The sequence below is a fragment of the Diadema antillarum genome, unplaced genomic scaffold, assembly GCF_040938485.1.
Source record: "Diadema antillarum isolate AM-2024a unplaced genomic scaffold, OU_Dant_1.0 scf00000028, whole genome shotgun sequence".
NCBI lineage: Eukaryota > Metazoa > Echinodermata > Echinoidea > Diadematoida > Diadematidae > Diadema > Diadema antillarum.
This window is the reverse complement of record NW_027270917.1, coordinates 659,102-796,266: the sequence shown is the minus strand read 5'-3', so window position 1 is coordinate 796,266 and position 137,165 is coordinate 659,102. Positions and strand designations below refer to the sequence as shown.

General features: G+C 38.3%; 4 protein-coding genes and 1 pseudogene across 4 annotated transcripts; 4 read left to right on the top strand and 1 right to left on the bottom strand.

Moving 5' to 3' along the window:
• Window positions 1-23,655: 23,655 nt before the first annotated feature.
• LOC139735558 (nitrilase and fragile histidine triad fusion protein NitFhit-like) lies at window positions 23,656-29,990 on the bottom strand. Its single transcript, XM_071646319.1, has 6 exons — window positions 29,693-29,990; window positions 28,204-28,359; window positions 27,190-27,393; window positions 26,168-26,278; window positions 24,899-25,000; window positions 23,656-23,805 (listed from the first exon to the last, which is right to left on the bottom strand). The coding sequence occupies exons 1-6, from the start codon at window positions 29,933-29,935 to the stop codon at window positions 23,656-23,658; spliced, it is 966 nt and encodes a 321-aa protein (XP_071502420.1). The 5' UTR covers window positions 29,936-29,990.
• A 6,612-nt stretch (window positions 29,991-36,602) lies between these two features.
• On the top strand, window positions 36,603-39,355 carry LOC139735552 (neurocalcin homolog). The gene is made up of 4 exons (XM_071646310.1): window positions 36,603-36,714; window positions 37,346-37,614; window positions 38,044-38,211; window positions 39,257-39,355. The coding sequence occupies exons 1-4, from the start codon at window positions 36,603-36,605 to the stop codon at window positions 39,353-39,355; spliced, it is 648 nt and encodes a 215-aa protein (XP_071502411.1).
• Window positions 39,356-44,551: 5,196 nt separating this feature from the next.
• LOC139735541 (hippocalcin-like protein 1) lies at window positions 44,552-49,821 on the top strand. The gene is made up of 3 exons (XM_071646300.1): window positions 44,552-44,663; window positions 45,424-45,692; window positions 49,636-49,821. The coding sequence occupies exons 1-3, from the start codon at window positions 44,552-44,554 to the stop codon at window positions 49,819-49,821; spliced, it is 567 nt and encodes a 188-aa protein (XP_071502401.1).
• A 21,744-nt stretch (window positions 49,822-71,565) lies between these two features.
• Window positions 71,566-122,082, top strand: LOC139736491 (protein O-glucosyltransferase 2-like). Its single transcript, XM_071647245.1, has 10 exons — window positions 71,566-71,976; window positions 78,572-78,780; window positions 87,557-87,765; window positions 102,507-102,584; window positions 104,322-104,494; window positions 108,714-108,951; window positions 110,998-111,207; window positions 118,075-118,164; window positions 120,171-120,272; window positions 122,001-122,082. Exons 1-10 carry the CDS (start codon window positions 71,765-71,767, stop codon window positions 122,016-122,018), a joined length of 1,539 nt encoding a protein of 512 aa, XP_071503346.1. The 5' UTR covers window positions 71,566-71,764; the 3' UTR covers window positions 122,019-122,082.
• Window positions 122,083-127,655: 5,573 nt separating this feature from the next.
• On the top strand, window positions 127,656-134,427 carry LOC139735530 (uncharacterized; annotated as a pseudogene).
• Window positions 134,428-137,165: the final 2,738 nt, after the last annotated feature.

The window sequence follows — 137,165 nt, the reverse complement described above, 5'->3', positions numbered from 1 at the left end:
ATACAATATGTTTTTTTTTTTTCCTAAAGTCAAAGTCAGAAAACAGGGAATTTATATATTGAAGTTTGCACTGTGTGCAGATGTTCTTCCAATTTTACTTCAACATATTTAATGATAAACCAGGTACTTGTAATAACAAGTAAAGGCATTAATGCCCCACCCAGGTGCCCTTGGGAGATATTTTCTATTTTCTATTTTTGTTACTCTTTCTTGCAGCTGCTCTAGTACTCTACCTATATGTCTTTAAGTAACTGACAGCTGTGAAAAACAGCTATGACAAGATTTTTAATTTAGATAGGTATTTTGTAATATAGACATTATGAATCCATACCAATTTGTTTGAACAAATATGCTTATTGTTTTACTTTTTTGAAATGTCGTAAGGATAAATGTATCAAAAATATATAACATTTGTCAGTGATGGTTGTACCAGTAGTTGGTAGCCAAATATCTATTACATGTATACAGGAAACTTCCGATGGGCCCATGACTGAAAAAAGGTGCATTGACTCAAATGGTTGTTGACTCTTGCAAGAGTCCGTTATTTTGAATCAAACAATCTTCTTCCTTTCTTTGTTGCCTTGCTCATGGCATAATTACTAGGTGCATGTCTATGTATAGGGATATACTGGTGTTAAGGTGCATTTTCATGATGGTATAAATTAAATATCCATGGATGTTGTCATCTTGGCACACAACACACACCCACACAAAAACTTGTGGCTTTCAATGGGGACTGACTGATCTCAATGGGTCAAAACAGACAAATACACATGCAGAAAACAAGGAGAGTAATATTGGAGTTGTAAGTAGAACTCTGTGTAGTGTGATGCTCATTTGCATTGGTAGATTTGGTGTTGGAAGACTTGGCCATTTCTACTTGCGCAAATATTTTTAAAAAAAAATGTATTTCAAATGTAAGGAACAGGATATTCCTCCTCATTGGATATTGAACTCACTAACTTGGCTTACACTTCTGTACATAAAAGTACAATATGAGAAAAAGATCAGGACCTCTTTGTTTTTGTTTTTGTTTTTTGCTTCGAGTAAGGCAATTTTTGGCTCAAGTGGCCTTGACTCATGTGAACTTAACTTCATAATAGATGGACTGTGATCCATCACACTCAGCTTTGATCATACATTTGTGATATCTGAGATGGTCCAAAATGGAACTTTCTTCTACAAACTCTCAGTAAGAACTTTCATTGATCTTTCCATGTCACATATCATGATCTTTGTGACTACTGTATTATGCTCCACCAACACACGTTGGTTTGGGACCCTTCGTGAAGGTTTTGTCAGATACTTCAAGAGTGTTCTCTACCAGCAAGACAAAGCTACAGGGTACACACATTCCTATGAATAAACACCAAACAGAATTATGTGTACATTGCTCATTTGTCAGTACAAGCAAATCAGTCTTGCCTGTTACTGAAATCTATGATACTTTATTCTCAATATTTTGAAAGAAAAAGTGTGTGCAATGTGTGTATGTCTGTGAGTCACATGAATAGTTAGGATAGAGGATTATAGACAGTTTGTGGTGATAGAGGACAGCAGGTACTTGTTCAGGTAATATGTTGCTTGAAGGTTTGCATGGTGAAGTAGATAATAATAATGATAATAATAGTGTTTACTTCTATAGCACAGCAATCCAAATGAGGGAGAAAGGTTCATGGTAGCACCATGTGTACATAGTCCTTGTAGGGATCATGGCTCGACAAACAGTTCAGGTAATATTTCTAAGATGCATAAAGTTGGAAATGTCAAGAATGAAAAACTGATTCCATTTTGATATTACATTGTGTTTTCTCTCCAATCCAGTCTCACTGTATTAGTTAATATCATCTACATAGAGAAACAACAAACTGTACACACAGTTAGATACTGTAAAACATGATATATTCGCGGCACGAAATTTTCGCGAATTGGAGCCGACGGCCTTTTTCGTGGCAAGAAATTTTCGTGAATTTCCTCTTGCGTTCAGTGCACATAGTGTAGATAAGAAATTTCGCATGCATTTTAATTTCGCGAATCTTAGCGATCGCAAAATTCGTGAAATTAAAATGCACGCGAACATTTCTCGTTTTACAGTATGTTAAATCAAGATACATTTGGAATTGTCAGTTGTGAACACAAGTGTGGTGATATAATTATGGTTGTCTGAAGATGAAGATGACATTTTATTCCTGTGTAGACGGACTTATGGAATCGGCAACAATTTGTCATCAGCCAATAAAAGACTGTAGACTTATGTATCTCTGCCCAGATCTTGTTGCCATGGAAATGGGTGTGTCTGCCGTCGACACTTCAGCCATCACAGAGAGAAAAAAAAAAAGAGTGCCTGTACATTTTCATGTGGCCCTGTGAACTTCAAATTTTTCTAGTGTCTTAATAAAATTCAGCAGAAAATTTCAAAGCAGAGGGATTTCCAACAATGCATCATACCTTATGATAAACTGTGTGTTATTCTGGTGAAGTCATACCTTCATAAGTAAATGAGCTATTACTGGATTCCTCATTGCAGACCCTTTGGGTACATCAATATGTATATCAATGAATTGTTTATTCATGAAATCTGCAACGTGATTTAAAGAAGCAGTGGGAACCTGCCTTCATTCCACATCATCTGTGCAAAGTAGTGTTCATATTTCTCACTATAAATAGAGATTTTGTGTAATGTTGTTACCCTGCAGATTAACTCAAAGTGCTGCAGCTGACTTTGTGTGGCACCATTGAAGAGTCTTAAGAGGGGAGATAGAGAGTGTGTGTAATAACATCAGGCTATACCTCTGTGTACATTAGATATGTAGTTTCTAAGCACACATTCTTGTAGAGTATATAATACTACATTGTATCCTTATAGTGGCAAGATTATCTTGTGTGAATGAATTTAAGCGATTTTACAATTTGTCAAGGTCAGTCCGTAGTAGAGAATTCATTTTAGAGGTTGATTCAGTACAAACTTTAAAAAGAAGTTATTTCTGCTAGTATAATAAAATCATGCATTAGATGCATTTAGATGAATATGATACAGCATAAAAATATTACATGAACTATTAAAGTGTGGTATGTGTGCATCATGCCAGTTTGTATACTCTGTGTTCTTTCTTTAATCTCCTTGGTCAAAGAACAGTTTTTTATTCTTACAGGCACACACATACACAATCAAACCCAAACTCATTTACCGGTATGCTGACACAAACTACACACACATTGCACACAGACACACAAGTACACATATGCATGCACTTTTTTTCTTTTTTTTCAACGATGTTTATTCTGTTCCATTCAAAGTAATAGAAAAAAATAACAATTTTCATTTGCTACAATTGAAATGACAAAAATATACATTTGTGATCATAATATCAAATTTGCTATTGCTGTACATGACATAACAAAAATTACATTTTCATGAACAATTATCAATTTACATACAGTCACTTCCCCTATGCTCTCAAAAAAATTGCTTGAATTTAACAGTGATAATTCAATTCTTCTAGCATTAATCTTAATAATCATCCAAATGAATTATGCAGCAAAATTATACAGTAATAAATAATGGAACCATATTATTTATCAACCAATACCCGCCCACCTACTAACTCATATCCCTTACCGAGTCCCTATGACCACCCCCACCAGTTCCCTCCCTTCCTGTTTCCTCCCCCCCCCCCCCCCACACACACACACACACATGCACACACAAAGTAACATATACTAACAAGCTGTACACTCACATTCACTCTCTTGGGCCACTCTTTTTTTTTTTCTCCTCTCTCAATGCTGTTTATGTGATACATGTATATTTTTCAGTGTTTTTATTTTTGCAAATGTTATAAGTCTAACTGATATTCATGAAAAATGTTCCTTACGTACAAGTTTTTTTTCTTTTTTCTTTTTTTTTTTTTGCTGTACACACATCATCTGCAAACATACAAACACACATAAATATATTGCTCGAGATGACATGAAAAAAGCATAGTAATCATTTTTGAATAAATTTTATTGTCATCTTGATGGAAATATCCAAAAAAAAAAAAGGTAAAAAAATCAAGACACCCATGGAAAACAAGAATTTTGCAATCAATAACAAAGACATAAGCTACAATTACATGAACATTCTGATGAAAACATACATAATTATAAACTGTATAGAATAAACTGACCACAATAATATGAAAGTTTCATAAATTATACTTAATATGAATCAATTTAAGAAAGCACAAGGGAAACTGTCTTCCGCATTGAAAATTGTGAAGCAAATATTGGGGAAAAGTAATCACACAAATTGTTTCTTTATATTAATGATCATTATGTGAATTCCTCACAAAATGCAGCCAATATGCTTTCAATATTTTTTTTTTAAAGAACTTGGCTGTAACCCAGGCTATGATAATTGATAGTCACTGAACAATTTTTAATCATTATTGTAACAATCCTTACAATCATTCAATATTTTGCAAACCTGCAGATCAGAAAGAAATTATAAATACAGTATAACATCACACACTCGAGAGCAGTCAAGATTTGGCACCACCTTCAATTTTGTAGATCAAATGATTACAAAAAGATAAAACACACTTAAACGTAATTGTGTTGTCATCAAAACTTTAACCCGTTGAAGACTAGTCCAGAGTATACTCGTACATGTGTCTATGGGAAACCTGTGTCACAGCAAAATGAGTTCGTCTTTGTGTGTGGGTTAATCGAGTCTAGGTGAGATAGGACTTTGAAAACTAGGTTGTTCCTACTTGGGCCAATGAGAACTTTGAAAAAGCTCATTCACAGTAAAAGGTTTTGCCACATGGAAGTGATAAAAGGTAATCCTGAGTATCCTAATACAATTGGTTTATTGTCACCTCGTCTACAGCCACTTCGTCTATTTTCCAATTGGTCTACTGGCATATCGTCTATTACCGATTAGTCTAATACCCATTTGGTCTACATCTCGTTTTGTCCAGTACCCATATTGTCTAATAGCCACTTTGCCCACTACCCGTATTGTCTAATACCTAACTCGTCTAAGGAGCATTTCGTCTACAAATCAATTGATCTAATAGCCAAATCGTCTACACTCACAATGTCTATTTGCCATGTCGTCTAATATTTATTTTGTCTACTACTAGTTAGTCTACTCCCACCTCGTCTACAAGTCATTCAGTCTACATTCACTTTGTCTAGTTATCATATCGTCCAACCCTAGTTTGTCCATACCCAATATGGTCTATACCCATCTGGTCTACTCCTAACTCGTCTACTCCCAATTGGTCTACTCCCAACTGGTCTACTTCCAACTGGTCTACTCCCAATTGGTCTACTCCCAACTCGTCTACTCCCAATTGGTCTACTCCCAATTGGTCTACTCCCAATTGGTCTACTCCCAACTGGTCTACTCCCAATTGGTCTACTCTCTACTTGTCTACTCCCAACTGGTCTACTCCCAATTGGTCTACTCCCAACTCGTCTACTCCCAACTCGTCTCCTCCCAATTGGTCTACTCCCAGCAACTCGTCTACTCCCAATTGGTGTACTCCCAACTGATATAGTTTTACTCTCAACAATTTACCCAAACTGATCATTTCCATCTGGTCATGCTTATAATGAATATACCACTTTGTCTAGTGTCCAGTCCGTCTCACTGTCATGAACTATTCATATTAAACCTGCCCTTGATTAGCACAAAAATCAATATTACTATTAGACTATTCTAGTTGTTAATTATTCCGCACATGCTGAATATAAAGACATACTAATCAATGGTGAGACATGACTATCCAGTCTACATTCTGGCCGTAAAATAACTAAATAATGATAAACTAGCTCAGTTACAATCCTCCATCACAAACGAATTGTCAGTCATACGTAACAGAATTACATTTCGACCGACCACCCCAGTCCACCCGTACCTCCATGTAGTTTGCAGGCACAAACCCTTGTTGGTCGTAGAGGAGTCTGCGCCAAGACTACTATATGCACCACTTCGGCACTGTCCCATAGGCCCTGTGTTGTAGCTTCTCCCAACAGCCTTTGAGTCCAGAAACACCTTTTCATGTTTATTAGGCAGAGCTTCATTCTGAGAGGATTGTCATGGTAACCGTGATTGACATGTCCTATGGGGGCCTGTCTGGCTAACCCCCACTAAAGGTCAACCTGAGTAGAAAGCCAGATGGTGGTTTGAACTGTTATGTAACACCTCGGAATGTACTTTCTAGAGGAAGAAATGCTCCATTCTGTCTGCAATGAGAGACCTCCTTGCATGAGGAACCAAGGAACTATCCCAGCCATTCCCTTTCTGTTTATTCGTTTTCTTCTTTTCTCTCTTTTCAAGCTCTCACTAGATCTTTTTTCTTTCTGTCCGTCTGTCTACTCTTCATAATTACTGAATCATGTCAAGACCAACATGATTTTTCCCTCTATTTTCACCTTTCTCTCAATAAATCTCTTTATGAAAGAAATACTACAAAAGGCCTAAATCATTCTCTGTTTTTGTACATTGAAAATTCACTCCCCATTTGCATTAATAGCTGAACAAGTTTGTAGGTTTTTGTTGTGTTTTTTTTTAAAATCAGTCTACCTTACATGTATAGTTTTCTTGGCCTCTGGCCGACATACTTATCCAATGTGTCATATAACTCCTTCTTTCATATTTCTATAATATTTCATGAAGGGCTATACAAGATTGTACAAAACTACTGATATGTCTATACGAGCCTAACCTTTATCTGTTTAAGAAAAAAAAAAGATAATAGCTATAATAAGCTTTTACATTGTATGTGACATTCTGATTTAATTGTGAATGCGAGTTTACATATATATAAAAACCCAAGTTAATTCACCTATTTATGCATGGTGCCTGCTTATCATGCATTTTATCAAATTCGCCTTCTTGGAAGTTTGAGATAAATCTACTAAGGCTTATTCATCTACAGTAATAGATTACTATACTTAATGATTTGGTGACTTTTCCCTTCAGGCCTACGTAATGTCTTGTCGTGCTATTGCTAATGCGTTGTACATGTACCAAAGCAAAATCTCAACGAAATAGTTTGCCAATAGGCCCATAGGAGCTGAGATATAAGATTAGCTATAACCTGGATCAATCCATTCAAGTAAAAATCTGACACCAATGTCAAATTTATAATTGTCATGCATTCAAACTGTTTTAGCTGAATTAGTCAATAAATATAGGCGTTCATGTATCTTACGAATAATGTGGATAATATTATAGAGCCTAATAACAAAGTTATGAATTTTTGAAGTTATAACTTGCTCTTTATCTAACTTTCCTCAAACGGTCACTGATGTGTTTATTGTTCTAATAATGTTGCTGAATTCTCTCAATCCACATGTATTTCAATGTGAACTTGACTTTTACGATATCATCAAAATATTTTTTGCGATTGTTTGATATTTCAATTAAACAGTTTTATGTTGTCATAAAGCCATGACCCTGATAACTGTAGTATTATATACGTTGTAATGCTTTTGGCTAATTTGGGGAGTAACAGAAAAGAGATTAGATATGTTTTGATGATATCGTAAAAAAAGTACTGCGCAAGTTCACGTTGAAATCATGTGGATTGAGAGAATTCAGCAACATTATTAGAACATATCAGTGACAGTTTGAGCAAAATTAGAAAAAGAAAAAGTTATGAATTTTTGAAGTTTCTATAGCCAGGTCAAAATATCAAGGTCCCACACATAATGTGGGCTACATTGCCAAGGAATATACGCCCATTTTTTTTTTTTTTTAACAGAGAATATTACAGTTTAAAGAACAATAGCCTACCTACATTTCTTTCAAAAACAACAACAGAAGTTCATTGAAATGTAAACAAACAAGCAAAAATGTGCTGCTCAGAAAATAATAAGAATGTACCACAGAGGACTGGCAGCAACAATGCATGCAATACAGACTAGAACTATCACTAAATGTGATTAATACCCCATGGACCTCAAACTGAGGGAGTTAGGTCAATACACAATGCTTCTGTATGCTTTTTATCAGAAATAAAAAATTTGCTACCATGGCAATGCGTTATTTAACATTGACAAAGATGTGTTTTTCAATATGCATATCTAAAATCTATAATGGTTTACCAAAATGTGCTAAATCTAAAGCTATAACAACATTCTCAAAACTGAGGAAAATAGCGTAAGCAATGTTTTTGTTTGATTGATTTTTATTCAAAAAGTTAATTATTTCTGTGGCAAATACTGTCTGTCCCTGACGAAAGAAGTGAATATTTTTTAATGAAAAATGCCGTTACAATGGCAACACGGATTTTCCATACTCCAAAGATTGAATTTAAGTATCAACATGCTATATAGTGGTCACATGTACCGAATATCAAATCAAATGTTCAAAGACTGAGGGAGTAAGCTCTAATATATTGTGTGTTGATAAGGTAGTCCACGTGTTGGCAAGATAAAAAGAAAAGTAACAAAGCTGCAACAAAGTTCATGCTGTATTCACCAACGGTTTATTTCTTCAACAGTATCAACACTTGAGAAAGGGCGGCGAGACGCTCGAAAATTTGTGTGAAGAAATAAACCGTTGGTGAATACAGCATGAACTTTGTTGCAGCTTTGTTACTTTTCTTTATATATATATATAATTATATATAATTATAATATAGAAAAAGGATGTTGCCATGGGATCCCATTGTTTGATATTGACGAAAGAAATACTTTGAGCAATTGAATTTGTATTGGTATTATGTGTCAAATCTCAAGTCAAATCCTACAAACTGCTGGGTTTAGCTATTAAAAATCAACTAACAATTTGTATGATGTTTAATTTTAAAAAAATGTTGTTATCACGTCAATACATTGACCAGCAATGACAAGAGATGAAGTTTGCATGTCTTCACTTTACAGTAGCGGCCACATATATGCGACATTTCAATTCTAATGCTCAATAAGTGAGGGAGTTAGATCAATCCACATAATTCTGTAATTGTAAGATAATACTCATGTCATGGCAACAGACAGACTGAAAACCACACACACACACACGCACACACACACACACACACACACAACTGTCTTGCTAAAATGAAATAGTAGGCCCTATTAAAGGACAAGTTCACCTTCATAAACATAAGGATTGAGAGAATGTAGCAATATTAGTAGAACACATCATTGAAAGTTTGAGGAAAATCAGACAATCCGTTCAAAAGTTATGAATTGTTGAAGTTTTTTTGCAGTACCCGCTGGATGAGAAGACTACTGCAGTGTATGAATATTAGATGTCACATGCGTACAACAATATAAGGAAAATATAAAGAGAATTTCACAAAATTCCATCTTTTGAAAAAAAGTACACATTCCCCTACCTCGTTACCGATAAATGTTATGGGTAATATTATTCCCCCTGCCTTTAGAAAGAGGCAAGTCAATTGCTCTTTTATTATGCGAAAAAAGTGAAAATATGTTGAATTTTCTTTTATATTTTCTTTATACTGTTGTACGCATATGACTCACAAGCTGTAGTAGTCTCCTCATCCAGCGGTTCCAACACAAAAATTTAAAAAATTCATAACTTTTGCATCGATTGTCCAATTTTCCTCAAACTTTCACTGATGTGTTCTACTAATATTGTTGCATTTTCTCAATCCTTATGTTTATGAAGGTGAACTTGTCCTTTAACATGCAAGAGTGATCATTATAGTCTCTCAACTTGCAAATCAATTGTTCAAAAAGTGAGCAGTTTGTTCCACAAAATTTTGTATGTTTTTTTTAATGAAAATGCTGCTACCATGGCAAACACTGTTGACAATGACAAAAGCTAAAATTCTACAATGGCGGCCTCAATGTCATGTGCCAAATTTCAAGTCTAATGCTAAAAAATCGAGGGAGATACAAAGTGTAGGTCAGTTCATGTGATTTTGTATTTATCCATAAAAATATTGTTTAATGGAAAGAGGCATATTGAAAATTCTATATGTATCATATCTAAGTGTTGTCAAAAGTCGATTAGACATCACGGTCCGGATACATGGAACACTCTTCCTGAAGAGTTGAAACAGTGTGCCTCCTTGTTTTCATTCAAAGCAAACTTAAAGAAGCATATTTTATCACAGTATACTTCAAATACGAATTAAGCCCGAATAATTTATATGACTTATGTTGGTCTCCCGATAGTAGTGTAATATATCAAATGTAGGAGTGTTGTTGCTACAAACCCGAGCTTCAACCACTACAGACATGAGGGAAAACTCCTTCATTGTTATTCCCAGAATTTTGTCCAACCCGACTGGTCATCACATCCTGTGGTCAGTCCACACACCCTACCTCCCTAGGAGCCTAACCTCTCCCATAAACATTTCTGGATAACCTGTCTCCCCATTGTCTACCAGTGCTATAAATTTCTCCCCCATCATCCCCATCATGTAATATGTGAGTCACTGGTGTCAGTGATCCATGGATTGACAGTGGTCATTATCAACCTACACCTTTGTTTTATTATAATCTGAATCCCTCTATTTTTGAATAGATGAATATTATTTAAATTAAGCCCCTCCTTTGAGTATAGATGTACTATAAAAGTGACCATGTGCTTTTGGTCAGGAGTCCTCTCTTTCACCCTCTTCGGGTAGAGACACACAAAGCGTTGGTCTCCCTTGCCATCCCTCTTTAGGGGCAATATATGGCCGTTTGATGGGGAGTACCTGTTAATATATCATATCTCTGTTAAGCGCTACTGTGATTAAATAAAGAGCCCAGGATTGTATATATAATATGAACTGGTCCCTTCTGTGTGCTGTCGTCGAGTGTCGAGAAACTTTACCAATGTAACACCGCCTATCGTACGCCATCGAAGAATAACATCAACACTACAGAACAAAGGTGTTACATTCTGGTGGCAGCGGTGGGATTATCGGATCCATCTGTATTATATCGCTCTGGACGTTCCTGTTTCTGGACTGTTTTATATTATTTGTTTCCTGCGACTGGATCATCTCGAGACAGCGACCTATCTCTTCTGTGGAACTGAATTCGAGCCTTTGTGCAGTATAAGGCTCCTGCTGACACAATATATATATATATATATATATATATATATATATATATATATATATTATTATATTTTTTTTGCACTGTGAGATTGCAGTTTCACAGAGTGAACAGCTGTGAACTATCACTTCTGCAGAGTTAACTATTATATTTATCATCACTTTCCTGGATTTTGGAGCAGTGGATTGATATCCGTTTTATATTTCAAGCGACGTGATATTGTGCTCCTTAGCGGATTGTATCCTGTCGTCATTGTGGCATCATCATCTATATGCTGGAGTGTTCTGTATTTTAATGTAAGCTGTTCGCCACTGCTGGAGAACCAACCTTTATTACCTTGGATGAGCTGTTCTTCTTCATCCTGGATCTTTTTTCATCGCTGACTTGTGCTGTGTTAACGTGAGTCTACTTATGCTGTACCTGGCTGTGCCTCCTGTTCAGTCGTCATCAACCAGTGACGTCATACATGGACTGTACAGAGCTACCGGTCATCTACGAGGGATCTGGATGAGTTCTTCTTATTCATATTAGTTTTTCCTTTTTCACTGAACATTAATTACTAAATTTGGACAGACTCTTATTACAAATAGCCTTTTCTTTTGTCCTAATCCTGTCCTCATTTTATGAGATTTGTTTTTGATATTCTGAGTGTTGGTACATAGCTTGATTACACTCTGTTGTTTTAACAATTTTTTTTTTTTTGCTTTCATTTTATGCGCATGTTGATATACGTATTTAATTGTAATTGTTTGACGTGTGTTTGTTTGTTGATGACATTACTTGTTTTTCTTACATTGATTACGGTTCATGACATACTGCTAGTTTTGTATGTTAGTTTATGCTTGATTGAGCATAAGTTTGTTTGCTGATTTTTTCCTTTTTATGTTTGCATCTAGGGTGATTTATTCACATCTGCATATTTTTTTCTCTTCATCTTTCTTTTTCTTCTCTCTTCTCTCTTTCTCTCTCTCTCTCTCTCTCTCTCTCTCTCTCCTGTGTAATCAGTTAAGTAGGTTTACATAGTACTCGATCTTTCTTTCTCATTCTTGACTTGGTTAAACCTTTTAACTTCTAACAATGGCTACTGAACAACCCACTCCTACCACATCTACATCTCCTTCCACCTCCCAACCCCTCATCCGCATTGATCTCCCTCCTCCTTTCAGCGGCGATGGGAGAGAGGATTTCTCCCTGTGGTGTAGGAGATTAGAAGTAGCAGCAGAAGCATGGCCAGGCAGTAGTCAGATTGATCTGGCCAAAATCCTCCCCTCCCGCTTGGAAGGCTCTGCCTTCACTGTCTGGGATTCCTTGCCAGCTACTGACAAGTGTAATTTTCCAAAATGCAAGACACATTTGTCCAAAGTGTTCTCTAAAACGACAGAAATTTCAACATTCCAGCGAATGTTGAACGCCCGACCCCGCGCCCAAAATGAACCCCTTGAGGTTTATGTTGCAGACCTCACCAGATTAACATCCCTTGCTTTCCCTAATTTTGACGAAAAAGCGAGGGACGACGAAGTTTTCCGTCGATTTTTGGCAGGATTGGATGCGGAGTTGCAGCGAAAATGCCATGAGCATGGCGCTGCAACTCTCGACGATGCACTCCGTATCGCTCATCAAATCCAAAGAGCGGATGAGGCACTTCGTCTCCCCTTTCCCCATAACCGCCCCCAATCCCCAGTTGTTGCTGCTGTTGCTGCCCGCTCTACAGATGTTTTGAACACAGTAGTTGAGTCGCTTGCTCAACTCCAGGTTCAAGTAGGTGATTTGGCAAAAACTGTCAACAGTCGTTCGCACCACAACCACCCTCCCAATACAGCCGCTCGACATCGTTCCCCCTCCCCATACTCTCGCTCATTGTCACGTGCACACCCCTCCCATTCATCTTCATCTCGCAGGCAGGATACATCATATCGTTCCCCTCCCCCATATTCCCGCTCATTGGCACACTCACATCCTCACCACTCGTCTACCTCTCGTCGGGAGGATACATCATATCGTTCCCCTTCCCCGTACTCCCGTTCTAACTCACCAATTCGATATCTCCCTTCATCCTCCTATTGTCACCATCCACGTACTCGCTCCCCATCCCCATATCATCCTAACAATTCACGGCAGTATTCCCGTCGGGAATATCGTTCTCCTGATCGGTCTTCCAGTTATGGTGGACCTGACGTGCGAATTTCACGCCGAGATTACATGCGAGACAGGACTGATAGTCCCGCTCGCTCCCCTCCATCTCACTCCCCGTATCGTTCCCATGACTACCGCACCCCCACTTCCTCTCGCCATGTTTCATTTGCAGACAATCAAAATGGCGGCCCCCATGGATCTCAACATGCCTTTTCTCAGCCGGGAAACAGGTATTAGCTGGTACTGCGGGTCGACTACCAGCATCCATCTCTCCTGATAGACCCACTGATTCCCTTCGCTCCGATTGCCTTCCTCGTATCTTGGTCAGAATTGACAACATGCAAATTCCTGCCCTTATAGATACTGGTGCATCTGTCTCTCTTGTTAGTGATAAATTGCGTTCAGCCATTCCTAGTTTGCGTACACGCCCTGTCCACTCATTACCTGTTAAGGTTAATTCTGTATCTGGTGACCCCCTTGACACATTAGGTGCAATTGATGTGAATTTTTCCACGACCTCTCATTGTTTCACATTTCCATTTCAGGTGGCCCGTGACATTGATCCCCCTTTTATCATTGGCTGGGATTTCTTGCTTCACTATCATGCACAGCTTGACCTCACTTCAGGTGTCCTCATCATTGGCAATGCTACTATTCCTTTCATGCATCCTCATGAGTTCACACCACTGGTGTGTAATGCTGTTGTTAAGGAGCAAATTGTAGTGCCTGCATGGAGTGAAATGACAATACCACTCTCTCTCGCTAATGAACCATTTTCTTTCCTCCCTGTCAGCTATGATGGCGTTCTCGAACCATCTACAGATACTCCCATTGTCGTAGCATGTACGTTAGCTTCTGTGCATGAAGGTACAATCCCAGTGCGGATTAGCAATCCAACCACAGGTGATGTTACGTTGTACTCTGGTATGATTTTGGGTGAATTTCATTCTGTCATAGGCCGACAAGGTGAAGGCTACTGTGCTGTTGCTGCCCCCTCCCCCTCTTCCCCTACCACTCCTCTCCCTTCAGACACCTTGTCTTTTGATCTGTCATCGACTTCTCTGTCACCATCTCAACAGGCTAAAGTTCAGGATTTGCTAACTGAGTATGCTGATATTTTCAGTCACACTGCTGATGATTATGGTCGTACAGATTTGGTCCAACATGAAATCCCCACACCCGACACAAACCCAATTCGCCAACGTGCATATCGGGCTTCTCCCCAAATCAGGCAGGAAATAAAAGAGCAATGCGATCGCCTGTTGGAAGCAGATGTCATTGAACCTAGTTCAAGCCCCTGGAGTTCACCGATCGTTATGGTAAAGAAGAAAACCGGTGGCTATCGGTTTTGTGTCGATTATCGTAAACTCAATAAGGTAACACGCCCAGATTCCCACCCCCTTCCCCGCATCGATGACACAATTGATGCGCTTGCTGGCAACTGCTATTTTAGCACTATGGATCTCTCTAGTGGATATTGGCAGGTAGGAATGCATCCCAACGACAGTCCCAAGACTGCTTTCACTACTGGTACTGATTTGTTTCAGTTCAAAGTCATGCCCATGGGATTACGTAATGCTCCCTCTACCTTTCAGCGGCTGATGCAGCTTGTTCTACGTGGACTGCACCTTGATTCGGTTCTTGTGTACCTTGACGACGTAATTGTCTTTGGCAAAACGTTTGATGAAAAGCTACAGCGCTTGCGCGAAGTGTTCGCCCGTCTCCGATCAGCAGGTCTGAAACTGCGCCCAGAAAAGTGTAACTTTTTCCAACAAAAGGTTACATTCCTCGGTCATGTCATCTCACCAGATGGTGTCTTACCTGATCCGTCCAACATCGAGAAGGTAAGAGACTGGCCGACCCCGCGCACCGTGACAGATGTTCGTGCGTTTCTCGGTTTGAGCAGCTACTACCGCCGATTTGTGCAAAATTTTGCAAAAATCGCCCGACCCCTGAACCATCTCACTAATAAAGGTGTGCCCTTTGTTTGGTCTGATGAGTGTGAGAATGCATTTAACACATTGCGTAATATCCTCATATCACCCCCTCTCATGGCTTTCCCTACTTTCTCTCAACCTTTCACTCTGCATACTGATGCATCGAATTCTGCTGTAGGTGCTGTTTTGACACAATTCACTGATGGTAAGGAGCGAGTTATCGCCTATGCGAGCCGAGCGCTTAGCAAAGCTGAACGAAATTGGTCTACGTATGATAGAGAGCTTTGGGCCATTGTCTGGGCAGTGCGTCATTTCAGGCATTATCTTTCAGATAATCAGTTCATTATCGTCACAGATCATAAGCCTCTTGTCAGCCTCCGCAGATTACCCGTCTCCCTTGATAAGACTGGACGTCGAAGTCGCTGGGCGCTTGAACTTGACCCCCTCGATTGGGTCATTGAACACCGCGATGGAGCCAAGCATGCTAATGCTGATGCCCTCTCTCGAATCCCCACTGAACCACCTAGTGGATCTGTGTGTTCTCTTCATCCGCCACCTCCTCCTCCACATCATCCTCCACCACCTTCACCACCTCCTCCATTTCATCCGCCACCTCCTCCACCACCCCAACCTCCACTTCGTCCGCCACCACCTCCAAAACCTCCTCCACTTCATCCACCGCCCCCTCCACCTCCCCAACCTCATCCTCCACCCCCTCCTACTTCTCCCCTTACTTCTTCAGTATCTGACAGTGATAGTATCCCTCCTTTTTCACCTGTGTCTACCTGTGATACTCATGACCCAGATTTCCATACCCCGGAAGATAGTAATGACCTCTGTTTCTTGTTAGTTAATGAAGGTTTCAGATTACATCAAGCACAACACCAGGACCCCATCATTCGTGAGGTTCGGTCCTGGGTTAGATCTGGAAAATTTCCCCACAAATCATCTATCCCTCGTTATGAGTCTGCTCTTCGCAAATTTCACTCAGAACGTGATCGCCTAGTGCTCCATGATGGCTTGCTTTGTAGATTAAGACGTGCTTCAAATGGTTCCCTCGATCGTCAGGTTGTCATACCGCACTCTCTCGTTCCTAATGTATTGGCTATTTTGCATGGTTCCCCATTTTCTGGACATTTTGGTGCTGCTAAAACTATCCAGAAAGCTGACAAGGTTTGCTATTGGCAGTCTATGCGCCGGGACATTACAGATTTTTGTCTCCGCTGTGCCCCGTGCCAAGCACGTCGCAATCCCATTCCCGCTCTCCGTGCCCCCCTTCAACCCATTACCTCTTCTCGTCCCTTTGAACGCATTGCCGCTGACCTGACCGAATTACCCCTCACCTCACAAGGCAACCGCTATGTTCTTGTTGTAATGGACTATTTCACGAAATATGTAAATCTCTTCCCTCTGCCCGACCAGAAGGCTACCACTGTTGCCACATGTCTTTTTGACAAGTATGTGCGTCAGCATGGTATCCCAGAATCGATCCACACAGACCAGGGACGCCAATTTGAGGCCCAGTTGGTTCAGACATTGTGTGTAGAGATGGGGATTACCAAAACAAGAACGACCCCATATCATCCCTCATCAAATGGTATGGTAGAACGCTTCAACCGCACCCTCAAACGAGAGCTCGGTAAGCGTTTACCTCAAGCTGGCTGTGAATGGGACCGGATTCTCGGCCAGGTTGAGTTGTCCTATAACACGACACCTCACTCCTCTACAGGATACACCCCATTTTTCCTTGTACACGGTCGCGAAGCCCGCCTTCCCCTCTCCCTCCTTACTGCCTCTAACCCCACCCTCCCATCCTCCTCTGCTGGTGATTATGCTGCTGATTTACTCAGTCGCCTTGATTTTGCTTTCACACAGACGGCCACCAAGGCCGATCATGCTCATGAGACGCAAAAGTACCATTATGATCGACATACACGCTTTGTCCCATACAATGTCAATGATGTAGTTTGGATGAATGACCCTACTGTGTCACGTGATAAGCTGGCCCCACAGTGGAAAGGCCCGTATCGTGTCACTAAACGAGATGAAAAAGGTATTCAATACCATCTCATTGACCCATCCTCCCCTTCTTCACAGCCGAAAGTAATTCACTACAATCGGCTAAAGCCCTTTCTCGACACTCCCCTGCCTCTGTCATCCCCGACAAGTCCACCACCTTCCCTCGATGTCCTCACCCCACCATCACTCTCTACTAATATATGGCTTGTCCCACCTCCCTCCCCACCTGTCCAACCTGTTGCGTCCCCTCCCAGTCACCCCAACGCGCCTCCCCCTCCTCCCTCACCATCCCATGACGCTCATGCACGTAACCATGATCCTCCGAACCGCACTCGAAGCGGCCGGATTGTACACCCTCCTGATTATTATGGTAACCCCATCTCCTCAGATTTCACCTCTTTCTCTCGTTAGGCCTTGGTTAATTTGACTTTCAGACAACCTTTATTAAGGATTGTTACCATTTTGAAGTTTATCGCGTCATTGGTTTTATGTTCATTTATGTATCTGTTATGTGTTTGACTTCAGAATACAAAGTAAGGAGGTATTGCCTCCTATAATGCCATTCCTTTGTATACATTTTTTTTTTCATGACCATCAGCCAGTTAAAGCAGGTCATGATTTATGTTTATAGACAAGTGTAGTTCCTACCGATTAATGCCTTAACATTCGTATTTGCTATAATTTCATGTGTGATTATCTTTTAAGCCAACGATTTCTTGCTCATGTCCCACACGAGTGTTATATAGTTTAAGTTTTAATAATTGACTTTCTATTGCTTTGATTTTTCTTATGTTCTGCCTGTTCTCTGACTCCTCAGCTTTTGAATCTCCTCTTCCTATTTCATTTCACATGATGCTTTCAACATATTTCTGCCTGTCCACAGCCTCATGTGGACCAATTACTAAGCTTTCTTAGCACATTTTTTTAAGATCTCCATATTTCACACAGTCATGTCTCTATAACTTATCGGCATAGATTGGTCTATTTCTAATATCTGTTTGAATGTATTCTTTTTTAATTATGTTACATTACCAATATCCTGGTTTCAGGTTTTCAATTCCATAAATGCAAGATTATTATATTTTTATTCCATTATTTCAAGTTGGCTTTATTTTTCCTGCTTATTCGAGGCATGAGCCTAATTATATTACCATGATGTGCTTATTTCATTGACCAGTTATTTGCTGAATTTTAGTGATCAATGCAATCACTTTCTCTTTGGTTATTATTCCATTTTGTTGGAATTTTTTATTCCTTTTCATGTGTTACACCCTATTACACATGAGTTAATTGTTTTGGATCAATAAGTTCAACACTGTAGTTTTTAGTATTGTTCAGATGAAGCTGGTTTTTGTTAAGTTGTTTAAATTCACTGTGCACACATTTTTTTCCTCATAGTTTGAATCAGTATTTATGCGATTCTTTGATTTTGCCTAGGTTTTACAACTTTCAGTATTGCAACACGGAAACAGGAAAATGTTTCATGATTTTTCCCATGTGCTCATTGCCTTTTAACTATGATTTCACTTGATGTTTTTGTCGTAATGTTAACACCATGTTGAATTTGATGTTTCTATGTTCTTTTGTTTCCTTCTACCTCTTTCCGCTTTCTTTCATTCCTTTAGTCATGCTGTATTATTCTGTATGTTTTATTATTTTGTACACATAAGTTACATTTTGTATCCAGTTCCCCGCTCATTTTCTCACTGGAGAATACTCTCAATTGGTTATTTTAGGTCACCTGTCCCACTGTAATAAACCTCCTTGAAACGAGGACGTTTCATTTTGAAAGATGGAAGTAATGTAATATATCAAATGTAGGAGTGTTGTTGCTACAAACCCGAGCTTCAACCACTACAGACATGAGGGAAAACTCCTTCATTGTTATTCCCAGAATTTTGTCCAACCCGACTGGTCATCACATCCTGTGGTCAGTCCACACACCCTACCTCCCTAGGAGCCTAACCTCTCCCATAAACATTTCTGGATAACCTGTCTCCCCATTGTCTACCAGTGCTATAAATTTCTCCCCCATCATCCCCATCATGTAATATGTGAGTCACTGGTGTCAGTGATCCATGGATTGACAGTGGTCATTATCAACCTACACCTTTGTTTTATTATAATCTGAATCCCTCTATTTTTGAATAGATGAATATTATTTAAATTAAGCCCCTCCTTTGAGTATAGATGTACTATAAAAGTGACCATGTGCTTTTGGTCAGGAGTCCTCTCTTTCACCCTCTTCGGGTAGAGACACACAAAGCGTTGGTCTCCCTTGCCATCCCTCTTTAGGGGCAATATATGGCCGTTTGATGGGGAGTACCTGTTAATATATCATATCTCTGTTAAGCGCTACTGTGATTAAATAAAGAGCCCAGGATTGTATATATAATATGAACTGGTCCCTTCTGTGTGCTGTCGTCGAGTGTCGAGAAACTTTACCAATGTAACACCGCCTATCGTACGCCATCGAAGAATAACATCAACACTACAGAACAAAGGTGTTACAGTAGCAACATCGTAAGTCATTCCCTCTTCCAGCAAACCAATTTTATCATTCCAAATCCCAGCCTATCTGCCCCTGTGCACTCTCAAGCACTCGCACGCACATTCACCACCTTCACACATCAGAGTTTATTTTCCCCTGCTATCCTCGCAGCAGAATTTGTATTGTTTACCAATTTACCTACCTACCTTTTCCTCGGGCCGACCATCTTTTCAAGCAATGCTTACAATGGCGGCCCTCTCCATTATCATTTCCTAAATATAATATTGTTATTGTAATCCCAGCTGCATAGACATGCATACTGTAATATCATTAATTTCCTTTTATATCATTGTTTATGCAAGTCAAACGACTCTGTTTCAAATATACTTTGTATATTTCCCATGTTCACGATTATTCAGTTTATGTATATTGATTTGCAGAAAATAAAGTATCTATCAATCAAACAAAACAAATAACATTAGGCCAACTATAGAGTGGTCATAATTCCCAAATTGCAACTCAAATCCAAAAATACAACTGAGCAAAAAGTTTGATCCACAAAATTGTAAATGATTCAAAAAAATATGAATGATGTTGTAAATCATGGCAAAACATTGGACGACAGTGACAAATATTACGTTGTTGCCAACATACTGCAGGTTCATTTCCAAAAAGCACTTAATTAGATTATTACAGCTATGACACAGTAGATTCAACTCATTTTGAGTGAACACATAACAACTAAGTATTAGCTCTTTCAGTGTTTTGCAATTAATAAAGATGGAAAAAAATTGATGGCAACCAGCAAATGATTTTAACTAGTATAGAATAGAGAATTGCAATCAATTGCAAGTTATGATCAACTGCAGCATCCAGGAGATTTTACATTGATATCTATCAGTATCACAAGTTTTAAAAGATGTATGGATACATACATTCACTCTGGAAATGTATTGTTTTATCAGACCAATGAATAGGGAGGAATTTACAGTGAATTTGAAACACTGTCGGAACTTACTAGGAGAGAGATCAAACTAGGGAGAGAAGTTATACAGAAGACCATCTCTGACTCCACTTATTAAAAATTCCTCCTGGAAGTAGAAAAACTCTTAGAAGTAAAATGTTTTTCTGGGTCTGGTTCCTGCATAGGCACAAGAACTGTTCTTTGCTTTTCAGCATTGATTTTCTCAAAATTAAGGTTTCATTCAGAACCTACACATAATGAAATTCAAGGGTATCAATTTTAGATTGTCATATACACTAGGTTGGTATACACTTACAATGAACCTAGGTTTGTGTTAGGGCCCATGAGTACACAGTATACCAGCGAGAAAAAGAAAACAAGTAGGTGTTAAAGGATGGTAATTTTGGTTGAGATGATGATTCAGCTTTTGACATTTTGCAAGATAGAAACTACTCGAGATATTATTATCAAACAGAAGTTAAAATTCTATTTGATGAAAGTCGGATTTGGAAATATCCAAAAACAAAGTAAAGCAAGGTGGTCCATATAAAAGAAATTTCCCACATTTCATTAGGACCACTCTGTTTTGGGATATCTCGACCATCTCAAATTTGATTTTCGTCTCTTAGAATAATATGTATGCTCTTTTGATAAGGGGAATCTCATGAATTGTTGCAAAAAGTTATAACATGCCTTGAAATCTTGTTCAGAATAGTAAATAATGCCCCCAAAATATCTCATTACATTTTAGTCATTTCATGGTTTACACGTGAATGAATCCACATATATCTGCATAATATGTTACTCCATGGTTGACAGAAGAGCCAGATTAAGGGGGAAAGATGACAATACGGACTACTGTGCAGAGTAGGAAGAAAAGGTCACCTGATACACCCCTTGGAATTTGGTGCACTGGTATAAGGGTTGTCTGACCAGGGAGGTCACCTCCCTGGTCTGACCAGTGTTGTTTTTATTTCACCCATGGACTGGTGATATCTGCCTAATCTGCCTTTCTAATTATCCAGTTACTGGGTGCTGCCAGACAAGTCCCAAGAGATGGTGATGGACATTGGAAAGCAACCAATCACATGGGTGGAGTTTGATTTTCACCGTGAGAAACTGATTTTAGAAGTCTGTACAAACCCTTGTTGGGAGAGGCTGCAGTGCAGTGGTACGTGTATAATTAGTCTTGGCACATGCAGACTCCTATTACGACCAACAAGGGTTTGTGCCTGCAAACTAACCTCCATGCGCGTGCATGCTTGCATGCAGCGATCTTGGCGGGATGCGATTTTTTTTTTGAAATTGTCAATTGTGTCACTTGAGCAAAGACTATCAGTGTGCTGGCTGGTTTTTGTACGCATGCGCGTGGACTTCGTTAGGTTCCTCGCGAAACGTGTATTGAGTACATTGCAGGCTAGTAAATTATTCATCTCAGTAGTAGCTATATATTGTACATGAATCATATTTTTGTGCATATGTTTCAACCTTTTTTGTGCATTTAACCGTTTACATACATCAGTACGTGGCAGACAGAATAAAGAATACTGATAATGTACTTCTAAAGTGTTCATTTTCATTTTTACCATACTTATGATTGTGTATCAAAGTTGAATGGATGGAGTGTTGGAGTTTGGACATATAAATGCTGCATGATTGCTTCTGATATAAATTACACATCCACCACAAAAATAACACAGCAAGTTTTTCACACTGTGACATTATCTTTTTTTGTAAAATTCAAATGGGGCACCAAGAGTGTTCAACCTATTTCACTGGGAAAAAAGAAACTGGATGAAGTAGACTTAAATAACAAAAAAAAAAACTATAACTAGTAGTAGACCAGTTGGGAGTAGACTAGTTGGTAGTAGACGAGTTGGCAGTAGACGAGTTGGGTGTAGACGAGTTGGGTGTAGACTAGTTGGGAGTAGACGAGTTGGGAGTAGACCAATTGGGAGTAGACGAGTTGGGAGTAGACCAATTGGGAGTAGACGAGTTGGGAGTAGACCAATTGGGAGTAGACGAGTTGGGTGTAGACGAGTTGGGAGTAGACCAATTGGGAGTAGACGAGTTGGGAGTAGACTGACTGGTTATTAGACTAATTGACTATTAGACAAGGTGGTTGTAGACTAATTGGCTATTAGACAAAATGAACTGTAGACTATTTTATTCATAGACCTAATGATTAATAGACGAAATGGTCAATAGACATAATGGGTGTTAGACGAAATGTGACTTAGACAAATTGGACTATAGATAAAATGGCTAGTAGACGAAATGACAATTAGACTAATTGGCATATAGACAAAATGGTTGGTAGACGAGTTGGTAGTAGACGAAGTGGGTTTAGACGAGATGGCATTAGACTAGGTGGACAGTGGACAGGGTGGGTGTAGACGAGGTGCCAATTTACCATACAATTGTATATATAATACTGCCAGCATGACCTATGATCATATATATTAATTTGAGTATGTGAATACACAAAGCTGGTGAGTTTTGGTTATGAGGCAAGTGATTCTTCAATGTCATTTGTATGCAAGCCGGATATTACGTGTACAGCAAACTATATTTGTATCATTAATCAATGCCAGTAATGTCATTAGAATAACTGCACATTAGTAGTTTCTTCTCTTGGCCTGCAGCATGTATTGTTATTAATATAATTTATTATTACTGTCATTATCATTATGATTATTGTTATTATTATTATTATTATTTTCATTATTATTATTATTATTATTATTATTATTATTATTATTATTATTATTATTATCATTATCATCATTATTATTCATTATTATTATTATCAATTATTATTATTATCATTAATAAAAGAGATAAATTTAGTGGCCCAGCACCAATTTTTAGTGGCCCCGGGCCACCACTAATGTCTAGCCCTCTATAATCATTATTATTATGTTTACGTTTCAAAATGTTTTAAAATTATGTTTCAATACTATAGTGTCAGACAGCTGCATAAATTCTTTGTGATCAAACTTAGTAAGGCACCTTTATATCCCCAGTATGTCGGGCCATTAAAAGCAGTCATGCTGTAACTCCGGGAGCAGATTTTGACAGAATTCCACTCAGAATACTGGGTAGAGGTCGGTGCGTCGGTGATCCCAGATAGGCATGCTGGTCCGTACTCTCTGGAGATAGGCCAGATCTATGGCTGCTACGGCCACACTCTCTCCTTCTGAGCACTGTGCTACTATTGCTCCCCAGGGGTCTACAATCTGTTCAAGGTTGGGACAACACAACAGAAATTGGTCTTGGAGCAGGTACTTTCAAACTTTAAGGTACACATTGAAGGCCTAACCCTCTCACCACCACTGAACTTAAATCCCATCGACAGTGTATGTCGATCATTCCCATGAGACTGAAAGAGTTAAGCATGTAAAGCCAGGTACACTGTAGTTTTCAAGAATTCTCAGAGTCCACAAATTTAAGATATAGAATGTTGCAAATGCAGCATTTCACAGCACAACTACATTGAGTGAGAAAAAGCAAATTATGCATTTAATTAATACTCTGATATATTACTAGAATTGCTATGTTCTCTTAGGGGCTTTTGAAGGGGTGTGTATTCAGAAATGGAAAGAGCTGTGTAATTTGCATATGTGATGCTGCATCATTTGAAAAAGAAAAGAAAGAAGTGTAAACTTGCAGGTCTTGGAAATGAATATTTGATGGTGTGATAGTACCGTGATATAACATCTAAAAACCAGTGAAAACATTGATTCATTTAATAATGAAGAACAAAAAACAAATGAATAAACAGAGGAAACCTCAATCAAACAACATTAAATGAAAGCAAGTCATACCAAAACCAAAATGGGAAGGCTACTCAAACAATCAACCTGTTTAAGACTATTCCCAGGTATACTTGGGCAGGTGTCTGTGGAAAATGTGTGTTAATGGGAAACATGCAGCTATTGGATCAACTCCAACCTTGCAGCTCTCGTGGAGATGAGGGCAGAACAGGCTGCAGACTAAGATGAAAAATATCTAAAAATCATGTCAGTCATCAATTCATGGTCAAACTATTCATATTCAACAATAAGAACTTTGCCACTTTCCCTTGGGGAAGCTGATAAACAAAATTAAGTTTCAATGAAAGTGATTGAGAGTCCACAAAATATGAAGGTGGTCTTTGAAAAGCAAGGTAAATGTTTGATGTAACAATTCCCTCAAGCTATATCACAGGACAATTCTCATTTGAAGGAAAAAATAGCAAGAAACATAATTCCACTGAAACAGGAACTTTCTGGAAATGAAGGTTACCACTTTTATCTGTCACATAATAAGGACAGAGTTGCACAAACTCACCATTGCATGGCCATAGCTAGCTCTCCAATCGTTGTGTTTACCAGTTTGGGCGGCAGCTACAACATAGCACTGTGTCTCTATGGCTCTACACCTTAGCAGCGGCTGGTGGCATTGATGGAAAAAGAAAACAAATAGAAAAAAAAAACTGCCTTGCCATCACATTTTTGTGGGGGTGTGCATATAGACAAGCATGAAATCCAGATTTGGTGATTAAATATTGATGTTCTTTATGTCATTGAGTCAGCTACATTTTGCTGTAAGATATGCAACTACTCATAAATGAATAGCACATCCTACTGAAGACAACAGCATAGAAGTAATGTAATCCAGAATGGTTTCATTTCCATATCATTTTCAAAGTAATGTTTAGTGTCAGATGTATTTTCTCATAAATGTTTGGAAGTTAAGATACTGTTAGATATATGGAAAATGTGAGTCACAGTGTTTAAATTGATTTACAATACACTGCACCCTTGCTTAGATTTCAATCACAAAGAGCAAAACCACTGTGGACAGTGACTACGTTATGGCACCATATTCTGCCCAAGTGTATTTTAGACTGGTCATGAACATGTGAAGTACTGTATCTTGTACTAAGTTGTCATCAATGCAAAAAGTATTTTAGACCTGATTATGAAAGTGATGCTGATTATTACCATGCTTGTTGTATGTGTGTTTACCTGGCATCAAGATGACGACATGGACATACAGTTTCATAAAACATGATAAGTTTTTAAGACATGATAAGACTCACTTAATACAGAAAGATCAGTGAAGCACTGGATAAAAGTTTGAGGAAAATCAGACAATATGTTAAAAAGTTGTACACTTTTAAAGTTTTGGTTAATTTCCAGTACCATCCTCTCTTAATGAGAACTCTACAACAATTTGCGATGTCACAAGTACTTGCCTTCATCATTTGTCCTGAAATATGCATCATATTTTGCCTTGAATCAGTTAATCTGTCCATCATATTTCAGTCTTAAAAGTGCATGGAAACTCTCTTCATACTGTGGATATTTACTTTTTCATTTACAATTTTTGATGTGTCATTTCAATTTTGTTCTCAGGTCCTTCAAATGGCACTCACATAATCCTATCACATGCACCAGGATGGGACACCTTGCATCCTTTGCCAAGGCTTACAACTTCCAGTAACAAATACCAACATACTACCTGCTTACTGGCTCTTCTCTTGGATGTTACCTTATAAAGAGTGGGTGATAGATAAAAATGATTGAATGACACCTCCTTTGTGACACAGCTTACCTCCCAGTGGGCCATTCCTGTAGGGACGGTGAAAGCTGACGGGTAGGTCAAAATCTCTGCACCTTGTTTGGCGAGAGTCAGAGAAAACTCTGGGAAACGTATGTCGTAGCACTGGATTTCACATGGGTATTCAGAGGCATTAAGGAATTTTCATGATAACTTGACATGCTGTTGAATGATAGTGAAAGAGAGAACATCTGGCTCCATGAACACATCAAAACACCTACTGTATAGGATGTTATTTTTGCGAGGGTTTAATTTTCGCAAATTTTGCGAATCACACATGGGCTGCGAATTTAACAACACGCAAAAATGTCACCATGCGCTATAGTGCGCTTATGAAAATCTCTGCATCAATTCGTGAAAACAACATCCGCGAAAATGTCTGTGATCCCCTCATTCGCGAAAATATCTGTTCGCGAAAATGAAATCATATACAGTACCTGTTCGTTTATTTCCCTCTATCGACAGCTTACTATGATAAGCATCTTCCTTAGAGTGATTTATTTATTTTATTTATTTATTATTTATTCGGCAATTCAATATACAATGTACAATACAAGCTGACATAGAATGCAAACAGAAAATCGTAAATACATGATATAAAAATTGTGGTGGTTCCAGGTGCATGCTGCTGGTTGCCAGGGGAGGAAAAGGCAAACTTAATCACCGAGGCTCGAGACCTTCCTCCCCGACCAGTGCATGTACCCAGAATCAGCTATATCAATGTAAAACAGATACAATCATTATCAAATAATACATCATTACACAAAAATGCTCTGGATTCAAACACAACTAGACTTGGATTATGTGATTATGTGCTCATAATGTACACTCAAACATTCTGTGAATATTTTCAAGTAGTTTTTAGCTTACATTATCTGAAATATTTTCCTTAAATGAAACAAGTGAAATAAACTTGTGTATTAGAATCTAGTGACTAAAACATTTGACATTTTGTCTACTAAATTAATTCAAATGTTTACTGAAATTGATGCCAGATTGAAAGACAAAAAGGATACAATGCCCATTCCAATTTTTCCCACTGGTGTCTGGACCGGAGGGACAATTTTTGTGCCAGACTTGACAAACTGAGACTCTTGCAGTTGAACCTGATTCTTTATGTTGAGAGAAAACAGATGAGTCTTGGAATACTTTGCTGCAACCTCTCCATTGTCATCTACTATGTAGTGAGTGTTGAGCAACTTGCTGTCATCTTCAGGATTCTATAGTGAAGAAGATGAAGAAGAATAAAAAGAAAAAAGGTAGGAATATACAATGAGAAAGCATAAATTCAAGAAGTTATTCAAACTACCGATGAAGACAAAAATAATAATATACAGTTCACTACTTTCTCATGACCAAAGGATGAGCGGGGGAATAAACACAATAAGACTTTCAGATGATTTCTGTCTTCTGAAATGCCACAGAAGATTGCTTTACACCTAGACAACACAATATACCAACAAACTGTAATAATAAATCAGCGGGGGCACACCGGGCAGCGAGCACCCCCCTTTATTTTTTGCCCCCTTTACGGAATTCCTGGATCCGCCCCTGGTACCAGTCTAAAAGTCTTGACTGTAACATACATAAAGTCACATGCATTTGTTGTTCATAACATTGAAGGTATGGCATAGTTTTGGTTGAGACAGGGAATCATATTTTGAATTTTTTAGAGATAATTAGAAACCAAATATGACATATTAAAGAGCATAAAATTTTATGAGGAATTCAGAGGGTTTTTTTAATGAAAATCACTTTTTGAAATGGCTAAGATGTCCAAAATCAAGTAAAACAAGGTGATCCTAATAAAAGGTATGTCCTATCTGTTATAAAGACCTCTTTGTTTTTGGATATCTCTACATAAAGATACATTGTATCTCTATTGGAGGTGAGGGCCCAAGTTCCCCACCTCCCCTGCAGGGCCCAGTAAAATAATTTCTGCAACACATTCAGAGCCATGTTGCTATGCAAATGTGAACATGGGGAGAAATAGGAGACATACAATGTATTTTCTGCATGTTAGAGTCTACCTTTTCATGTAGGCCTCCAAGTGATAGCCACAGATGGTTTTCTTTGGCAATCTCTTTGAAAGCAGCCATGGATTGCCCCGTGTCTGGCTCAGCACTGCGAACAGACTCTTCAGGGGATTTCTGCACATAATCAGAACACTCTGGAAGAAACACCATCTGCAATGCAAGTGAAGAAATCAATGGATTTCTGTCGGTCTTATATATCCATTTCCTCTATCCACATATGGAAGTGATAAATATATTGACATTTGAACATCAAGGATGACATGATTACCAGTGGCGGATCCAGAGGGGGGTGCACTGGGCGTGCGCCCCCTCTTTATTTTTTGTAAAACAAAAGAAATAAAAAGAAAAATGGGGGGGCATGTGTCCCCCTTAAAGTTTGTAAAGGCGCCTCCCCTTTACGGAATTCCTGGATCCGCCCCTGATTACATCATATACACAAGTTACGTTACATGGTGATATATAGGAATATAATAGAGAAATAAGACACTTGCAGGCCTGAGGATTCATGAGAATGTAGTTCTCACTTAGTTCAATTTGATGACATGGATGAATATTCAAAACAGTGTTAGATAAAAAATCAGGAGGTATGAAAGCAGTATGTTTCTATCAGCGCGCCTCCTATAGACTGATATAAGATTATATATTCACCCTGGGGATGACAAAACATGCGCATCAACAATCTAATTTAAGTATTTTAGCATTCATTTCTTTTTACTTTAAAACAATAATTGCACAGTTAACTGCATAAAAATAACATAGTACCATGTTTGACTGTGGTGGAATCATGAGAAGCACAAATCTCTAGCTGGACATTATCATATACATATTGATCACTAGTCCCTAATTGGTACACAATTCAATTACAGATATACACAAGTGATTAAAATTACACTTCTTCTTTGACATATAATGTGATAATCATACATATATATTTGAATTGATTAATTTCATAAGAATATATATATATATATATATATATATATATATACATATATATATACATATATATATATATATATATGTATATATATATATATACATATATATATATACATATATATATATATATATATATATGTAACTTATAGTGAGCTATAAATGGGTATAAATCATCAATTCAAGTAAGCCTAAATATATCATGAGATGTATAATCTCCTACACATCATAGGTCCAAAAAGGAATGATTCCTTATATTTCTTGACATTGAGATTTTTGCGAGTAATCATGCTCTTTATAGTCTTCAGTAAACATGCTCTGAAATTTGTCATATTTTTCTGAACCCTCTGGCTACGTTGGCTACTGACTAACTGATGGCAATCTCTGCCATATATTCAACTTGTACATATCCCTAGCTTGACCAGATGCCGCGCCATTACGTAATCTCTCGCGATCGTATGAAACATAACACGCCAACGCCATATGCGTGCCTACAGCGTAGCTGTCAAGTTTGTCAAAGCGTCAAAGTAAACCCAGACTTCCTTACCTTGGCCCCTAAATTTGACGCCTGTTCCACTAGTTTCCTGCATACTGCAATGTTTCCTTCCTTGTCTTCTGTAGCCGTCATTTGGCAAACCGCTATCACAGCTGATTGGGTCATGTCTGCTGCAATCCGTTCTCTAGTCCCCTTGGCGTTAGTCCCACATGTACGTTTCTGTGACAGGAGGGTAACAGCACGAACTGAGTTGGAGGATAACTTTCGATGGATTTGACGGGTGACATTGATCATGTCAATGTCTGATAACGCCTAAATTGCGATTTTGCCTAATTAGTGTCAATCAGCACAAATCTCCAGCATGACTAAGACACATATATAGTGGATAAAGATAGAGTGCACGTACTGTCTAGTTGGGCCCACAGAGTTCTGTGGTTGGGCCACTGACGAGCACCATTCCTACTCACTTGACTGCCCCTTCCCATATAAAGTACCCATGCGTTCTATGTACGGTTCAGTGAATGACGAACCGTGCCCGTATCACCGGTATGGTAGGCGTATCATTATATCCATTGCAATCCTCTACGATGGAGGCCTACCTGATTATTTTCTATTAAAAAAAAAAAAGAAGAAAGAAAAAAAACCCACTCCAATAATGTGGGGCTCGAGTCTTGCAATATACCAAGAGCTAGGGAGATTAACTAATAGGCCTATAATGGCGGTGTTCATTTTTACTTTTTTTTTCAAGCACTTTTGTAGTTTCGATACCACTCAGTGTATTCAAGTTAGCTATTTCATGCAGATATTGACAGAAAAGAATTTCATAGTCAGTTGGCCAGTCTTCACAACCAACTGTGCATGCTAATTCATGCCTTTTAATATTCTTCTCTCTCTTATTTTCATTTTATCATAATTATTTTTTATCATTATCGTTGTATACTTCTTTTCTTTTTTACCGTAAGAAGAAATTTCAATATCATAGGCCCTATACATCCTTGGATCCGTTTTGGTGTGTGTCAACTATACTGATGGTTCCTTCTATCAGATAGGCCTAATTTGCGCACTCCCTAGAAAATGAGCAGATATTTCCAGTAAATCACATAACAGTTTGGAGCAGAGCCCAGTTCGTATTGGGCAGAGCCCGGTCCCATGCAGATTTATCAGCTTCCGTAAGTCGTGCCTGACCGCTGAAGTTGCATTTCACCTGTTCAGAATTAACACATTTACACACTTTTTCTCTGAAAGAAAAAATGGTTCTATTTTTTTTCAAGCGGAGGAAACATTTTCTCTTCGCATCATCATTGCCACTTTATCTTAATTACCACCGTTCATCCTCTAACATGCTCGCATTTATCTATCTACTTATTTGTTTGTTTATTTATTCTTTAGTTTTCTATATTTTTTATTCGTTTATCTATTTATTTATCAATTAATTCATTCATTCTTTTTCATCTCCAACAGAAACATATACGACAGCAACATTATATGACAGAATGAATGAAAAGCAGGACATTTATTACGTATATCGCATGACTGAATATTTCAAACAGGTCGTATCCACAGTTCGGGGCATAGAGATTACCTTTCTCCCTTTGTATTCTGTAGCTCTCACTCACAAATGATTTTTTTTTTTCATTTGTATTTCATTTAGATTTTATACACATCCATTATATACATACACCCATAAACACCCACACACTCACGCAATCTCTCTCTCTCTGTTTTTCTCAATTCAATTCAATTCAATTCATTTCAATTCAATTCAATTCATTTCAATTCAATTCAATTCAGTTCTTTCTTTTTTTTCATTCTATTTTTCCAACAAAACATAACACAGAACAAAATAAGAATCAGGAATTATATCATAGGCTTACATTCGACTGTGCAATGATAGTTAACGAATAAAAATGTATACGTGCATACCGGCATGATATAAAGTTATGTTTGGAGAAAAAAATAATAATTAAGAGGTTATCTATCTATCAGTCTATCTATCTATCTATCTATCTATCTATCTATCTATCTATCTATCTATCGATCGATCTATCTATCTATCTAATCTCTTTCTCTCTGACAAACTATGTAGGTCTGAGTACAAGGGTCCTACTGAGCTCTCTGCTAACCCGAGACTGAAATAACTTGATTTAATTTGTTCTTGGCAAACAGCCCATGTGCTGACGATTTGTTGTGATAACTGAAGCGCCATGGATACTTTAAAAATATCTATATGCACTTTGGTCTAGTTTTGTTGTGGATTATTGTTCGAGATTCCCAGCTCTGCTTCGAAATGAAAAGGAAAAAGAGAGAAAAAAAATCTATTCGGTTCAAACTGCCGTAAGGCGTAAAACTGAAATACGACTATCAACTAATTTAAAATAAGCCGACCATTATGTGGTTGTATAATAGATGCTTTTCACGCAGAAAAAAAAAACCCAGATGTGTATGAAGAGAGGTTGACCTTTTTTGAGATCTAAACTCATGGAAGCGCAATGCTGGATTGCTATCTGCATGGGTGCGTAGATCTTCTATATAGAGGATATGAGATATAGAAAAATTATGGAGTAGAAAACTAAGGGGCCAGTATGAGCTTTCGATTCTATGATAGCAGAAGGTTCGTAAGAGGCAAAATGAAAAAAAAAGAAGTCATTTTGTCTCTGACAAAGATTCTGTTAGGGTCGAAGATCAGGCCCCTTTTGACTCCATTTCACTTCACTGGCTTCACTGACTTCACTACACTTTATATTGGATAAACATTTTTCAGCAGCTTTGTTTTTTGTTTGTTTGTTGTTTGTTTGTTGTTTATTTATTTGTTTGTTGTGTTTCTGGGTTTTTTGTACATATGAAATTGTCTTACATATTCTGACTTTGTAGACAATTTTGGTTTTAATATAAGTCAACGATGACAATAATGAGAACTATTCTTTCCATAGTTTAGTAACCGCGAACAACATCACAGATCGACGTATACTGCACTCACTATGCCTATATCGTGTTTTATTGTATTCATAAGCAAACATTGAATTTAATGCAATTCAATGTCAAACTATGTGCTCGAGAAGTATTTGTTTGCTCGTTTGTTCAGAATAGAATCTCTTGGGAAAATGCCATTTTTTAGTGCAGTCACAAAAAGGTGAAGGATTGATTATCTTGTTATTTCACAACACGTCTGACAGGAAATGGTTCATACATTTTGACCATTGACGCATTATAGGCATATAGCATTTGATTTCTGCTCGCATGGTGTCTTCTTCTTGGACTGTTCTCTGCCAACCATCCAAAAGGTAAGTCAGAATGGATCAAAAGGGAAACGAGATATCTTATATCTATAAAGCCTTGACTTCGTTACCTATTCTATATAATATTATGCTTCATTTTGCTGTTTGATAAGGACGGTTCTAGGGCAATTACCCCCCTGGACTATCACCAAAGACCTTTCCCCTGACCGAAGCCTAATCCTGTAAATCCTGAACCTAATTCTAACTCTCACCCAATCTCTAGCACCCTAAATCTAATCCTTACTCTAATTTTTACTCTAACCTTATTACTAACCAGTATTTAGCCCGGGGAGTAATTGTCCTCGGGGGTAATTGCCCTGATACAATAAGGACCTCATGCACGAGAATCATTAATGGACAGCACCCCTTGCTCATATTGTCTTGTCTTCTCAAATGTTGTACGTGCAGAAACGAAACTAAAAATGAAAGGCTAAGTATTTTGAGTATTTTACATTCTTTCTCACCTGGAAACTAGATTGATATATATCTGCTCTCGGTTTACGATGAAACTGGGAAGCTTCAATGTTCAACATAGTTATCATTCGTTGAGAGTTGGACTCTCAAGGGATATCATGTTCATAACAGATCTTTTGCTTATGAAAAATCTTCTGTATATGAAAACCTCATTTTATTCATCCTCCGCGCCTTAGTCCTGAGTTAATCTCATCTCTAAACATGTCTTCCTCCTACAGTGTTGTCACCATAGTTCGGAGGACAAATAAAATCACTATACCTATTCGTAAACATTTCTTCCGAAGCAAAAAATAATAATCTCTCTTAATTATTCGAAAATTACATTAAACGAGCTTTGTTCTGAGAACGTGACTTCTTCACACCTGAATGCATGGTTGGCATTCATAACGTTTCCGACTCTTCGAGAGCTGCGCTCTGAACTCTTGAGGAAGTGTACAAAAATATAAACATGTTTACGGTGAAATTTAACCTTCTAATTAATGGGTGTCATGATACAAGGACCGCTTTGCTTTCAGTGACATTAGACTTTGCTGTGCACAGCGAATCATTCCTGATATTCTTTTGTTTTCTTCAAAAATCTTTTTTTTTCACAAATGTCCTAGATTTGGACGTTTACTTATTTCCTTACATTCTCATTACCAGCACCAGCAACAAAAGGAACGGAAGAGATATTACACAGTTACTCAGTTTGGTTTCTGCACTTTCCATGAAAATCATACATGAGTTAAATGTACACATGCATTTTTTACTTTGAACACAAATTTACATAATAGATTCGCCGTAAAATGATCATGCCATATGCGAAGTATTCAAACAAATTCAGTGAAAACAAACAAATCGATGCTATACTTATTTCCGGTTTGAGAGAGAAAAGAAAAAAAATGCATGAGTGTGCTTGATAGTGATTTCGAGTTGTTTGTTTGTTTTCTGGTTAAACTCGAGGAACATTTTTTCAGAACTTCTTCCCAAACAGATCAAAATTCTTAAACACTCTGTTTGAAAAAGCATACCATTGTCTCCTCTTATAGACGATTTTTTTTCCCTGACCGCTTGTTTTTGTGTGATGTGCTCACTAACTGTGTATCGGTAAACACGCCTACACACACAAAGATATACATCAGAGGGGAGATAATGGGATCAATCAAGGTAACATCTGGTGGTAAACAGAATTTTCCATCCACGGTATCGTCTCTGTGTTGCTGAATGACGTAGACTGACGCCAGTTTAGAAGAGATGAAAAGCAGAAATAGGTCTAGATAAATTATGTGTGTGTAGGGGGTGTTTATTTTTATACAGCAAAGCAATCTAAGATGATACATTTGGTGTTCACTGAAGCTATTCCGATTGTTTGCGCAGACACTGCATTACTGAATAGATGATTTCTGTAATATATTTTGTGCACTATTATGCACACGGTGATAGAAGGAAGGAGTTCGTTGTATTGCGGTCAATGCTTGGCGTTTGGAGCTTCACTGTATACGGTTGAGCTTGAGAGAAACGTGTAATGATTATCTAAAGATCCAATGAATAACGAGTGAATTCGCTCTTTTGCCGTCCTTCATATGTTTCTTTTCATCACCTATTATAACCGGTAAGTGTAGCACAATACCCATGATCATTGAGAAATCAGTCGATTTGATTTTACTGTTGTCCTTGGCAATCTTGGGTAAGCAGGCATGCAGATTAGTAATGAATCAATATGACTTGCACGACGTTATGACCAACCTAATCCGCATCCAATCCATTTGTTCAGTGTATGTTTTCTTTTCTCTCTTTCTTTCTTTTCATTATACGTACCTCATTTAGGCACACTATATACGTAAACTTAATCATTATGTGTTCTCCGGGTTTACTAGAAGTCAATATCTTTTCTTAATCTCTTATTGAAAAGACTCAGCATATATATAATTTTGGAGGCATAGATACACTTGCAATTAAGTTTTTGTTTTCAAGTATGTGTGTTATATAAGTTGCGTAAGTATTTAAAGGTCTAACAACTTGCGCTATATATATTGTCGCCCTCAATATATAAAACATATACATTTGCTTCTTGATTTTCTTTGTATTTTGATCAGAGAAAAGTCTTAAGATGAAAATGAGCTCATTATCATTTTTGATTGCTCAAGACTTGCCTAAAATTGCAACAACTATGAATTATGTTAATTGACTTCAGGTTAAAACAATATCGAATATAGACCGATTTTATTATAGTTTTCAATTTTTTTATATTCTTTACATGTGTAAGCATTATGAGATAGTGAGTAACCACTGAAATATATGCATCCACCAGCGTTGTATACTAATTGCATTGATTATTGCTGTTAAAATGAAATCAATTTATGAAATAAAATCAAAACGAAATGTAATGTAAAGTAAAATCTAAAGATCAATCTAGTATCTTACATGTGGTACAAGATTCGCAACGATAGCACTCCTTCTAACAATATTACCAGTATAAATGTAACAGTGTCGCTGTTGCTATCACTGATGTTGTTGTTCGCGAGTATTCTCGTCCATTTTGTTTCATGAAGTGGCTGTACACAATTCCACTTTTGCGAATTAGAATAGGCCTATAATGTATCCATGCAGGATTCTTCGGAAGGCTTTCAAAGAGATTCTATTAATAGAACTTCTTTGACGGCTTCCAATCTTTATTTTGTAAATTCCACATTCTTTGAGAGTTATCAGATAGTTCATTTAAGACAGTTACTGTTTTTATTCTCATTTAGTATTCTTTCTGTATTAAATTTTCATTCTTGATCGATAGGATATACACAATATTATCACACAAAAGTCATCGTAAATGGTCAAGTGACATATCTGAACGACAGATATGTCACTACAGACAGATATGTAAAAAAATAATTTAAAAGAAATGTTACGAGGCATATTATGTTCAGAGGCCGTTGTCCAAGTCAAGCGATTTGCTTATTGATAACGGTCTCCCCCACCTGTACACTTAAAGATCTGTATAATGAAATTCATGTAGTATTTCACACGATAATATACTTGTAATGTTAAATCTTTTCATGACTTGTGAAATATGTTTGATAATGTTATACTTATTTTCTGTTATGTACAAGTGGAGAAATAAAACTTACTGAAACTGAAACTGAAAATGGGTTTTAAACAGCACGCACACTTGCAGATAATCGTAAGTGTAACTCTCTTTTTACTTGAAAATCTGAACCCATCAGTTCAATCGAGGAAAGATGGGAAACGCTCCTCCAAGTTACCTGACGCAGGAGGAAATCGCTGACCTCAGATACCACACAAACTTCAACCGAGATGAACTACAAGCCTGGTATACAGAATTCTTGAAAGGTATTAGGACCTTATAGCTATTCTTCTATCATCCGCTTAATTCCTCTTCATCTTGGTAGCCTCCCCCTTTTTTTGTTGTTGTCTAGTCTCCTTAAATACCTCCCGTCTTTTCCATCTTCACCAGCTCTTCATCCCGTTCTCATCGGCCATCTTTCCTCCTAGAGATTTCCACCCCCTTTGCATTGTATTCAGTGCTGTAAAGACCCCATTGCATATCATGTATCTGATGACTGCAAATGCATCATTTCAAAAAAATAAAAGAGCATGGATTCTTGATATACGTTTTATAAGTGCTAGTGTGAATGATAATTTGGTAACTGTATGGGCAAAAATGAGCTTTCGCGTTCTTGCAACGGGTTGCATTTGATGCATATCCTCATAATGATTCGCTTTGGCATCTATTCCATAGCGAATCATAATCGAAGGCAGCAACTTATCAAGAAACCCATAAAGAGCTACACGATGTCCAACGAACTCTAGTCCGTTGATCATCGTGTAGCTCTTTGGGTTTCTTGATAAGTTGCTGCCTTCTTTGTTACCATACTATGAACATCTTTTTTGAAACGCTTTTGGATATATTAATAAAGCAAGTTGAAACACAATGTTACACATCTGTCTCTGTCTGTCATAGAATGTCCTGAAGGGAGACTTACCAAGGAGGAATTCTGTCAGCTCTACGCCAAGGTTTTCCCCCAAAGCAACCAGACGAAGTTCGTTGATAACGTCTTCCGCACGTTCGACACCGACAAGAATGGCACTATCGATTTCCGCGAGTTCGTTTGCGGTATCAGTGTCCTGTCCAGAGGATCGCACCACCACAAACTCGCCTGGGTGTTCAGTCTCTACGATATCGACAACGATGGCTACATTACCAAAGAAGAGATGCTTAGTATCATAACAGTACGTTTCCTTTTCACATTCTTTCGTTAACACACAGACACAAGAGACATAATCACAGACAAAACTGAGACGGGTTAGGTCATGTAGTACGCTGTGGTCTTACAAAAGTGATTAGCTCTGTTATTCTGTTCCAAAGTTGAAAGTACTCAATGTTTCATCTTGATACGCAATGCAGGCATAAGCAGACCAAGTATTAAGATTCTTAAAGCACGACGGCCCTTACGACAGTAAAAAAAAAAAAAAAAATGTCTACAAACTACAAATGTCTGAAATTGCAAGAAACACAGATGGTTGTGGAAATGCACATACCCAAACTGACAAAGATGATCCTCACCTTATACTTCAATTCCTGTCCACGTATATATACTTCATTAGCCTGATGAACGCGCAATATCGTCTCAATATTAAATATGCTATTTTTATTTGCAGGCAAAATGTAAACTCGTCGTCGAAGTGGACCAGCAGCTGCCACCCGAGTTCAATAACTTGACCCCGGAAATGATCACGGAGCAGATCTTCCAACAGGTAGATGAAGACGGTGACGGCAAATTGACTCTCAGTGAATTCCTGGAAGGCGTTACGAACAACCCTGCCATTGTATCCTTACTTCACTGAGATAACAGCGAGACCAAAACTATTCTACCCCACCTTTTCTCCCCTCCACTTCCTCCCCTCCTTCTCTTCAGCGTTTAGGGAGTGATCGCTTTGGCTCATTCCCCTCCAGGAATTATAACGACTTTTGACTTCATCTGGCAAGAATGCTGTTAAGAAAGATCTGCATCATTTCTGGGATCAAGTGATGGTACGTGTTTGAATGATTGTGGAGTGAGGAAGCAGGAGGCTCTTTTCAACGAAGTCACGACTAACAAGAATTAGTTGCAGTGCTATGTGCGATGCAAATAATCATTTATGACAATAAGAAATGTGGAATACAACTATGAATGTTATCATCATTACGGTATTTCACTGTTGTTCATCGCTCTGGGTGCACTTCATCAGTACGGCGTGAGCAAAGATCTGATAGGTGCATTAATTCTCCTTCTTCATAATTATTCTTCCTTTCGGCACATTAGCGAAATGCCGGAGAATGCCATCAGTGAACAAACGATATATGTATTGCAATTACGTGTTTAAGGTATTGCCGGTGAAATATCTATATATATCATGTTCAAAAAGCTTTAAAAAAGTTCTCCCAAAAGATCCGCCTTCAAAAATGTCCAAATAAAAAGAATGACAAGTGAATATTCATGGTCAATGGAAGTGTTGGAGAGGGTCATCCCCACTTCCACACGCGGAAATCTTTCCAATTTATAGATTTGGACTGACCGCATGATCAGTCACCAAAGAAATTATATATCTTATCCAAATTTCAATTGTTTTACTCATACCTTTATTGCAATCATTAATCTTAAGTGCAAATTGAGAGTGCAGTGTTCTGATAAAACAATTTATTGAGAGATGAGAGGTGAAAGAGGACATTATGAATGAAAGGTGAAAAGGGGGTCATTCTTGTGTTGTAAAATCAGTGTATGGGGTTCCAGGGAGGGTAAAGTACCTCTGAGGTCGAACAGTCGCACCTCTCGAGGTGTTGGTCCGCTTTGGCCCCACCTGACATTCAGCTCTCATCTGTGGTTCCAAGTAGCTGTTTACATGCGACAGCGGCCACCACACCCGTGCACTGTCTCGACTTGGCGGGCCAAACTATGTGAGATTAGCTGCGGGCCTCATCACCATCCTGTGAAGCACATGACTTGTTCCTCCTATTTGGAGACTGTTCCGATGGACTACGGACAGATGAGATCAACAAGTAGATTCAATAACCAGAAAAGCGGTTCAAGGCATTGTGGAGTGCTTAGGGCAGGCCTAGAGCACGGAAGATGACCTGGCCTTCCACTGCAGTCAACAAAGCTACCAGCGTGCCATCTCGTCCCACCTCCCTGATTCTGCGACCCAGAGGATGGGGTTGTTCCCGCGCAACAGCTTCTCCATCTAAATCTCACTCACGCGCAGGTTTTTATTCTGCTAGCTTGCTGATCTTCCTAAAGGTCCTATGGGGAAAAGGCGAACCGACAGGTGGAGGTTACCACTTACCGTCCTTATTTTGGAAGCCTTCCCTCTTGTATTATGGCCCACATAAGATACACCGTTGTAAAACCGAAGAGGTCTATACCAGAGGTGCATTGTGTGCCGTGTATACTTAAGGAAAGTGGTTGCGACCATATAATGCATCTTGTATTTCTTTCTTTCTTGGTCCTGCCGCGGGGCACTTTGCCCCACTATGGGGCCTACGTATCTTGTGGCGTAACTGAAGATATTCTGTAAGATTCTGTAAAATGTTTATATGTTTCTGTTGGAAGTGCAAAAATAAATGAATAAATAAAATGAATGAAAGAAAAAAGATGGGTGATATACACAGGTGTAATGGAATATAAGGACCTTGAGTTGTGAGCAGATAACATTTTCAACCGAGTTACGCTGTGCAGTGAGCCAGTGGCTTTACCTTCTCCTTGAGTGTTCTATTTGTGTTGTGCAGTTAAAAAGGTCTTGAGATATTATAGAGAATATGCTTTGTTGCTTATTACTTCATATACCTTCTCCACTTTCTTGACATTGTGTAGTGCCGTGAGAAGAATGTATAAGCCTACAAAGCCCATGTGGATTGAATAAATGCAGGAATATTATAGGAGAACACATCAGCGAAGCTTGAGAAAAATCTGACGATCCGCTGAAAAGTTAGAAAAGTTAGAAGTTCAGTGCAGCCATCGCTCATGAATGAAAATTAGGTCTTATATACAGTTACTGACGCACAGCAATAGAAAACCAAAAAAAAGTCATATTTTTTAATCATAAAAGTACACATTTCCTGGACTTTTTACTGACATGTGTCTTGCGGGAGCATGTCACTATAGCTTGAAAGTCACCAGACTACGTGGGAGGTGTATTGCGCTTGGATGTGGAGTTCGGAAGTGAAATAATGCATAACTGATGAAATTATATATCTCAAGTTTATGAAAGTAAACTGTTCTCTGGCCGACTAAAATGTAATGACAATTACAGACTAAAAAGCAAAAACAGAACAAGGAATGTTCACAAAGTTTTGACCTCCCCCCCCCCCCCCCCCAAAAAAAAAAATAGAAATGAAAAATCCCCAATAGTTATAAAACACATGCAATACGAACCCTCTCCATAGAAATTATGTCTCTCATGAATTAATCAATGATGAACCAAACAAACTCGGCCCCGATGATTTTCAAGTCTTGTGAAAAATCTAATATGCAAAAGACCGATTCATTGCAATTATTGCCGTGTGTTTCACAAGTTTCACAAACTTGAAACCATTCGGCAGCAACTCAATATAGCATCGTGTGCTCCATGGTGTACGGAACAAAATATGGCTGCTAACATTTCTACCACAAGGCAGGTAAACGCTATGGATGAGTGTATGTACTGCTTTAATCGAAGTGGGTCATGGCACTGATAGGACAATCTGTGTCAACTATTCATGAACTTTCCTCAAAAGATTGTGACACCATTATGCTGAGAAATTACCGATCCCGCATATTTCATAATTCCTAGACATATTATTGTCAAATTAAACATTACTGCGGCTGAACATTTCTATTGTACATAAGAGAACTTAGCTATACGCTGATTTACCACCAGAACCTAAATCTTCACGTTTATTTTTAGTAGACGACTAGCTCCTATACCTACAGTTTACCTAACCATTTTATTTCCCTTTTTTTTAGACTTGAGAGTATTTATAAAATCTATACCACTTTCTTATTACGTGTTTCTTGATGATATCCAAGTTAATGCGTACTCTTAATGATATAGGCCTATATATATATATATATATATATATATATATATATATATATAATATATATGAATATAATTCTACGGCGAGGGAAAGATCTAGTTGTGCCCTATTTTTCTTTTGTTTTTGTTTTTCTGTCCTTATCGTTACAGACACATGCATTTGTCAATTTCATTTCAAATTTAATATACAGTGTATCTTCATCTCTTTCCCTGTGTTGTAACAACCGTGACTTGTATGTACGGCTGATTAGAGCTATCCAGCTGTTCGTGTTATATACAATTTTTCATTTTCAGATTAAATATTCAAATTCTAACGGATACAAACAGAACAGTCAATGGCGACGTGATATAATGTAAGAGAGAGAGAGATGTCTGTTTATATATATATATATATATATATATATATATATATACATTTATGATTATATATGATTATATTTGATTATATACATATATATATGATCATAAATATATATGATTATAAATGATATCATGATTAGAAAATCACCATTTCAAAGGCAGTGTCTTCAACACAGACATAGAAGTATATAGGCACATCTGCACATTATATTTGGTAAAAATCTAATCATCTATTGTTGAGTTATTGGGAGATTACACTTATTCCATGTCCTTTGTGATCCCTATGACGTTTGACCCTTGACCCCGTGTCCCTCAAATTAAATTGTTTACTTTTTACTTCATTATGAACACAGTCTGCAAGTTTAGTGAAAATTCAGTCCTTCGAGTTAGCGGAGATGATGTTTTTGTGATCTTTACGTTCTTTGACCTTTCACCTCATGACCCCAAATTTTAAGCGTTACTTCCTTCCCTCATTATAAACATATCCTGCTTGTGAAAATTCGTTTTTCCGTTTTTTGTTTATCTTGTACACAAACAGACAGGCAGACAGACAAACAAACTTACATAAAACCAAAAATATAACCTCCGTCGGCCGCAGGTTTCACCTATACTGGCGGAGGTACTTTATGGAAACTGGAAAAGACCACCTCCATGCGTGGGTCGCAAATATTCAAATATTCAGTGGACCGAGCATGTTGTCGGCTCCGTTTCAACTCAACTTCAATACTATTACAGGTGTATTCAATGGCAGAAAGCTACTTCTCTGCCGGTAACAAGCGTATATGCTATATGTATGATATTTCTCCACAGAAGGAACTCAGCCTACCATAACTTTGTAAACATGATTCAAGCAGACTGACAACGCCGTCAATCACCCAGACGAATCAAAATCTAGAAAACAGCAAAAATCTGTATAAAAGACCGAGTTTCACCTTGCTGCGTACCACTATGTCGCGGGGGAGGTATGGCGATAACAATGTGTGATAAAGCTGTACAGTCGCCGTAAATTAAAGCTGCATGTCCCGACATTGATTTTGTGATAGAAGGTAAGCATTCCAATCAATTCTACATGAAATTGCCATTATTTTTTTTTCGTTAATACCAAAGTTTAGACAAAAAAAAAATCAATGATGCTAATATCAATATAAGTTTCATGTCGAGGTGGTCGAGAAGGTTGTCGGGTGTGCTTTCATGCGAAATCATAGACCTATATACTATATTTTGTATCATAAGATTCAAATCTTGCCAAAATATTTGTGTCTTTGAGCACGAAAATGTTTTTAGAATAATAAGAGTCTTCGACCATTCTTGGTATAAGAAGCTTGATGCTATACAATGTGTAGTGTGATCAGGGAGGTGAGATTTCTCACTTCCCCGGTGTGATTGGCTTTTAGTAAAATTGTGTTCGCAGTCAGGTGGCAGGTTGACTCCCTCAGGGGAGAAGAGTACGAGAACTGTGCAAATTTGGTCCCAGTCTGGGTTGGCAGTAAAGCGCGCTGAGGACAACGATTAGGACAACGATTAGGACTACGATTACGACAACGATGACGAAAACATTTAACACGTTCGCTCTAGAGCAATTTTCCGCCACTTCCTTGCTTCTACACCAAAGTCATCACTAACCCCCCGCATCGGATAAAACTGTGATATATTAGTCAAACCATTGTCACATCGCACTACTCTTTTACCTAATTTTTTTCTAACAATTACTGGTAGATGTGTTAATCTTTCTGATTTGTAGTCAATCAATGCTTTCAAAGCTCGAAGAAAATATGACAAGCATGACAAAAAAAAAAAGAAAATTAACAGATTATGATTGATTATCCCGCCAAAAGCCAAAAGCGATCCTATTGAGGAACATGGTGTTCTCACGCTTTCCATTGTTATCTATACTCATGATTAAAACTGGGGGAATTTCAAAATAAAGAGACGACAGATATAGATATGTTATGGTAAAGGGGATTTCATTGACTTTACAACGAAAGGGAAAGTAAGAGAAACGACACCAGCAGTGAACATACAATCTCACACGCAATGGCTCAGTTAATCCTATAGTTCCTAGTTAAGCCTAATTATTATACTAACAGTTTGAACACAGTACAGCTCCCCTCCTAAGCATATACTAGTACCTCAATCAAAAAGAAATAAATCATATTGCAACAAGCACTTTGTATGGGATTGTCTTGTTTCTTTTGTTTATGTATTAAATACTCGCACAATATACACAATGTCCCTTTATGAAATCATAATCGCCGTTATGAATGCTATTGCCAGCGAATTCGGTAGCTTTCTTTCTCGTCATGCGATAACGTAATATATTGACTCTCGTCCCACCTATTGCCAATTCGCTTTTGGAACTTTTACTGTATATTGTCTCAGCATTTATTAGCATTTGGCTGCTGTTTGTCATATACCTAAACATTAGGTTTTAAATCAACCGAGACTACTTCACTTCGCTTCTGTCCTTCTTTGTCGAAATTCCATCTGTACATTATATATATTCCTTACTTTTTATATACCTTATGAGACAAATTCATCTCCTTGCAACCTCTCCTTTTCCTGACTCAACAGCTGAATTTAAATGTTGCCAATCCTAATCAACATCATATCAAACACTGCACCTGAGAGTAGACATTTTTAAGGAGCAGATCTTGCCGACGTCCAACTGAAGCGACAATCAACTCATCACACGATCCTGGAACAGTCCAGAAATTAGCCTTCTTCAAGGACGAACATCTCGAGACAGGGGGCAACGATGGGGTCGTCACCTCCCAGCAAACTTTCCCCGCAGGAAGTTACCGATCTACACTACCAAACAAACTTTTCAAAAGAAGAAATAAACGAGTGGTACAGCATGTTCCTGCAAGGTAAAGAGTGTCAAATACATTCACATAATGCATTTTATTCTGCGTGGTCAGTTAGAGTGTACGTATTTCAATTTGTCGAACCAAATGTTTGTTGATATGTCAATATCACCATCACTGCAAAATATCATCCAGTAATGTTACGATATCACAACATTTTGAGTATGTGTTGTTATCACTCCTTTTAATGAAAATGCACCATAGACTACAAATAATGTATCCAGTCATACCAAAATATGTTATAAACACGCACTCAAAAATACATATGAAGGCGCACCACACCGTTACGACATGATTGTTTACCCTTATTGGTTGATTACCCGTCTGTGGGAGTGCATTGACAATAACATTGTTCTCTCATTGTTTACACGAGACGTCACATGAATATCATTACATGACAGTTAATGAACGGACATAGAACACTGAAACATTCATGGCAGTTGAGTAATGATAGGATATCATTTGCATTATCTGTATCTGATTGGTACTTTTTTTTTTACTCGTACATCATTTTGTTTTAACGCCGACGTTATTAATAGAACCATATCTTGCCATAGAGCAGAGCTAAGTCAAACATCTAAGTAGTTGCGTGATATAATGGGAAACCCATTCATTGTAAGAATAATATAGTAAAATGATGTTCTCACTTTGCGACAAATCACTTCAGACAATAGCACTTGCTCAATTTGTTTTTGATACAGCGCACTGAATCTGTTTGCTTCTCTATAACATCGAATATCACTGATTTGCTTTCCTGTGACAGAGAGTCCAAAGGGACAGATGTGTAAGGAAGAATTTGGCCAACTGTATACAAGAGTCTTCCCCGAAGGGACCACGGGGAGTTTCACCAACAATGTCTTCCGGACGTTCGACAAAGATTCCAACGGCTTCATCGACTTTAACGAGTTCATCATCGGTATGGGCATCCTGTCCAGGGGGTCGTACCATCAGAAACTCGCCTGGGTCTTCAGCCTCTACGACATCGACGACGACGGTTTCATAACCAAGAGCGAGATGACGGAGATGATAAAGGTATCTTGTATCATTACCAATACAACCTGGGCCCCATTAGGATAGCAACTCTTGCTGGAATGGCAACTTGTAATAACAGCAGCCAATCAGGAAGCTAGATTCATGTCGTTATCATGGAAATTGCCATTCCAGCAAGTGTTGCTAGCTGAACCTTCTTCTTTTACATGGGGCCCCTGATATGCCCTTCTATGATTGCAGCATTGCCAGCGTTGTTATTTTAAGATGTACCCCTGGTATGTGGTCTCTATGGCAACGAGGCAAAATGGGGACCTATAAAGTGAAAACATGGCCTCTTACAAGTTTTAGGAGATAATCAATGATATCACAACGATATCTGCCGTATCAAACTTCAAGAGCCATAAAATGTAACCGGATCTTCATGTACTATAGAGGTACCTGGATACATAGTTGCGCACAGTAATCGAGGGCGTAATCTGAACCTACATCTTCATGACGCATTTCTGTGCAGACCGGTATACTCTCCCTAAAGGCCTCCGTTTTCATTTGCACTTAAATCATTTTCATTTGCCTAACACATTAAATTGTCACCTGAAATTTACCTGTGAATTTAAATGAGTCAAATCCCTTCCAAGAAGGAACCTTGCACGTCTGTTACGGCACATTTTGGTAAATTGTACATTTTGGTAAATTACCAATATGTGCAATTTACTAAAATGTGCCGTAACTATATGTTACGGCACATTTTTGTCACTGCACATTTTTGGGAAAAAAAATTGTTACCAAAATGTGCCAATAGTGCACCTATATACACCTAACGGGATCAACTGTTACCAAAATAAGCAGTTAAAAGTGGATTTGCCTACACATTTTGGACAATGTGCACATTTTGGTAGCTGAACTGAAAACCCATGGATGGGCTTGAGAGTTGTTATACGGTCAAGGAGTTAAGGTGATTATGGTCCTGCAGTAAAGGCAGGCAAGACATTTTTTAGCTCACCCAAGAGCAATACAGTCTAGGTATGTTGTATGTAGATACCTTTGTATGTGAAGAATATTGTTTGCTCATGGCAAGACCCAAGATGGCCCCCTTGGGCCCCTAGATGGGGGTGAAAGTTTGAGGGGTGGGGGCCACGGGGGGAAAACACATTTTCATCTTCTTCTTCAGAACCAGTGGGTGAATTTCAATCAAACTTGGTGGGGATCATCCTTAGGGGGTTGGGTCCTAAGGTTGTTTATGTTGGGCATGTGGCCCCCATCGGGAGGTCCCCCCCCCCCCCGAGGGGAAATAGGTATAGAAATTTGTGCTCCAGACCAAAAAGCACTACACTTAAGATATGTTGTATGTGGATATCTTTATAGCTGAAGGGGGGGGGGGCAAGGGGAAAAAGGCATATTTTATACATTTAGATACATTAAAAAGGAGAGGAATATAAGCTGTTCATGGCAATATTTAGGATGGCCCCTTGGGTTCCTAGAGGGGTGAAAGTTTAGAGGGGGAACACACAAGGGGGAGGGGAAGAGAATCACATTTCCATCTTCTTCAGAACCAATGGGCAGATTTCAACCAAAATTGCTAGGAATCATCCTTTCGGTAGAAGGACCCAAAGTTCTTTGTATGTTTTGGTGTTTGTTTGTTTGTTTGTTTGTTTGTTTGTTTGTTTTGTTTTGTTTTGTTTTGTTGTTTTTTTTTTTTGGGGGGGGGGTCTCCTAGCGAAAGGGAGCATGGGCCTTAATTTATAGGGAAATTGCGTCAACACAAATTGCTTTCACAAATCTGACCTGTGTCAGTCGTTGCTTCTGGAACCCATGAAAAATCGGGGTCATCCCACAAGACCGACACCCACGAGTCATACAGCCTACGAGTTCGACAGTGAAAACAGGTCCATGACTCATACAGCACACGGGTCATACAGCCCATGAGTTCGACGTAAGGTAAAAACAGCCAACGAGTTCGACAGATACAGCACGGGGCTTAATGTGTCGGTTTCGTGGGCCTTGTTAGCTTAGTGTCGAACTAATATGACTCGTGAGCTGTATATAGCTCATGGGCTTTATGACTCCTGAGCTCTGTGACTCGTGGGCTGTATGACTCGTGGATGTTGGTCTCGTGAGGTGCACCCAAAAAAAAAATCAACATGTTTTTGTCGATACTGCATAGTATGAAGAACTAGAGCAACAGAATGATTATAATTTCTCTTGTGTAACTTGGCATTATTGTGAGAGGGGGAGAATACGAACTATAGAAGATTGCTCTAAAGTTGTCCTTGGATCCTTTCGACCGGAATTTACCTGAAATTATTTAAAAAAAAGAAGGGTAGGCATTGAAAGAAATAGTATAACTGAAACAACATAGGCGAATATCTTTTGATGTAGCATGTGAATAGGAAACATGTGAAGGAATAATCTCCTACACAGCTTGTACAAACAAAGATCTAGGGAGAACCCTGGAACCCTGTTTAGCAAATAACACACTTTGTGACTATTCACTTACCCGTGGTGTCCTCTACCCTTTGATAGATGCAAACAATGCCAAACTATAATCATAGTCAATTATCTAAAAAGAAACAATCCAAGTTGAACTTCAAAAATATCCACTATAGTCTTCGACAACACGGCACTATTGTAAAGAGGAGGTCACGTTTTGTTGTTATACCGTTTTGATGATTCTTTTTCTATGCTGTAAGTAGTATCGTGTATAGTAGCACTCATAGAAATTGTCATTAAGAAACACGCCACTTGCATTAGGAGGAGCAGGTATGATAATCATAGTTAACTGTTCTCATCAGTATTACTATAAAAAATGTAAGAAGTCGAATTCATAGTTCTACCCCCTCCCCCCCCCCCCCCCAAAAAAAAGATAAAAGAAAAATAGGGTGAGCTGTACATTGTGGAAATGCTGTTTCTCGGATGTGACAACACTGATAACATTGGCGTGCTGTAAAAGTGTAAAAATGTTCTTGTGATTACAATGAAAGCTGCTTTAACCATCATTGTTATTACCTTAATGATGAATTTGGTAATGATTGATGTGTTATTCCTTACAAATGCCTTGTGTCTATAATCATTAAAGCGACCATATCAGGAGTCGAGACAATAAAATGATACCATTAGATACAGATCTTATAGCTAATGAGACACGCGGCAAAGTATATCACAGATACGGTGGCTATCTCAATGACGGCATTGCTGAGTCGGTTTAGTCATCTGCTTATTCACAATGGATTGTATATGCATTTTTCAATCTTAAAATCTATCCCGGAAATCAAATACTTGATACCACGGCACGGATGATGAAAATAGAATTTAATGACCAAGATGAAAATATAGGGAACATAATATAGGAAATAACCATACCAGAGGATGACAAACAATGAACTTTTTGTCTTCATTTTATGTTATACTTCATTGTGAAGAATGACCCAATGTGCACTGTTCTTGTAACGGTGAGGTTCCTTAATCTGAAAATGATATAAGATTCGTTAAGGTCCATTATTCCGAAACGCACAAATTTTATATAACTAGATGTTTGTAAATCGGAAAAAATGAGTTCGTGAATCCGAACATTTGTGGCGTTATTCTGGAGGTTGATTTTCCGAGGACTCGTATTTCCGAAAACGAACTGGCGCGGTTAGTTATTCCGAAGGTTCGTCAATCCGAAAATGAATACGGTTTATTATTGCGAACGTTTGTTAATCTGAAAATGAAAGAGAGAGAGAGACTCGAGAGAGAGAGAGGGAGAGAGAGAGAGAGAGAGAGAGAGAGAGTATATTTTTAACGAACCTGTGGAATTACGAACTTCATTTTGTTTTTGAATGAAAGAATCTTCGGAATAACGAAACTTTTTTTTTTGATAAACGAACCTTCATTTTCATAATAACGAACATTATTTCATTTTTGAATCAAGGAACCTTCGGTATAACGCAACCCCCTCTAACTATACCTCCCTCTTGTCTTTATATCCCCTTCATGGTATGGCGATCAGGCTAAACTACAAATGGTTGGAGACACGCCGGAGTCCCTTCCTAAAGACTTCAAGAATTGCACACCGGAAGCAGTGTCGGACAAAGTCTTCGATCAGATCGACACGGACGGAGATGGTCAAATAACGCTGAGTGAGTTCCTGGACGGTGTGACGAAGAGCCCGTCACTCATTGCTCTGCTTCACTGAATCGCTGTCCGTCAGAGTCCGTCACTCATTGCTCTGCTTCACTAATTAATCACTCACCGTCGTGGGATCGAGTTCGATGCAGCTTCGGCCATGACTGGGTTTAAATGGGACTTATACTGTTTGTCTTGCCGCTTTATCGATGTAAACTAATAGACCTTTGTTTCGACTGAAATTTATCATTCTTGGATATATCAGTGTATATAATGCATTCATGACAACTTCTTCTCGAAGTCTCTGTGTGTCTGTCATTAGGTGCGTGTGTGTGTGTCAGCTATAAGAACCATGATCAATGAAGACTGTGTTACACAGTCATTATCGACTGGCAGGCCGTCACTGATGTATGACCTTGAGTAAATCTATAATTTGGCAAGCGGTCACTGACGTGTGACTCTGAGTAGGTTAATAATGAGATATTGTGATCAAAATTACGGCTCATCTCATGCCTTCTTCCGTAACCGTTGTTATCAATACGGCGGTAGTTCGGCTGATGTCCCATGATCATCAGTCACTGAAGCAACAACAGAGCAGTAACCATTATTTACCCCTAACGGGAGATAACATCGTTTGTAGGCTTAATAATCCAGAGCGGTTTATGTCTGTCTAATTGTTCTTGACATAGCTTATAATATACAAATGATGCACAGGATAGAGTGCGTTAGTGGAGATGTAGCGCACTCGAGGGTACTGTATTTACAATTGTGAAACATGCACTACATTGTAAATACCCGAGAGTGAGCTGCATCTCCACTAACGCCACGAAATAATCCTGTGCATCATTTGTTTTATAAAATGGGTCGAAAACTAACAGCATTTTTCACGTACCTTTGTGGGTCAATACCAGTCAGCTACATGTAGCACTCGCTCAAGAGTCAAGATGTCCGAAGATGTTTGTCCCAAACATTAATTACGCACGTCGCACTCGGAAATCCCGCACATAAGTACTGTACGTATAAGAGTACACCGTGTATACGTACGCCACACATGCGATATATGCACACAAGAAAGGCCGGCCGGCAGCCCGAACTAGAAGTTGTTTACAGGATTGACAGCGCGTATAGTAGCGCGCGACGCACTTGTAACAACTGATTGAGAGCGCACTGCTAGTGTAAACATTGTGACGTCAGGGCGTGCATGTTAGTGAGAAATTAATGCACGCACACGTGACTCATTGCAGCGCTTCCAATTGGCTACATTCTTGAACCCATTTGATAAAATGTATTAATGTACACTTGACTCACTGTTTTTATTCATGAAAAACAACTTAGTGAATGGTGATAATATCACTCTCCATAATTTGCTAATCTGTGTTGAAACGACATATAAGTATTTGTGCAAAAGGCATGAAACGTTTATGAACGAATAAACAGTCTTTTGTGATAAGCTGTTGATAAGAGGAAGAGAGATGAGACTGGTAAGCGGTGAAGGTAAATGTGGAGAGTATAGAGGATGGTTGGGCTATAATACGATAAGGTGATGGTATAGAAGACACCAGGTGACTGCACGAGACGGGTTTCGAACCTCGGTCCTTAGCTGCATTGACTGATAGGCAACCGTAGTCCCGAAGGTCCCGATATCCATATTAAGCTGATTTTATTTCGCCTGTTCATTTTATTTTTGTTGTTCTGTGCTCCTCCATCCACATTCCTCTATGGAAATGAGAAAGCAAGACATAATCAACTGATTTATCCTAATAATATCTAAATTCAGACGAGTCAAAACAAAGAGTGTCAAGTATGAAAGCAGGTGCAAATAACGGTCTTGCTTTCTTCATTTAGATGAAGATTTATCGCACTTACTTGGAAACAGCACTAAGATGACAACATGAATATATATACCAGATAATATTATGTGATATGCTAATGTATAAATGAATAAATAATGGTAAGAACAAGACATTACAGGGTCTGCCCTATGTTAATGAAAATATTTCCCTATTATAGTCTTTTGGTGATCGATCATGCGGGGTAGAATATAGAAGAAATGCTCTTTTGTAGTGACGACGCGCTGTAAAAATAATGACAAATCTTTATCAACACTTGCAGTCTGATATGCAGCAGGATCATGCTAGTAGGGCTCCCTCTGTGGTCATAAATAACACAAGTGCCTTGTTTGTGTATCCTTATGCTTGTTTTCCTATTTTTTTTTTTTTTTTGGAGGTATACTTTTTCATTTGTCTAAGGATAGTGTCACGACGGTTTTAAGGGGCATTAATAAATGTGATTGTTGGTGTATTTGTTTTAAAGATGAATGTTATGTTTATCTGTACTTCATTATCTTGTTCTTTGCAACGAATAACGATATCCAGGTAGTGTTCTATTACTTCCACTCATTGTTTTGTTACGATATCAACGTTCTAGTAGATTTAAATCATCAATTTTTTTTGTGACTTTTGAATAGTAACTGTGTCTGTGTGTATGAATGTGTGAGTGTGAAAGTAGCAATGTTTCTTCTTCTACTCAGTCATGGCTTTGTGTAAACTGTGCTTCAGATGCACTGCCATTTAATCACATTTCTGACGATAATGAATTTCTGTTGACAATTTATAGTTATTTCAATTTAACGAAAGAAATCAATATAAATAGAATTGAATCATTAAAGATCTATCCTTTTAATATGAATTCAGTGAATCATCAATCACTCAATATTGAAGATAGTCAAGAAATTATTTCCAATTTTCCTGATGTTGATTGCAAGTATATTTTCAGTGAGGACTTTCATTCCAAGCATGCACATATCAACTCTGACCTGTCCTTTTTTCATATCAATGCAAGAAGTCTGTATAAAAACTTTGATCAATTTAATACCCTTCTTGCTACCTTAGACTTCAGTTTTAGCATTATGGCAGTATCTGAAACGTGGTTTTCTTCAAAAACAAACCATAATATGTATGATATCGATAATTATTCTTTTGTTTCTATATGTAGACCTCCAGGTAAAGTTGGTGGTGGAGTTGCTTTGAATGTAAAAGATGAATATCAATATGTTATACGAAATGATTTGTCATGTATTACAGACAATTATGAAATGCTTTTTATTGAACTTACTCAAAATAATAACTCCTTTATTGCAGCATGTATTTATCGTCCTCCAAGCAGTGGCGTATCTAGGGAAAACGGCGCCCGGGGCAAGCGCGAAAATTGCGCCCCTAATTTCTGAAAAAGACTAGTGTTCAACCCCAACCCCATCCCGGTAGGGACTTTAAGCAAAGTCCACATGATATGCTTTTCAAGCCCTTAAAAGGGGTCTTTTGAGGGTGATTTAAATGTAATGAATTTTGATAAATTTTGGCGAGTGAGCGCAGCGAGCGAGCCGAAAATTTGTGTATTTCAGCTGACAAAACATTGAATTCTTGTCATTTTTTGCTTATCAAATCTTACAATTCTAATCAAGATAGTGACGGCCTTTTAGATAACGATTTATCTATACCAACAAACTGAGTACTTTAAAAAATATTCTAAATCAGAGGGGCATTTCATGAAGCATTTTGTCCGACAACTTGTCGGACAAAATTTGCTTTCAGCCAATCAGAAGCAAGGATTTCAGTAGCTTTTAACAGTTTGTCAGACGAAATATCTGACAAATTGCTTCATGAAATGCCCCCCCCCCCCCCGATGTACGCGCGAGTGAGCCGAAATTTGTATATTTCCGCGTCATCATCACGTTTTGTTCTTATCTCCTTTTTAATTTTGATAAATTTTGGCGAGCGAGCGCAGCGAGCGAGCCGAAAATTTTTGTATTTCAGCTTACAAAACATGGAAATCTTGTCATTTTTTGCTTATCAAATCTTACAATTCTAATCAAGATACAATGTAAATAGTGACGGCCTTATAGATAACGATTTTTACCAACAAACTGAAGACTTGAAAAAATACTCTGAATTAGTACGAGCGAGTAAGCCGAAATTTGTATATTTCCGCGTCATCATCACGCTTTGTTCTTATCTCCTTTTTGTTTTGATAAATTTTGGCGAGCGAGCGCAGCGAGCGAGCCGAAAATTTTTGTATTTCATCTTACAAAACATGGGACTCTTGTCATTTTTTTTTTGCTTATAAAATCTTACAATTCTAATCAAGATATAGTGACGGCCTTATAGATAACGATTTTTACCAACAAACTAAGGAATTGAAGAAATACTCTAAATTAGTACGAGCGAGTGAGCCGAAATTTGTATATTTCCGCGTCATCATCATCACGTTTTGTTCTTATCTCCTTTTTGTTTTGATAAATTTTGGCGAGCGAGCGCAGCGAGCGAGCCGAAAATTTTTGTATTTCAGCTTACAAAACATGGAACTCTTGTCATTTTTTGCTTATCAAATCTTACAATTCTAATCAAGATATAGTGACGGCCTTATAGATAACGAATTTTACCAACAAACTGAGGGCTTGAAGAAATACTCTAAATTATTACGAGCGAGTGAGACGAAATTTATATATTTCCACGTCATCATTACGTTTTGTTCTTATCTTGTTTGATTTTTTTGGCGCCCCCCCCCCCCGTATGTTCGAAACCGTTGGCGCCTTCTTTTGATCCAATTGGCGATCGCTTCAGAACGACAGAAATTGCAGCCGCTGCTCAGTGAAACATTTTGCCTGCTAAATATAAAATGACATGTGTGAACACAATAGACATTGTCATTTTGTCCGCTTCATCATCACATTTTGTTCTTGCCTTCTTCTTCTATATAAAATTTAGAGAGCGAGCGCAGCGAGCTAGCCGAAAAATTGTATTTCAGCTTACATAACATGGAATTCTTGTGTCAAGACAATAAACATTGTCATTTTGTCCGAGTCATCGTTATGTTTTGTTTTTATCTTTTTTTTATTTGGTTTTCTGCCCCCCCCCCCCCCACCATTCTTCTCCCCCCCCCCCCTTCCGGTGAGTTTCTTCTTCTTCTTCTTCTTTTCTTTTTTCTTTTTTTTCCTTCGTTTTTTCTTTTTTTTTCTTCTTCGTTTTTTTTTTTTGCGCCCCCAAGGAGTGGCGCCCGGGGCACGTGCCCCCCTTGCCCCCCCCCCCCCCTAGATACGCCACTGCCTCCAAGTACCGATATTGTGGATTTCACTTCTAAATTGAATGATATTGTAGAAAAATTGGAAAGTGAAAAGAAGGAATTTTATTTGATGGGTGATTTTAATATTGATTTATTGAATTATGGAAGTCATTGTAAAACAAACAACTTTTTGGATATGTTGTTTTCTTTCAATGTGTTTCCTTTGATATCAAAACCGACTCGTATTTCATCAACCAGAGCTTCCTTAATTGACAACATTTATACTAACACTATCAATAAGAATATTTCTAATGGAATTATATGATGATCTTTCTGATCACTTTCCAATATATGTCATATTGAAAGGTGGACTATGTAATTATAAATCAGTTAAGAAAAAATGTGTGAAGAAAAGAATTATTAATGAAGAAAATTTGTTGTTGTTTAAGAATAAATTAAAGTGTATTGATTGGTGTTTTGTTAATGAGTGTTCAAATGTAAATGATAGTTATAGTAAGTTTATTGAAAAATTTGATATGATATATTGTGAATGTTTTCCTTTAAAGATTATTCGTGAAAAGACAAATAAATGCAGGAAACCTTGGATTACTCAAGGCATACTCAAATCCATGAAACTTAAGAATAGATTATATAAGGCAAGTCTTAAATATCCTGATGTTAAACATGTATCTAGTTATAAGAAGTATAAAAATAAACTCACAAATATTATTCGTTGTTCAAAATATAAGTATTAGAATGAAATGTTTTTGTCAACGCAGGGTGATCCCAAAAACAAACTAACATGAAGACAAATTAATGAAATCTTAGGTAGAAAAAAACTCAATGTTATGCCCAAAAGTATGTGCTTCGAAAATTCAAGGTTTTCTTCGAAACAGGATATAGCAAATCAATTTAATTCTTATTTTATTAATATTGGCGAAAGACTGTCAAAGACGATTTCTACCCCATCTCATTCATTTCAAGAGTTTATATCATGTCAAAATGCTAAATCTTTTTTTTTGTGTAAAACCATCATCCCCTCATGAAATTATAAAAATATCTTCTTTAATTCAGACATCAAAAGCCAGTGAGCCAGATGATATATCTCCTCGAGTCATTAAAGATTGTATTCAGTATATTGCTGATCCATTATGTAATATTTTTAATATGTCATTGAGCACTGGTGTTGTGCCAAATGAATTTAAACTTGCCAAAATAGTTCCTTTGTTTAAAAAAAGATGATCCACAGAATATTGAAAATTATAGACCTGTTGCTCTTCTTTCTACTTTTGCTAAACTTTTGAAAGACTTAATATGTATGATAGGCTTTATGATTATCTTACCAAGGAGAATATTTTAATTCCCGAACAGTTTGGTTTTCGGAAAAATCATTCCACCTCATTGAATTTGATATATTTTACTGATTATATTTTACAAGAAATTGATAAAGGTAATATTTGTTGTGGAGTGTTCATGGATCTCTCAAAAGCTTTCGACACCATCAACCACCATATCCTTTTAACAAAGCTATGTTCATATGGAATAAGGGGTTCACCCCTACAATGGTTTTCTAATCACTTGTTGAATAGAAAACAATATGTGGTGGTTGATGGTGTCGAATCCATGCAAGGAGAGGTAAACATCGGTGTAACTCAGGGCTCTGTGCTGGGGCCACTGTTATTTTTAGTATATGTTAATGATATTGTGAATTGTTCAGAAATATTGAAATTTTCTCTTTTTGCTGATGACACTGTAGTATCATATTCTCACAGAAATGTAAACACACTTATATTTACCCTGAATAATGAATTACAAATGTTGAATGAATGGTTTAAATGTAATAAGTTATTTTTGAATTTTAGAAAAACAAAATATGTTTTATTTCGTTCTAAGAGAAAGAAAATTTTTGTAAATTCTGATTTGACTAAGATTGAAAATGTAATTATTGAAAGAACTCAAATTATAAATTTTCTTGGTATTTTTATTCATGAATCTCTTCAGTGGAAGCACCACTTAGAAAATACATCTTCGAGAATATCAAAATGTGTTGGAGTGTCATCTAAATTGGTAGATTTTGTGCCTAGAAAAATTTTATTTTATACATACAATGCAATAATATTACCACATTTTAATCATTGTAATGAAATATGGGGTAAGACTTATGAAACTCATGTTGAGAAATTATATATGTTACAAAAGCGTGCGATAAGATTGACTTCTAAGAGCAATTCTCGCAGTTCAAGTTTACCAATCTTTGTCAAGTTAAAAATTCTTCCCATTCATGAACTTGTTCGATTTAATATATTAGTGTTCATGTTTAAGTATCATAAAGGTATTCTCCCAATTTCGTTTCATGATATGTTTAAATGTAATTTGTGTTTTCATGATTATTCTACTCGGGAAAGATATAGCCTGAGAATGCCATTAGCCCGTTTAACAGTTAGAACCCATTCAATTCGTTTTACAGGTTTAAATGAATGGAATTCAATTAGTCCAGATCTCAAGTCCAGCACTACACTTTCTCGCTTCAGAATATTATTCAAACAACATACTTTTAAGAAACTGTTATCCATGTCTGAGTAGAGTGCTTGCTACCAAATTTCTTCTACTCTTCACTTCTTTGATCCTGACATTGCTACTGAATGAGAGTGTTGGGTGTGCGCTGTGTGTGTGATGAGAATGTGGTGTGTGTGTGTGCATAGTGTAGGGCTGATAAGTTTTTTTGTGTGTATTTTTTTTTTCATTTTCATTTTTGCACAATATGCTATTTAGCAACTATATTTTGTATAATTTTGTTTTGGGCCCCAACAACAAGCACCAGATGCTTCAAAGGGGTCCCGACATCAATTTCTATGTGCATGTATGTTTTACACATTGCTTTTGTTTTTTATTGTGTACATAATGTACTTTTGATTTATTTTGTGCCGAATAAATTGAATTGAATTGAATTGATCATTGACGAGGGTGACAATGATGAGAGAATTGGTGACGATGATGAGAAAAAGGATGAATGTTTTTATTATTGAGAGTAATGTGAGAATGTAATAGAAACTAAAAATGGTTGAAAATGTAGAAATTTAAGGCCCTGGAAATGAATAAAACAGTGAAAATTTCCATGCATGCAAGAAATTTCTAATGTATCCTTTATCACCGTCGATCCTTCGCCCAAAGAGAGCTTTCATAAATTCTGAGGATTACTTCCAAATATGAGATTTTAGGACATTACGGTTCCGCATCGTAATATTATGATAACCACCATGCTGTAGAAACTGCTCAGAATTCTTCATAATAATCATTGAAACAGGGAGATTCGACTTTTCCCGTCCCCTTTTTGACCGATGCTCCACCTCTCTATCATAATTGTCATGATATCATATTGTTGGTATAATAACAGGAACCGATTTTGATGGTAAATTTCTCGAAACGTACACGCTTTGAAAGCCTTGGATTTAATTCGAGTGTCAGCGATAGATAAAACTTATCAGTTGAATTAGCGCCATCTACGCGAAGATCACGTCACGTACATCAACTGCTGATTGCTTGGCACCGCCGACGCGACGGGGAAAAAAGATAATTTGAAGTCCGGAAAGTCGTCCAAGTGCGGATATGTTTGTTTGTTTGTTTGTTTGTAAGTGTGTTTGTTTGTTTTCTTTTCGATTCTTTTTTCTTTTTCCGAGTTTTGTTTCGTTGCTATAGGCCTTGAGCTAAAAGTTTATGTGTGTGTGTGTGTAGGTGGGTGTTCGGATGCCCACTTTGTGTGTTCGTGTGTGTGTATGTGTGTGTGTGTGCGTGCGTGCGTGTGTGTGTGTGAAGGTCGGGGAGGGGGGGGGGGGGGCAGCCCCTTGTTGAGTCCCGGATAGCGAAAAGATCTATACCTGTTATCAATACTCACAATCTATAGCTGAAAAGAATCATCAATTTTCTGGTAATATTTACGTTGTTATTTAATCAAGAAAGTGGATCGTTATTACCGGATAACTTTTTTCTCTCTCGTGGTTCTGAATGAATGTTCAGTTTGATGTGAGGATTATAGGACTTGGGTTGGGGTTATTATGTTTGTGGGTATAATGTTTGGCTTGGTGTGCAGATATTTCATGACCCGACAATCTTCCCTATACCCACTACGGGGGCGGATCCAAGAATTCTATAAAGGGGAGGCGCCTTTACAAAATTAAAGGGGGCGCACCCCCCCCCCCCCCATTTCTTTCTTTTAATTCATTTTGTTTGAACAAAAAGGAAAGAGGGGCGCGCGCCCGGTACACCCCTCTGGATCCGCCACTGCACCATGTTACGGCACATTTTGGTAAATTGCACATTTTGGTAAATTACAAAAATTTGCAGGACATTGACGGCACATTTTGGTAACTTTCTGCTCCTCCACAATCATCACAAAAACAAATTGTAAGTGCAATTGGTTTTTGTCTCCACCGAATGAGTTCGGCAGCCTAAAGGCCGTATCACACCTTTCTGGGCAAGCTACGCGGGCTTGTTGCGAGTAAGGTTTTTCCAGCACGCAGGAAAATTATCTCGCCCGTAGTTGCCCGGAGCTGCGCACGCAAGTCCGATTTACCCGCAGCCAAGTTTTGAGCAGCCCCTCGCAGGCAACTCCCACGCAGGTACTTCACAATCCCCGTATGCGGTCAGCGCGGCCAAGATAATGACATTCTGTCATTTCTGTTGGACTTCTGCCATTTCTTCAGATGAAATTCTGAGTTGTCAGCCCCCACGCGCCTGGCACTCAGGTCACACAGAATACCCACAAGAAGAACATAAGTAGCAAGCATCCAGCAAGTAAGACACATGCACAACTCGCCCAAATCCTTGTCCGCCCTCAGAAATTGTCCGGTATGCTGGAAAATCCTCACACGCAACAAGCCCGCGTAGCTTGCCCGGAAAGGTGTGACAAGGCCTTAACATGGTTACGGGTAAAAAGGCTTTGCGTGCGCACCTCCGGGCGACTGCGGGTGAGATACGTGCTGGGTACTGTTACGTGCAGGTCATCTGCGGGGACCTCCGGGTAGTAAAAATTGTTCTTCGCAAGTCGCAAGCAAGGCTTGCCCGGAAAGATGTGACACGGCCTGTAAGGCCGTGTCACACCTTTCCGGGCAAGCTACGCGGGCTTGTTGCGAGTAGGGATTTTTCAGCACGCAGAAAAATTTTCTGCGGGCGGACAAGAATGTTTACGAGTTTCGCACTTGTGTCTTATTTGCTAGACGCGTGCTACTTACCTTCTACTTGCGTGTATTCCGTTTGACCTGCGTGAGAACTTTGAAACCGATCCGTTTTCTGTTACGAGCGACTTACGGGTACTGGGAAGTACCTGCTTTGGAGTTGTATGCAAGGTACTGCCGGTAAGGATCTCCTACTGGTGTTCTGCGTGTACCCCCGCAACTCACTCGGAACATATTTTGAACATGCTCAAGGCCTTGTCATACCGTATCTGGGGAAGTCTGACTTGCGGGGAAGCAAATTTGCTACCCGGAGCTCTCCGCAGTTGGTCCGCACCTGACAGTACCTAGCGCGTATCTCGCCTGTATTTGCCCGGAGGTGCGCACGCAAGTCCGATTTACCCGCAGCTAAGTTTACAGCATGACCAAAACAATTTCCAGGTGAGTCGTGGGAATAGCCCGCAGAGGTACACGCAGAACGCCAGTTGGAGGCCCTTAGCGACAGCACCTCGCAGGCAACTCCCATGCATGTATTTCGCAGTCCCCGTATGCGGCCAAATTAATGACTTAATTAATAAATTTCTGTGGTACTTCTGCCATTCCTTCAGAGGAATTCCTTCACTGAGTTGTCAGCCCCACGCACCTGGCACGCAGGTCACACAGCATACCCGCATGAAAAGCAATCGCAATAGCTTGCTCGAGCCTTCAGCTCGGGTGCGCTAAATTCGTGTCTTGCCTGCCTTTACTGCAGGACCATATCACCTTAACTCCTTGACCGCATTATAAATCTCAAGCCCATCCATGGGTTTGTAGTTCAGTTGTGCAGTTATGTGCAGTTACCAAAATGTGCCGTGACATAGTGACGGCACATTTTGGTAACTTGCACATTTTGGTAATTTACCAAAATGTGCCGATTTACCAGAATGTGCCGTAACACACCATGCACTCAATCCGATCCGTATGATGAATGGAACGATGCCCGGGTGACGACACGGTGGTATTTCACGCTAAATTGCAATTTTACGTTGATGGGCAATTCAATATAGATATGATCAGGGGTGTCACCAGCTTTTTTTCAAGGGGGGTGCGTTTTGACACTAAATGTTTACGAGATTTTTTGGACAGACATTTGGAATATAGGAAGCTCTCAATCCCTAGACTTTTACTGTTTTTGAGGGAAACCAAGCGGGAAAAGGGCACCGGCGTAGCTAGGATTTCATCTTTTTTTTTTTTTTTTTTTTTTTTTTGGGGGGGGGGGGTAGTATGCGAGGGAGCGAGCAAGGGTGGGGGAGGGTGTGGAAGTGCCAGAGGGGGTTGTACCCCCTATAAATGGATTATGGAATGACGATGTGAAACGACAAATTACTGGCAGCTATATCAGGAGAATGGCGTAACGACTACATGCGAGCGAGGGGAGCGAGCGAGCTTGAAAATTTTGACATTTTACAGTCCCAAAACTGCCGTTTGTAGCCATATTTTTTTTTTTTTGCTTTGTTAATTAAGGGGGGGGGGCGCACCAGGCGCAACTGCTGGCAATTACTGGCAGCAACATCAGGAGAATTGCATAATGTTTGAATGCGAGCGAGCAAAGAGAGCGAGCTTGGACATTTTGACATTTTACAGTCCCAAAACTGCCATTTGGAGCCATGTTTTTTCGCTTTGGAAATAAAGGAGGGGTGGGGGCGCAACGGGCGCAACTGCCGGTAATTACTGGTAGCAACATCAGGAGAATTGCATAACAATTACATGCGAGCGAGCGAGCTTGAAAATTTTGACATTTTACAGTCCCAAAACTGCCATTTGGAGCCATATTTTTTCGCTTTGGAAATAAAGGAGGGGGTGGGGCGCAACGGGCGCAAATGCCGGTAATTACTGGCAGCAACATCAGGAGAATTGCATAACAATTAAATGCGAGCGAGCGAAGAGAGCGAGCTTGAAAATTTTACATTTTACAGTCCAAAAACTGCCGTTCTTAGCCATATTTTTTTCGCTTTGGGGGGGGGGGGGGGGGGGGCGCACCCGGCGCAACTGCAGGCAATTACTGGCAGCAACATCAGAAGAGTGGCATAAAGATTAAATATGAGCGAACGGAGCGAGCGAGCTTGAAAGTTTTGACGTTTTACAGTCCCCAAACGGCCGTTTGTAGCTATATTTTTTCGCTTTGGAAATTAAGGGGGGGGGGCGCACCAGGCGCAACTGCCGGCAATTACTGGCAGCAACTTTAGGAGAATGGCATTACGACTAAATGCGAGCGAGAGGAGCGAGCGAGCTTGAAAATTTTGACATTTTACTGTCCAAAAACTGCCGTTTGCAGCTATTTTATTTTTTTTTTTCGCTTTGGAAATTAAAGGGGGGGGGGGGGACGCCCGGTGCGCCCCTCCCCCTGGATCCGCCACTGGTAGTCAAGGGTGTGGGTTTATGTTCATGACTGGGGGAGGTATGACCAGCGAGGTGGCGTCGAAGTGACCAAGCGGGGAGGGAAAGGATGTCCAAAATCTGCACTTTAGAGCATCCCCTAAACTAATTGTGCGTGTTTGTTTGTGTGTGTGTATTATAAATTATACATGGAAAAGTTAGGAATTAGCCCAGGTCAAGTCTTTTTATTGGGAATGCAAAACGACGTGCGTGTTTGTTTGTGTGTGTGTATTATATACATGGAAAAGTTAGGAATTAGCCCAGGTCAAGTCTTTTTATTGGGAATGCAAGACATTTTTATATAGACTAGTATGTAAAGCAGCACTGCAAAATCAATGATCTAGCTTTGATATAACGAAGCGCAAGGTACAAAGGAGTATACATTCTACATCACATTGCGCAACATTGTAGCGACTCTTCGTTCGGATGTATAACTGCGCACATCCTGCTTATATGCAGAATGCCAATCAGGAATCACAATCTTTTGTCGGGTCCGGGCTTTGTGAACAATGTTTTACACTATATACCTATTTAATTATGGTTAAAAGAAATCATAGAAAAATATCTTATTTCTGGATCACCCTTTCATTCAAAAGCAGTTTACTAACACTTGAACTACTATTTCGGTAAATCTTTTTTTTTTTTTTTTTTACCAGCGGATTGGGAGGGGGTGCACCCCCTCCGTAGTTACGCCACTGCTTTTGGGTGAAATAATTGGACAGATTTCTTGAATTCTAACAAAAAAGCAAGAAAATCTTTTCATCGCGGGAATTATGATTATGTGGGGTGGGGCAAATGGTGCGCTTGCCTCATAATATTTTTATGGGGCAACATTTTTGTTTTCTTTCAAAAGCAAGAAAATCTTCTCATTTCGGGAATTATTAATTGTGTGTGGGGGGGGGGGGAGCAAAACTAAAATATGCTTGCCCCTCCAATTTTTTTTCTTTTTTTAATGAGGCTAAGGCTCGCTCTTGGGCTGGCAATATGGATTGGTCAGAAGTAACGTACATAGACATACATACATGTACTTGTAAGTAGCACACGTACATGCAAACGTGTATAAGTGCTCCGTATCGTACGGATGTACAGTACGGTCGATAAATAGTAAACACTGTAGAATACTAATAGATATGTATAAAATCAGTGCTGCCAGAACCAGGGGTGCGAATTGTTTTTGCCGACGATTTTGTGTGTGTGTGTGTGTGTGTGTGTGTGTGTGTGTGTGTGTGTCCCTGGTGCAGACTGATTTTTATTTTTTTTTAAGGATCTGAAGGGGGGTGCGTTCGCACCCAACGCACCCCCCCTGGTGACGCCCATGGACGATGTTACCGTAATTCATGTGTGGAGAAATGAACTACATTCATAGATTATCTGATGGAAAACATAATTTCAGTTAAAAGTAATATTCCTTTATTTCTCGATATCAATTTACAACAATGGTTAATGTGACTCTTGGAAGGTAAGTCACCGTCTGTATGGAACACTAAAAAGTTGATGGAATCAACCTGTAAATCAACAATTATTAATCCCGAGAGTATATCCTTGAAGTAAGTATTCAGTCCCTCTAGGCGCGTGCAAAAAACAAAAACAAAAACAAAAACAAAAAACTATGTATGGAGGTCATATTCATACAGGGCATAAGCAATAACTGAACACAAGGGAAATTGTTTCACATAGTAGAGCGGTCCTTTTCCGCTTATTACATCCTGATGACATGCTTTTGCTATAATACACCCTTTGTCAAAAATGTATGCTTTTGTTAATATTATGCAAGAACAAGAGGATTGCTTGTGTCGAAAGACCAAACCGTAGAATATTCATTGTATTTTTTACTAGGGTTGTGTGCTCTTACTTATTTGTTTGTACATAGGCTTGAATGTGTGTGAGGAGGAATTGCGGGTAGTTGAGATGGAGAACTTTACGTAATAGTGAGATTCAATTATCAGATAACCATTCTTTTTTTTAAATTGAATACCCTTTTCTGACTTCAGTAAAAAAATAATGATATAGAAGATAGTTCTTGAATAATGAAGAAAATAAAAATCTAACTTGTTTCTATTCGTCTTGAAAATTTAGCCAAAAGGTTCCTAAATTTCTGGCAAAATGCCATCTTGTCAGTCAGGGTAAAATCTGGGAGAATATATCTCTTTGCGATATTATGTTCAATACTTACAAGTCTTTGTGATATTCACGCCCTTTTTTATAACGCCTTTAAACATCACAGTTTATGTGCAAAGCCCTAAGTGCCTTAGCATGTGGATTATTTTTTAAATTGTGCGGCAGGACGGCAATCTTAGTTGAAACCGTTGGTTGTTGGTGGTAGTGGTGTCGGTTTTTTTTTGCTGCTGTTGTTGTTGTTGTTGTTGTTGTTGTTGTGTGTGTGTGTGTGTGTGAATTTTGTTTTTAATTTTTGGAGGCTGTTTTTTTTTTTCTTGTTTGTTGTACAGCCCTCACTAATTCCCAATACACCCTAAAGAGGGAGGAAAAGGTTACATTTGGAACAGTTCCGGTTTTTTGTCATTAAAGTGAAAATATGTCATTATTTTATTCTCTTTGCATATTGTTATTACAGTATTCTCTATTCCTGTAAGGGCCTGGGATTCCAAATTAATAACATAATGATGAAAAGACGACACCCAGAGAGACAAAGGGCGTGAATCAATCGAATCCCTTCTCCATTCCATCAATCGAAATATTTTTGACATTGTGGAGAAGATAAAATTAGATTTGCATTGATATTTCCCACGATCAAGACCCATTCACGAATGCATCTTACAAGACCGGTTTAGCCTACTAATAGCCAGAATTAAGAAATATTTAACAAAACTGATAATATTGACTGTAATAAAAATACATATCAATATCATCAGACTTTTAAGATTTAAGTAGTCCGAAAAATAAAGAACAAATCACAGGGGTGTCACCAGCTTTTTTTCAAGGGGGGTGCGTTTTGACACTAAATGTTTACGAGATTTTTTGGACAGACATTTGGAATATAGGAAGCTCTCAATCCCTAGACTTTTACTGTTTTTGAGGGAAACCAAGCGGGAAAAGGGCACCGGCGTAGCTAGGATTTCATCTTTTTTTTTTCTTTTTTTTTTTTTTTTTTGGGGGGGGGGGGGGGTAGTATGCGAGGGAGCGAGCAAGGGTGGGGGGAGGGTGTGGAAGTGCCAGAGGGGGTTGTACCCCCTATAAATGGATTATGGAATGACGATGTGAAACGACAAATTACTGGCAGCTATATCAGGAGAATGGCGTAACGACTACATGCGAGCGAGGGGAGCGAGCGAGCTTGAAAATTTTGACATTTTACAGTCCCAAAACTGCCGTTTGTAGCCATATTTTTTTTTTTTGCTTTGTTAATTAAGGGGGGGGGGCGCACCAGGCGCAACTGCTGGCAATTACTGGCAGCAACATCAGGAGAATTGCATAATGTTTGAATGCGAGCGAGCAAAGAGAGCGAGCTTGGACATTTTGACATTTTACAGTCCCAAAACTGCCATTTGGAGCCATGTTTTTTCGCTTTGGAAATAAAGGAGGGGTGGGGGCGCAACGGGCGCAACTGCCGGTAATTACTGGTAGCAACATCAGGAGAATTGCATAACAATTACATGCGAGCGAGCGAGCTTGAAAATTTTGACATTTTACAGTCCCAAAACTGCCATTTGGAGCCATATTTTTTCGCTTTGGAAATAAAGGAGGGGGTGGGGCGCAACGGGCGCAAATGCCGGTAATTACTGGCAGCAACATCAGGAGAATTGCATAACAATTAAATGCGAGCGAGCGAAGAGAGCGAGCTTGAAAATTTTACATTTTACAGTCCAAAAACTGCCGTTCTTAGCCATATTTTTTTCGCTTTGGGGGGGGGGGGGGGGCGCACCCGGCGCAACTGCAGGCAATTACTGGCAGCAACATCAGAAGAGTGGCATAAAGATTAAATATGAGCGAACGGAGCGAGCGAGCTTGAAAGTTTTGACGTTTTACAGTCCCCAAACGGCCGTTTGTAGCTATATTTTTTCGCTTTGGAAATTAAGGGGGGGGGGCGCACCAGGCGCAACTGCCGGCAATTACTGGCAGCAACTTTAGGAGAATGGCATTACGACTAAATGCGAGCGAGAGGAGCGAGCGAGCTTGAAAATTTTGACATTTTACTGTCCAAAAACTGCCGTTTGCAGCTATTTTATTTTTTTTTTTCGCTTTGGAAATTAAAGGGGGGGGGGGGACGCCCGGTGCGCCCCTCCCCCTGGATCCGCCACTGGTAGTCAAGGGTGTGGGTTTATGTTCATGACTGGGGGAGGTATGACCAGCGAGGTGGCGTCGAAGTGACCAAGCGGGGAGGGAAAGGATGTCCAAAATCTGCACTTTAGAGCATCCCCTAAACTAATTGTGCGTGTTTGTTTGTGTGTGTGTATTATAAATTATACATGGAAAAGTTAGGAATTAGCCCAGGTCAAGTCTTTTTATTGGGAATGCAAAACGACGTGCGTGTTTGTTTGTGTGTGTGTATTATATACATGGAAAAGTTAGGAATTAGCCCAGGTCAAGTCTTTTTATTGGGAATGCAAGACATTTTTATATAGACTAGTATGTAAAGCAGCACTGCAAAATCAATGATCTAGCTTTGATATAACGAAGCGCAAGGTACAAAGGAGTATACATTCTACATCACATTGCGCAACATTGTAGCGACTCTTCGTTCGGATGTATAACTGCGCACATCCTGCTTATATGCAGAATGCCAATCAGGAATCACAATCTTTTGTCGGGTCCGGGCTTTGTGAACAATGTTTTACACTATATACCTATTTAATTATGGTTAAAAGAAATCATAGAAAAATATCTTATTTCTGGATCACCCTTTCATTCAAAAGCAGTTTACTAACACTTGAACTACTATTTCGGTAAATCTTTTTTTTTTTTTTTTTTTACCAGCGGATTGGGAGGGGGTGCACCCCCTCCGTAGTTACGCCACTGCTTTTGGGTGAAATAATTGGACAGATTTCTTGAATTCTAACAAAAAAGCAAGAAAATCTTTTCATCGCGGGAATTATGATTATGTGGGGTGGGGCAAATGGTGCGCTTGCCTCATAATATTTTTATGGGGCAACATTTTTGTTTTCTTTCAAAAGCAAGAAAATCTTCTCATTTCGGGAATTATTAATTGTGTGTGGGGGGGGGGGGGGAGCAAAACTAAAATATGCTTGCCCCTCCAATTTTTTTTCTTTTTTTAATGAGGCTAAGGCTCGCTCTTGGGCTGGCAATATGGATTGGTCAGAAGTAACGTACATAGACATACATACATGTACTTGTAAGTAGCACACGTACATGCAAACGTGTATAAGTGCTCCGTATCGTACGGATGTACAGTACGGTCGATAAATAGTAAACACTGTAGAATACTAATAGATATGTATAAAATCAGTGCTGCCAGAACCAGGGGTGCGAATTGTTTTTGCCGACGATTTTGTGTGTGTGTGTGTGTGTGTGTGTGTGTGTGTGTGTGTGTCCCTGGTGCAGACTGATTTTTATTTTTTTTTAAGGATCTGAAGGGGGGTGCGTTCGCACCCAACGCACCCCCCCTGGTGACGCCCATGTATGATCCCTTGCTTTTGGTACGCTCATGCAGTTACTATCATGACAGCCATTTCTCTCTTTCCATATTTATAAAGAATGCACGAAGTAGATAATTATAATCATGAATTTCCGTTCGGAACACATTAGACCTAATAGGCTAATATTTGCACATATTTTATTGTCAGTGGATGAGCACGTGATATAAGCATCCAACAGGACATCAGCGCCAGAAACTGATGCAGCGTATCATTAATGCCTTAAACCGAGTGTGAAATTTGTTGGGAACAGTTCAATCCTAATGCTATTAATGAGTCATTTGACTCTTTGCTGTCATTATGAGTGATGTCATAATATATGGCATGGAAAACATCATAAAAAGGCGATAGTTATCGGGTAAACAGTTGGAAAGTGTATTGTACTTATTGGACCCTGTTGCATAAAAGTTGAGATCAAACATAAGTCAGAAAATCAAGCATAAGTCTCCAAACACTCAATTCTCTGATTGACTGATGCCTGCAACTATATAGTGAAAAAGAAGCTGATGCGCTCGTTTGATTGAAGATAGTATCCCTTTACAATCTGACCAGGGTCGGCCCTGTTGCATAAAAAGATGCGATCAAACGAAGTCAGAAAATCAAACATTGCACTCTCGACAAGACCACTAAAATGTATACCTGACCCTACTTCTTTTTCATTCCTTGTTCGCTATTCGAAGATCGATTACCGATCGATCGCGCTCGAGCTCTCCGCTCGTGGACTCTCTCACTCTCTCAACGGTAAACACCCTACGATAATTCCACGACTACCGTACAATTTTATCGGCTGCTAGCGCTAGCACCCAAACTGGGTCTGAGTTTTGTCGATCCTCTGTCGTGCGCGCACACGCTGACGACTTTATTTAGCGTGCGGACAAAACGCACCTCTTCAGCACTAGAAATTTATGGAAAGTCATTAAGACCACTATTTGTGTACATATCATATCGAGGAAGCGGGATTTACAGGATGATTAGGACGGAACAGAATGTTTTATGCTAGTTTATTAAAGATAAAAAAGTGATCATGACTTTCGCAAAATACTTTGGAAATCCCACGGTTAAAAAATTCTGCATATTTTTCCAAAACAATGATCTGTTATACTATTTATCTCAGTCAAACTACTTTAACACAGCTTACGTTCAACTTAGAACAAAACGTTCATTTCACTTAGTACAAAACTTCCATTGACCCTGAAATCTTTACTCAGAAGACTTGAGATATATTGTTTGGCTTCGTGAATTTCTTCATGATTTTCAGTATTGCTGCGAGTCATCGGTCATCTTTTTTTGTTTTGTTTAATTCTGTCCTTTTTAGTCTTATTTAGAGTAGCAGTGCAAAAGATACCACAAGTTATTCTGTCGATTGCGCCATAAATTTCATCCTTCGATCGTCTGGTATTGTTTTGATAATGAATATATCAAACATGCGGCAATGTTGTATATTGAATTGAATTACTAAAACTGCACTGGTCTTACACTCAAGATACAGCGAACAGTTCCAGCACGTTTAATTTCATATTTCACGTGACATCAATACATTATACTAAGTAACAACAAAGTAGAAAACAGGCAAGATACAAAATATGATATAAAACGGGTTATGGTGTGTCAGCATACATAATGTACATAAATTAAGACAATTCTCTATAACATGTGAAGTATGAAGAAACCGCAAAAGCAAAGCTTGTAAACGCGGTTTCCAGGAAAAAATACCAATGTAAATTTGTTTTGCAATGGAGACACAAAGTAGGCCTACTAATGACGAAACGAAATGAACGCTAAAATAGCAAGGTACAAAGGGGAGAAGAAGTAAAAGAAAAGAAAAAGAAATCGGGAAAAACAAAAGAAAAAATAAGAATAAGACTTAGAATATTATTATAATATACGGAACGACATAATTACAGCCACGTCGTACAGTGTATCTATATGGGTGAGAGTAACGATATATAGCTCACATCCAATCTCTGACTGGTATCATTTTGTCTGAATAGAACTAAAATTCATATACGTTACGCCTTAATGGATGAATCAAATGACCTTTTCAAACGTGTATAACAATTCGTTCCCATGTTTTCACGCACATTGAAGTATGCAAAAGTTCGTTATTCATGCACAGAAAAGTCAGAGTCCAGCTCCACGAGGCAAACTTATATAACAATGCACTTTGTAAACTTGCACTGAATGATTATGTGCCGTTACTATACAAAATATATCAATACTGCAAAGAATGGCAATACAAGAGATTGATATGACAAACATAGAGACAAATTAACAGTGACAGATAAAACTAAAAGTTCAGTTCAATTTCAATTCAATTATGCTATATTTTTATCAAACAAACAAAAAATAACGCAAATGTACTTGAGCAATTCATTTTGCTTTACAATTTGCAAGAAGTACAAATGATACTTCAAAATATACGTACAAATTGATATAACGAGAAAACAATGCACATATACACGTTGCAGTATAGTGACAAAGGTAAATAAAGCTATGAAAAAGAATGATCTACACTGAAAAACAAAGCTAGTAAGCCTGTGGATCACTTTTTTTTTTTTACATTCGTCTCGTGAAAAATCTGTCGGAAAGTCACAGCTATTTCACTTCTCTGTTATCTCCACAATTTTCCAACCTTTAACTACTCTCTTAACCCTTCTTTCTGTTTAATATTTCTCCTTATACAACGCTTTCAGAATATAATTACAGTGTACCTGATTTCACTCTTTACTTCCTTATATACAACTCACCCTGTCCCCTATAGTCTCCTGTTTCCACTAGTACAACTTCATCTTTCAGCTGCCCCTCACTTTTCACTATTTGCCTATCTTACACACTCCCTATGTCGCTTCCCTCCTCCACTCTCATATTTCTAGCTTTTTTCTTCTTTTTTTTTTGAAACACTTACTATCCCTGCAAGGACTGTGTATAATACACATAGTGTTACCACAAACCTCTTTTCTTCATTTTCTAGTACATCATAATGCATACCTTCAAACAACGCGATACCATTGCACTTTAGATTTTAAATTTTCTTGCTATTTCTCATTTCTCCAAGTAACGAATTAAAAAAAGGATGGTCCTGGGTAAATTACTTCACGAACAATAAGTAGACCAGCAAAACAGTCGAATCCGCACTGGCGAATCCAGGCGGGGCGCACTGGGCGCGCGCCCCATATATATATATTTTTTGTTATAACAAAAGAAATAAAAAGGAAAAAAATAGGGGGCGTGCACCCCCTTTAATTTTGTAAAGGCACCTCCCCTTTACGGAATTCCTGGATCCGCCCCTAACCCGTTTAATTCGTTCATTCTTTAAGACAGGCTAAATATGTGTTATGAAGATCATCGTGTGCAATAATTCTCCGCAAGCCCGTTTGTTGTGTCTATTACAATAATGGTTCTTGTGGCTTTCCATAAACCGTGCCATCTCTTGCTACTACTGCGAGCTGCTGACATGACACAGCACGTGCATGCATGCATTGCAGTTGACTATCGACTGTGGTCATTCAACTAAACAAATGAATGCAATATATCAACAGTGCTGTCACGGCCGAAGAACGAAAATCCGGCGTCAGTTCACAGTGCTAAACTATTTGGTTTGAATGCATACCATCAGAGTTAGCCTTGGCGGTCACCCTAATCAGCGATGATCGTTTTGCAGACAAGTGTCACATTGATGCATTGAATTCAGTCTCTTGTTAACGCTGCTACACAATCTGACAGTTCTTTGACGGCGAGAGGCAGCAAGAAAACTGTACGCGAGATGGTCCGCATTGCTGCCGAAAGTCTGGCGGGGGTAGTGTTCATGTGCCTGATCCTCGTCTGCTGCGCTGTGAAGGATGTGGTGACTGGATACGACAGGGAACGCGTTGCCTGTCCATTTAAAAGTCTGGTGTTCGGTCCCGGCTTGGAAAAAGATTTTGTAGTCCCTGCCAGATTTTTCTACATTCAAGCAGTGGATTTTGAAAATAACAAGTAAGTACTCTATCTAGATCTAAGTACCATGGTCTATTTGCGGAATATTAAAGGGATGGTACAGACGACACTATTAGTATTGGTAACAACTAGAGGTGAGAATTGGGCTTTTAACTTTTTGCGAGATAATTTACCCGGTATCAAGAAACCGTTTGTAAATAGTATAAAGCGTACCTTTCTCAGAGGAATTCAAAGTTTATTTGATGAAAATCGGGTTTGGAATGGCTGAGACATCCAAAAATAAAGTAAAACAAAGCGATCGTAATAAAACCGTAAAAGCTGGGCCCCACATTTTATTAGAATTGCTGTTTTTGGTATCTCGGCCATTTCAAAATCAATTTTCATCAAATAGATCTAAATGTTGAATTCATTTTGGAATCACATGCTCTTTCATATTTCATCACAGAGGTTTCTCATAATCTCACCCCAAAATGTTAGAAACCCGAGGTTAGGTCTCAACCAAAACTATACAATCCCTTATAAATTTAATCAGTTATTTGGGAATGGGATAAGTTAGTGTAACTTCATTATTATTTGAAATAAATTAATGAAAAGTAATGACAATATTGATAAACAACCCTGCTCGATATATAGACATACTGTTGATGTTGAGTGACATTCCCCTACTTAGAAAGCTGTCCATAGCCTTAATTGCCACTTAACGCTACATCATTACTCACGTCACATTAGTTCACTTGGGGTTTTCTTAAAAGCTGAGGCATGCCAAACTTTCATTCAAAATAGCTGTCAAACTGAGCAAAAAATTGATATCAGAGAATAAAACCCGGTTCAGAAATGTAGCTTTTAATACTCAGAAGCATTCTTCTTGTGTGATCAATTTGAATTAAACATGAATCATGAATGCTGACATTCTAGCTGTGACCAGTCCAAATGCGAAGCGTTTGCTCCCACGGTAAGAGAATGGATCACATATTACAGGACGCTTTTTTTTTTTCCGCGGACCTCTGAATTCCATCAAGGAGGTATGTACTTGTACTTCTTTGATTCCATACTCAAAAGATGAAATTGCTGCCAAAGCCATAGCACCAGTTATTCACAAAGTCCTGAAAATTACAAATTCAGCAATTTAATTATAAAAATTATTAACTTCCATTTTTAGAAAATGTATGACTTGGAGTATAGCTCTCTCCAAACAATTGTTTTAGTGGACACAATTTTTGTCGTGGAATAATCAACGTCTTTCATATCTTGTCCTTGCACCAGAATCACAATTTATACTGATGATTCACCGTACACATTTGTTAATTACCAGGTGAACGATAAAGAATAAATCTGCAAATAAGGCCCAAATTTCGTATTGTACAGGTACGGTAAAAGGTCTAACATTCAACATTTCAAACAATTCACAGGATAAAATCCTGTGATAAATCGACATCTTCATCTAAATCTGAGGTGAAGTGTGAATTTCTTAGCATTTTTACATATTTGCATTGTCTGTAGCATTTTTGTTTGCAATTTCAGCCCATACAACGCTCTTTGAGGCTAGTGTACAAGGTCCCACATTATTGAATGTCATTAGTATGCAGAAATGTGCGCGTCCGGAATTACCATGCTGTCCGCTAATACAATGTACCATACCTGTACTGTGTACAACGGAGCACTCTGGAGTTTAATACATTCACCATGTCCTGCATCTGTTTTAGGTTTGTCGTGCCAGTACAAATACATGTAATGAAGGAGCAACACTGTGATATTGTTTTCAGCCCACTTGAGAGCATAATGGCTCAAGAGAGCTATTGTGATCGTTCACCATCTGGTATCCATCGGGCATTGTGCGTCATGCTTAAGAAACGTAATTTCCTCTTGAAAACTGGTGGCTGGATTTGACAAACTCGGCAATCATGGGGGGGGGGGGAGGGATTGTAGTTTGTACAAATTCAGGTGGCTCCCAGAGGGGCCCCTAGGGCAGGGCCCAAATATCCCAAATGACACAATTTATGTGATGACATTTCATCTTGTTAAACTCAAAATTGGTACACATAAAGGAATGTATCTAGATTTTTATCAAACTTAGCAGGACCAGAGGGCTCGTAGGGAAGGGCCCAAAAACCCGAAATTTGGAGGACATTGACAAGGGGATCTGCAGCAGTAACCGAATCTCAAGATTTTATAAGTAGCTTGTATCAGGTTGAGTGCTACAATTGTATGGAGATGAAGTGTGCTGCTCACTATAGGTGAGACCTAGACTGGTCTGTTGTTTCTTTCTAGATCTTGTTCTTGCTTGTGTCAAAGGAACTAATGAAGAAATTGATAGGTGGACAGAACAGGATTTAAGGTTAAAAAGTTTGATCGTAAATAAAGCATAAAGTAATATCCCGTTTGTATTCTAGGCCAATCAGGATTTAATCAGGGTTAGTCTTCCATTCATGTGAAGTGACCACAATGCCCAGTGCTTTTTCAGTCTCTCTCACTGAGGTTTCAAAATTCAGGAATTATCACGAAAATTAAAGAGTCTATGAACTAGATGGAGTCTTGATGGAAATTATTAGATTATCAAGAAATGTTGAGTTAATCTCTTTTCATTTAAAAGAGAAATCAAGCACTGGCAACCAGTATGTGTTTTGTTCATCCAAAAGTAGAAGGTTTGGGTTTTACATGAAAAAAACAAAACAAAACAAAAACATGATATCTTAATTTAGATTCAGTATGATTTATGTACCATTCCTTCATTTTGTAGGCAGAATGTTTTTTTGGCTATTTTTTTTTTTCAAATTCATTAATGTTTTTTTAGATAGGTTCTTTGTTCTGCAGAGCCTTTCTGCCCTGCAAATGGCTAGCTCCCAGCTAATGACTCTTCAACTGAAAGGATAAATTGTTACAAGTGATTTGCAATCTCCTTTTATGGGAAAGTATGAATGCTGCTTTTTGTTGAATCATAATTTGTTCTTCTATATTCTTGCAGTAGGAAATGGAAACTTTTGCAGAGTTTGTCTTGTGACCTTTTAAGTCTGAAGGCATCATACAGGCACTACGTAGACATCCCAATTTGAAATGCTGTTAAATTTTAGCTGCAATGATGCTTGGGACTGGACTTTCGTCAAACTTAAAAGAGAGAAATCATGAAAGGAATCTCATTACTGTATTTTGGCTGCAAAGTAGAACAGGAGTGCAGTCAAAAGGAAAATAACTTTTACAGAGCAAAAGAACAAATGCTTTCACTCTCTCACCATCAAAAGATACCCCCCCCCCCCCCCAAAAAAAAAAAAAAAAAAAAATATTCATTGTAAGTACTGTTATTTTGCTTCACCGGTTTTAGGGGAAAGTATCATTAACAGAGCAAAAGAACAAATTCTTTCACTCTTGCACCTTCATGGGTTTGTAAAAAAGAAGTTGTGTACTATACTTTTGTTGTGCTTCACTAGTTTGGAGAATTAAGAGACCAACTTGGAGAGATCTTTTCTGGTTTCCAGAGATTAAATGTTTGCTCGTAAGAGAATGTCTTGAATACAAGTCATTTGGAGCTGCAATAGATGCATCTTGTTTGTGTATTTGTTGCCATCCCAACATCCATGGGGGTGATTTGAGCTCAAAGTGGTGGCATACAATATATTCCAAAAATCTTAAGAAGCAACAAGCAAATGGGCTTCTTATTATTACAAGCCACACATTTGAAGAACATTATGCAAATAGTGGAAACCAAGAATTGTGGTTGCAACTTGTCGTCTTTGGCAGGAGATTTGTGGAGATGGAGAAATAAAAAGATCCCCATCATGGCGGGATTATTCATTCGTCAATTACATACCACCATTAGTAATGCATACGATACTTGCAAAGTGGGCGACATTGTCTGATATGTTGCATTATTGTAAGCAACAAATAAAACCACAAAATTAGTGAATTATTTAGGAACTTGTTTGATGTCAATCTGAAGGAAATCACTCCTTTTCACAAACCCCTCCAAATCACCCATTTTTTTCTATTGGTGCAAAAGTATAGAGCCAACCGCAATGAATAAATAATGTTATGTTTCCATGGTAATATGGCAAAGTTTGTGCCTAGAATAGCACTGATATCTATTGAATTATAGAATACCAGTTATCTCTTTGTTAGAAATCATTGAATACCTCAAATATGTTGCACTACTTTATCACATAGCACCGTGACTTTTACGGATTCACTGATACGCATCTTTTGTTTGCCAAGGGGGTGTGTGCCAGACCGGACTGATTGTAGTAATTTCATGCTTCATCAAATATCAGAGTCTTTGGGCTCTGAGGAACTTTAAAAAAAAAGATTATTCAAGATTGTTTAATAGTCAGGCCTCTCCTTTGACGTCAATTCACGTTCAGCCTGGCTTCATGGCTTTGGATGCAAGGGATGAAGTGGAAAGAGGGTGAGTGAGAGCAGGGAGGTGGGAGGAGAGAGAGAAAGGCATTTTTTGAAACAATGAAAAAGAGTTTGGCCAAGGAGAGGAGGGTGTGGTGAGTACACTAGTGATGATATCAGATTTTTCCTATTTTTATGCCTCCTCCAACGAAGTGGCCAGATGCATTATGTTTTCGGGTCGTCCGTCTGTCCGTACGTCCGTCCCGTTTTGTTTTTGTCGATATCTCAAGAACCGTGTGGTGGTTTTACATCAAACTTGGTATGAGGGTATATCCTGGGGGGATAATACTTTCTTTGATTTTTATGATCACGGGGTCAAAGGTCAAAGGTCGCAGGTTATTTTGTGAAAAAAAAGTTGAAAATTCATGTTTTTCTCCATATCTCGCAAATGGTTCAAGGTATCTTCATGGAACTTAGTATGCTTGTTCCAATGGGCAGTGATTATCTAGGGAAGTTGGGGGTCATGGTTCAAAGGTCAGGGGTCAAAGGTCAAGGTCAACTCATCAAAATATCACTACTTTCCTTATATTTATGCAATGCCTGAAGGTTTTTTTTTTAAAATCTTGATGTATGCATGTATTACCCAATATATATTCTGTGGGAAGTTTCTTGCCAAAAGGTCAAAAGTTCAAAAGGTCAAAGGTCAAGTGAGAGTGCTGAATTGCACTTTTTCCTCCATATCTTAAAAGTAACTCAAGGTATCATCATGAAACTTACATATTTATGCATGTTCAACCTAACAGTGATTCTCTTTGGAACTGTGAGGTCAAAGGTTAAAGGCCAGGTTTAGATAATGCTATTTTCCCATTTGATACTGAAATTATACTTTTTCTCAATACGGTACCTTGAAAATTACTCAATGCATAAACTTATAAAAGGGTCAAAAGTCAAGTAAAAATCATCAGTTCCCCAAATACCTGCACTCAGACATTTTAATCATTCATCCAATTGAACCTAGTTCTAGGAAAGTGAACATTCAGCACATTTGTGTCAAACCTGTCATTTTAATATTTTGCCAATTGTGTGAAACTGTCATCACACATTGTCAAGACATTGTACTACATGTGTATAGACCTATTAGGAGAACCATGCATTATGGCGGAGGCATATCAGTCGCCGTAGCGATATATCTAGTTTCTGATAGCATCTGTATTCCAAATCTGTAGTCAGCAAATTTTGTGTGGGTGCTGTCCTTCAAGAGACAACATAATCTTTTTGTCTACTATTCATTGTACTGTAGTAATTTTTTACTTTCTGTGCCTCCGCCACAAAGTGTTGCTGGAGGCATTACGTTTTTGGGTTGTCCGTCTGTTTGTCCGTCTGTAATCAATTTTTTGGACAGTATAACTAAAAATCCGTTTGAGGCATCCTTATCAAACTTGACATGTATATGTATGAGTGGGCTAATATTTATGTCTGCAGGATTTTTCTGTAAACTTACGATAGAGATTCTATGGGAAGTTTCTTTAATACCAAAAAGGGCAAAGGTCAAGTGAAAGTACACTCCTTCTTCCATATCTAATAAGTGGCTCAAGGTATCATCATGAAACTTAGTAACTTATTTTTTTGTATGTTCTGCCTGCCAGAGATTTTCTTTGAAATTTTAGGGTCATAGGGTCAAAGGCAATAGGTCCAAGGTCAGGTTAAAAATGCTAAGAATTCACTATTTAATGCTGAAATTGCACTTTTTCTCCATACCTTGAAAATTGCTCAGTTAATATAAAACTTATAAAAGGATCAAAAGGCAAGTAAAAATCCTCAAATCCATGCTCTCTTAGAAAATATCTATAGCCATTTATCCCATTAATCCATGTTCATGGAAAGTGAAAATTCAACACATTTGTGACCAATATGTCATTTTGATATTTTGCCAATTATGTTAAACTGTCATCACAAATTGTCAAGATGTACTATAGACCTACTTTGTATTTGGAGAATCATGCATTATGGTGCAGGCATACCAGCTGCCATAGCGACATTTCTAAATCTGGTTCTTCATTTCATTAATTTGTGTTTGACCATATTTCTTTTTCGAAATTCCTACAAGAAAAACAAATAAATTCTTTCATAAGTTTCGTATTTTCTACATTTTAGAGAATGTGAAAGCATAGTACCAGTAATAATTCTTTGCTGTATTGAACATTTCTGGAGTGATTCCATGTGAGGGTAATCACGTTAAAATCATCTGTAACAGATTCCAAATATAAACACATTTCATTATGCAAGTCTTGTTTTGTTTCTTTGGCAGTTTCACATACTCTCCTGGGAAGAACGCCTTCGAGGTTGTGGTCAAAACGATCGATGGCACCAGAGGACGTGTCTGGGTGCAGATGTTGGACCGAAATGATGGCACATTCATTGTCAGATACAGACTGTACACCTCTTACGACAATGGCATCAAAATTGAGGTCAAGAGCGCTGGCAGACACGTGGCTGACTCTCCCTACAAATTAAAAGGTGAGATTCTTGGTTTTCATACATTTTTTAACAATCCTCCTCCTCAAGGTATGATGAAAACCTGCAAAGAATGAGATAGCAAAGTGATGTGGAGTGTAAAATAAGAGAAAGATGACTGCAGTGTCATGAAATACAGCAGATGTGATATGAGGCTCGGGATATGTAAAATTAGACTAGATTTTTTTGACACTCTAATATGTGGGTATCTCAATGGGCTAGAGACTAATTGGTGGCTTGGTGGCGACTTGAGTCTATGTAGTCATGGAGACGTCTCCTGAAATGTAGCCGACAGGGCATTCAGATGCAAAAAATTTATTCTAGAACGGTATAGCTATACCAAAACGGTATAGCTATGCGATGAATTTATATGTCTGAACGCTGACTAACGAAACTATGTATAATGAAACGACGTATAGCGAAACGACGGTCAGAGCATCGTTTCGAACTAGAACTTGATAATGAATCAGCATTCCGTGTGCGTCTGAACGTATGGCGACCATAGAACGGTATAGCTGGGCGGGGCTTAATGGGAGCGCGCACGAAAGGTGACCCCACAGCTGTCACTCATGACTATAACAGCATGCGCAGTGGGAAACAGCACATCTACATGGCATTTTCCAGAACGGTCGAAATTAGTGTCTGAATGGTCTGTCGGCTATACGATGATTCTTTATACGTCGTTTCGTTATCGAGTTTTGGTATAAAATGGCTTGGTCTGAATAGGGGGCGAGTCTCCGGGGAGTTGCGAGAGAATCAAACAATTTTTTGGAGACTCTTTCCAGTCTCCAGCTGATCGTGGAGACATCTGCGAGACATCCCCCTGTAGTCACAGGCAAGTCGAGGAGACAGATTTTATTTGTGATGTCTCCAAGACATCTCCGCGACTTTGTGGAGACCCATTGGCGACTTACTGGAGACCTTGCAGAGACGTTTTTGTGACTTCTGGACAAACAAATTATCACCTTATTTGAAGACATCTGTGAAGTCACTGGAGAGTCGCCTTCTTGTTGAGAGCACGATCTATTTTTTTTTTTGTATTTCAAGTTGCATGTGTTGCAGCAACCAATCCATTCCATCCGTTAGTCCAGAGGCTTCTAACAATACTTTCATATTCAACTGGGTAAATGTATCATCTGTGCAAATGTATCTCTTTCATTATAGAAAAAGAGTGCTTATTTGCAGATAGGGCTCCCTTTCCACTCCTGGCCCAAAACCACTATTTCGGCGCAATTGGTCAAAAATCGTGTCGCTTATGTTCCTTCTCACCTAGGAGAGATAAAAAGCTCTTTCAAAATGCTCCTGTGATTTTATGTGATGCCAAGGGACATATAGACAAAAACTGAAATCATTTCGAAGGCGAGATTGTACCACTAAGCCATTGGTGGAGGGTTAAGTTCGGCCAACAGGCTCAAAAGTGCATGTCGCCAACGATGATTTTTTATGTTTTCTCAACTTTGTAGGAAAATATGAGCATAAAGAAGAAGCTTACTCACAGTTTCAGAAAAGTAGCCGAACGTTCTATGAAAACCTAACACAACTTCATAAGCTTATCATTCTTTAACAACAAAATACCTGATGGAAATGTGTCGCCAGATCTGCTGAAACATACGTTACCATCTTTGTACTGCAAACTTGGTAATGCTATTACAGTGAATACTACACAATTGTATTGTTTTTCTGACCAAAAGGGGTCTAAGTTTATGTTAAAAAATATTTCATCACTCAGCTTCAAAAGACATGCGACTGCCAATCTCGCAAATATAGATTTTAAAAAGGTAGATTTAAGAGAAGTAACATACGTTACCATCTTTGTAAAAAGTATGAAGGTGCATGGCTCTGAATGATTGTTCTAGAGTTGAGACTTATGGAGTAGATTGTCCTTATACCCATGGGTGGCAAAAGATTCATTATTATGTTGCTAACTTATACGATTTAATCCACAAGTGTAACATACGTGATGTAACTTACGTTACCACCAAATGACAGAAAGCTTAATTACACCATTAATTACCACCTAAATGTATATTTCTCGAATCTGTGCCGTCGATTTGAGGCCATGGGATAGCTCAGCAACCTCTTTTACTGGCATCTTGAGCATTGGCAGCGCGCAAAATACCTTTACATGATGTGTTGAAAAACTGAGTAAGCATTTGATTGTTGGAAATGTGTTGTTGTTTTTCATAGAATCATGCTTTACTTCTGTTTATTGTGTGTTTATTAAGTCAGTATATTCCACCGTAAAAATCCAGTAATTACTTTGCTGTACAGGCTTATTCTTTTGAAATAAATCACTCAATTTATTAAGTAACGTATGTTTCAAATTTTGGTAACGTAAGTTTCAAGATCTTGTCATGTTAATAACAGACAATCTACGGAAAAGCCCATTTAATCTGAGACAATTTAATTGTTGCAGTTGTGATGTTGATGAATTTCTGCGTCAAAACATATCAAATTCATTTACAGCTGTATGTTCTTGTTTGTTTGGAGGATGCAGTAAAAGGGGACATAATCATAGTATCTTTTAAAAAAAATCGTTTGGTGGGCGTTGATGTTCAACTTGGCTTTAATGATGTCATATTTCAGGTATAAGCAATGAATTTAACATTGTTTTAAGAAAATTCAATGAATAGCTAATAAAATTAGAGATTACACAGATCTCTACTTCAAAACTAGTGGACCAGGTCCCTGCATTAATGTAGTAACGTAAGTTTCTAGTTTTGGTAACGTAAGTTTCATCAATTCATGTCATTGAAAAAGGATATTTTAGAGAATGTGCGTGGATAAAAATAACATTTAATTGTTCTCAAACTATTGTTGAAGGAATTCTGTAGGGAAATACGTCTTTTCAATTATATTTATCATTGGTTATCATAAACCAATATGGTGACTTACTCCCTGACTATTTTTAACGGAGAAAAATAAACTCAAATTTCTGTCGTAATGTCGTTGATGATCTCAAAGTGAAGAAAAACACATTTTGAGTGAAGAAAAGGCAACAAAAATACAGTGCATTAGAGAAATGTAATTTCAACTATTACTGTTACCATCATAGATCAGGCCTACATGATAATAATAATGATAATGATAATAGTAATTATAGTAATGTATGTTTCAGTAAGCTATATGTTTAAGACATTAACATTTTTATGCCTCCGCAACGAAGTGGCCGGAGGCATTATGTTTTCGGGTCGTCCGTCCGTCCGTCCGTCCGTCCGTACGTCCGTACGTCCGTCCGTACGTCCGTCCGTCCCGTTTTGTTTTTGTCAATATCTCAAGAACCGTGTGGTGGTTTTACATCAAACTTGGTATGAGGGTATATCCTTGGGGGATAATACTTTGTGTAGATTTTAGGGTCAGAGGGTCAAAGGTCAAAGGTCACAGGTTATTTTGTGAAAAAAAATTGAAATTTCATGTTTTTCTCCATATCTCGCAAATGGTTCAAGGTACCTTTATGGAACTTAGTATATATACTTGTACTGATGGGCAGTGATTATCTAGGGAAGTTGGGGGTCATGGGTCAAAGGTCATGGGGGTCAAAGGTCAAGGTCAACTCCTCAAAATATCACTACTTTCCTTATATTTATGCAATGAATGAAGGTTTTTTTTTTAACTTGATGTATACATGTCTTACCCAATATATATTCTGTGGGAAGTTTCTTGCCAAAAGGTCAAAGGTCAAAGGTCAAGTGAAAGTGCTGAATTGCACTTTTTCCTCCATATACCTCAAAAGTAACAATACCTTGAAAAATTACTCAATGCATAAACTTATAAAAGGGTCAAAAGTCAAGTAAAAGTCATCAGTTCCCCAAATACCTGCACTCTGACATTTTGATCATTCATCCAATTGAACCTAGTTCTAGGAAAGTGAACATTCAGCACATTTGTGTCAAACCTGTCATTTTAATATTTTGCCAATTGTTTGAAACTGTCATCACACATTGTCAAGACATTGTACTATAGACCTATTAGGAGAACCATGCATTATGGCGGAGGCATATCAGTCGCCGTAGCGATATATCTAGTTTGTTCTTCCTTCTCGTTGAGGTTAATACAGTTGCAATGGGGAAGAGCAGTGCTAGGATTAAAACCCCATATATAGGGAACGTGTTAGCTGTAATCAGAATGGCGAAAAATTATATCTCTAAGCAAAGATTCAAGAAAAAAAAACTTATGCCCGTCTCATAGTTAACAAAGAAAAGAAGCAAAGTTACACATCTTTTTTTTTACCCTACCATGGTCCACATCAGGGTAATTATAGGGGAGGGGGTTCAGGCTCCCCCGCCCCTTTGCCAGCAGTCAAAACATAAACAAAAGGAAATAAAAAGAAAAAAATGAATCGCGGACTCACCCTCCCCCGTTTGAAATAAAAAAACAAACAAACATGAAATTGGGCTTGTACTGGCAGCATCGAATTGAGCTGAAGCCTTTTTTTATATTTCTTCAATTTTCTTTTTTTTTTTCTTTTTTTTTCTTGCTTGTCAGTCGATGAAACCCGGCAAAAGAAATGAAACAAAAAAAAAAAATGGCACGAGAGCTTTTTATTTTTCTGCCCGTCAGGAGATTAAAACTGGAAGTGGTCGACTTTTTCTAACTCCTGACCCCATCCCCCACCCCATAAAAATCCTACTTACGGGCCTGCATGCCTATAATCATTATCAGTACCTTTGTTGTGCATGTATAGCAACTTGTCCTTTCACTTTTCTTTTTAAAGATTCAAAACATTTTTCCTGGAGACAATTTCAAGATACGGCAAGAATTATTAATGCAAGACTTGTTATTCTTGTTATCCTTGTGGACTATACTGTTTTATGCATACATAACAAGGAAAATCGAGTACATCATTTTACTAATGACAATTTCATTCATCCTACCCAGTATTGTGCTAATGAAACTGTGTAATTTGACGTTATTTCATGGACCTCATTTTGCCATAGTCAACTTAGTAAAGTGGTCATTTATTTAGTTAACATTAGTTAACATTTCTCGGTTCCTTCTTTCCCTATCTCTTGTTTACCGAGTTCAGACATTTTAAATACAAGCAATACGGCGTTATTGTTCATTATGAAGCACTTTAACAGGGTAATCATCTCGTTTCTGCCGTTTCTTGTTTCATACAAGTGTTAAAAATTTTGTGAATACTATTTTATTGCAACTGCTATTTTCAAACTGTTCCTGCATAGAGTAACTGTTGCGACAGCTGATGAGTCTGCAAAGTTATGGATTCGAAACATATCTTTCAACAGCATGAAGATAACAAGTTACAAGACATCAATATAAAGATAACAAGTCACAAGACATCAAGCATGCAAAAACTTTCATTATGATAAAATTAAAGTGAAACCTACGTTACCCACCACTCGTTTTATATTACACGTACATCATGACAATATTTTCATCCGTTAAGGCACGAAACAGCATGTTCCCAACTCTTATCGTTTCAGTGCCATAAATTCATAAGTATGAAGCCAATTGTCTTCAAAATATCAGCAGTTACGAATTACTGTTCTACTGAAGAGTTTATATGAGGACATGTTATAAAGTCTTGCAGTTTTACAACTATTTTAATTGTTATTTTTGAGAATTGTATCGCCATAATATTGCGACATCGTGTTATAATATTCGTTCACTTAGAGTTGAAGAGAAACTAGTGTAAGAATATATACAAAAACCAAAAAGAAAATGTTCCAAAATTTGCTGCACATGTAGTAGTATGTCTTTGTAACTTACGTTACATTAACGTGAAACATACGTTACGTGGAATCTAACGACTATATTTTTGCGCACATAGTTTCACATATTTCATCGATGATACTCAAAAATTAGCTGGCAATTTGGGACTGATAAATGTTGAAAATATTTTCTTAAGAAAGTCTGACTTCAAATTATCGAGAAAACAAATTAACATTACCTGTCTAAGGTTTTACAAAATAGGACATGCTGTGTTCAGTATAGCATACAGGTCATTTGCCATCCTTCCCATCTGCAGGCAGCATTTACAAACATGGCAGCTGATGGTATACTTCACATCTGACGCATAATTATCTCAATCATAGAATGTAGTCAACAATCTTAATGCATTTGAAATAGAATGACATGGTAACGTATGTTACATGATGAAATTTACGCCCCATGAAAGAAATTATCACACCTTTAAAATAAAGCAAAACCATGTGTTCATATTTTTCAACTACAAACTTGAATATTTGTCTCGTGGATTGGTATAAAAATGAAACCTATTCTAACAACTTTAATTTTCCCGTTTTGTGATTGTCCAATTGTGCCGAAATAGTGGTTTTGGGCCTCCTGTGCACTTTTCCCATCACTACCGTACTGATATCTGGGCTTGTGTGCTTACAGTTACATAAGGTGAAGAGTGTAAAAGGCTATCTCTACTTGGATCTTGCCCTCTATATCATAGGCTTTTAATACGAAGGGTCACAAGTGGCATGTAATTTTGTCCATGTCTGAGTGATAGCCAGACACAACTTCCTGAAACCAAATTGAGATAGGAAGGAGGTCTCTTGTCTACATATCAGGTGTCAGTCAGTTTGGTCAAGATTATAGGCTAAAGTCAACCACAAGCAGTGAAAAATTATTGTTGCCCTTCAATAGATATTCATTAACATTTTTTTTTCTCCTGTGGAAAAAGAAATTGTATTCAGTGGATTATTTGATGATGAAATTGTTTAGGAGCATTCACCCTTCCTATATACAACCTGAGCAGAAATCATGAAGAAAGTAATTCTTTGTTAAAAAGTGTGCGATCAAAAGTATGACATGCATTTATGAGTGTTTGAGGAATTCTTCACTCTAGAAGGATAACTCTTTGCTACCCCAACAGGATTAGAATAAATATAAGATAAGTTGTCACTGTATCACACAGCAGTAAAATGAACCATGTAGTTTTAATGCAGACTTCATATGTGAGTGTTCAGCGTAGTAAGCCAAATCAAACACCTGTATGCAGCAATAGCAGTGGCTGCAACTGTACCACTCACAGTGTATATCTTTTCTCTCTATCAGTGATATCATAGCAATTGTGACATGGGGGTGGGATACAAATGCATGGGGGAGATTAGTGATTTGACTTGAAAGTTTCACATTCCTCTCCGTGATTGGAAGGTTAAAGGTTAAGAATGACAAATTTCGCGTGCCTTGTGGAGGAATTCAGCTCTGATGGCTGTAGGCCAGGTGTGAGTTGACTCTATGATTTATCTGCCATTGTTTGCTGCCATTTTAGGTCTCACTCAGCACAAATTTCCTTCCAAATTCTTGTGCTGACCAGGAATGAAACATTCCAAAAATGTGAGAAAGAATAAACTTTTAAAGAAAGCGTTTTTTAGTTCTTGAGAATGTTTTGTTTGGGTGTTTCCTAATGCCAGTACACGAAATCTATAGAACAAGATTAAGTTTCTCAGTTTCAGTTGATAATTATTTCGTAAGTCTGTTGGTATAGTTGCCATTCAGTTACCCCTGTATAATCTCAAAAATATGCTTGTCCAGCATTTCTTGTGCTGTAGAGCTATGATTCACATGTGACAAACTAATTCCGACTCATGAGCGAAGGTGATTGAACACATCACTGTAATTTTTCCTTGTCAACGGACATGTCAATTGTAACCCCTCTTGGATTCTGTCACCCACCATGGCTGTAGAGTCAGCTGTTGAGACTCAATGCCTCTAGCAAACGTGAGAGAGAGGTAGAAATGTTGCCTGCTTACTCTTGTTAAAATTAGTCACTCATGGTTTTCTTATAGTGAATTGCCTTTCTCTGATTACAGTGTGAATCTAGAGTTTTTCTCAAATTGCAAATTTTGTTCTCCAAACTTGCTTGGAATGTCCCACTGTGTGTACCTGATACTGTTTGATGTGAGGAGTAAATAACAGTGGAGACTAGATAGTATTGGTTTTACTCTCTTCAAAAAATGTTTACTCTTGGTAATGTTCTCACATACAGTGTACATTCATGACTCATTATCTTCGATACCTTTTTAATTCAATTCAATTCATACATTTATTCAGTAATAACATTCATATGGAAATACAGTAATATATGTTTCCAAAATGCAACAAACTGCACAATACAGTGAAAGTCAGAGGCTATTTAAAACAGAATGTACCCTTAAAGGGTGTGTACAGTTCTGGTTGAGGTGAGGATTTAGCTTTTAACGTTTTGCGAGATATCAGAAACCACTCGAAGAGATGTCAAAGAGCAGGCAATTCTAAGAGGTATCAAAAATTTATTTGATGAAAATCGGTTTTGAAATGGCTGAGATATCCAAAAATAATGAGAAACAAAGAGATCCTAATAAAAGGCGTGGCCTGTCGCCTTTTATTATTATCACTTTTTTTTTATATCTCGGCCATTTTAAAACCAATTTTCATCAAATTTGCCTATACGTTGAATCCTTCTTAAAATTACATGCTCTTTCATATTTTTTTCTCATTATCTCACTTAGGAATGTTAAAAACATGAATCCTCACCTCAACCAGTACTGTACAGTCTCTTTAAATTTTAAACCAAATGTTCAAACTGAAATTATAAAGGGAGCACAGAGAGACTAAAACATGCTAAAACAAGCAAGGAAACAAAAATGATAAAAGTTACTGACAATATCACAGGAACATGGAGAGAGTAAAACATACTAAAATAGGCACAAAAACACACACACACAAAACACCCCAAAACAAAACGAGATATTAACGGAGACTTGCGATAATTGAAATGAGATGAAAGAGTGATTTCAACCCGCTGACTTTCAATTCCTTCATCCAGGCCTTGTAAAGAGTGAAAACTGCAACTGCCCCATTTTAGACAGAGACCTATGGAGGAGTAACATGTTCTGTCCAGCCGGCATCCCACGCCAGATCCAGAGTGACTTTGCCATCCATCCCTCTATCAATCTCAAGACGCTACACAGAGATGTAGAATCAAGATTCGCTCGACATCACAGTCTGTGTCACTACACCGTCATCAATAACAAGGTAAAGACTCTCTTTAAAGAAGTTTTGCATGTTTATAGGTGGATGGTTTCCAATGTGACACTTGGGATTACTAATGGTGATTTTGTATCAGAGCAAATGTTGTTTTTATGGATCTGTGCTTTACTTGCTGATAAATGCTGCATTTATACATGTATTCCCTGATCTGCATGTCAAGTCGTCATTGTAGTGACAGTGATGTAATGATACTGTATATGATCTATGCCGTAAGCAGGTAGGACTAACTCAGTAGTGTCAAAAGGGATTGATAGCCCGACAGATCATAATTTTATGTGAAATACATCAATCAGCTGGTTAGGTGTATATTAACATGTTGGGCATTGCCAGTAAAAGGTGCATGACATTAAATCATTGTAAGTGACTCTGTTGTAAATTTTTTCTCACTGTGACAGTAGTCAAATTCACTTTTGACTTTGATAGGCTCAATACACTCTGGGCCAAATTTTAAAAGAGAGTCCTTGCCCTTAGATCAGGGCTCCTGGTAAAAAAGAAGTAAGCTGGCTTCAGGGGTGTGGTACCTGCTCTAGATACAAGAAAACCGTGGAACGGCTTTATAGGGGCTAATCATTCTTACGGTTAGTGAGCAGCTCTTTTCTTCCAACAATGCCAGTTTGCTCTCCATTAAATAGAACAGTAACTCAAGGTCCTGTGAGTAGCAGAGCTACCAAGTCTCACGCATTCTGCGTGAGACTCAAGAATTTAGGGGCCATCTCACGATCTCACGCATGACACCCATTTTTCGCACGCATAGGGCGAAGTCAGCAACTTGGGCCTATGATAATGAGCATAGCTCAAAAAATTAAAGTGATAGTTGCAATTGAAGGTATATTTCCCTTTTGTCTTTCAAAATACGTAAAAAATAATCACTGAAGTGTGCACCTGATCACACCATTAAGAGCTAAAAATTGAAAAAGCTCCCTACCGTGGGAGGCCACAGGGGGAAAAAACCCCTCCCACACCCTCACTCGCGCGCACATTCGCGCGCCGAGATGCCGAGTCATGAAAATCTCACTTATAAAATTTTTTGAACTTGGCATCCATGGAGTAGTGGAGCCAATATTCAAAAGTCTGTATGAAGTGTGTGGTCTCTGGTACCAGAGGGCAAGGTGAAACTTGTTTTGTCTTCTTCAGCCGAGGGCATCTTTGTGGCAAATTGATTTAAAAGTAGAGCCCCTTTCTCTCGTAACTACCTTTTCATGGCATGCTACAGAGTGGTATATATGTTTACCAACTTTTGAACACATATGATTTATATTCCATTGTTTTCTTAATTCCTGTCTGTGATTGCCTCTTTTAGGATGAAATGCATATATGTCATTCATTGTCACACAAGACAAATAAAAAAAAAAACAGCTTTTGGAAAAATCTTTGTAGATTCCTGTATGCTGAGAGGAAGTGCATAATTGATATCCTTGGATATGCACATAAAATGGATTATAAGGGTTCGCTTTGTCCCTAGCTCTATAAAATGAGGGATTTTAGACTCTTGGACTCATATTTTGCATCTTGTATTCAAACAATGATAGCTCTGAGATATCTTCTTACAATTCTTTTTCTTTTTTTCTTTTTTCAAATTAAGTTCTTTGATGAATAATGTCATCACAGTATTTGGGTAGGTACATGTTAAAGAGAGCTTGAGTGTGCTACTTCTTGTTTACCAGGATGCATTATAAGCATAAACATAAATTCGATGACTGTGTACAGGGCTTACATTATTTCTTTATTTTGATAAAACTTGTCTGGTTTAACAGCCTCGCAGTGAGGCATATCTCTCAATGCATTCTGTGAAGTCTATTCCTAGGTCTGAATTTGTTTGCAAACTTTAGTTTTTGTTGTTCTTGTTGTTATGCAAGCTCATTGCGACAATGAAAAGTCGGCGAGTGTGACTTTCAAAGGATTTGATGTTGGCTGGAAGACAGAGTATTCATGGAAGGATAGAAAAGGCAGAATTGTAAAGGTGTCTTTCTTTCAGCAGAGAGTGATGCCAGGGTAGCTTTTTAGTCTTTGTAACTCGCAGACCGAAACAGGTCCCCTTTACATCCACATTAGAGTAGAAACCCAATGGTCTGTGAAACTGGGTTTCAAAGGCATTGACAAGGAGTTGCACATCGTTTTATTCACTACAATGAAGTCCACAGCAAATGGTTGTTAGCGATAGTGTAACTTTAACAAAAATGATTGCCCACAATTATCTCTTCCCCATCATGTATTTTTTTTAAAGATATCAACTATGTAAATACAAATAGCATCAGAATTTTACGTGTTAAGTTTTAGCATGAAACAGTAAAATCGAACCACCTTTTATTTCGTACGGAGCACCGATGAAACCAAATAAGTAGATGTCTAAGAATTAGCCATGATTAAAATATTATTGCAATGACCCATGCTTTTTTTTTTCAATTTTAGACCACCCTGAATTTATTGAAAAACTAAAGCTTGATAAAAAGATTTTCCTCTGCAGCAAATTTTTGCTCACGTGATGTTTTGTATTTTTCGTCTGACAGGGAATAAATGTAATTTCTTTGCAAAATATGTTTCTGACTGTACCATAATATTTAGATATGTGAAACAAGCAGGGGTTTGATTTGACAAGACTATGTGGTAAACCAAATGGTACTATCACAATGTATGTTCACAGTGTCAGTGCTCATGACCCAATGTCATATATTACAAAAGTTTCCAAATCAACAGCACCAACATTTTGGTATTTAATATGCATACCATTGCTCATTTCCCCTTTTTCAATATTGTGCATTCCTCCTTCCTATGGTATCAGTTCTCAAGAAATTGCAGGGGATTTACAGGTATGTAACCAAAAGAAAAGGATTCTTTTCTGATGTTTTTTTCTCTTCCACAATTCTCCTACTTTTCTTGTTGTGAAAAATGAAATAAACTTGTGGAATTTTCTGAACTGGAAATCTGTTTTTACAAGCAGTGTCAAGGTATGATACCCTTGTGAAACAGAAGAGATCTGAAGCTGTTCTCTGGCACTTTCTGCACTTGAATTATGATTGAATTTATTGCACATTGTACAGTGTTATTCCGGCAAAAATGCAAATCTCATTATGTATTTTGTTCACATTCTTGGTTAAAGATCCTATATGAAGGGAATAAATGTTCGTAAAATTCGTTTGTAGATGAAATATATGTTGGTAATTGACCAATTATGCAAAAAGTTTGGCTCAAATCCCCGCAAGCATCTAGATATCCGCTATTTGCAAGTCCCAAACATCCCCCTCCCTCCCCCTCGAAAACCAGCCACAGTACGGGACTCCAAAAGTTGTGACGTCACGCCAGGGTAGTTAGAGCCACGGGCCCCGGATGCTCTGTAGAAAAGCATTTGGCATCGGGAAAGAATTTCTGTCAATTTTTTTTCAAAGTCTGAAATCTCTGCTATTTATACTTTTGACACCAACTCTTTACTGTTTGTCTACACTTAATAGTATTATCATGAACTGCTTCTTCTCAAACAATTATTTTGTATTACTATGATCTGCAACAAGCCCAAATTTCACACAATTATCACAATTTTCTCCTCATAGTTTTGGTGCGAAAGTAGATCCGGTCGGCCGTCGGTCGGTATGACGTATCACCTCGCAGCTCGTATCGTATGCATTGTACGTACGTACGTGCGGTTCACATTTGTATCATCGTAACTTTTTCATAGCGGTTCGTTTCGAAATTTCGCGTCGATCAATTTTGAGCTTTCACTCCTTCCGAAAATGGCCGAGAACAGTGAGTTATCAGAGTGATCTTTTTATGGACTTTGAGGAGTACGTTAGTGAAGAGGAATGAAGCGACAAAAGCAGAGAAGGGGACGAGAATATAGACGAGGACGATGGAAGTTGGGAAGATGTAAGCTGGGGAGAGGACGATGGAGAAGTGGGAGAGCAAGGTGCTGTCGACGTCAATCCAGCCGGGGAAGCAGCGGCAGGGCCACGGGTGCCGCAACCCTATGAGCCGCTGCCTTTCGATGGAGATGGAATGGCAAACGACGGGGATGCTCCTCGTCTCGATTTTAGACATATTCATTAAGACATATTTCAAATTTCATGGCGAAATGATGTTTCTATCTTGAGAAATTTAACTTTGAAATCACAGCAATATCACCCCATTTTTTTACGAGCACGCATGAAAATGTGACCCAAATCATGTTTGCAAACAACGCCGAAAAGCTGCATTCGCGTGTGGATCTCCAGCGATCAGATAATGAGCGTACAGCGGTTAGAAAATACGCGTAACAAGCGCAGAAGCCACTCCCCCTATGTGTTGTCATACCCTGTGTGCGCTGCGTGCGTACGTACGTGCTCGGTATTCAGTTTACATTCGATTCACATGTACCGTATTGAGCGCCCTACAACACGTACGAACCCCGCGTATGTATGCAGGCGCAGCTAGCTAGCAGCAGCTAGGCAGCCCCGCCGGTAAAATTCGGGGAGCCGAGCGGACGAGAGAGCATCGCGATTGCAAGCCAGGGCAGCCGGCATGGCGAGCATGGTTACGTTCGCACTTTGGCTAAGCGGACATGATTGTATTCACAACCGACTTCTCGGCTTTATAGTGCCAGTGACTCGAGCATCGCGAGTGCACTTTCGAAATATAAATGCCATATAAATGAACAACGATAAGATCATAACCAATCCACAAGTAAACTAATAATAGTAGACAGAAATTTAGTCTGGTTGTTTTGCAAGACGTACGTGATTTGTGAGCGTGACTGTATCCGATATGTACAGTACAGGGTGCGTGCTATGCTGTGATGCGTGTTGTAGGCCTATAGGAGCTATCGCAAGCGACACCAGCCCAGTTTCCTGCCTCGATATGCACATCATACACAACACATACACACACACACGTAGTGACACACACACACAGAGGTAGCTCTTTGCTGGCAGCATCTGGCGTCCGCACCGTACCGCGCGCTGGCACGTACAGAGTCGCATCACTCGCGGATTAATCTTTTACGCGGGACGTTATTTTTCCAACCAAAATAAAACTAAAAAAGTCCTCTCAAAATTCTAAATTTTCTGAATATTATGTGATGTATCAAAAAATCGTTCACTAGAACATTTTTTTCTAATAATTCTTAAACAAATTAGAACATAAAATCCATCATAAGAGAGCGATATGACGCAATTTTAAAGCTTTGACAGCACTGCATTTGCGTGGACATAAGAGGGAATACCCTTACGTGACATCATAATCTAGGGGTCTTGACTCAACGGGGAATAAGGCTTCGATATTTTGACGAAATTTGAACGCATATTCCTCAAAAACCAACCTTTTTAGGGGTTTGAAAGATGTGAGATAGGAAAGTATGGTTAATAAGCCTTTCAAAAACACAAACAGTCCAGTTTTTGGCGATCGGCTTCTTATGTGAACTTTAAGTAGAAGGGCACATTCTACTAGACCCTAAAAAGAGTGGATCTCAGAGAGTTATAACCTTCTTTCAGTCTTTTTCCTCTCTTTTTCATTTCTTCATTCTCTTTCTCTTCTTTTCTATAATGTCTTGCTATTGCTCTGTCACTATGCAGGATAACATGTTATCTCCACTAAAGAGGTTGCTGGGTGTGTCATACACAACTAATCATGTGTTGAGTTTCGATGATCTCTACTTTTGGGGTACTTTTATGGTACTTTTTAGGTACTTTTATGGAACTTTCTGGGTAATTGCACTTTTTGTGTGCTGGTTCTTCACGTTATGTGATCTTTGTGAATGCATCTCCCATAGAGGACATGTAGAGTGGTATGACTTCTTAGTAATGCCAACTGCTAGGGTTTGGCAAGATTCCACGACAGGTTGCCGATATGGTGCTAGTCTGGCTTCAAGGCAAAGATTTACTTAACCATCCCGAAATTTACCCGATCCAGGGCCTTGGTAATCAAGGATTGTTGTTTTGCTAGAAACTTCAAATAACTGAAGCCACCATGACAATAGAATGGCTAGAACCATTTAGCTAAGACTATATGTTTGTTTGCTGGTATGGTATGGGTTTCAATTCAGGTCAACAGTGGACAAATGGAAGCTTGTTGAAGCAAGGCCCAGTGAAATAAAGTAGTTTGTAATAGGACAGACATCTTTTTTTTGTTTATGAGGCTTTATTCTATAGCCTTTATTCAAGTCTTGCATTGCAGTAAACAACTAAAACAAAATGGCCAGTGGTAGATCCAGAAGATTGAAGATTTGAGTAACCACATGTCCGCCCCACTGCATCACATATTACCAAGTACTGTGTATCGTTTTACATCATTGTTGGATGTTATTCCAGAGATATTGAATTGCTCCTTGTCTACTGTAAAACACAATATTTTTGCAGCATGATAATTCAGAACAATTCCGGAATAATTTTCCAGAATTGGAGCCGATGGCCTTTTTTGCAACATGAATTATTCGCGAGTCGCCTCTAACATTCAATGCATATACTGTATACTCTCTTATTTTCGCGTACAGATATTTTCGCGAATGAGGAGGTCATAGATATTTTCGTGAGATGCTGTTTTCGTGAATTGACACAGAGGCCTTCATAAGCGCACTGCATAGCTTAGCATATGGTGACATTTTCACGTGTTGTTGAATTCGCGGTCCAACTGTGATTCGCGAAAATTAAACCCTCGCGAAAATAACAGCTTATACAGTAGTGTAGACAAGAACTTTCGCATGCATTGTAATTTCGCGAATCTTGGCTCTTGCGAAATTAAAATGCATGCGAATATTCCTTGTTTTACAGTGTGTGTATCTAATAGTTTTGATCCTCAGCTTTGATTAGTCTTATTCACTGCTGACTCTTCATATAGAGTGCCAAAATTTTAGTAAGCTTGGCAGGTCTAACACATGAGTGAATAGCCTTGAGTTGCTATCACTTAGTCTGTATTAAGATGCTATATGCAGTTCCTAACATTTAGTTTTTCCTTCACTTCCCCATCAGGAAATGGGCAAGTAAACTCATACATTTTCAAAATTTTACTTGCCAGAAAGAAGAAAGTACTTACCCCAAAATATTGCCATTGTATTAATTGACTTGTTTAGCTTCTGATCTTCATTGTCCCCGCCGAACGAGTTCGAGCAGGGGACTATGAAACGGGCTCCGTACGTGTGTGTGTCCGTGTGTCCGTCCGTCCGTCCGTCCGTGTGTCCGTGTGTCCGTGTGTGCGTCCGTGTGTGATCAAAATCTTCAATTTGCTACTTCTCTGTCATTTATGAGCCAATTTTGATTCTGTTTGCTTTATATGATAGCACTACATGGGAGCTTTGAAACTTCTACACAGAATTTCAGTCGTGACCTTTGACCTTGACCTTTGACCTATATTGTACATTTTGCTACAAAATGCTACTCCTTCGCCATTTCTAACCCGATTTCAATTCCGTTTGCTTTATATGATGGCACTAGGTGAGGGCTTCAAAACTTCTACACAGAATTTTGACCTTTGACTTCTTTGACCTTTGACCTTGATTTTTGACCTATATTGTACATTTTGCTACAAAATGCTACTCCTTCGCCATTTCTAACCCGATTTCGATTCCGTTTGCTTTATGTGATGGCACTAGATGAGGGCTTCAAAACTTCTACACAGAATTTTGACCTTTGCCTTCTTTGACCTTTGACCTTGATTTTTTACCTATATTGTACATTTTGCTACAAAATGCTACTCCTTCGCCATTTCTAACCCGATTTCGATTCCGTTTGCTTTATGTGATGGCACTAGGTGAGGGCTTCAAAACTTCTACACAGAATTTTGACCTTTGCCTTCTTTGACCTTTGACCTTGATTTTTTACCTATATTGTACATTTTGCTACAAAATGCTACTCCTTCGCCATTTCTTACCCGATTTCGATTCCGTTTGCTTTATGTGATGGCACTAGGTGAGGGCTTCAAAACTTCTACACAGAATTTTGACCTTTGCCTTCTTTGACCTTTGACCTTGATTTTTGACCTGTATTGTACATTGGCTACAAAATGCTACTCCTTCGCCATTTCTAACCCGATTTCACTTCCGTTTGCTTTATGTGATGGCACTAGGTGAGGGCTTCAAAACTTTACACAGAATTTTGACCTTTGCCTTCTTTGACCTTTGACCTTGATTTTTGACCTGTATTGTACATTGGCTATAAAATGCTACTCCTTCGCCATTTCTAACCCGATTTCGATTCCGTTTGTTTTATGTGATGGCACTAGGTGAGGGCTTCAAAACTTTTACACAGAATTTAAACCTTTGACTTCTTTGACCTTTGACCTTGATTTTTTACCTATATTGCACATTTTGCTACAAAATGCTACTTCCGGCGGGGACATATATTACGCACCGCGTAATTTCTACTTTTCCTTGTATTAAATTCAAAATGTTACCTGTCTGTTTTGGCAAGTAATATTTTCAAGTATTTATATCTTTACTTGCCCTACATACATTGTAGGCCTACCATTTAACTTGCCCTGGGATAGCAGATGAGTGCTAATGTCGAGCTCTGTTGTATGTGCTGTTAGTCAATTTCTCAAGACGTTCACAGTTTCCATGTAATGCAGTAGCTACTGGTATAAGTACTGCATGGCCATTTTTCTTACCTATTCATATCATTCCAATCATTATGAGTCGAGCACAAATCAAGTTTTCAGATAGCAAACTGAAGGGAGTTTGGGTATGAGCAGTTGGTATTCCAAAGCCCATTTTCCACCAAATGTGGCCAGTGATTATTGGGTGCTGGATAATTTAGTTTGAAGTCACTCTGATCTGTGCTGTCATATGTAGTGAGTTGAATGGCACATGTGTCCTGGTGTTGACATAGACAAGAAGACAATTATTGATGTATTAAATGTGATGTTTTACCTACATACATCTACTGCAACCTTATGATCTTTTCACAGCTGTATGAGAGCCATTTTTTCATTCACTTTTTTTTCATGGTTTTTGATCACCTATTGTTATCCTTGGTATGGTAAGGATGCACTCCTGCTTCCATACTAATGGATAAGTTAGAATGCTCAGGAATAGTGATATTTGTTCCTTTTGTTGTTGTTGCTCTATTCAAACTTTTTTGTGGTATTTTGACTTGGGTCTATTTCCATGTTGATATGTCCCACATTCCTAGTTACCTCCGCCAAGGGAGGAGGTTATGTTTTCATTACCGTTAATCTGTTTGTCCGTGTGCAAAATAATTCAGAAAGTTGTAAAAGAATTTGGATGAAACTTGCAGGAAAGGTTGAAAATGACACAAGGAACAGATTATTGAATTTTGATCAGAAATTTTTACAAATTTTATGAAGGATTTTTGATATTTTGGCATGTAGGGTCAGTGAACTTGGGAGTTCAAGCTGCACATTTTAAAGGTTTTCATACACACACTTAAGTGTGTGCTCTAGTTTCTGCTCGGGCGAGGTGCGCCGCCCAGCTTGAAGTTGATGACATATCAAAAGGCTTCTATATTGCATTGGGAAATCAGACGATTTTCAGCATGTGGATACATATGGGTAGAAATCACTGATCTCTTTGGAAGAACAAGATCAGTGGTGGAAATGAGCTGCTTGGAGGAGGTCTGTGCTCTGAGTGCTTCTCTAGTTTTTAAAGGTGTTTGTTAGACACACACTCATAGACTGGGGTAAGCAATATCTCATTCTGTTTGCATCAAGCACAGATTTCATTTTCTGTGAATGTTGTGTGTACAGTAGCTTTTAACATTTGTATTTGCCACTGTGTACAGTAGCTTTTAACATTTGGTATTCGCCACTGTGTACAGTAGCTTTTAATATTTGGTATTAGCCAGAGACAGAACACAATGCTTCAGTTAGTTCAAGATACCAAGATCAGATTATTTTCTACAGAGAAATGGATTTAGGGGCTCTTTCCATGGATAGAAACATGTGAGTTTATTTCATTGTGACAAGTGAAATAACTCAAGCAGAAATAGACTTTCCACATTATGGTTGCTTTGCATGGGTTATCTGTGATATTTGTTTGTATGAAAACAAAAACCCAGCAGATTTTCTTTTCTTTTTACAATCAGGACAAATCCTCAGCTTAATCAATATGATCTGTCAAGCTTCCCCAATCCAATACTATAGAAAAAGGACAAAATAAATGTAATTAAAAGACATTGACACATATCTGTTTCTCTCTCCATACCTTCTCCTTTTCTGTCTTGAAAAAGACAATGTATATTTGTAGGAACTTTGACCAGCTTTTATATCTTTTACTAACTTTCTAGGTTTCAAAAAATGCAGTTCAATGAGGCAGCAAATTTGTATACTTCTTGTTCAAGGGTTGCTTTGTGTAAATGTTTTTGTGGGTAAATCTGCGATATAAACAGACATGGTAGAATCATAGACCTACCCTATGGTAGAATAAAACATGGACCCTTCCTTGATGTTATTCATCATGCTTATATGTTCCATTCTACCAACCTCTTTGCATGCCCTTCATGTGTATTGTGTGTATGTGACTGAGAATTTGTTGTCAATATGTGTTTTATCAAACTTCATACAATGATATAAAGTGTGTAGAGGTAAACAATCAATATCATTAGGAAGTCATTTTGTTTTCTCCTTTTTTAAGATTTAAAGATTTTGCAGTTTATATTTAGCTGTTCTACATGATTTTGTTAGTGGTGTTTCACATAACGGTATCCAACTATGTTGCATACAACTGTCGAAGATTAAAGGCACAGGTCAACCTATGAATTTTATTTATCACTAAAGAACTGTTCAAAGCAATTCCATCAAGAGAAACTTTTGACCCAAACATTCCATGGAAATAAATTGATTGATTTTTTTGGAGGTTTTTTTGTTTTGTTTTGTTTTGTTTTGTTTTTGTTTTGTATTTTCTAGAGAAAGAGCAAGTGTTGAAGGTCATCATGGCCTACATTTAAAACTACATCAAGAAGATGCATGTTAGTGGACATTGTAATACACATTTTCAGAGATTTGTCTGAAAATGTGTGAAAAAGCGTGTCTTTGTGACATTTTCTGTGCATGTGTTATTGCTTTCAAAATCCCAACTTTCTCATGCATCTCTTGTAGCAACAGGCTCCACCCTGTTCACATGTTGCATGATGACTTGCTTTGCTTAAGCAGAGTGGAATGAATGTTTCTTCATACTGTTATTCTTGTTTTTTCTTTTACTACCAGTGCTACAACAAAGAACTACTGTAAAAGTGGAAATTTTCGCGGTGTTCAAATTTTCGCGCAACCAGAAACTAGCGCGAAAATAAAAGCACGCGAATATTTTTGCTTGCCATATGTGCCTGTGCGTGATGTCTTGATTCCGCGGAATTAAAAACACGCTAAACTCTTCCGACCCGGCCAAGCGCGAAAAATTAGTCACGCGAAAATATCCACTTTTACAGTACTATACTGGGTCCAGTTATTTATTAAAGTTTTCCATAGACTCAAATTTCTCCTGAAAGAAAAGTCAATGTCTATGTTGTGTGGTTGTTTCATTCTTTCCCATGATATGCAGGCCTACTGTAACATTGTATGGGAAACTGCAGGTCAACCAAAATAAATTAGAACTTCTGAAAAATCAATGAGAAAAAAAAAATCAATCAGATGCCATGGTCCAGATATTTTGAATTCCTGATACTGAACAACATCAAACAGTGCAACAAACTTCTTTTTTTTTTTTTGATGCATTGCAGAAAAAACAACAACTTTACCACAGTTTCATTCAAGCCCGACAACTTACTGTCTGTTCGCAGTAAAATTCTAAGATACCAATGACTGAATGAGACAAGGGCTGTAGATCTCCTCACTCTAATCACACATACCTGAATTTTTTTCATACCAAAAATACAAGCAAACATGCACAAGCACACACACACACATACATGCATTGATCTGTAGGGGACTGTATTGTTTTCTCAATGTATTTTATACCCCACCATTTTTTTCCTATTGCATCTTATGCCCTACAAGCATGATTTAATAAATCTGATTGTACCTTCTGGGGGGTGTTTCATCAACGTTTGTCAGTGCTGACAAGTTGTCAGCGCTGACAATTTCAGTAAAATCCTTGGTTTTGATTGGATGAGATGTTCTGGTCACTGACTGTTACTATGGTGATTGTCAGTGCTGACAAACATTGATGAAACACCCACCTGGTTCTCTGTCCCCTTACTCATCAATTTATGTAAGTAAACACACACACACTTGCAGTACACACACACACACACACACACCCCTTCAAGCACAGACACACAAACACACTTGCAGCTAACAACACACACTTGTCTAATCTCACATGCACATTTCATCATTCTTTTTGACTTTTGTTAACTTTTTTTATTTTTAGGATTGCCTTATTTGTTTGTAGGCCTCCATTCTCTTCTAGCTTTGCTTATGATAGTAGTCTCCTGCACATTTTTTTCTCTCTCTTGTTTTCTGTTTCCAAGATATGAATTTGTCATGATATTGTACAAGGTATCATAGTATGAGACTGATGACACTTTGTAACTCTTTGATAACTATTGCTTTGCAATTGATTTTATTCACGTCAATTTGTAGATCATTTTATTGTCATATATTCATGTTTCAAGGAAAATGCAGATCCACAATTAAAAGCAAACATACAACAAACTACTACTACTACTACTACTACTACTACTTCTTCTACTACTACTAATACTACTACTACTACTAATACTAATACTACTACTATATATCTTCATTTTTTTCTGAAGTAGTAGTAGTAGTGGTAGTAGTAGTAGTAGTATTAGTAGTAGTATAGTATAGGCTATCAACATGTGTAATCAAATTCCTATAGCTTGAAATAGAAAAGCTTGTTTTCAAGTAGATTAGTCTGTTCTCACTCTTGGTATTCTGGCTCCACCCTCTCTACGTCACATACTGCTTTCTCCTCCCTATCCACCTCTTCCCATGCTCGCTTCATCCCACGCTTCCTTTATTCATTCTGATTTGTGTCAATATTGCTATTGGAGGTGAGCTTGTAAGCTTATCAAACAGTACGTGTTTTCAAGGCTACTGGTCCAGCCAGATTACACAATTCTTTGGTGGAGCTAGTGTTGCCTGGAAACCTTGCTTGGATACCAAGCACTCTGTATGTACTTTGAGTGACCCTGGACCGTACATATTGTAAAGGTCAGAAGCTATAGCACCTTAACAAACGTACTGTAAAAAAATTATTTGAAAATTCCTGTGATTGTGACCAGGTTCATTGAATCCTGAGGAATTTTGTCTTGTTTCTATTTGTTTGTGCTGCCTTATTTGATATCAGCAAATGACAAAAAAGCCCACAAAGCCCACAGTAGTCAATTGACAATAGCTTGAATTTAACAGATTTTTTTTTTTTTTTTTTCTGTAAGGCAGTCTTAAGACTCGGACCTATGTTTGTATTTTGTCCGACTCTTCTGTTCCATTATATTGTTATTCAGTGATATAGGGACCTTGAAGTTTAAGTTGTGGTATGGCATTCTAAATGAATGTTACAAAATTCTGTGAAAATTGGTTATACAATGACTTGGCAAACAATGTTATCGATTGTTGTAAACACTGAAATTTAGATAAAATCTTTCTTTTTTTTCGTTTGAAAAAAAAAAATCAATATCTGCTTAATTCTATTGAAAGTCAATTTCAAGGGACAGTGTGTATCAGGTTATCTGGTATCAATTATTGTTTGCAATATTATTTATTTCAAGCTACAGTAATTTGACTAAGTCTTGTATTTGGCACTAAGAGATATATTCTGCATAACTTGGTAGGACATATTTTCATTGGCTTTGAAGTCAGGGTGCATCTAGTGTACACTGCACAGTACTACTTCCAAGTACCAGGGATACTCAGCTTATATAAGTTGACTTGTCATACATTTCATTTCCCCATAACTTTAGTGCCATGAATTTGATAATCCATTCCAGACTGTCTTTGAGGTTTTGTTTCGTGCTGTTATTCGGGTCTCTCCAGCAATCCTCAGTGGAAATAAGTTATTCTAAAGAATAAAGGTTTGAAAAGTAGATGAACAGCCCTGATCCTTCTAAAGTCAGAGAAGGTCAAACAAATAGGTGTAGAGTGCAGCAAAATGATGTGATGTCACAGTGAAGGTAATTATGGGGAGGAAGTGGATGTGTCAGATGAGATGAGATTCATTTCCTCCATGTGGAGTGAGCCCTCTGTAGTTTGAGTTGATTGAGGTCAGAGGTTGAAAGCAGGTCACATGCAAGGTCAGATATCAATCATACTGATTTCATGACTGATGTAGTAAAGGTTCAATGTTGCACAGTATCTGATGTTTGCACTTCACACTCTGCATAGCTTGTGATGGTGCATGGCATGATCGCAAATCACAAAATCAGTGAATATATGCACAGAAACATGAGCCAGAGAACACCAAGGACTCAAACAGCAAGATGCCAATATCTCAAAAAATACACAAAAATTTGCATGGAGCACATAACATAGCCATGTTAGATGTACTTGCAAAGTTTGAGGGCATTTGCCACTAAGATAAGGGAGATGCTTGAAGATGAATTTTGGAGAGTTTTTGCCTCTGCATGGCACAGTGCTTTGATGACCCTTACAGGTCAGCAGCTTTTACAACCCATTGTGGAGTTAATTGCACCCTATCACCAGTCCTGAAACTATTAGGCTTTTCTGAGTTAAGTGATGAAGTATTGTATTTAGATGGCAAGGTAAGTCTATTTAGTTTTAATCCCTATCATGCACTAAAAGTAATTGCTGTGCATGTGTGTCTCTCTCTCTCTTTGTATACTTCCTAATCCCAGATATACAGGAAGACGCTAGGGAGTATTGTTGGATTCAAGATGTTTTCAGATGCATTCCTTTTATCACTTACTCGCAAGGTAAGTCAAAAAGCTGTGATGTGAAAGATGCATGCTTCTTCTGTAGACTTTGGGAAAAATAAACAAGTATAAGAAATAGATAGTGAAGTACTATCAGTATGGATGCATTCTTCTGTCACAGATTCTTCACATTCAGTTTGCAATGTAACTTTCACTGTTGCTTAATCTAGCATCATCATTTAATCAGAAACTTCTAGTCATTGCACTAACTCACAGATGTTATTTCTTTTGTGAAACAAGTAAGTGGACTAAGTTTGAGTTTTGTTTCATGTATGACTTGTTTATCCTCAGCATGTGGATAAACCTAAAAGGGAAACTAAAATCAAGAGAAAGACGAGCGGGGCAAGGAGCCAGGGAGATGGGGCTCTCTGACCTCCCTGGATAGACCAGTAAAGGAACATTAAGACAGAAACAAAAATGGGGTGGGGGGGGGGGGGGGTGTCATAAAGGAGAAAATAGATGTGCATAGGAAACTGTTTTCACACTTTGCTGAAGTTTAGAAATGGTCCACATGGTATTACTTATCCCTCTACCACAACAGTTGGACAGACAGGATTTAGGGTCAATTGTCAACCCAGATATAGAATTGAAGGATGCTGTGAAGCTGAGAAGCGTACTAAAGAATCTCATGCTTCTCACAGAATGTCTCCAGAAAAATGGATACTTTCTCCTAGAGCTGTTGATTCCTTTAGGTGAAGTTTGTTACAAGTTATCCATGGCAAGTGTATAGAGTAATGCCACATAAATGGAATCATCAAAATGTTGAAAACAAGAAACAAGTTTCTGTACCAATCAAGACCCCTGATTGATCACACCTGGTGGTCCTGGATGAAACTGATTGATATCACATTGGTCAAAAGAGGTTGATATCCGTTCCCTGATTTCATATCAAATGAATCATGATAATTGTGTCATGTGCATAACGAATAAGTTAAGAAATCTAGATCATGAAAGGTCTTTAAGGTCAGTTGTACTTTAGATTGTGTTTGCCTGTATGAAAACTACGATTTCATTAGTACAAAAAAAAAAATGGAAGGAGGATGGTAGAGAATAACCAGTTGCTGCAACTTTCATCTTGTTTTTGTTTGTTTGTTTTGTCTTTTTTTGAGTATGGGTTTGGAGTGTGGGGACAAATTGGTGTGTATCTTAGGGCATTTTGTGATTGCTGTAACTTGGAGTCAAACTTGGTCATGATTTAAAGCAGTCATGTCATGGAAAAAAAAATGAGGGGCGTTTGATTTCAGTAGTGAATGATTCTTTCCTGTACATCTCTGAATATCTATTGACTCTAGCTATCAATTATTAGTAGTACATCATAGTAGTATTTTTAGTAATACTCATGTGCACTAGAGCTATAAAAAGCTTCGCTATATATGACTTTTGGATAGTGAAGAAAATTATCTCCAGGATGTGCTAAGGAAGGTATAAAAACTTGAAAATAAGAAGTTGATGTTAGATTCAGCATCCGAATCTATTATCCAGAGCTCAACACTAACTCTTTTTTTTTTTGTAGTGGCCCACTAAAGCTACTAATTTCGTTGAATGTCACATTTTGGTGGCCCGAAATGAAAGGAGCCGTATCAATCCATTTTATATCATAGTTGCCCGATCGGGTCACCAAAAGAAAACATTTTGTAAAATTGGTGGCCCGACATAAATTTTGGTGCCCCTTGGCCAAGCTAGGCACCAGGCCACAACTGATATTGGGCCCCATATTATCTCATGACATGACAACAGGTGAAAGTGCCGGACGTAGAATTCTTCATCAACCTCGGAGACTGGCCGTTAGAGAAGAGAGATCCAGAGGATGAACCACTGCCCATTCTCTCCTGGTGTGGCTCAACAGACTCTCGGGACATTGTACTGCCCACCTATGACATCACAGAGTCCACTCTGGAGACCATGGGAAGGTAGTCTTCCATTTATTTTCATGATTCGTATGTTTTCTATTTCCAAAAATTAATGCACCGCTCAAGATGCATGAGGATGCCATATTTGTAGATACTTCATTACAGTACTCTATATACTCCCAAGTGGCTTCTTTTTGTACAACTTGATTGAAAATCATTTTGATGATCAATCAAGTTTACAGCAGTTTTGCTGATATGGTATTCCCTTGATTTATAATCAGTAGTTTGCTGACGTCATATTCCCTTGATTTATAATTAGTAGTTAAGCTAATTGTTTGCAGGATTGGTAGTTTTGTTACGGCATGCTGAACATTTCATTGTGTAAACAATATCAAGCTAATGCAGGAGTTCACAAACTATACTGTGAGAATTTCTTACATTGTGATATCTTTGATTAGCAAACAGGGCTAATATACTGTGACTACTATTGAGGACATATTAAATTATGAAATCTGTGATAAGCAAACAAGGAGTGACAGGGGAGGTGAAGCCATGAAGACTGGCAAGCAGGAAGGCATTTCATGCCAAAATTTCTTGCCAAGTTCTCATCTAGGTTGTACCAGGATATATTTTTCACAATACATATACCTCTCTCTAATATGGCTGATAGCTTCTTATCTTCTAGTTCTGTACCCAAGCATATGAATCAGTATATTATGTGCAAATTAGCCCGAACAAAGATGACTACACTGTACTCTACTAACTAATACTGTTGATCAGCAGTAGCAGCAGCAACAGCAGCAGCAACAACAAACAACAACAACAACAACAACAACAACAACAACAACAACAACAACAACAACAACAACAACAACAACAACAACAACAATAACAACAATAATAACAGCAACAACATAGCAGCAACAACTACAACTTCAACAATTTAGTACCGCTGCTACTTCAACTACTACTACTGTGACTACTACTACTATTACTACTACTATCATAGCTACTTCTACTAATACTCTTACAACTAGGCCTACTACTATTGCTGCTACTATTAGTACAACTTCTACAGTATACTACAAGTTCATCCTCCTGATGAGAAGTAACATTATATGAATGATGCATTCAGTATCTATTCCAGCATAAGTTACTGTAAATCATGAAATGTAATAATTAATGTCTGACCTAATGAATGAAGGCAATGTTTTTGATGAAATGTACTCATAAGTCCCCACCCCCCCCCCCTCCCTTGACCATTTTATTCACCAAGAAATCCTAACCTCTTGTGGGTGTTGGAAAACTTACTTTGCACCAGAAATGATACATTTTGATAAAACAACACCTTTGTGTGTTCATCCAACCCTTACTGGCTTTGCATACAAGAACTCTCTAAATAGCTGTATTTTGGCTGGTGACAGACTGGAAAAGTAGTCGGTGTGTGTGAATATGTGTGTATCTAAAGTATGTGAGTCTGTTTGCAAGCCTGTCTGTCTCCAGACTTGTTTGTGTCTGAGTGTAAGTGATCAGTCACTCTCTCAGCTGTGTGAAGTCTGTCCCCAGGCAGGGCTACTAACATGACTCCAACAGGGACTCAAACCATTGCTTGGAGCTAGAATCAGTGCAATCATCTCCCCCATGGCAAACCTTGTAGGCAGAGTAAGTGGTTTCCTGTTAGATTCAGACACATGGAAGTTGTTTGTACCACTAACTTCCCTTCCTGCTCCCCACTCCTGCAATATGGCCTTACCTTAAAGGGAAATATCACAGCATATAGAAAAGGAGTGTGCAATGATTCTCCAAGTGCACCGTCACTTGACCATGCTGATGTTAGTGGGATTCACACTGATGCAAATAAGCGGGATACAAATCAATCTCAAGATTTGCATCACGCTACAATTCTCAAGATTTTTGCCTGTGTAATATCCCAGTAAATAGCGCATGATCAGCATTGTAATCCAATTATCAAGAAATCTTGTGATTGTTTCAGAATTAGCACAATAATTTGAGAAAGAGTGAGATAATCTGCACAGTTGCATGTGTGTGAATCAGGCATGACTGGTAAATGTAAATCAGGCAGATGGGTGAATGTTGTGAATCAGGCAGACTCATAACTGTTGTCATGGAAAACAGGTGGATAATTAGGATTTCCGCTGAGGTCTCAAAAGCTCTTCTCCTCATGTTTATCATATCGAGGGAATGCATTTGTCCTATATGCTGTTGCATTGCTCATCATTTCCATGACATTAAATGACCTGTTTTCGATCTGAACAAATTCAGACAATTCATTGATTTGATTCCCTATAGTATCTCCAAGCATGTAGAATGCTTCAATTTTACCTGAGATCTTATTCATTGAACTTGTTGGAAGCACAGGATTTGTGGTTTACATTTCATAGAGACTTTAAATTTGTTCCTTAAATGTTCTTACTAAGCTCATTTGGAGCATGTGAGAAGTTATCACTCAAAGGAAGTAAGGAAATATTCCACTTTGAAGTGATAGTACTAGTGTACTGCAAAAGTGGAAATTTTTGTGGTGGTGAAATTTTTGCGCATTTCACACGTCCAGAAACCAGCGCCAAAATAAGAACATGCTAATATTTTTGCTTGCTATGTGTTCCAGTTGTCCATGTCTTGATTCCATGGATTTAAAAACATGCGAAACTCATCTTACCTGCAAAACAGATCTTACCTGGCCGAGCACCAAAAAAAAAAAAAATACTCACATGAAAATATCCACTTTTACAGTAGTGGTGTAACCAAACCTGTGAAATATGACAGAAATTTCCTAACCTACTGACTTATGTAGTGGTATTGTCTGCAAAATGTATGATGGTGTCAGTGTGAATGCTGCTGTAAAAATGTAAAGGGTAGTTAATCAGTTCACATAGACTTAAAGGGCAGCAACATGTGGCATTACAAACTATGCAGTTTTTGGGTGTCCAAGTGACAGTGATGTGAAGGGAGTGGTCTTAACCAGTGAACTTTTCTTCAGTATTAAAGAACAAAGTCATGTTTACTTTGTCTGTGTTTGAGTAAAGTCTCTAGCACTGGATCCAGTATTGGACATGCCAATAGTTTGAGGGAGGTTTGTGGATATATGAAAGAGTACCGACAGCTTACATTGCCTCATGTAGGATTACAAGTACGCGTTCCTTCTTTGTTTGGTGTGGGAAGGGGGCTTGAGCAGTGACAATACTCTAGTACTTTTAGAGATGACATGATAAGCTTACAGCATTGATACCAAACGGAGTAGTACAAGTGGGAAACAAGTGGCATTTCAAGAGATGCTTCTATTGTCACCAGGGATTACAAAGTCCTGACTTTAAAATTTGTTTTTTGACAAAGAAGAAGCAACTTGTTGGTGAAAGCAGCAGATTTCTCCTTATTTCTAAACAAATATTTTCTTAACTTTCGACTTCTCAGCAGAATACCTTTCTCTGAAGTTGAGTGTTATTTGTAGTGGTACTTCTCACATTTTTTTTTTTTTTTTTTTTTGTAAAGGAATCTATGCACTTTGAGGCAGTAAGAATTGTTTCATATCATTTAAAGAAGAAGCAGAAAAATACCTTTGCTTATCTTCCAGAACTGCACTTTGCATCAGACTTTCATGTTTTTTAGAGTCACATAGTGTGAACTGTGACTTGTTCCTTGTATAGCAGATGAAAAAAGCTACAAAATAAATACTAGTGAAGACTGCAGTATTATGACAGAAAAGGCAAAAAATCTTTGCTTGGTGTTCTTTAACTGATCACAATTGATGCTCCAAATATGACATTAAAGCTCATGGCGCACTACAATCAGTGATGTGTATTTCTCTAGTACTTAGATAAAAATGTTAGCAATTTTGCAACCCCCCTCCCCCCAAACACACACACACACACACACACACACACACACACACACACACACACAAACAAACATACAGTATGTTGTTGGCAAGCATAAACTATTCAAAACTTTGGAATGATGTGATGGTAAAAAACAATAACAGCCCACATTGTATTGATGTAATTCAGTATTATCTGCAAATTCACCACAGTGATATTCCCATGGTCAAAAAATCGAGTGAGAAGCTCCTTTTGATTGCTCAGTGTTTCATTATCAAAGCCTTTCAGGCGAAGAAATAGAGAGCTTGAAGGGGCAAGTACTGTATGTATTCCCTCCAACTCAACTTTTTTCTGTGTGATGTATAATGAGATATTGCTGGTAGTAGTCTAAGAATCCAGTGGAGGGTTGAGGTCAATTTCTTCTGTCTATTTCTTCATTCGGACAGAGTCTCACTGGACATCATGTCAGTTCAGGCCAATACTGGACCAAAGTGGGAAAACAAGACGTCCAAGGCTTTTTGGCGAGGGAGGGACAGCCGGAGGGAGAGGCTGAACCTGGTCAAGCTATCACGACGGCGGCCTGAGATTCTGGACGCTGCCCTCACCAACTTTTTCTTCTTCCGAAATGAGGAAGAGGAGTATGGGCCAAAGGTCAAGCACGTGTCGTTCTTTGACTTCTTCAATGTGAGTTAGAATTCTCTACTGGAATTTTTTCTGTTGTTTTTTATGAGAACATAATGGAATGGCTTTTTATTTTTTTTGTAGGTAGATGACATTGTGTTATCAATTAATTATTTGGACCTCTTTCACAAAATGTTGTATTAAGAATTATAGTAACATTGATAATTGCTAAAATTTAAATCGATGAGAACTGAACATTTATCGTGCATCAAAACCCCAAAGTCACTTCACTTAGAGCATGTTTAAAGATTAAATACAGTCAATTGTTCTAAATTCAGGGAATTCATATTTCTGATTCATGGAAGTACATCAATCAGACCTTATAATTTCTGATGATTGATTAATGGAAATGTCCAGTTCAAATGTTTTTAATGCAATATATGGCAATGAAACTTATCTGATGCGTCAGGAAAGACATTTTTCCTGCCTGCACATGAAGTGTATCCCTCCTACAGTATCTCATCAGTCTATATTCACCCTTAGGCACAGTTTATATTCACCCTTAGGCACTGTTTTTAATTCTGAGCAATGCCTTTAAAATGAAAGGTTACAATTAAGATATTTAATGACTCTCTATCAGGTTTTATTAAAGTATTGGCACTTTCTTCATTCTACTTTAGATTATAATTGCAGTTGTTTAAAGTACCAAGGATGAAGTCAGTCTCTCCCACAATTTTGCTGTGGATCTTTCTTTGAAGCAGAAATGTGGCAGGACAAAGATTCCATTTTGACAAAACCGAACTAGTTTCACCTGGTGCTCCTCAAAAAGATGACAGAAAACTGAGAGACCTTACTAAAACCTTGGCAACCCCCAAATCTACTCACTCAATTGACTTCATTTAAGCCTTTCTACATCACTACACTACTACTGATATACATGTACATGGTCAGAACACACACACACACACACACACACACACACACAAACACACACGAACAAAAAGAAAAGCTATTAGTCACTTTAGTGTGATTTAAAATCCTTCAATATTTTCGTGGGAATTACCTACTAAACTCCTACAAAACAAAGTGACTATAGATAGCGACAAATTTAATGTCATTACAACAGTGTCACCATTCCTATGTCTGGATGAGCTTTTTTAAGGAATCCTGAGAACCTTAAGAAAGTTTGTGGTAGAACTAAAGCTGACAAAAAAAAAGTTCTTGTTGGCATGTGCGAATTATGGGAAAATTGAGGGCACGCACGGTGGTGCCTAAAACAGACATCTTGACCAGTCAAAATGACACTGGATTTTGTTGTTGTCCAGCAGCCCTTCAGACCATGGTCAGTGGTCAGCTTGTGAGTTATGCCACCTGGAAATAAGTGTAATGATTCTACTTGCCGCAAGGAATGAATAAAATCATTTCAGGTTACTGATCAATGAAAACACTGTCCCCGTGTTATACAGATTCTTTTTCAATGCAGAATCACACTCAGTATTTGAGCCAATTACAGTTCAAAAAGAGGAGAGAAAAGGGAAAAGGAAGAAGAAGAAGAAGAGAGAGAGAATCTGACCTGTAGAACTCAAACTAGCCAAAATATTTTGTCGTCTGATCCAAGAATGCCATTTTCATATAGGTCAAATATTTTGAGGCATACCAAACATCCTAAAGGGGTATTCAAATCTGACAATACAAATTTGAAAAAATATGATTTTTGGGTGGCTTTGTTAGTTTGTTTGCTTGCTTTGTTTAGTTTTTATTTTTGCTTGTTAGAAAAATTGTCTTCATAGTTTTTTCCACCATTGCAATATTATTGTATTTTGTATCAAGTCACTTTTTAGCGTTTTTTAGTGAGATTTGTGAAGATATTCTTACTGTACATTGTGCGACGTGTCAATGTTTCAAACTGGAAGTACATCCAGTAATTACATGATTTATGATACTGAACTATGCACCATTACTCAAAAGCAAAAAAACAAAACAAAACAAGACAAGACAAAACAAAAACAAAACAAACAAAATAAAGAACTAAAAGGATTGGGTAATACTCTGTTTGGTATTAAATTATCTTCTTTGGAGCTATTCAAAATGTTATTGATGCCTTTGCAGTTCAAGTACCAAATCAACGTGGATGGCACAGTGGCAGCGTACAGACTGCCCTACCTCATGGCGGGTGACAGCACCGTCTTCAAACATGACTCCATCTACTACGAGCACTTCTACTCGGAGCTTGAACCCTGGATCCACTACGTGCCTTTTAAGCAGGATTTGACTGACTTGGAGGAGAAGATTGAATGGGCCATGGAACATGATGAGGAGGTGAGAACAGCAGTGGGTTGGGAAGCCAAAGTAAATGGGTGGGCCAGGATGAGAAGAATGGGTTGGGACCTGAATATGAGGTAATGGGTGGGGTAGGATGAGGAGAATGGGTTGAGGCTGGGAGCTGAAGTTATGGGTGGGATGAGATGAGGAGAATGGGATAAGGCTAGGAGATGAGGTAATGTGTGGGCAAGATGAAGAGAATGGGTTGGGGCTGGGAGATGATGTATTGGGTGAGGCAAGATGAGGAGAATGGACTGGGGCTGGGAGCTGAGGAAATGGGTTGGGCAAAACGAAGAGTATGGGTTGGGGCTTGGAGTTGGGGTAATGGGTGGGGCAAGATGAGGAGAATGGGTTGGGGCTGGGAGTTGGGGTAATGGGTGGGGCAAGATGAGGAGAATGGGTTGGGGCTGGGAGTTTGGGTAATGGGTGGGGCAAGATGAAAAGAATGGGTTGGGGCTTGAAGTTGGGGTAATGGGTGGGGCAAGATGAGGAGAATGGACTGGGGCTGGGAGCTGAGGAAATGGGTCGGGGCTTGGAGTTGGGGTAATGGGTGGGGCAAGATGAGGAGAATGGACTGGGGCTGGGAGATGGGGTAATGGGTGGGGCAAGATGAGGAGAATGGGTTGGGGCTGGGAGATGAGGTAATGGGTTGAGCAAGATGAGGAGAATGCATTGGGACTGGGAGCTGAGTAAATGGGTCGGTAATTGATTGAGGATGGGGTACAAAGGAGTAGAGTGGGCAGGAGCATGAAGTAGAGGGGGATGTGATGGGCAGGAGGTTCAGCAGTTTGATGGGGTATGACTCAGATACTGGCAAAGGGGTAAGAAGAGAAGGATTCAACAGGGTGACGAAGAAATGATAGAAAGATACTGTAAACGCAATTGTTTTCACAAGGGTTAATTTTCGCGAATTTCACGAATCACCATTGGGCTGCCAATTTATTAGCAGCGCACAAAAATGTGAATGGACAGGTATTAGTGCACTTATGATGGACTTGGTGTCAAATCGTGAAAACAACATCTCACAAAAATGTCAGTGACCTCCTCGTTCATGAAAATATCTGTATGTGAAAATAACAGTTTTTACAATACTCCGAACCGTAAGTGTATCTGTACAGCTTGCTATAGTGCACATAGTGCAATTCATTGCAAGTTATTGTATGTATCAAACCATGAACTGCTCACACATATCACTCATAATCATTTCATTAATGCTTTCAAGCTGTAGTAACACCTATCCCTCTTACTGGCAAATGGAATGGTCACCTGCAACGAGTATGAATCCCTATCTCAGACTCTTGCACCAATGGAGCCAGACCTATTAACCTGAAAACCTGGATTCACCCCCAAGAAGCCTACAGGCAGTGATGGCTGGGTAGCTTTGTCACGGAGGCAATGAAAAGACTCACCTACAGGGTCGTTGACGAGATTTCTTTTTGAATGTTTGTTTGTTTGTAATTTTACATGGTGACGTCTTAAAAGATGGGTCCCTGACAGTAACCACTTATTACCTTCCTTGAAAGATAAAAAAGAGTGTGTTTGTGTGTGTGTGTGTGGTGGAGGGGGGGGGGGGGAGATGGGGGCTTAGAATCTAGCTGTAAGTCATTTGCACAGACTCTCACTTTTAGAGCCAATTACTTTACAGTTGTTGGCACCAGTGTAATATCTAGTGCAATTTCTGAACACTCTTTGAACAAATGCCCTACCACAGTCCGCCTAAAAGAAAATTAGTGGAGTCATAAGTATTTTATATCATTTTGACAAGAAACTGGAATACTGTCACAAACACATACAATTGTGAATTATTAATTATTAACTGTGTCCAATTTCCTTTAGTCCATGTTTTAAGACTGCTGAAATTGGACATGCAAACTGACCTTTGTACTCTTATGTGACAGACTTCACTTATTATTCCTTCAATGAGTTTGGAATGAGTATACATGAAATTAATGTAGCACAACAACTCCGCCCTCCTTAAACAAATGACAACCAGTATAACTCACATAAATTGATAAAGGTTAGATAAAACAACTTTATTTTGCAAACTTGATTGAAAGAAATAGATCAAACCTTTGTAAAACCTTTGTAAAACATGGAAAATTGTAAATGAGATTTTGGGGAGAAGTAGCAAATCTGAATTGCCACCTTTTATTGAACTTTGTGGTCAAAAAATTGAAAATCATAAAGAAATAGCAAATGTTTTCAACCAGTATTTTGCGAATATAGGAGTCTCAATCTCAGAAAACATTCAAAGTTGTCCAAAGCATTTTACAGATTATTTGAGCTCGAAACCATCAGTTTCCATTTTCTTCTGTCCTACCAATGAGTCGGAATGAAGTCGGACTTCATGCCCGTATCTTATGGCGTGCCCCAAGGTAGTATCCTTGGTCCTCTTCTCTTTTTGATTTATGTCAATGATGTTATCACTTCATCGAAAGTTTTTCGTTTTGTAATGTATGCTGATGATATCAATATTATATATTCACATTCTGATCAGAAAATCCTTAACCAAATTGTTAATGAAGAAGTGCAATCCTTATGCAACTGGTTCAAGGCAAACAAACTACAAATGAATATTAGTAAAACGAAATACATGATTTTCCAATCTTCCAGAAAACAGATACAATTTTGTCCAAACTTTTCTATAAAAATTGATAATAACGAAATTGAAAAGGTTGCCACAATAAACTTTTTAGGGGTATATATTGACGAAAAGTTGTCCTGGAATGACCATGTCAATTATGTTCATGGAAAGATAAGTGTTGCACTTGGTATGATGTTCAAGCTTCGTTCGTTAATCCCGAAAAATACACTGTTCATGCTTTACAATGCCTTTATCTTGCCGTACTTAGACTATTGTAATCTCGTCTGGTCAGGGACTAGCCAGCGACAATTAGATCGGCTAACGGTCCTCCAAAAGAAAGCCATTCGCCTTTGTACAAATTCCCTCAATCTTGCCCACACCCCTCCATTATTTAAGGACTTGCAAACGTTAAATTTTCGAGACAGAATTTCATTTAAACTTGGTATTTTTATGTATAAATATGTTCGCTCCGTCTTGCCAGATATATTCAATGATTATTTTTCTTCTCATGCCAAGAAACATTCTTTCAATACTAGAAATAAACAATGTTATATTTTACCATTTTATCGTCTGAAAATCAGTCAGTCTAACTCTATAAAGTACAAAGGGGCTAAATTGTGGAATTTGTTAAACATGAAACTGAAATCTGTTAACACATTGAATCTTTTTATGACTCAATATAAGCAGCTCCTTCTTAATCTGTATTGATTAATGTTTATGAATGAATGATGAATAATTGTGCAATTCCCATACAAACCTTTGACAATTACCCTGCATGTTTGTTTGTTTGTTTGTTTTTTATTGTATAGTATTATATTGTATTAGTTCAGTTGTTGTTTTGTTTCCTGTTCCCTGTCTCTATCATAATGTATTGTTGATTTTGTAACGGCCTCTAATTTAAGTTCTGTTTTGATATATATATGTTTCATTCAAAACTGTGATTTTAAACTATATTGTAAAGGAAATCTCCATTTCCAAGCCCTAGGCTTTTGCGTGATTTCCTCCTTTGACTCACACATCTATGTAAATATTTTATATGTGATTTTATGAAATGAATAATTGAAATTCTGTTCACTGTATTTTAAAGATTTGAGTATTTCATAGAAGGAATAAGAAATGAGATAGACTAAAGGTGACATGCCATTTGCTCCTTTGACAATTCCTCTAGTCTTATTTTCTCAAAGGGCCTAGGGTTAGGGTTAGGGTTAGGGTTGTGATGAGGTATTAGGTTGAGGTTGATGTGAAGATTAGGATTAAGATTAGGGTTAGGGTTATATTTGTGGTTAGAATTTATGTTTGGCTTAACATGCAAATATCTCATTGGAGCAATTGTCACAGGAGCAAATGTCATGGATCGGGAGTAAGGTGGATGGATGGGTGAAACTGTATGAAGGATGGATAGATTGTGGGAGAATGATTTCACTAAAAGGTGTGAAAGTCAGGCACAGTTTCCTAGTTTGCCAGACAAGTGTGTTGTGATGGAACATGTCTGTCATTCTCTCAGAAATAACATCTCTGGTATTTATCTCTTTGTATACCATACAAAGAACTTTACTGCTGTAAAACTCCACACATACTACAGTGATACCCCACCCTGCGTGATATGACAAAAGAGTTCTCACATGCAAACGATTCATGGTCACGTACGTCTCTTTTTATTGATTTGATAGTATAAGATCACCTGCCTACACATTAGAATTTGAGTTTGCTTTAGAACATGGAGTCTATCCTAGGGGGGAATATTCTAAAGTCAGTGGCATTGTTGATCAGATTTTCGACTGATTATTGTACTTGAAAAGAAACCTGAAGGACACGTGGAGACAAAAGATGAGATAATTTTAGCTGAAAACAAGAGAGAGAGAAAAAATACTGGTGGGAAATCTTCAGCATTCATTTTACCTGCATTTATAAACTGAGAGGATTTTACACACAGAGGGTAATGTTAACCAATCACATGGTTACTGACTGTGCCTGCTAGTAAATTTGACCTACATTGAGGTCAATCAATTTAATATGTGGTTTTTTTTGTTGTTGTTGTAAAAGATCAAAATTCACTGACTAGTTTAGTTGTTTTATTAAACTAGTGGTGTACATGTATATACGTAGGAGGATATCATAAATGGACTTACTTGCTATATCATTACATTGACAGCTGTGAATGCAATGATATAAAATAATGTAATAGTGTGGGCAAAGGGAGGAGATTGAGTCCTGATATTTAGAGATAGAACGCCACAGAAAGTATATCTCAGAAACTTTTATGAGCATTGTCGAGTATTGACTTGTCTTCAGATGTGACCCTCACAGCTCTTCATGTATACAATAATATCAAGGTTTTTTCAGATAGTGTGCACAATCCAATCTATGTTTATAAAACCATTTGATGTAATTAAAACCAGTTTTGAATTCTACAGAAATAAGAACACTGCAATGCCACACTACTTTAGATTTTTCTATCAAAGTTTGTGATTGAGTAGAATTCAACATGTATTTCAATTCAAAGTTTGCAAGGTTGAGAATGCTGTGCCAGAGAGAGCTTCTAAAATCTGGAGCTGCTGTTCTGTCCTTAACAAAAATAGAAGAGATTTGGCGCCATTCTGCTCCATTAAAGATCCAAGGCTTGACGTACCACCATGAGTGTGAGATATGTGAACCGCGCCCAAAATGATTCTTTATCTATTGTTAAACTGCCTGAGAATTCATGTTCCAGGCCTGGCGTTCATATGCAGTGTGTTTGTGTGTGTGTGTTTTTTTTCCCTTCGTAAGTGTGTCAAGCCTGTGAGAGTAGGGAACGGCAAGCGTCATGCATTGTGAATTTGATGAAGTTGGTGGGTGTAAAAAATATTTTATAGACGCCTCTTCCAGTACCAAGTAAGGACAGAGTGTATTGTTTAAGGGAAGAAATGTAACAAGTTCAGTCATGAGTGACTTTTACTTCATGACAACCAGACAAAATTTGTTTACTTGTTTACTGTGTGCTGTAGGGTGCACAGAATGTTGGGAGTTTGTGGTGAGAAAATCAGCTACCAAATGTACGTCATGCATTTGCTCCTGACTTTACTGTTCAGTCAGTGCACTACTTTCGACCCTTTTTTATCGAGCAAGTTGCAGGTAACTGTTTAAATAATGGACACTAGGAGAAATCATGAACGGTAGTTCAATTCAATTCAATTCAATTCAATTCAATTCAATTCAATTCAACTTTATTTCCACATAATCATTAAAAGGATACAAAGGATACATAAAATGTGATATAATAAACATCGATTGGAATATACAAAGTAAAAGAACAATACACATAAGATACCATTAAATGCTCATCTGAAAGAATGTCACATGCTTTGCCCGTTGTTTGAATTAGTGGAGGAATTAACAAAAATATCTCCAGGGTCAATCCCAAATTGGATAAATTCATAAATTGGCAATGAGCCAGGTGACTGTAGCGATGAATGTAATGCTTTTAATCCTTCAGCTTTTCATAACATTCTCTTGCACAGCAAAGTCATTGGCTTGGTGAAACAAGGTCACTGTCAGTGTCGCATACCATGAAAAAAAAAATCACAACAGCAACTTCTCGTGAGGTTTGTCTACATACCAAAGCTCTCAGAAATGCTCCCCATGATGTCTCACATCTTTGCCGCTTCAGTCAGTTCACGTTATTGAAATTCTCTTTATTTCAACATATTCTTTGCCATTTGAATGCGGTAGTGGCACAGGATTGTTCATTTGTTTGGTGTTGTGTTTTTTTCCCTTTTTGAGCAAGCTATTGTGGCAAAGAAACTTGACTTCTGATATATTCTCTGTGAACATCATACAAAAGAAAAAATGGGTTAAAAAAAAAAAAAAACTGGATTTCTTTTTTTCCACTCACAGAGATGGGTTGGGCTACCGTTTTTTTATTCACCGTAGTGTACATTAACTAAATTCCAAAGGTAGTAACTCTATTTCCTAACATGTTGTGGATCAAAACACTTCTAACATTTTCAATTTGATCATGTTGCACCATTTTGAGAAAATTTGCTATTTGTGATCAGTATTAATGGACTGTTTGGGTGGTTTGAACACTAATTACCACTGATAAGTCTACCATTCATGCCTTGCTGTTGATTTTGTGTGTGTGTGTGTGTGTGTGTGCGTGTGTGTGTGCGTGTGTGTAATTTGCTGCTGTCAGGTGACAGCTTTACCTTCACGTGTGCGTGCTTTGTGGAATAAACTTTTCTGATTGACATTACTTAATATGACATCTGCTAAGACACAGCCATTTTGTCTTTGATTTACAGGCAAGGACAATAGCTGAGACAGGAAAGGCATTTGTGAGAGAAAACCTGACTTCCAATCACATCTACTGCTACTACTTGAAAGTCTTGGAGGTGAGATAATCTCAGTATTCACATATTTTCAATGAAGATATGAAACATTCTGCATTCAAGTAGGTAGGTATTTTCTTATGAAACACTTAGAATTTTAATAGTAACCAATTCCAAATATTCTCAACAGTGAGTAAATTTAAGAAATTTTAGAGAATATGAAGAAATTTATCTAACAAGTGCAGTGTTTCCATATGTTAGCTTTGATGACACATGCAATGGTGACCCCTCTCCTTTCATTTATATAGGCTCTGTGCTTGCTAAGCTCATACTGTACAATGATATTTCAGTCATGTCAGATATATTGTAACAACCATCAAAATATATTGCTTATGAAAATTCAGAATCCAATAATTGAAATTTATGTATCTTTATCATTACAGGAAAATTCACATTTGGTTTGTTTGTTTGTTTTTTAATCTATATATATATATATATATATATATATATATATATATATGTATATAATTTTTTTCCAAATAAGCAGTTACTATGTACTTTTTTGCAACCCTGTTAAACAACTCATTCAAAATCATGCAGCAAGACATTTGTAAATTTGCACAAAATCAACAATGATTCAAAATTCCTGAACCATTCATTGCAGCAGGCATGAACAGAAATGCACTCAAATAGTTTGATGGCGATATTATCTGACAAGTGGTGGTATGCATGTGGAAGGGTGCTGCTTGCCTACTCAACTACTAAGGGTGGATTTGTATGCACACATTTTTGCAAGTTTAGAACATAAACAAAAAATGGCAGATAGATGAGAAAGAAATAGGGTTGTACTAGACTATCCCTCCAAGCCAGGACTCTTAACAGTTTGCCATATGTTTCTACCTCATGGAAACTTTTTTGTTTGTTTGTTTGACAAGATGGACTAACCCTTTGACCCTATTACCAACCTTGCACTCTCTATGAAGGTCTAGAAGGTTTTCAGAGCAAAAGATATCAGGGTTCAGGAGCGTACTCATGATTTCGATCTCCTGCTTAGATAATGGCTTTAATCAACAGTTTTTGTGACTCTGATCTGAAAGAACTTCACATTCATGTACTTATGTTTAAACAATGTTTGTGCTTTTGGTAAGCTTTGACTATTATGTCTATATGGATTTTTCAAGAAATTGACGTAAGCATGGTGTGTTTAGTATCCAGTAAGATAAGCTAGACAAAACTCAAGACATTGAAGAGATGTCTTCAGTTCTCCAAGAGAGTTCCAGGGGCAGCATGAAAATACCATGCCAGGTTTGCATCGCTGTGTCTTGACAGTGACTGTATGGCATTAATAGTAAAGGCTGACTGTCCTAAAGCTATTCAACCTGGGGTGATGTTCATTATTCTAAAGATGAATTAATGTTAAAGTCAAATAAGGTTCGTTATTCGCAAGGTTTGTTATTCTGAAACGCACTATTTCCTTATACCAAGCTTTTCATTTATCCCAACATTTGTAGCATTATTCCGAAGGTGCGTTATTCCAAATGCTCCCAATTACAAAAATGACATTAAGTTTGTTGAATCCAAAAATGAAGTGAGGTTCTGCACTCCGAGGATTTGTTAATTTGAAAATGAAAAGAAGCTACCTAACAACCCTTACAAACCTTACATTAAATTCCTTATTTCATTTTCAGATCAACAAACCTTCAGAATAACAAACTCTTTTTAAATTCATTTTTGGATTAACATCTTTGGAGTAACGAATTTATGTAATTTTCAGATTAACAAACCTTATTTCACTTTCAGGATATCAAACCCTCAGAATAATAAACCTTATTTCATTTTCAAATTAATGAACCTTCGGAATAACAAACTTGTGGAATGGATTAATTTTAACCCTAACCGGTCTTATCTTCAGACAAGTAACCGAAGAGTTTTCTTTCCTACTCAAATACAGAGACATAAGATATTTGGATCTATATTTGATCAGCTTTGTTGAGGATAGGAGGTAGAGATGTGTTATGGTAGAGGTCACCATGGGTCACACATGTCTCTTTTATTGGTTGATAATCCAGGAGTATGCTGCCAGACAAGTTGGAACTCCCAGGATTCATGAAGGCATGGAGCTAGTAGAGCATCCAACTCAGAACAATGAGTGTGACTGCCCGGACTCCAGGGTAAGGACACACTTCATATTGGCTTTAGATTTGTCTCTAGTTTTATCCTCAGATACCCTACTCAAATGTAATGACGATGGTGATAAATAATTGACATAGCGCTTCATACGGGCATTTCTAAGAGCATTACTACAGAAGAGAAAAGTCAAATTGAAATAAAGAATATGATTACAACCATTGTGATATGTATAGCAAAAGAGAAGAGGAAGAAAATTTATGATTGATTGAATAAGCAAGTTTGAGCACTGATTTACTCTTGTGTAGAATGTTAAGCACTTTGAATGTGAGAGGGGAGTTTGATCTGAAGAAATGGAGCAACCACAGAAAATGCCCTTATCATCATAACGGGTAAAAATGCGAGGACCATATGTGACCGTGCACCACAAAACGAACAAAAAGTCGCACCCTTTGATTTCATGTGAGGACTCAAGAAAGGTGAAACTGGTAAACCAAGTAAATTTTGAGTTTTCCATATTTTCTGAAAGAGCTATTCTTCTTCCACATTATTCTGGAGTTTGGGATCCTAAAATGAATGGGAAAGTGCATTTTCAGTAGTTTTTCTAAAACCCTTTTTTGTCGAGTAGTGAGATCAGGTATGTCTTAGAGGCCCCTTTTCTTTTCTTGATAACCCTTTGCAAACTCTTCACTTTCAAGTCTGATAACTTTTGAAAGGATAACACTACTGCTTTGAAAGTTGGCGTTAATCATGGACAGAATGTTTTAATAGAGTGTGCTCAATTTCAAGTTAATTTGATAATCTTTTCATTGTTGTTGCTCCAGTGGTTTACATCCTGTTTTTTGTCCCATTCATCGCGCAGCTAGCACGGTTTGGTAAAGATTAAACACTTGAATAGACAGATAGACCCTGTACTTCAGAGCCTCTTTTCTCGGTTCGCACTTTTCCAGAGTGAGCGCTTTCTTTCCATTATTAAGATAGGTTAAGAGTGTCCATTTGAATTGAAGTATACATCATTTTAAAGCTTAGAGTCTGCCCTTTTTGAATCTGCTCTTAACTAAAAATTCATGTCTGGTGACTTTGTGTTTGTTTTGTGGTGCAGGGTCACATATGATAATTGCAGAGTAGAGAAAGAATGGAGAGATTGGGTCTAAAAGAGGAGTGGAGAGAAATTAAGTCTTTGAGATAAAATGAGGCAACATTAATACATCTTATTTTAAAAACTATGAGAACTTTAATTGTGATATTTTGATGTATGGCGAGCTAATGGAGGGATCAGAGAATTGGCATGATGTGGTCTGATCTTTTTGTCAGATCTTTTTGTAAGGGTCTCACGCCTGGCAGCTACATTTTCTATTCCTAGTAGTAGTGCAATATTTAAAGCAGGAAGCCAGTGAGAAGGGAATATCTTGTATATACACTACTGTACCTTGAAGAATGTCCTCCATAGATTTGCCTTGAGAAGACTGCATTGTCACCCTACAAAGATATATTGATGTAGGTAGGGGCCCCAAAAGAGTTTACCTAGCTGCGTTTGAAGAGAGAGCATATTGAACCTGGTCCGTAATAAGCCATGATGTTGGTGAAGGTGAAAGTTATCAGGCAGATTTACCAACACTGGTTTATTCATCAGTGTACAGTGGGACCTCATTGCAGTTAAAACTGATAACAATATAATAAAGTGGATCATATTTTACCCATAGAGAGCACTATAGGTAAGAATGTGGCCCAGTGTCCATGACTTCTTGCAATAATTTCCTATCTCTCTCCAGCAACATGAGGAGTTATGAAAGTCTTGGACGATGGAATCTGATCGGACAAGGATGAATCCAATAAGACATGAGGAATTTCCATCACACTCAAAAAGTTCCACCATCTGTTGGGTTGATGCCACCCGCCTCACCCAGTGAAGTTGTGCTTTCAACTAGACAGGCCATAGTTTGTATTTAAATGAGCAGTGACATACCTTTTTCACCAGGCTGAATATATGCAACTCTCTTTTGTGCTAGTTACATATTTAGTTGTGATGTATTGTATCAATGTGTAGGAATGCAACATGAAAAATTTGTCTTTCCTTCCTACTGTTTCAAATCCAACATGGATACATACCTGAAATGATAACAATGATAGATTTCATCTGTGGCTGATATCAAGAAAAGCGGGTCATTTTTTTTTTTAAACCTTGGTGCAAGCCCTTGACATGAGGGTTAAAGAAGCAACTCATTGACTCATCATTATCTCCCCATATCTGAGAAGGATTGAGGGGAACAATTTTTGTTGGGACTGAAAGGTGGTGTGTAGCATTTGAAAATAGTTTGATATGTGATTACCAGTAAAGCTTTATCTGTGAGATTTTAGTCACGTCGTGTGCTGTCTCATAGTGTAGGATAGTATTGTCTGTCTCCCTTTTTTCAATTTGATGATGCTGAGAAAATCTTGAATTACAACTCCTACAACTCCTCTTTTCTTTCATTATGAGAGAATAACTTTCCAACTTCAAAAAACAAACAAACAAACAAAACCCAGACAACTCTAGAAGTCTCATTTGTAATGCAACAATAGAAGGAGACAGGAGTATTGACTCACACTATGGTTGGATAGACATCTCGAGGGGGGGGGGGGAAGTGAGTAATTGTTTTAGTTTAGGATTGGTTGTAATTGTGGAAGAGTGTCTCTAAGAAAGTGTCCTTACTGCATGCATAAAGTCACAGACAGTCCTGTTGTGTCCTCAATGTTTGTCCTTTGTTAAATCACCAAGCAGACGATATGTAGTAACAAAATTACTGTAGACATTGTATCGTGCAAATCTACGCAATGTATCGGTTCATGTGCTTTAGTGAGGTGTTTGTGCATATTTTTTTTTTCTTGGTACAAAACTTGTTAAAGTTTGTATAAATGGAGTATCAGTGTATGAAACAATTTTCAAAGTGCTAAATATGATTGCAATTCAGTGGAGCCATTCAAGTGTACGCTAGAGTGCAGATGACAGAAGCAATGCATTTGTATATTGTTGACAAGTACAAAATATCTTATTTCAGTCACTTGTATGAGTGGTAAATATGTTCCTTTTCGTTATGTATTCAAATTGCATGAATACTCACTCTGTGAAAAAAAGAAAAAAAAATGAAATGTTATTGCACGGACAAAGATTGCATATAAGCAATTGAATACCCATAGAGAAATGTTAATAGATCTGGCTATGTTCTGATTATTAAGAAGACTTAATTTTTTTTTCATTCTAAAACAGTTGTTTTCCTCATCAACAGGTTTACGTTATGATTAATATCATTTTTTTTTTCATGTTTACATAGATGTTTAATTTGTGCAAGTTACTGTTATTCAAAATTATTACTATCCCATTGAAAATGTTGTTGATGAATTCCAAAACCTTCCACAGTTTCTTGCCATAACTACTTGTATAATGTATCACCCAGCTGAAGAGATTGCAATCATGGTGGAGATGTATCACCCAGCTGAAGAGATTGCAATCATGGTGGAGATGTAATTCAGGTCACTTTAGCCACTGATGCACATTCTAAATTATTCAGGGGATTTAAACTTCTTCTTTTTTTTCATTATTTTGATGACATCGTTATGAGATATACGTAAATTATTTTAAAGAGCTGAACACAAGTTAAACAATATCATTATCAAAAATATATATGCATAATTATATCATCACTGGGGTGACAAGTCCTTGTATCTGCAATTTTGGTGAAAATGACTTTTTTGGATTAATGGTCAAATAATGAGTTAAGTGATGTCCTGTCCAAATCCCAACTGTCTTACTCCAAAACTGAAGCCACCACGGCATGTCAAAGGAAAGGATATTCCATTCGCCACAGTGTTTTGGCCGCCATGTTTTTTCGCAATCCTGAACATTTGACATTTTGTAGATACAAGGTCTGTCGCCCCAGCGACGATATACAACAATGAGAGTCATGAATGAATAATTGTTATATGAGTTTTGGCCTTTCTGCCCTGAATGTGTATCTAAATAAATAGTCATGTGGAGTGGTGACATTAAATTAGTGAAAGTGAATGAACAATGCTTGCTAACATATTGATGGCATTGCATTAGTATTGATCTGACAAGGAACAATGAATGAATGATTATGAACAATTTCTGAGAAAAAAAAAAGTTTTGTTGTTTGTCAAATCCTTTTATTCTTATTGGAAGTCTCTCCTAATGTACAACAGTGGTGTTACAAACAGTAGTCTTGAATTACTTTGTGGAGAGGAATATGTTTTGTGCCCAGCAGAATAGTCTCTTTTATTACCTCCAATAATAGAGGAGGTTATGTTTTCATTACTGTTTGTTTGTTTGTTTGTCCATGTGCAAAATAACTCAAAGAGAAGAGAACAGATATGGATAAAACTTACAGGAAAGGTCAGGAAATGACACAAGGAACAGATGATTAAATTTTGGTAGTGATGTGGTAATTTTTGTGCCTTTTATGAAGGATTTTAGATATTTTGGCTGGTAAGGTCAATTAACTCGGGAGTTCAAGCGGCGCATTTTTTAGGTTATCATATATGCACTAAAATGTGTGCTCTAGATTCTGCTAGGGTGAGGCGCGTCGCCCACCTGAAGTTTGCTGACGTAGCAAAAGGCTTCTATATTGGGAAATCGGGTGACTTTCAGCGTGCATACGTATGCGTGGAAATCACTGTAAATATCAATGGAAGAACAAGATCAGTGGTGGAAATGAGCTGCTTGGCGGAGGTCTGCGCTCTCAGAGTGCTTCTCTTGTTCTATCAGTCATATGAAGAAAGCTTGAAATGATGCTTCATTTCGCTTCTACTTTGTCAAACACTAATACTGTAATGTCATAACTCCATGTATCTCTGCAGGAAAGGGTACCAGAGCCATGTTTTCTTTTTTTTTTTTTTTGCTAATTTAATCTGTCCTTGATCCTGACTATTTGGGTTAAAAGTCTTTCATGATGATTGGTCCAAGTACACTATTTGAGGTGGTGTATGTGGTCATTGTTATAGATTTGATGCAAAATCCCTGAAGGTAAGGTAAATAAAGTTGGCAAAATATGTAATTCAGCCATTTCTAAGCTTTGAAAGTTAGGGTTTATTTAATGTTTTATAGTAGTTAGGATAGCAACAGTTCATTATCAGACGAAATGACGGGGTGAGGGTCACAGGTCACCAGTTATTGACGGTGGATATTCGTTTCCATGTGTAACAGTTAGCAACGACCAACAGCTGGTAAGTGTATAGAAAGTAAAGAAATATAGGCATAGTTATTGTAATGAGAGGAAGGTTATTAAAGGTCTATCTTCCAGATCAAAGGTCTGGATCAGTGAGCTTTATTTTAATGTAACTAATTGCTCAAAATGAAGGAGAAATACAACAATTGTCAGGGAAGGCAGAGGAATACTAGACAACTATGCTCTAGTGAAATTTATTCGGTTTTGTAAGATTGATATTTTTCATGTCAAATGGTAACCAAAGACTAAAAAAAGCAAGAAAATTGTGCTAGTAATACTCTTGGATTTGGGTGTCTCGTAGTTTATAAGAATTTTATTGTATGTGTACAAAACAATGTACCAAATGCACTTGTAGTCTTTGAATGAGCATTCACCATATATTGTATGAGTATATGAATGGCAATAGGTTGTAGACAAGGGTAAATTATGTAGATGATGTCTTGTGTTCAATTTTATTTATTGGTTTTCTACATGACTGGAAGTGAAAGGCAACTCTGTCGAGTATGACGTTGATAATTTAACGCTGACAAGTTAAATGCGTCTAATGTCGAAATACTTATATATTTTCACACCTATTTAACATGAAAGCTCTACTCATTGCATATATCATGTTGATGTTCCTGTCTTATGTAATTGTACCCTGTGTTTGCGGTTTAACAACTTGAAAATACATCTTTCTTATCATTGATGGTAGAGACAGTTTCCTCTTTTGTATGTGTGTGCAATTTGTTCTATCAGTCTATGGTGTGTCCTTGGTCTCTGGATATTTCATTTATGCTATAATGGTCCTCAATCTGTGTTTGGAGGTGAGTAATAAATGTAAATTGAATCCACACCTTGATAAGCATCAGGAAGTGAGCACCATGTAATCAAATTGAATGAGCTAATCTAATCTTAGTTATATGTGTACTTGAAAGAAGTATTACACTGATCTTTTCTTTCTTCATAAGTGGTAAGATTGACAAAAACACTACATATGCTGTTAAAAAACAGATAGAAAAAAATCCTGTTAAGCACGTCATTTCTTGTTTTGGATTTGTTTTGTTTTGTTTTGTTTTTTTTTTTTAAAGAGGGCAGCTTTTTCTTTAAGAGATATGTGTAGAATAACTAATAAACCAATCTGACAAGTTGGTATGAACAGTCTTCCCCTTTTATGGCAGAGTTAAGGTCAAAGTCATAGTACAGTACATTTAATCTGAATACCAGGTAGGCAATTCTTGATGCATATTGACGTTTGTGTATCAATTCATTACTCCCCTTCAAACATGGATTTTTGATTTATGGTATTGTGTTTTCCAGTGTTCTGTCGGGTTTGTGATGGATCAACCCTGAAAGAAAAAAAGAAGAGGTCACTGAAATCTGGGTACATTGTACATTATTCATTCAACACACTCCCATTAGCCAGTCATTTTATACAATCACAGCACCAAATACTTGGTATGTCAAGATTGCCAAGACACAAACAAAACACAAACAAACAAACAAATGGAGAAGACTAGAATCTTATTCCAGTAACCAGCCAAATTACTGGAATTTATTACAGTATACATTTTTACATAAAAATTCAGCACTTCAATAAAAAAAAAGAACACACACACAAAAAACACAAGCATTTGTGTGTGTGTGTGTGTGTGTGTGTGTGTATGTGTAAAAAATACTTGAATCACAGCATGCTAAACCATAAAACAAATGTCTTTGAATTAGACAAAAAGGAATTGCATCATTATACAGGAAGCATATTGTGAAGCCTGACTACTACAGAATGGCATATCAAACATACAGAGCTGCCAATTAGTACGTTTTTAACATATTAATACGTTGTGGTTTTTTTTTGGAGTAAGATATGTCCGTACGTTCGTCTGTGCAAAAATCCATTATTTGAAAATTCCAAGTATGGTTATGCGAACGTGACTATTATTAATGTAGACTGGCTATGAGAACGAGCGTATGCATGGTTGTGCCATTGTGTTGTGTGCAATTCCTATGCATAGAGATCGTATGCAGCGTGCGAGAGCACACTACAGACATGCACTATAGGATTGCACACAGTGAAGTGCTTCTCCCAAATCACCCGACATTGCTACTTTCATGAAACAAAAGGCGGATTTGTTGGTGATAAGGGCGGAGACCTTGATGACGAACTACTTAATAGAACACAATATTCCTTTCGCTGCAGCCGATCATTTCACGGATCTTGTGAAAGTCATGTTCCCAGATAGTAATATCGCTGCACGCTTCAATTGCAAACGTATTAAGACTACTTCAATTGCAAGGACCCTGGGTCAAGAAGCTAAAGGTAGGCGAAGTTTTAAGTTCTGCAAACCGCATCAGTGACTTAATAAGACTTCAAACTTTTAGAAGTTTGGGATTACACATGTAACTGCACATGGTCATTAGACTGGAATAATTTTGCATCTTACATTTGTAGTTTCAGCTGAGTTATTTTTAATTTTATCATTCTAATAGTATTTCAAGTTCCGGTAATTTTTTCCAATAACTTGAGATAATTAGTTATCCAGTTAGATGGGGCATTAAACACTTCTCCAAATACTTGGTTGTTCCATGTGTTGTTCTATGACGTTGTACCTGTAACTGTATGACTTCTTAACACACACACACACACACACACACACAAGTAATATATTTTATATCTCAGTAGAAATAAACAATTTATTTATGTTCAATTTTGAGCAAAAAATATGTGAGTTAACATGAAAAAAAAAAACGAAAGAAAATTATCCTTTTTACTAGACCCCTACACGTATCTGTTGCTGCTTTGTAATCGTACTCCTTAATCTGGGGTGGTGGTGATTTTAGGATTTTTAATCTACTTCATTATTTTTCAAGTAATATTCCTTCTATTTTTTTTTGTGGGATATTATGTGTGCAATCTTTAGATTTGATCTTTGATTTAATATAATTTAACTTAAGATTGCCTTTGAAACAATTAGGAGCTAAAATAAACTACATGTACCTAATTTTCGGAATACAATGATTATTAAAGTGTACCGGTACACGAATGTCATAGAGAAAAACAAACACAAATTTTACAATTTCTGATCTGGTTGACATTTTATTTTATTTCATTTATCTTCTCAATGTTTTTTTTTTTATGGTATGTTTTATATATGTATTGTTGTATGATTATTGTTGTTTGATGCTGCCATGCATGCTTGGGTAGGGGAAGAAAGTCCGTGGGCAAGAGTAATTTGTTTTACTTTTCCTTTTCCAGGCAACCTGAGCATGTTTGGCCAGCATCATTTATTTACTTTTATTTTTTGACTTATTGTACCCGCGGTATGTTGTTTTCAATTGCCGAAATGAATGATAATAATAATAATAATAATAATAATAATAATAAAAAATACACACATTGAAATTACTCCATTGGGCAGCTTTTTAGATGTAGACTAGTAATGTTACATTATGTTTGATTTTAACAACAGCTGAACTGGTTGACAAGTTGAGAAAAGAGCCGTTTTCAATCTCAACGAATGGAAGTAGTGACAGGGGATGTGAGGAACAACTTTATCCCATTATCGTACGCTACTATGATTCTGATAGCGGTAGAGTTGTGAGCTGTCTCCTTGAAATAGCAACAACAAAGGAACGTTCAATAGGGACAACATTTTTCTCCTTATGGACAGTGTTTTAACCCGTTGAGGATGGTTTGATTTTGCTACAACACGCATTTCCCATAGATGCTTGCCTGAGTATCATACTCGGGACTCGTCCTCAACGGGTTAAAGGAGAACAATATCCCTTGGAAGAATGTAATTGCATATGCTGCTGACAATGCAGCAGTAACGATGGGATCTCAAAGTGGAGTTGCATCGTTCGTCAGAAAGGAGAATCAAACCATCTTCATCTTAGGGTGCCCATGTCACCTGTTGCACCTATCTGCAGAGAAGGGAGCCAGTGTACAACCGTTCTCGCCTGTTGATCTGCTAACTCCAGTCTTTTACTACCTAGAAAAGTCGAGTAAGAGACACAAAGCCTTCAAGGCAGTACAACAGATGTTGGGAGCAGAAAACCATGCGATCCTGAAACACGTCTGTACACGCTGGCTTTCGATAGAAAGAGCTGTCGGAAGGCTTATTGAACAGTGGGAGCCTCTCAAAGAATTCTTCAGATTGGAGGCAGAGTCTGATGGAGCCAGTCAACCTGGAAAACAGAAGGCTAAGGTTACTGAAGAGTCTAAGTCTTCAGACAGAGAAGGTCAAAGCTCACAGGCACATGCTGAGCTTGTTGGAGGTAAACGGAAGAAAAACAATGAAGAGGGAAATCCAAAGAAGCAAAAGGTATCACAAGAGAAGGCATGTGAGCAGTCTAAAAGTGTTGCAAGTGCTGGACAGAGCTCCATAAAGAAGAGACCAAGTTCAATTCTGCAAAGCAAGTTCAAAGTCATTCTCAAACAGAGTCGGTTATTATCTGGGTCCAAAAAGAGTCCTGAAGTTGCACCTGGAATCCAGAAAGTTCCTTCAAGAGGAGAGAGTGCGTTCTCAAGTTTGCTTTGGAAAGAACCATCCAAGGTCTCCAAGCATCCCCCACCTACATGCAGTACGAAGACTACACAAGGTCCTTTGGATGCAGGCAGAGGGAAAAAAGTACTTCAATGTCTGAGCAGAGCTGCCAACCATTCTGAAAAATTTGTATTTGTTATGAAAAATCGAAGGGAATACAAAAATACGAAAATGCCCTCAAATAGTACGAATTTCGGGAAAAAAGAAATGACAAATAAAATGACAAAGACGCATCGCCTTACTGTAATGTGTACTGTATCTAGCTACTCGCCGATGCAGCGCGCACGCACTGTACTAAACTGTAGACAGGCACGGAAGAGAAAAGTGCGCTAACACGTGTTATGGGCTGCACGGGTGCATATACTGCAGTCCGCGTTGTGGGCAGCCATCGCATCGCCAGCTGCAGCTAGCAGGTAGGCAGAGCTCTACGTTGTACGATATACCAGTGGGTAGCCCAGCCTCATCTCCCCGATCGGTCGACCACCACCCAGCTAGCGTTGATCGGCTGCATAGCTGCACGCAACATGTACAGTATGTGTACGTGGACGTACGGTAGGTAAACTTTATGACAAGAGACCCGCGGGTCTAGCGCTCACCTGAGTATCGCAAGTTCACCTTTCACGCAGTCACTAATCTAAATTATTCACAGCTCTACCAAAATTTGACCAGGCATTCTCAAGTGGAAGATGAAAATGTACAATAAGGGCCCAATTTTTTCAAGATTCCTTAATTTGGGGGAATTGGGGCCCCCTGGGGCCCTCTGGGTGGGGCATGGTGCCCAGTTTGATAAATTGAGATCCTGACCACCTAGGGATGCTACCTGCCAAGTTTGACAAAAATCCATCATGAGGTTTTCAGGAAGAAGATGAAAATGTACAATTCAGGCCCCCATTTGGACCCTTCCAACCACCCCCCCCCCCCCCTACCCCCAAGAAGGGCACCCCTGGATCTCCTATGAACAAACTTGAAACTACAGTCATTAATGTACTCACTCATAGTATTATCTCAGCTCTATAACTTCTGATTCTAGAGAAGATTTTTAAAGATTCCTTCATTTGGGGGGTTTGGGCCCCCTGGGGGCCCCCTGGGCGGGGCATGGTGCCCATTTTAACAAATTGAGATCCTAACCCCCTAGGGATGCTACCTGCCAAGTTTGGTGAAAATGGGTCATGGGGTTCTCAAGAAGAAGATAAAAATGTACAATTTAGGCCCCATTAGGACCCCTCCTCACCCCCCCCCCCCCCCTGGGTCCCAAGGGGGGCACCCCTGATTCTGCCATGAACAAACTTGAAACTACAGTCATCAATGTGCTAACTCATAGTATTAACCTAGCTCTATCACTTCTGGTTCTAGAGAAGAAGATTTTTGCGGATTCCTTAATTTTGGGGGGTTTGGGCCCCCTGGGGGCCCCCTGGGTGGGTCATGGTGCCCATTTTAACAAATGGAGTTCCTAACCCCCTAGGGATGCTACCTGCCAAGTTTGGTTAAAATGGGTCATGGAGTTCTCAAGAAGAAGATGAAAATGTACAATTTAGGCCCCATTAGAACCCTTCCCCACCCCCCTCCCCTGGGTCCCAAGGGGGGCACCCCTGATTCTGCCATGAACAAACTTGAAACTACAGTCATCAATGTACTAACTCATAGTATTAACTTAGCTCTATCACTTCTGGTTCTAGAGAAGAAGATTTTTACAGATTCCTTAATTTTGGGGGGTTTGGGCCCCCCTGGGGGCCCCCTGGGTGGGGTATGGTGCCCATTTTAACAAATTGAGTTCCTAACCCCCTAGGGATGCTACCTGCCAAGTTTGATGAAAATCGGTCATGGGGTTTTCAAGAAGAAGATGAAAATGTAAAAAGTTTACGCACGACGCACGACGGACGACGCACGACGGACGACGGACGACGGACGACGGACGACGCACGACGCACGACGCACGACGGACGCCGGACGAAGGGCGATCGCAATAGCTCACTTGAGCCTTTGGCTCAGGTGAGCTAAAAAGCGATAGAGTCAGGATCGTGCCTCCAATTTCTGCAATTTTTTTTTGCTCTTCTTTACTTCTTCGTCCGCCTATTCCTTTACCCTCCCAAGTACGGACTGACTTTTGAGAGTGTTGTATGGTCTTTACAATGTTACTGCAATATATTTCTGCAATTGAAAAGTGAATTTATATTCGAGTGTGGAAAGATTTACTGACCTGCCCGTGCGCCAGTAACAATCGTGAAACTATTGTAGTAAAACATAATTGCACCAAACAAATATTTGCATTCGTTCATGCAAATTCCAAGCTCGTGATGAAGATTATAGTATTTCCCCCTCTGAGACAGTGAATGTTTCCCTAACGATCCTAACGACCGTTTTGGAGGTACTCAAATTATGTGTGTGTGTGTGTGTGTGTGTGTGTGTGTGTGTGTGTGTGTGTGTGTGTGTGTGTGAGTGTACAGCAATGCTTATACTGCTGCGCTGGACAATGCTTGCTGAATACAGTACTGAATATCCCGTTATCCCCTACCCTGGGCATGTGGCGCAACCCTGGGCATCACGCACGCAACGTGCTGGTCTGGTGAACGTCTAACCAGCGTGCTGCACCGGGCCGGTGCACCGGCCCCAGCTGTTTCAGCGGCAGCTACTTCGTACTAAGTAAGTACTAACATTAATATTTGTTTACAACTTCTCGATCTCCTGATGGGCGGCGTGGTATACGTATTCGTCACGTCGCGCCGATGCTCGGCGATGAGCTTGTGAGTCTTGAGCTCTTAGTGAAAGGAGCTAGCATTTCTTTACAGTAATTGAATGAATTTACAGTGTGCATTTAGCGATTGAAAAGGGATTATCAGCAAGACTTCTATGAATGATACGAATTATGGATGGATTCGGCTGTAATGCGACTTGAACTTTTGTACGAACGATCGTCTTGAGGTACGTACTAACTTTAGACATGACCAGTGCCAGGCCATCGGAACTTACATTTTATTTTATTTGATGATCGTCCACTTTTGATTTGACTTTTCACCCGACATATCGGAACTTTGAGAGACATTGCTGCCGTTGCAAGACAACACTCCACTGCATAAGGCTTGAGAAAGTCCTCAGGAGTAGGACGAAAGCTTGCCCTCTACAATTCAAGGTTGGTTGAAGCTCAGTCATTTGATTTATATGTATATACTTGTGAAGATGTTGACCATTGCAGTGAAGACTCGGACGATAGGGGAACAGATTACTAGTACTTGTCTCACGAAGAAAATCGTAGTGAAAATCGTATGTTTATAATTATACATATATATATATATATACACACATTTCACAACAAAAAAAAGAAGAAGAAAAGATTGATTTGTCTGTGCTGTACAGTTTTTTGATAAAATGTTAAACAAATTTTTCTCTCCCTTTATCTCCTTACAGTCCTTTCCTGTACAAAGATGACCACAGATCTGGCTTCCAGCATCTTTAAGCCTCCATCATCAACTAAAAGTTCTGCTACCAAGAAGACTTCATCAGGGATGCTGGTTTCTGGGACAAAGACAGCACCGTCATGACCTGCTTTTGCCTCAGGAGACAAAGCAGGCCAGATCATTGGACGGCTGAACGACTACAACAAACTGTATTGTCTTTTTCTGTTGAAAGTCATCCCCACTTTCACTCGCTTCAACCTTGAACTGCAAGAGGATGCACCCAAAATTCACCTTCTTCATGACAAACTGCAGGACTTTCTGAAAGAAATGTTGCTACACTTTGTGAAGCCAACAAGCATTGCCTCTTCCACTACTGTAGCTTCATGCAACTACAAAGATGTCAGCAATCAGAGGGAGGATAAAGAACTGATTGTTGGTCATGATGTCACCTCCTTCCTTGCTCCACACAAGTCTTCTTCCTCTCAAACTACTGAGTTCTTTTCTTCTGTGAGGAAGTTCTTCACAGCCGTTTGTGACTACATTCTGAAGAAGTTTCCCTTCAACAATGAAGTTCTCACACATGCAAGCGTCGCGGACCCCAGAAAGAGGCTTGTGTCCAAGTTTGAGTTGGTGTCTTTCTTCTTTGACCAATTTCACATGTTGGAAGACAAAAGGGATACAATCCAGCTGGAGTTTGCCCGACATCAAGTGGATGACCTCTCTGATGTCAACATTTCTCCATTGCAAAGAGCTGATGACATGTGGGTTGAGATTTCGAAGCTGAAGGACAGGTCAACTTCTCAGCTGAAGTATGTGTACCTGCCAACGATCATGCTAGCCATCATCTCTATTCCGCACAGCAATGCTGAAGATGAGCGAATTTTCAGCCTGGTGAGGAAGAATTCCACCGAGTTTCGTCCTAGCCTTGCTACTAAAACACTCTCAGACTTGCTTACACAGAAAGTGATGTCCTTAGCAACAAATCGATCGTGTTATGAGATGACATTCTCAGATTCACTCTTGGGAAAGTGCAAGGGTGCTGCTGCTGCCTTCAATAAGTAACCAGGTCTCATCTGTACACGTATCAGAAGCCAGGTCTGATTTGCAGACAGAGCATGCTGCAGCTGACTGATTTGCATTCTACAACTTGAGAAAAGACTTCTGCAGGTTATTTTTTCTTCAATTACTTGGGGGATATGTGCTTCAGCAGCCTTGCACAGCTTCAATATAGACTGTAATGACTATTGCAGCCTGCTACAACTTTTGTATCTCCATGTACACCATGCTGTATTGACTGGAGCCTTCTGCAAATTTTCTTTTGAGCCTTTTGGATCATCTTGACCTGTGTGTAACTGTGAGCTGTGCTATTGCAGTCTTTTACTTGAGCCACATTATGACTCAGTGCATCATTTATCTGACGTGACTACACTGTAGTGTGCAGAATTAATTTCAAGTAAAGAGTTAGCTACAGCAGACTTCTGAACTCAAAACCTTCTACAACTTAAGTTGAAATGTTTGTAGGTTCCTCTTTCATACTTGAATGTCAGTGTTTCAGCCTTGCTCAGCTTCAATATTGACTGAAGTGACTGTTCAGTATTGCAGCCTTCTACAACTCCTTTGGATACTTGCTTATCTACATGTACATTATGCTGTGTTGACTTTTGCCGCCTCTGCAACTTTTTTTCAAAGTTTTTTTTTGGTCATATCGACACATTTTTTTTCTGCAAACTGTGCTATAGCAGCTATTGCAGCCTTTTGCAAGAACCTCTGTGTTTAACTTGTGAAATGAGTGTACCTTTTAATATGGAGTCACTTGTGTAAGGGGATTTTGTGGTTGAAGCGAGAACATGGAACTAGAAAGATCTGCATGTGAGTTTACAGACAAAATTGTTCTGATGAACATTTAAAGTGAAGTACAATGGTTTAAACTTGATTAAGAACAAAATATTGACCTCATTATATGCATTATCATTGTTAAGACATGATAAAGCTTTAAAATACCTAATGTTTGTTTTAAAAAAAGGCCAGAAAAAAAAAAATCAGAATTTTGGAGGAAAAATACTAATTTTGGAGGTGCTGAGTACTAATTTTTGTTTCCAAAAGTTGGCAGCTCTGCATGTGCAAAATAAAACTGCAAGGTTACTAATAAGACGATAGGCCAGTAATATGCAACCTACACCGATGGGATAGATTTGTCTCTTCTCATTGGGCTTATCTAATGTTGGTAAGTTACTTGTAACATGGTCAGCACTCCTCATAGTTACTCACAGAGACAGATTCTGTTGTAGCAGTTGCCTTTTCAAACGCACTGTGCAGCAGCACAAAGTCAATTCACAACTAAAAATGCCCTCAAAAGGGCATTTTATCCTCACCTGATCAGCTCTAATTGAGCATCGAGGCCTAATGTATTCCTAATTCTGGATATCGCATATAGCCGATATCCAGTGATATCAGCTATCGATTCCCTTTAAAGTACCCAGATGTGCAGGGAAGGGTACTTCCGGTGCTGGCGCGCTAGTTGGCGATTGATGCATATATATGCACATGCATGGCCGGCCGGCCGGCTTTCTTGCTTTTATACGAAGTTATCAGTTTACGTGCTGTGCAAATTCGATCTATACGACACTGTTTGTAATTATTGATTTTACCTCAAGCAGTCCAGCTTGGTATTTTTTTTTCAGGAGTGAAAAGATGGGGTTTTCCTGCGAGGCAGCCTTGTGTTGGGCAGATGATGCCAAGCGGAAAAATACAATGAAATACCCACGGATGAAAGAACTGTCATGGGTAAAATTTCCAACCAACCCGCAGCAACAGAGGATATGGAGAAATCTCCTGCGGAGAAAAGACAACTTCGAACTAACTCGAAACTTGCGACTTTGCTCACGCCACCTTGATCGGACAGATATTTTGCCAAATGGAATTTAAAAGAACCCTCCAAAATATTTCTTTTGGAACAATATTGGTCTTGATGTGGATCAGGCACAAGAAGAAACGATCGAGCAGCACGCCGCGCATCTCATGTCCATGTTCCTGCTGATGTACCACACCCGCAGGCTCCCGGAATGTGTGAACAGTTCAGAAAAAGAACGATGAAACTTTGCACTTTCAATGAGAGTATAACACGTCTAGCTAAAACAAGGATCAGTAAGATTGTGTGCTTGCATAACCCGGGCGTGTCTACGCTGCGTTTCAAAGCTGTTACCGTAAGTGAGCTTCCCAGCAAAAATACCCGGATGTTGATATCAATAGCTGATATTGCTGTATATCGGCTATATGCGATATGGAGAATTGGGGTCTAATCTATTTCTAAATTTGATGTTTGACTTACCAATTTTATGAATATTCCGAAATATAGATTCCTTTTTTCCCTCGTACCCCATACGGGAGCATGCTCAGTTGTCTTTTCCAAAAGCATGAACGAAGCTGAAGCTATTGAAGAACTGTTCAGTGATGAACTAAAAGATCTCCCAAGGCCAAAGTAACAGTATTTTTTTCTTCATTGCCTCCATAAATGTGCAATTGATGTCTGTTTGGGGTTAGGTTTTTTATTCCATTTGTCCATGGATGCATCTTCCTAATTTAAGTTTTGTGTTCCTCCTTCAGTTTGTTATTGCATGATTTTTTTCATACATCATTTAATTACCATTTTTACACTAAAGGAATACAGTGGAATTACAAAGGAATTACAAAGATTGCAAAAATTGTGCATTTTTGAGAGAGGCTGTACTTTCCTCCTTGCCTATGAGGCTAAAAATCCCCAAAAGTTTACGCTTGAAGTACATAAAAGTATATATCTTCTG

Coding starts and splice junctions, on each gene's coding strand:
- LOC139735558 (XM_071646319.1), bottom strand. CDS start 29,935: ATGATCAATGTCACCCGTCAAATCCATCGAAAGTTATCCTCCAACTCA. Junction 28,360..29,692: donor CGTCAAATTTAGGGGCCAAG/GTAAGGAAGTCT, acceptor CTTGCATTGCAG/ATGGTGTTTCTTCCAGAGTG. Junction 27,394..28,203: donor TTGGAGGCCTACATGAAAAG/GTAGACTCTAAC, acceptor TCTTCACTATAG/AATCCTGAAGATGACAGCAA.
- LOC139735552 (XM_071646310.1), top strand. CDS start 36,603: ATGGGAAACGCTCCTCCAAGTTACCTGACGCAGGAGGAAATCGCTGAC. Junction 36,715..37,345: donor GTATACAGAATTCTTGAAAG/GTATTAGGACCT, acceptor TGTCTGTCATAG/AATGTCCTGAAGGGAGACTT. Junction 38,212..39,256: donor TTACGAACAACCCTGCCATT/GTATCCTTACTT, acceptor GGTTCCAAGTAG/CTGTTTACATGCGACAGCGG.
- LOC139736491 (XM_071647245.1), top strand. CDS start 71,765: ATGGTCCGCATTGCTGCCGAAAGTCTGGCGGGGGTAGTGTTCATGTGC. Junction 78,781..87,556: donor CTCTCCCTACAAATTAAAAG/GTGAGATTCTTG, acceptor TCCTTCATCCAG/GCCTTGTAAAGAGTGAAAAC. Junction 104,495..108,713: donor ACTCTGGAGACCATGGGAAG/GTAGTCTTCCAT, acceptor TCATTCGGACAG/AGTCTCACTGGACATCATGT.
- LOC139735541 (XM_071646300.1), top strand. CDS start 44,552: ATGGGGTCGTCACCTCCCAGCAAACTTTCCCCGCAGGAAGTTACCGAT. Junction 44,664..45,423: donor GTACAGCATGTTCCTGCAAG/GTAAAGAGTGTC, acceptor TTCCTGTGACAG/AGAGTCCAAAGGGACAGATG. Junction 45,693..49,635: donor AGATGACGGAGATGATAAAG/GTATCTTGTATC, acceptor TATGGCGATCAG/GCTAAACTACAAATGGTTGG.